Genomic DNA, 144179 nt, shown 5'->3' with positions numbered 1-144179 from the left:
TAAGTGAATATTATTGATTGTATTTTACTTTCCAATCCAATCCTCATACATTTACTAGCGAATTTACCCATCGAGTAACGCTGACGTCACCAACAATGAAAATCGCGCCAGGCATGATAATTTGATAATATTTTTGTCGATGTTTGACATGCAGGAAAATGCGTTATTGTGACAAGGCTGAACTGGATCCGGTAACTTAAATGTTTCACTGATAAGACTCATTTTAGGAGAAGGGAGGAACAGAAAAGTATTCAACAATAAACACTATCTACCAGGATTTTAAGGTTTATCCAGTGGAGTTACTGTTAAAATTTCAACTCTCAAACAGCCTGTACAAGCATTTGGAGTAATTATATACCTACATAATCTCTCTTAACATGAGGAGAATTTTTTACAAATAGCTTTGACTACTTAGATTTATTGAAGCCAACGATATTGCTTCGATGATGTCTCCTGGAATACTCTGAGTCTTAAGATCAGACCAAGAATATCTCCTGAATTATTCAACCTCAACTACTTGCTTTCCAATTGAGATCTGCCCTAAAGAACAAAGTTCGTAAATGCACTGTTGAATAACGGAATGGTTAATGTGTCACGAAAATCTATCTCAGTTATGATATGGTCACTAATTCACTTGTTGTATAACTTTAAGATACTTTACAAAATTAAATAAAACATATATATACAATGAACGCTATCTACTGGAAATTTGGGATAATACATCGGAGTTACTGTTAAAATTTCAACTATCAAAATATCATTTAACATGCAATTTCTTCTTTCAAATGGAGAAAAAAATTTCCCCCGTCATACCTTGACGGGCGATTTTCTAGTTAAAAAATAATATTCAATGAAATCGAGTTTTTAAAATCATTATGGTTAACTTAACACAATAGCTTTGAATTCATTGCTATGATGTAATCGGTGAAAACGCAGTAACAAAGCATTTATCTTTCGACGAGCCAAATGGAACAAATAGCTTTGGACTCGAAGTCTTTAATACTCCTTTAAATCATTTAATCATTTTTTGTAAAAGGCCTTGCATGTTGTAAAGGTTGAATATATTTTCCTAATTAGCTTTTTTCTTTTTATCGCAACATACTACACCCACTTAAAAAACAAATAACAACATCTTTTTCATTACTTCATTGTGAAATAAATTAACTTCGTTCCCAACACAGTTTTACACGGGTAATTAATTACTTAACACAGAAAAAATTGCATACAAGTTTTTCTTCACTTTGCCATGAATATTTATGGGCGTACTTAAGCAGAAAGTATGATCGAAAAAAAGTGTAATTATTTGAGCCACAGGATATCGGTTCTTTTTTTTCTATCTCCTAGATTAAACTTAGTTGTTAAAATACGAACGATTGATCATGAGCTCAACTTCATAATATTAATATTAATTATTTAGAGTATTAGTTTTTTGAACGCATTTTCACTAAGAAACAGATTTGTTTTTTTGTTTTTTTATTGATGAGAATAGATTTAACTGTATGTTGAAAAACTCTAAAAGAACAATAAGAAGGCTAACTTTGTTGTGGAAAAGTAAACGGCACTATTTGAAGAAATGAATTTTTGAGATATTTCAAAAATTGCATTTTAAATTCAAAACTGATAATAAATAATAAATGTAATTAGACTAAATTTCGTGCTATTTTTTTCAACGAAAACCAAATGAGCATGTTTGTGTAAAAAATCTAACGGGCATTATGGGTCAGAAATTAAAAAAAAATAAACAAATAAATAAATTTAAAAATTTGCAATTGCTGCCCATTGCAGAGTTTATCAAGTCAATTCAATTTTCAATAGTATTGCAATTTCTATTTATTTACTTGAACTCTAGTATTAAAAATTTGCTTTATTTCTGTAATTAACAATTTTATTTAGAATTATTGCTCTATCTGATGCTCTTACCTAATGAGAACCCATTTCTTATTTCGACACATGTTTGACAATAGTGAATCCTATCCATTACATTTGGTATAGGCACACATATTCCTCACACATTGCTAGCTTTTGTTTTCGTAAGCGCCTGCTTCTTCCTAAAGCATCATTTTTTATTTAAATTATTGCATATAAAGTATTAATGCACGTAGTTTGCCGTGTGCCAACAATGGTGAGGCAAACTATATTTTTCGGACTTGTTTAGAAGACTCACACAATATCTATCTCCTTAATACTCATTTGAACTAATTTAAAACTAACGATGCTTACCACAATGAGGTGATATATATATATATATATTTCTAATCGTTTTTTTTTTTTTTTTTTTTAATTATTTAACCAGGGTCTCGAACTTACGGCTCGAGTCTATGTCGTTGGAAAACACTTAAAAGCTGCTTTATTTTACTTGAAAACATGTTTGAAGCAGGTAATTACATTTTCTAATTTTATTCTGAGATAAACTAGGCATTATTATGTTTTTTTAATTTCTGGTAGTTTATTTCATTATTTAAATACAGTTTCTGTTTCGGGTAAGCATGAAACTGAATTGTTTGTATCTGCTATTAGCAGAAATTTAAATGTGAAAACCCCCACTTTTCACGAAATGGAAAACATATTTGTAATCTGAAAACAGACATCAGATGTTGAGATTTAGACACTAATAAGTAGGGGTATGTCGTGCTAAGTAAAAAGGTGGGGCAGTGATACGGCGAAATATTTATTCTGCTTTTAGCGCCGCCTTTCTGGAAAAATTGTAACCATATAATAACACTTGTAGGTTATTCCAGAAAGGAAAAATTACCCTTAAAAAATGATAACACAGGCAGTTTTCAATTATTTTCAAATAAAAAAAGAACCGACTTCAAAAAACAAAGGGATAATAAAAAGTAAAAAATAATTGGTCATACTTATATACAATTTCCTCCACAAACGTATAAATAAAAATTGTTTTACAATTCCAGTACAAAAATCAACTGAACTAAACACTCAATTGTAAAACAAACAATGATTTTAATTATTATACGATGAATTATTTTAATACCTAACTAATTATATACGACCTGTTAATTTTTAATAACCATTTGAAGTCGGGACCCCCTATAAACTACTATCTAACGGAACTCCCTTTTCCCCACGTGCGCTTGAAAAGTTGTATTAAACATTTAAAATGAAATCATAACTAAAAATTAGGGGAGACTGGGGAGACTTGATCCCCACTTTAGTTTTTTTTTTTTTTTTTTTTTTTTTCTCTCTGGTGCAACTTATCAGTTTTTGAAAGAAAAAAAAATACGTGAACAATCGTAATTGTTTTCTCTATTTGACAGTATTTCTTTTTTCAGTTGAAACTAAACAGACAATTTTGGTAAAATATTTTTTTCCATATTTTTAAAACGGTATCATGTTTTCCCACATTAAGGGATAATTGATTCCTTCATGGGGGATGCTTGATCCAACTGAGAAAATGTGTAGAGTTTTCATTAGATCAACAACTTACCTATGGATTTTAGTTTCCTACGTAAATCAACAATATTTCTATTTTTTTTCTTAGATGATAATTATGTGAACACAAAAACAACATTGATTTAAATTCAACTAGGAAATTTGTAGAATAATGTACACAACGTTAATAAACTTAGACGCTTTTGACCAGTTATTTATTCTCCAATACAATTGTGAAAAATATATTTTATAAATAAAACTAATAATTATTTTCAGAAGTAGTGTAATGAAGCTAAAATTAAAACAGCTAATAAAAACATTTCGATGATAACTACAAAGATGAACTTATTTGCTTCTTGTCTTTCCATTATAAAACTAGGAGTTTTTCAATTGAATGATTTTTTAAAGAAGAAAAATGTAAGTATCTATATAATTATGAAAAAGAAAAGAAATTGTATCATAAGCTTTTAAAACCTGAAAACTCAAATGAAAACTTTAAAGCTGTCGTAGTTCTTTAAAGTTCCGCTCAACCTAATTGGATGTGGCATCTTACCACATTCATTCTCATCTGCTACATTTTTGTTTGTTTTTTTTAGGAAAAATAAATTGATTAATTATTAATTTTGCGCTTTAAAAAAACTTATTTAAACTTCGGAAATCCAACTTTTTACTCTTTTTAATTTACACAATGGTCAACTTCGTTTTTCCTTGTAAAACTAAATATAGCAATTTTTTGAGCAATCACGATTGCTTATTGTTCTCACTTGACAGTCCTTGACGTTGTGGTCCCTTTTTCAGCTTGGACCAGGGCTGCAACAACACCGTCCACCGGCGCACAGTGGTTCAAAACGACAAAAAATGCTATGAAAAATTGTTGAAATTGCTGTATGGTAATATTTATCTTCCTGCTTGCTGATCGTATTCACTGCGAAACCCCGATTTTACGTCCCCCGAATCAACGTTTTCCCCGCGTTTTACGATTTTTATCATCAATTTCCAGTTTTTCCGTGTTTTAATAATATTAATTTAACCCGTATAGAAAGTTCATTGGTTATGAATTTCTCGCATTTTACGTTTTCCCTTGGCAGTTAAAAAAAAAAAAAAGTTTTAAAATTGAGCAACGTGTTTCCTTCTGTGCATTTTTAAACATAATCCACTCTGTTAAAAGATAATCCATGAAAACAGAAATGCTACTGCTTCATGCATAGCCAACCCTGTGGACCCTTCGGCTGCCAATGAAGATGAACAAGAAGAGGAAACACAACTCGTCTCTTCTTTCAATACTGTGTTTAAGAGCTTACTAATAGTGAAAGACTATTTTCTTTATCATAAAGACCAGGAAAAAACTTTGCAAAGTATTTCAATCCTGGATGAATTCAATGACTCATTATTACTGACTATTTTCAACCTAAACGCCCGGATTCGTAACTTAATATGTTAGAATGATCTAAATTGGTATGCACAATAATGTTCTTTTTGCAAAATATCGCGTTTTTACCTTTTTATAAGCGTCATCGTAGCAGCCTTTATTATTATTTTTGTTTCCTTATCTGATTTTTGCGTTCTTTACATTTCTCATACTTTACGTTTTCCCATATTTTATGTATTTTATGTTTGACTCAGGCCACTGAGAAACGTGAAATCGGGGTTTCTCTGTAGTTCAAATTCATTTCTGTTTTTAGCGAAAAATATAAATTAAATCAGCTGTATGCCACACGCAAGGTTTATTTATTGCAATTGATACCGTCGAACAATATTTTCTGGCAATGTTGACAAACTGAGAACAGCTTTATACTAGAATGATTTCGAAAAGGAAATCAGAAATTTCAAACGTTTGATGATTTTCTAATTTCATTGTTTTATGAACAGAATGGTTATTTAACTTTTCATTCAGAATTATGTGTGAGTTTTAAAAATTTCTTTCTCATATGTATCTTTTTTAAAGCCATACGAAACAGGTCCGAAAATTGTTATTTTCAGGTTACTATTGCATTGCATGTAGAATAATGCTCAGCATTAAACCATAACAACGTAAATCTGTTAAAAAAATCCTCTATACTTATTGATGAATGTTTCAAGAGCCCCAACTTTCGGAAATAGTAAACAAACGTTTTTAGGCTCTCCTGCAAAGTAGTGAAACTGTGACATACGTTAGTCTGGAGCATCTCAAGTTTGATGACCAATTTCTTTGATAAAAAAAGCAGTTTAGCCCCGTCATAACGTTACGGGTTATTTTATAGTTTACTATATTGGTGTTTGTAAATAGCGGAAATCAAACAAAACATCTGCCACGACCACAGTCGCAGGTGGTCGCAGCTAAAATGTTGTTGTTTATTTACAGGAAGTATTAAACTACTGATATATGTAAATTTTAGCTCACCGGAAGCCGCCGATAAAAGTATATTCCACAATATTTTTCATTATATTTTTCGGAAAATAATGTTTTTTTTATTTAAGGTAGTTTTCAATTTTCATGATTTTTTTATTTTTAACTACGATGTAATATGCATCCTATAAGTGTGAAAAAACAGTCAGAAATGACTTTTATTAAATTTTAGTTCTCCTTATTGAACGAATTAATTAAAACTGAAGTATAAGGCGTACGTCCGAAAAAAGTAAAAACATAATTGTTCAACAATCTTGGCTTATTTTTGTGAAAAAGGATTTTTTTTTTTTTTTCAAAAAACTCTTATGGAGTAAGTTACTACAACTCAAGGGCTAAGTAATTACGGCATAATATATTTTTTATCTTAAAACTTGAAAATGGCTATTTTTTCCGCCCTTGAACCACTGTGCGGCGGCGGCGCGGCTGGTCCTGAGCACTGTCCACCGGAATCCACTTTTGCTGATCGGTGGCGTCCATAGGTCCTACACACGCATGCTCATACATACTCCCCTACGCGCGCACGCCTTTACACATACACACGCCTACGTGCACACATGTAAGCCTACACACACAACTATACACACGTAACCACCCAGGAGGAGGGACATGCTTGGGTGGGGGGGGGGAGCCAGTTCTAGAAACAGTAACTCTAATGAATACGGTCTTGTCGCAACTCGTGATTGCGAAAAACGTAATTTGAATTCAAAGTTTCGGAATTCAAATTAGAGTTAATTGGGGGAAGTGGGTCACAGATCTTTTTTTTTTTTTAATTCAAACATGGATAATTAATTTCAACTTGTTCAAGCTCATTTGGCCGATCAGAACCTAATTTATCTATAGAGTTAGTTTATGTTTATATTTTTTTAAGTGTTATGTAGAAATCAAAACCCTGAGTTTGGTTACAAGTGCGAACAGATATTTTAATTATTTAGCAGATTGACTGCAGTTATTGTTTATATCTTTCATTTATACTGTGATAAAATTTACTGTGTTAACATGGTTTTGATTGTTTATAATTAAATTAAACTAATTAAATTAGTTATATTTTTTCCATTGTATTTATATTGTTATAGGGAAACTTGATCCCTGGGATTATGTATCCCTGAATTTATACCTGAAACCAAAGGGAGTAAGTATCCCTAATATGATATTTTTACAAACATACTTGTTCTATCATTAACAATCAGTGGCAGTTTACTAAAAATATGTCTTAATTATTAACGACTGCATATACTTTAAAATTGCACTTCGCAATTTTTTTAAGTATTATATAACAGATAATGTAACCTTTGGAATGCTTTTCTTAAAAAAGTTTCACTTGATACATTCAGACAATCATTTCTTGAGATAAAACAAAATGACCGAAAAAAGACAAAGCACTGCAGTTTTTATGTACAAATATAACTTTAGCATTGTTGTCAAGTTTCAAAACTCTACCTAATGATTTTGGTACATTTTTGGCTGAGGGATCATGTATCCCGAGGGATCAAGTATACCTAGTCCCTCCCCCCCCCCAAGGGTTATAAACAGGCAAAAGTGTAGCAATTGATGTTACAAAATAGTCATGTCAAACGAAATGCTAGATCTTTTTTTACGTTAAATTTTGTTCTTAATGGACTCTGCAGCTTACTAGAACAACAAAAGATCTTAGTTATCATAGAAAACTTAATTTGTGTTGTTAACAAATTCCAAAGAAAAGTTTCGTTGTGTAGCGTTGTTTTTTCCATGGGGTTTGTCAGTCTGTGAAATTTTGATTGTAGCTCAAAAAGACCATGACCTTTTTAGGAAGACGTTGTCATTATTAAGACATCGAATGATCAGGTGAAAGATATATATATATACATACTGTATATGCTGTACATATGTACACGGACTGTGCACAGTAGTGAACAAAAAAACAGAAAATAAAGATTTATCAGTGGTCCGAATTTAACAATTGACGATTTTTTTTCTTTCTATTGAAGCAAATAAAATACGTTTATTATGTTTTTGAGTGTATTAAATATGGTTTAATATGTTGTTATATTTATCGTGAAGAATTTTTAATGTTTTTTTTTCAGTTTGATAATCATTTTTCCCGTTTTTTCCAGAACACACTGAAGGCCCGTGTCCTTAACAAGCAAAATTTTCTTTCTCTGTTAAAACCACTGTAAAAAAATTAAAAATTATATTTTTTTGTATGGATTTTTTCTTAATTTTTATGAGTCACGTGGTTATTACGCAAACTTTGGACCAAACGGGTCCAAATTGTTTTAACAATGTTAAAGAACATGCTTAAAATATTGCTTTATAGTTGGCGTTGCAAACGCAGTGAAATTAAATTTCTATCTCTCTCTCTCTCTCTCTTCTCTTCTCTCTTTTTACTTTTAATTTCCCCCACATTCCCCCCATACTTTTATTTTTCTTTAATTGAGGACATTTATGGATCTGCTGCAGTTTTCTTTTCTAACTCAAAAACTCATGATAAAAAGCGTCTAACTCTTGAGCCAGCACATTTTTTTTCATTTGTTTTCTTTTTGGAATTGCTATATGAATTAATGTAGTTAATTCATCTAGTAAAAAATTTTCGAAACCATTTTTTTAAGACAAACTACAAGCTCTAGATTTACTGAAGTGTGATTATTCACTTCTCGGTTTACCCAAAATTTTTCAATATATCTATATAACAAAATATATTTTTTCCCTCTGTTCTATGTTGATAAGCTAAAAAAAAAATTGAAAAAAAAATAAATAAATAAATAAACCTTTGAATTTAATGTATCTCATAGATATTATTAATTACTAGGATGTATTTATAAATACAATCAATAACATACTACATAGCAACATTATTTTTTCGCTTGTGTCTTGATTTCTTTAAATTTTATTCTGGAAAAATGAAAATAAAATCCGAATCTCTCTTGTTTTGCATAAGTTATGCTACAATTATTTTTCTTGACACAAGTGTCTGGAGAGACAGCGAGGAGCAAGATTATTTCTTTGGTGGCGCTTCAAGACCGCGAACATTCCTCGCAATTCGAAGTTTGAGAACATTTTGGAAGAGAGCAGCGTGGGATGTAAACAGCTCCAATCTCCTGCTCCTCTTTTCCCCATTCCAGATACGATTGCGAAAGCGTAAGCATGTAGCATAGCGTTGTAGTGATGAATCGTGCTTACTTCTAATTCAGTCGCGTAGCAAAAGTAAGTTTTGTGTAGTTTACTTAAAAAAAAAAAATTCCTCATAATTTTTGTGTCTGAAATTATTATTATTATTTTTTTTAATTCAGTATATTTCTACTATGCACTTTGCGAGTTTGAAGTTTAATGCTTTTATTTTATATTTTGAAAACGAATGAGAGAAAGCAATGATGTTATGAATAATAAGCATAATTTATTGGAAAGAAAAAATGGCTGTCCTTCGAAAAACTAGTAAAAATGGACAATAATGTTTATTAAATAGGTTTTACTTAACAAAATAAAATTATAAAACGAATTTTCAGCAGCATTCTGAAACTAATAAAACATCATCCATGTAATGAAAAAAGGACAGTCTGCCAAAATTATTTCATTAAAATTGTTTTGCAATGAGAAAAGTAAAACAGTTATAAGAAATTTTGCAAGTAGAATGACCCAGAGGTAATTTCGGATAACTACATTTCTGAGTCAGATAGCGATCACCTAACTTTTCTTTAACTTTTTTTTTTTTTTTGAACAAAATAAGAAACTCTTCTTGGAGTTCTAGAAAACTTGACTTCAGTTCGATTATATTTACTTAATTTTAGTATGCTGTTCAGTTTAGGAAAGAAAACAATTTTAAGCTGCTTACTAAACATGTAGGATACAGTGGAAATCCTTAGTATGCATGTATTTGATATGAGTTTGTTCCCATTCTTAAAATTCAATTGTTTTTGCTACTTTATTTTAAAGTTCATATAAAATGTTTAAATTTTGATTATTGTTTCCATATTCATTGTTAACAATGAAAATAATTACAATACGGTACATGAACAGTTACCCCGCGCAGATGGAACTATAACTCATTAGAGAATAATTGCTGATTCTGTTCATTTCTTGCTGTAAATATGACTAGAAAAAAAAAGATAATGAACACTTAATTTTAGTTCTTTTAGGTGAACGTTAATACTTATTAACTGCAAACACTATTAAAACAGTAAGGATACGAAACAATATGGGAAAAAGACAAGGAATAATTGAACAGGATTCAAAGAAATTTCGACAATTTTAAAATTTTGAATTTTTATTTTACCCCCCCCCCCCCCCCCCCCAAAAAAAAAAAAAAATAACTTCTTGTCTGCTGCCTGACTAAGAGCTAGATGCGTTTTTTTTTTTAATGATTTTCATCTAATGTATTATATTTACAAATTGTTGTTGAATAAGCATCTTAAAAATGTATTTGAACAAAAAAAAAATAATAAACACCAGGTTGATCCTTACCTGACAAGTAATCAAGAAATGCGTCGATCGAGGAATACTTCGTAGTGACAGAAAATTAGAAATTTTTAAAATACAACTTTTATTTTCAAGGACAAAAAAATTGTACCGCACTTTTTGCAAAAGTGATCTGACTTCGTTAAGAATTTAAATTCCAACTTCAACAGTTTTAATGCAAAGTGGATGTTTGCAATGCAGTGAACTGGAAAACCATCGGGTCTTTCTATTATATTTTAATTAATGCGCGATTAAAAATCCACTAAACAAAGTATAATAATAAATAGCGTTAACTAATGGAACTTTTTATTCAGAAGTGTTTTTCTTTAAGGGTATTATGAAAATTATTGAAATGCATGTTTTTCTTTAAATATTAATTTAATGTATAAGACATGGTAAAATTAGATATCAGCAGTTACTAATAGGCCACAAATGCGAAAATATTGTTTGTTATAAGTGTGAATCTCCTTCATTTATCTATTTGAAAACATATTTAGAATAAATGTTATGAATGTGCTATTTTGTGTAAACTGAAACCATTTTCCATGCGTCGACGATAACAGTTATAATTACAAAAGTCATGGATTACATGATAATTAGGTTTGCGTAAATGTTATATGTATGCTAGCAAATGCTATTTATTTTCTGAAACACTGTTTAAAAGAAGAAAAAAAAAGTAAATCTTGGGTAAAGCGCACTTGATCTGGTTTTCAAAAACAAAGAATCAGTTAATAGTAAGTGAATACTGGAAAAGGGTATTCTTAGTATGTAATTTGTATAACTTGGCTAGGCACGCATGTGATAAAGAGAAGCTCATGTATGTTTTTCAGTTACCACTTTTATATAATATTAACTAATTTTTGTTTTAAATTTAATTTAATTGATACACAAATCTTCAGTTCTGTATAAAATATCCGATAATTAGGAGGAAAAATTTTACAAAAAAAAAAAGCTTCAAAAATTGTTGAAAAAAAACAAAATACTATAAAAAAATATTAAAATACTTAACGTGAATTAAAATCTTAGTTGAAAATAGATGCAGGAAAACAAAGGTTCTAGTAGCACAAGAGTAACACGTAACACTAACGCGTAACACAAGTATGCAGAGTAGCGTTTCTCAACGTCTTTTGAATAGCTGATCGGCTAGAGCTTTAAAAAAAAAATCTGGGACTGGTCATATTTAAATTTTTTCCGTTTTATTTTATTTTCTGTTTTTTTTTTTTTTTTTTTTCGAAAAAAACCCCTTGCATTAGCGGATTGTTTAAAGCATATAAATTTTGCGTACGGACCGATGAAGTTCTTTCCCTTCTTTCTTTTTTTTCAAAAAAAAAAAAAAAAACTTTTAACTTCACGTCTGTTAAATACTCATGAAAAACAGTTAAGATCGAATACGATTTTTTTTCTCTGAAGTTTCGTCAGGAAATCGTAAGTGTGCCTAGAACGAAATCTTTATATTGACATTTGAATGGTTTGGTTTGGAGTATTTTTTTCACGAAATTAGGAACCATGAATTAAAAACAATATTATTTGTTTATTCCAATTTTAGCCAAACCCCTAACATTATCCTTAATACACACTTCTGGTTGTTGTTGTTGTTGTTGTCGTGTCTAATGACGTGCGGAGTGCGAAAGGTTTAGATGTCTCCAAAAGGCTTGATAACAAGATCAGATGTGACACACTTCTGGTAAAGATCAAATCTGATCTAAAAATTTAAATTTATGTTTAGAAATTCAGTTCCAAGGTATGTTAATTGCGTAATAATGTTTTCTTTTAATGCACAGAAACGCAATCGCTCAAAGAGAAAGAGAGAGAGGACACGTTTACCCATAGCGTTGCCGTCATAAGTCAAATTATCTCTTTAGGTGAGAATAAGTCTCTTTAGGAGTAATAATGAATTATATTTAACACTGGAAAGTCACCCGTTAAGGCACGACGGGTGAAAATTGCTTCCACATTTGAACGAAGCCATTTCCTGTTGGATGACATTTTGATAGTTGAAGTTGCAATCTTAACTTGTGGATTAACCCTAAACTCCAGTAGGTAGCGTTCATTGTTCACCCCCTTTTTCGTTTCCTCATTCCCCAAAAATGACAGTCTAACCAGTGAAACAGTTAAGTTGCAATATCGCGTTTAGCCTTGTCACAATAAAGCCTTTCCCTGCATGGTAAACATTACCGAAACATGTTAGCAAATTATCATGCCGAGGCGCGAGTTTCATTGTTGTAACTCGCCGGTTACTCGATCATCAGCTATTATTTATATGAGGATACTTAAGGCTGCTCGTTATGTATCAATTTTGACATTAAACAATTTCTTGACTGTATAGGTTAAGCTCTACATTATCTTTACTATAATATCTGCGAGAAGCGTTTTTTAAGTTCCCGATTGCGAATAAAAATTATCTTCTGCAAATGTTTATGCGTACCGTTTTAGTTAAAATAAGAATTTTGACGCAGAGTTTGACATTTAAATCATTTTTCTCGTTATAGACATTTTAACATTTTCACCTGTTTTTACAGTACTTAACTGTCCCATTCAACTAAATCAAATGTTTTTCCCCCCACATATAGGTTTTTCTGTACGTCGTATGCTTGAAGTCAAAATATTTTAGTCTGTTTCCATTAATAATCTTCCAAATCGTAAGAGCTAGTCCGAATTCTAATGTTGAATTCAGTTCACATAACATTAGAAAACAGCGTGTTTTGCAATCCTCGTAAATATAGTAGCGAATAAACGAGTAACGCTGACGTCATAAACAATGAAACTAGCACCAAGGCATGATAATTCGATAATATTTTTTGTTAAATATTATATGAAGGGTTTTTTTTTTTTTTGACAGGGCTGAAGTGTATTCGGTAACTTAACTGTCTTACTAGTAAGACTGGCACTTTAGGAGAAAAAAAGAAACGTAAAAATGGTCAACACTTAACGCTATCTACTGAAGTTTAGGGTTAATCCACTGAAGTTCGGGTTAAAATTTCAACTATCGAAATTTCACTAAACAGTCAATTACTTCTTTCAAATGTAAAAGCAATATTCACACGTCATTCCTTGACGGGCGATTTTCTAAACTCTAAATGATGTTCTTAAATAATGTTACAGAGTTAACTAGATGAACCACGCCGGAATTCCACGCTTTAGTGTTGTCTACTCTGTGAACGCAAATAAATAAATAAATAAATAATACATAAATAAACTTAAGAAAAAACTGTACAATGTTTAGGCAGTAAACCCATATTTTACTATCGTCCTGTATATAGGAAAGATCATATTTATTGCATTTTGGCAAGGGTTATCACATTTTTAGTTTCTAATTTGGTATTTTTATAAACCCTACGTTTGATAAGTACTGTAGACAAAATTTTAGAGCTCAGTTATAAATATTTTTATTTTTTTTTTTTTTTTTGAATTTGACAATTTTTTGCTGTTTTATAATGCATAATTTAATAATTAATTAAAATAATTGTGTAGAACATATGCCAATATCCTCTTTCAATTTTATCATTACTAATCACATACATTAGTACTGAGTAAAATTTGCAAAGATAAAACTACATTTAAATAGGTTTTATGAAGGTTTTATTAGCCGTCCTGTAAATAGGACGATGGTAAAATCCCCTGCTATGTGCGCTCCATACAAAAGTAGCTTAGCTGTTGGAAAATGGAGTGGAAAACATGATTGCTCTCTTTCAAAACTCAATACTTCTCACAACAAGAGTTGAAAGAGCGGGTTTTTGGGGTCGTAGGGAGTTTTTTGTTGACTAATTTATCATACGAACTTAATACGTTGTGATGCTACCTTCTGGATTGAGTAAAAATATTTCTGTTCAAAGTATGAACGCTGATCTCAAAAGCAAATAAATTAAAGAAAGAGTACATGTGGAATATTGAATAAGAAATTATTAACAACTGATCTAGTTATAGAATATGTAATGTCATAGGAGGATGAAGTCATGAGAGTGACCTTGACTTGAAAATATTGCCATCTGATCCAAGTATAGTCACTGATGATGAAGAAATTCATGAAAAGAACTTTATCATTCTGTATAGTTACGCTGATCTTGACAAGAAAGTTCTAGACTCCTTGAGCAATAAACATTTTAAAAGAAATCAACATTAATGAAGAAATGAATATATCAAAATAAAAAGGGCCTAAGTGTGTACCGAATTTGCATAACTTTATGAATCACTTTCAAATGAAAATCGGCAGAAGATATTGTTGGACATAATTTCAGGAAAACACTCGTGAAACTTTTCAAGAGTGTGGTCGAAAATATGATGAAATCAGTAAAGGAAAGTAATAAGTAACCCTGGCCTAAGAATAACAACGATTTTTGTTTGCAAACATTAAAATTGAAACACTTTTTGTGCATAATGTTATGTAGCGGATATTATATAATACCCAGTGAAGTGGGGAAGATGCTCTTGATAAAGGAACAACTTTTGTTCGTCAAACTATGTCATAGAAACAGTTCTTTCATATCAAGCTGTTTTTACAATTTGATGATAACTCTACTATTGATTTAGATAGCTACTGTAAAGTTCGCCTAATTTATAATTTTTTGAATGAAGCTTTTCAAAAAATTGGTGTGTTTTCTAAGCATTCAACCATTGTTGAAATAATTGCCCTTTATTTTAAAAAATAGAGATGAAAATTTTACACAAATGGAAAGCTAGCTCATGAAGTTTGGTAATAAGCTCTCGATTGTCAACTCTTTCGGTGGTTACCACTTTCCATTTTATACTATATCAAGGAGCACAAAAAAAGATGTCCGATTCAAAAAATTATTTTGACTGTCATAATAGAGCTAAAAAGATGAAAAGAATTACACTCAGGTAACACAGTAAATAATACAGTTGTTGATAATTTGCTGTCCATTATTAAAACTCCAGCAGGGCACAAAATATACATTTTTTTGTCGTATAATAGTTTTGTTCATCTCAGAAACAAACAGCTCTTTGAAACGGAAACAGTAAGGGAAATTGGAATGAGAAAATGTCCCTTAGAACCATCCAAAATCTTAAAACTTATGGGATTTAAACGTCCGATAGGAAATTTCACATAAAGCACAAGATCACAGCTGTTCGTTGAAATGATGGCAAAGAAGTATCACTCATCAGTAATTTCTAAAATACAAAGTTTTTCCAAAAAAAAATCGTACACTAAATAATGAAGAATTGAAACAAAAAGGAAAAATATTTCATTTTGCACCAGTCTAAAAAATGGTGTGGATTTATATGAAAATTATATAGAAATATTATGCATCCATATGTAATACAAAATGGTAACGACCGACCATAATTTCGAAATACCTTTGAAGCAGTACTCGATAATACTTGGAAAATGTCGAAGCTGTTTGCTTCAGAAGAAGCCTTAATATGTATTGAAACCTGCAGAAAGGTTACTATTGTTTACGTGGGTTTGTGTGTACTTCTAAACATTGCTGAAAAGCAACTGTCTGTTCTTTAAAACAAGAGTCGAAACATACAGAAGAGCCTTTTGAAGCTGCAGACTGAAAACGTTTTAGTAACAACTTCGAACTGAAAACAACACAAAAAGTTGAAGCATAGTACTAAGAAAAACAAAGGCAGTTCATCAAAAATATTATTTAGGACTTTGCGTAGAGTGTTTTCTTCCATTTCACACTTACCAGAAAACTTGAGTGAAAAACCAAGTATACAGTAGTGGATTGTACCATCGTCCTATATATAGGACAGCTTGTAAAATTTAAACGAATACATATTTGGTAATGTTTAAAATTTTATGTGTATTCCTGAGGTCTCCTTAGTCTGTAATAGTAATTTTTATGAAAAATATTAAGTTTTTCATAATGTAGTAAAATATGGGTTAAAGTTCCTATCAAATGTGTTACAAATATTGACTTTTTGTTATGTAATGTATGTTTTATATAAACTTCTATATGATAACAACATTTTAGAAGTTCGTGTACTTTTACATTACGCGCTAAGTCGTGTTGATGAACAGGTAGCTTGAAGTCAGTATTGCTATGTTCTACCCATTATGTACCATTTGTCTGTACGCGCGTATTTTACTTATTGCAACTTGCAAGATTCCAAAGTTGGTATATGGCTTTAAATATTTTATACTCAACGCACTCTAGGATAGCATTTAGCGGAACCATCTTCCGGGCCTCATTAAATTGGTCAACCACAAAGTGGTATGTGCGGAGGACCTCGGGACATTGTTCCATTATCAGATTGGTCAGACAAACATTACTATTGTAACAGGATTTTATAATATTCCATGATACATTTCGTTTAAAGTACGCCAGTTGCATATTTTTTTATTTATTTGCGATTTTAAGTAATTTATCGCTAGTTGCAAACAAAAATCCCATAGTTAGCGATGTTTCACAACGTCAGCTCCTAAAGTTCAGGATTGTCAGGCTTGTTTCTATGACCAATCGCTTAAAACAATATTGCATTGCTGCTATAGTACAGTTAAAATTAGGCCAAAAAAAGGCCAAACCCAAACATCCAAAAAAAATAATAAGTGAAACCTGAAATTACTCCTTACCCTTCCAGCAAGAAGGGGTAAAAAGTCCCTGCACTTTGCGCGTCGGGTTTTGGGGGGAAGTGGGGGGACGAAATGATGCTCTATTTAAATTAAAATAATTTAAGTTACTTAAAAAAAAATCTCAAACCTCGCAGAAACCACTCTATAATAGTAAAATAATAAACTCTCACAGAAAAAAAACTCTAATTAACAGAGGTGCACAGGCAGGGGGGGAATGGGGGGGGTCATGGAGCAGCTTTGCGTCATTGGAATTTTTAAGGCAGTTTTTTCAAGGGGTATTTCTTTCTTTTTGGAGGGCTTTTATTCTGGATGGATACTCCGTCACACTTAAGGGGTGCGCCATCGCTTTTTTTTTGGGGGGGGGGGGGACCATGAATTTACATTATAAAATCAACTATTGCAATGAAGTTCGCGAAAAAATTTCCCTGATTTAAACTTTTCCAAAGTACAAAATGCCACACAATGATATAGTAATGTCAGAATGATAATTCTAAAAGATCTAAACGAGCTCAGTAACCAAATTATTTGCGACTGGAGTTATTAAACTGTTTAGAGCGCTGGAAAAAAAAATCCTGTGCAGCATAAAAAAAGTCCAAACTGACCAAAGTTTCCCTACTTCTTCTTGATTAACAAACTTCAACTATTCTACAATCTTTTGCCATCACCGTAAAGAAGGGACAAACCGAAATTGCCAATAGTAAGACGGGCAATGCTGTAATTCTGCACCCTCTAAGTCGGTGGGGGTTCTCATTTGCAAACACCGAGCTACCTCTCTTTTATGCAGCTGGTTATGTGAATTAGGCTAAATATGCAGACATATACTTTCAACACTACCTCAAACTTTTGAGTACATTATGCGATTAAAAAAAAAAATCACATCAAACGTCAGCTAAAACATTAGATATCCAACGATCTAAATCAGTGACAAATTCAGGTGGTCCAGAACCTGTAGTGATTCAACGATAAAACAAGTTTTGATGAGAGAATGAGCAATACAACAATAGAATGTTAAATATTTACATCTTTTTGTCTCCCAGTTTGGAAATCACAATCCTTTTCTAAAGCCACCAGAAGTTTCTTCCCTCTTAAGTTAGTAGTGGTATTGCTCGCTGATGATAAGGTGAGTTTCGATGAGACCTTTAACGTTCGAGTAGTAACATCAAAGGATATTGAAGGCAAACAATTTTGTGGCATTTCTTTGTAAAGTAGGTAAACAGTTATTTCTTTGCTTCTGTTACGAGAGTACTTACTATCTGCAAAAATGTGTAAGCCCAAACCATCTTTTACACCGAATGGTATGAACAGTAAAGATGGAATAACAAATTGCTAAAAACTTCTGGTGCGAGTTATGCGCTGATCCTCTATCAGTATTCGATGAATCTGGTTTGAGAAGGAAAGAAATCTTGTATCGTTAAAGTGCTATTATCTGAAGCAAAGGGTTCATCCACCATCAGAGAACGAACAGCTGGTGTCATATACGAGGCAGGCGTGAGAAGCAAAGGGATGTAAGTAGACATTTTAAGTTTTGAATAAATTGCTTTTAAAGATAAGATCCTAAGTAGGCTTTCATTGATTTTCTTTTCTAAATCATGCTGTACAGAAGAAACTACCAGGTCTACTAGTACCATCTCTTGCCTCAAGATAGAGGAGAGGTTCACCAATCATTTGTACTGGTTATCTCCAAATTTTAAATTTTGCCACTTGCTTCCCTTCGCTTCTCACTGCCTCATATGTAATAGATGGAAGATACCTGCTTGATCATATTTTTGGTAATGATCTGTAAGCTTCAAAGAAATATGCCAGCAATGCAGTGTATAGGTAATTTGTAAGTATGGGAAAGCTAGTGTCTTTTTTGATGCGTACAAAGAAAGCACCACAGAAATATAATCTGCGTCCTATTACAACATTCAAGCCTTCTGCTCTAGAATACTTTCTGCGTCTCAAATCTTGTGCTTGCTCTGAGGAGTTCATTGGATATAGTGAATGTTTGAAAAGTCTGAAAGTGGACTGAAGTGCTCAATCATATGCACAAACTGTGTTAGACATAGCTGTAACAATAACGATTTTGCTGAGGATCTAGAGTCCAAAAAACTTCTTGATAACGAAGACTTTTTGTTACAAGCTTAGTAGAAATCATTTGAAAGCAAAAAACAGTTCAGCGTAATTTTTCTGGTCATTTAATCAAATGTGCACCATTAGAGGGTTTGGGGGGGGGAGGATAATATTTTAGTACATAATTTCGTTTTGGGAGGTGAGCTACTGTTCTTATAGGATGGACTCCTGATTTAATGCATTTTTGATTTGCATGAAATAATACTTCTACTTGAAATAAAAGGGGGGGGGGGCTGAGGATTTATTTTATTTGGCGAAGGGGGGGTGTTGTAACTTTGAGAGGAGGTGCATCATCGATCTTGGAAAATGGACACACTCGATTTCTAACTTTAACTTAGCATAAAATAATGTTTCCATATGAAATGTATGGAGGGTGTTTCGGGGGTACTGTTTCGTTTTAAGGGGATAAGTTGGGGGCTCTGTAGTATTGGTGGGTTATGTCATCCCTCTTGGGGGTCAAACACCTTTAATTTCATGCTTTTAAATTTAGTAAAACATAATATTCTCACTTTAAATTTACTCTAAAAATTCTGGAAAAATACTCAAAACAGCAATTTTTAGATGCCCCCCATTCCAAAACCCGATGCACAATGGGGTGGGACTTTTTACCTGTTCTTATTGGGAGGGTAATAAACAATTTGCACCAGGTTTATCTTTTTTTTTTGGATGTTTGGGTCCGACCCCTATTTTTACTGTACTACTAAGGTAGAAAGTAATTAAGTCGACATAGCAAGTGACGTACTTTTAACGGAAAAGTACTATTTTATTTGGATTTATTTTTTTGTCCAGTGTATTGAGATAAAAACTTCCCACTTCAAAAATAGTGCTTAGATTCTTGATTATATCGCTTGCTGTTAAAACTGCAATTATTTTCCTTGTCAACAAAATGTTTGTCGCTAATGAGTAGGTATCTACACACAACAATACAACACTAAAAACACATTAAGGTATTGAAAAAGTAAAACTGAAAGCCTAAAACGAGAAATATAGAAAACCACGTAGGTTTTCGCCGAAATGTGGTGACACAATCCCCACCCTTTGCCATTTTTTTAATTTTTGAAATATTCTTTAAACACCCACTGGCTCTCTTGTGGGTGTTTATTTCATTTCTATCTGATTTTCATGCCATCTCGTCGTCTGAAATTTCATTTACATGCATTATTTTCATCCGTTTATATTTTAAGAAATAATGTGTCATTTACTTCCTTTTACAAAAAAGGAAGTATTGTATTATTAAGTAAAATTTTCACTCAAAATTCGACCTTAATTTCCATTTTGCTCACCCCCGAATTAATGTTGATTTTTTTTTCAACCAGACCACACGCGGATAAGTGCCTAAAGAACGTATAGACCCCCGAAATATCCATTTTGAAAATCCCCGAGTTAATTACAGCTAGTTTTCTCGTGACGTCTGTATGTACGTATGTATGTGCGTATGTGCGGATGTGCGTATTTATGTCGCATATCTCAAGAACGGTATGTCCTAGAAAGTGGGGTCTAGTTATGCACCTCCTCTCTTGTTGCATTTTCTTGTTTCTAAAGGGGTCTTTTACCCCTTTTTGGGGGGAAATCATTGTTAATTTCGATGCAAACTCAAGTGGTGTCATAATTTAGCGGACACTTGGCGATATATCGCCAGTCTTTTGGTCACTAAGTTTTGTCGCCAACTTGGCGACACATTTGGTGATTTTAAAAAAATGATTTATTTTATTTATTTATTTTTTTAATGTGGTTTCATTTTGGCCACTGTTGGTGATTTAGAGTGTTAACTATTGAATCACATTAAAATTGCCAATAATAGGGAAATTACTTTAAGTTGGTGTAAAAGGAAGTCATGTGATGCACACATCAGCTCGATTTTAAAAATAAATATCCTAATTAAAAAAATCAATAAATAAAAAAATTCTCAAGTAGCTTTGTATAGAAAAAATAGCCAACGGTGAGCTTATATCGATTACAGATGCTAGAAAATCAATCTCAATCAACGGAAAAGCAGATTCGTTTTGCTCTAGACGAGTTAAATATTTGTCATCCAAAACATGCGTCTAGCCACTTTCTTGTCTTTCTGGCCACTTTCCCGCAAAAAAAAAAAGACTTAAATTCGTAGAAAAAATTCATCGAAAAACAAATTTAGACGAAAATAGACCAGACAACGAAACAAGTTAATTCAATAAGCATTGCAATACGAAAATTTGAAAGTAAGGTTATAAAATGGAGAAACTATTTGTCTGTCAGTTCGTTTGCCTGTCAGTCTGCCCCCCCCACCCCCTTCCTTAGTGGCATTTTAGAAATAAATGACATTTAGCAAAGCATTTTACTTTCCAAGAACTTTGCCGCGACATCTCCTTTCGGTGTTTAATATTTTTTTTTTATCAGAACAAACATTATTTTTTTTTCGAACTGCTGCAAAAATGTAATGATATTGTCTTTGCAAAAATTTTATCCTACATAAATCTTGAACTAAATGGCAGATGTGTTTTGAATAAACTTGATTGCAAATGCTGAAGAACATGAGCGAATAAGATTATTTAAATTTGTGAACTTAATATTTTTCATAAATCAAAAACTTTTACATCCTTAATTTTCCCCATTATCTTGTATCATATATATATATATATATATATATATATATATATATATATATATATATATAATCAATACTCGCTAAATTATTTAAATTATTTGATTGCTGAAAACAAAATATGCCTCGCTAATTTGATGAAACAGATGAGTCAAAAATCACTTAAAGAAAAAAGAAACAACTAGCACCTTTTAAATAATGCAGGTAATGGTTTTTATTCTATAAAGACATATTTAATCGCAGTTATAAAGAAAAAAAAATTAAAATAAAAACGCTTTAAAAAAAAAAAAAAGAAAAATCTGGGCAGCGCTTTGAATTTTATTTTTCTCCCGTTTCCAAAAAAATAAAAATATATATTTTAGAAAATAATAAAATGTCTCCTCAGATAAATAATTATTTTTATTATCATCGTGAAAAAATAATCGTCTACACAGCTTTTTTTTTTTTTTTTTTAACATAATATACTTCAAACTTCACTTTATTTCTCGTTGCTAAAAATTGAACTAATGAATTAAAACTTTCGAATGAAAATGAAAACAAATCATATTAACGATAACTTCTTCGCAAAGAAAACCAGTGCTGCTCAGTCGGACTCGAACTTATCTTAGCGAAAAGGAGTTGAAGTCAGGGGTCGAAGGTTTAAGAATCCAAGACTCGGAGTCGATCATTTTTCCTCAAAGTCGGCCAGTGCTTGCAGAGCTGGAATCTGACTGATTTTTGTGCAAACGCATGTCGGATGCCGAGTCAAAGTCAGGGCCGGAGTCTATCATTTTCACTTCGACTCCTTAAGCCCTGTTCCTTACCAAGGTTGCAGTATAAACTTTTATTAATAACTGCTTCTATATTTGTTGCAACTAAAAATTAAAAATAAATATTCAGAATCTGCACATTTTCTTCGATATTTGGGCACTTTATCAATTAGGGGCTAATGTTAAAAAATAAATAAATGATTTGATCGTATTATCTGTAAACCGTGTATGATAACATAACTAACCCCAAAGGGTTTAAGCAGGTTTCTGACATTTGTATAAAAATCCATGACTCCATACTCTTATAACTTTGCCTTGTTAGTTTATTAGAAAAATAAATTCCTTCGGTATTTTTATTGCTTTGAAGATACGGAACAAATTCTTCAGTTAAGTGAATTAACTGATCGCAGAGATTTTCCTCCATCGTATACGATACTCAATCTCTGAAGAAACGGAATTAGAGCTATTTATCTCGGCGAAATATTGTTTTGTCGTAAAGGGATTGATAGTAAAACTTTTATCCTGAAAACAACTGCTGCGTCAGTTCCAGCTTTCTCAGAGAAAGAAATTGGAATAATTACCGGCCCAAATCAGAGTTTATCTTGCAGTAAACTAAAAACGAAGTTTCGTCACTTCAAGCTTTGTTAATGTCTTTCAAAAGCCCTGAAATGTAAACTCGATAAATGTTCTTAAAAGATCACAAGGTTATTTTGTGACATAATGACTAAAATTTTGCAAACAGCTTTGCTCCATGTAATTTGATTGTCTGATCTGCAAAGATTATGATGCACGACTAGATATAAAAAGGTTATAATTGTGTTTGAATCTAAAATGTTAGAAGATATATTGCTCTAGATGTATCGTATATTATTCCAGAAACATTATTCTGGATTGTTTAAGTATCCTCATATATATATAATAGCCAATGCACTGATTGAGTAACGCTGAAGTCACCAACAATGAAACTCGCGTCACAGCATGATAATTTGATAAAATTTTCTGATAATGTTTCTGACATTTTCTGATACAATTTTCTGATAATTTTCTGACATTTTCTGATACAATTTTCTGATAATTTTCTGACATGCAGGGCTTTATTTTGACAAGGCTGAACTGGATCTGGCCACTGTTTTACTGTTAAGACTAATTTTAGGAGAATGAAGAACCGAAAAAGCGGTCAACAATTAACACTATGTATTAGAGTTTCGGGTTCATCCATTGGTGTTGGGGTTAAGATTTTAACCATAAAAAGATTACCAAACGCGCAATGGCTTCGTTCAAATGTAAGAGCAATTTTCTCTGTAATAGCTTGACGTGCAATTTTCTAGTTATTTCAGAATGCTGTGGTAAATAATTTCAATTAAGTATGATTTCGCATTTCACACACGCAAAATGCAAGTGCCCTTTTTGTTTTGCAAATTGGAAGATGCCCAAGATAAATTGATGGATTATTTCATTTTGCATTAAACTCAAAGATTACTGAAACTTTTTTTTTTTGCGGCAAAACAATTTATAATATGCCTAAATCAGTATTGCCTGTTATCCGATCTATGGTTCGCTTGACAAATGCTAATCTGTAGGCTCCGTTTCTTTCTTTTGTTTTTAATTTTTTTTTAAATGCTACAAATCGATGATTAAGTTCAGAAACACTCCAAAAACTTTGAGAAATCGTCCGACATAATTGGAAAACATCTTCGGCCGAGTCCCAGCCAATCAATTTTTTCAGGTAATATAGACATTTTTTTTCAACATGAAAACTTTTATGTACAACTATTAGTTTTCTAGATTATATCGTTACCCTAAAATACGTTCGATGAAGAAGTGATTATAAGTAAGTCTTTTGTGTCAAAAACATTTCAAAAGAAACCGATTGTAGCGATGAACTTCACATTTTTAAATGGCGGAAATGCAAGACACACAACAAAAACACTCTAATATTGCACGAGAAAAAGTTTTTGTTGATTCCCTTTGTTTGGATGGTGTTTTTATGAGAGGGCATGACAAGTAAAACATTATATTTTTAAGCAGGTTAATAAAACCTCGTTCAAAATAAATCTACTATTCTTTAAGTAGTTATAGTTTAAACTTAAAAAATGGAAACTAAAGACATAAAAAAATTGACGGTTTTTTACATGTTTAATAAACTTTTCATTCTTTCTAATCTCTATGCGTAAGCAGGAAGTTGTTAAAAAATAAGCAATTTCTTTAAAGAAGTCAAGTATAATTAAAACTAAGTCATTGTGTACTCTCTTTTTAAAAATGCATTTCGTAATTTATATTTTTTGTAGAAGATTTTTTGTTTCGCCTTTTCGTTTTAAGAAGTTGATGTGGGATTCAGATTACTTACAATTGTGAAAAAAGTACGTAAACGATGTTAAAATTTTTGACCTTAAGGATGCTATTAGTTAATTAAATGAGAGCAGCAAAATCTTAAAAGGGAAGGGAGGGACAGGAAGCGAATGAGCACTCAATGGTATCCTCTCTCAACGATTTGCGAATAATTACAATATACTAAATTGAGCTTTATTTTAATACAGGAATGAAAAATGTTTAAAACCGCTGGTTTGACAATTTTCAAATTGTTTCCAAATAAAGTCACATAAACGACAAAAGCTATATTTCAAAATCGTTGCACTTCATACTCAAAATGCTAGGCGAAACGAAAAGTTAGTATCTATAAATGACAGCTTATGTGACTGATTGTGACTTATGATTCTACAAATTCGGGGAAATGTTTACTGCGTAAATAAAAAATAATAAAAAATATTTAAAAATTCAAGGAAAACTAAGAATATACTTCTAAGAGTGTACAGTAATAAAAAAGAAACCAGCAGAGCATTACTTAGTTTTTTTTTTTACAACAATTAGTACTTTTCCTTAATAGAAGATATACCTAGTCTTCACTTTTGTAAAAAATAGCTGCGAAATATACAAATTTCATCAGTAAGCGATCACCACAAAACGTATCCACCAGAGCAAAGTCATAGCCACCCAGATAAAATGAATTTATTCTTTTTAATAACAGATTTCGTCTTTTTCTCTCAATAAATGCAGACATTGTTTACTATATACTAGCGTTAATTATTTAGTATGTTTTAAATTGTTATTTATACAATTTTAAATTTTCACTGGCTCCAGCTTTAAATACCAAAATTTATTTATATAAAGTTGATGGTTTTGGGTTTTCAACAGCATGTCGAAAAATTGCGAAATGGTTTAGGTTCTACTCCTGAGTTGTTTCTTAATTTTTCACAGACATTGACTCGTTCCATCGAAGACGATTTTAACACATTTATCCCATAGGATGCTATTGTAGTTGAAAAAAAAAATATTGTAATTTTATATTTCAGTTCAGTAGTTGCTTAAAGAAGGATAAATCTTCTTGAAATTAATCCAAATAAAGCTAGTGCATCATATTAATATGGGGCATTAAAAATCTTCCCTCCTCGTTTAGTGGAAAAATAACAGAAAAGGAGTGAAATTTATACCATTCTAAGTGTACTGTGCCAGCAAAAAAAAAAAAAAAAAAAAACAATTTCCTAAAAATTATTATTTTTTTAAATTTATTTAGCTATATTTTTTTGTTATTGCTTGGTTAAGCCCCTAAACAAAATTGTGAAAAAAAAATTGGGGGAAAGGAGTACTTTCACACTAATCAAACTATATATATATATATATATATATATATATATATATATATATATATATATATATATATATATATATATATATATATATATATATATATATATATATATATATTAGGGTGTCTCAAGATATAATGGCGAAAAAAAAATTTGTGAAATCGAATACGCATACCCTCCAAATTTTTTCCATTTCACCTCAGAAACATGAGAAAAAAGTTCCATTGCAATTAAATAACGGGAACCCGTGCCGACTTGAGGTCAAAGTTGGACCTAAAATCCTGTAAGGCGACTACAGTGGAAAAATTGCTAACTGCATAATTCATTACTACACGCGACGTCAATTTATTTAAAGCATATATATATATATATATATATATATATATATATATATATATATATATATATTAGGGTGTCTCAAGATATAATGGCGAAAAAAAAATTTGTGAAATCGAATACGCATACCCTCCAAATTTTTTCCATTTCACCTCAGAAACATGAGAAAAAAGTTCCATTGCAATTAAATAACGGGAACCCGTGCCGACTTGAGGTCAAAGTTGGACCTAAAATCCTGTAAGGCGACTACAGTGGAAAAATTGCTAACTGCATAATTCATTACTACACGCGACGTCAATTTATTTAAAGCAGATATTTACAACAATATTAGACTAAAAGAAACATTACTGTACATATTTTTAATTCAATGTTTGCTTTTTGCAGTCAGAATAGAACGTCCTCTGCTCTTGAACACAAAGTAACAGATTGTTTTTGTTCCTCATCAGCTGTTAGCAAACCATGAAAGTTCTGCATCATTTTTACCGCTCTTTCAGCTGCATCGTTTACTGCACTAAGCTTTGAGACAGTCTTTTTCACATAAAGGAATGAAATATTATTGACCATACCATAAAAGCTAGATGAATTTTTGTAGAGCAGCTTTTGAGATAATTGGGTCCACATTTTCGTACACTTTTATCAAAAAGCACAAATCTTTTTTGGGTGCTTTGACTGTCAAAATGCATTGAAGCCATGGTTTCACGTATATTGTCACTACAAAAAAGCAGACATCAAACAATGCTTCATTTTCCTTCGTATCTAATTTTAGTTGTGAACTAAATATAATAGTTTTAGGGAGTAAATCGCTCGAGCCATCCATCGAGCTTTGTGCATGTCTCCCGGTGGTCTTACTTTAAATTCATTTTCTGTATCTCCACCTAAAAATATGATAGGCAGTTCTGTCAACTCTTGATAGTCATCCCTGAGCGTAATATTAGTAAGTTCAGCACGGTAAAAGTCAAGTAAATTTTCCAAGTTAGGGTACAGTTCGGAACGACTCCGCAGCTCCTCCATAGCCCTGTATTTAAGTGAGATAGATCAGTTCATATATGTGATGGCGGCAAGCAAAGGAAAGCATTTCTCTATCAAATTTTTGCTCAAGAATAGCGCAAGAACCACTTAAAGGACCTGTTCTGGAAGCTGTAATATCACAACTTAACTTTGTCTTCGAGATTCCAATCTAAAACTGCCTTTCAAACAGCCTTTGTTTGTTCTTTTCCTGTGGAATTATCCAGTTTAGACTCAGCAATGAGTTGTTCCGTCACATCCATATAAAATAACTATAGATAAGCGATCTTCTTTTGATTTTTGAGCACTCAAAGCAGGCAACAGTCCCATCTTCCTCTATTTTGATTAACCGAAGTGCATCAGCATGTGCAATATTGAATAAATTGTTTAAATTACTTGAAAATTCTTGTTGGCGCTGCCTGAATACTTCTTGCAGTTTCTCTGCATTTTTTTGTAAGTCTCTCTAGATTTGATACAGGTTTTTAAGTTTATTCACACAATTTAGCAACGATTTGGTGGGAACGCGTGCCTTTTCGCAAAAGATGATGCATTCCCGAATAGCGATATTTGCACTTTCACTGATGGTTAAATTTACTTCTCGAATGTTATAAAACAAAACCGACAGAACTTGTCCGTTAGAGGGAAGTTTCAAGCCCGTAGTTTGTTGTTTTACGACTTCTATTAAAAATATCCCTTTTTTCAAACTTTGCAATTCCACTGCCATGTTTCGTTCCCTATGGAAGGACTATACTGCGCTCGCTGACCGAAATGTATTCGTACTGACATGTTTGACGGTTTGCAAATTACTACGGATAAGCCCCCCTCCCCCCAACATATGTTTTTCTGTTTTCATTTGTTTTCTGTGCACTATTTACAGCTGTTTTGAGCTTTGCAAAGTATCGCGTCGCCAGTATTCGCTTGCTTATATGAATACACGTGCTATTTACACGTTTAGGCCTTTAGGCGCAAGTCGGCACGGGTTACCGTGCTTCAAATTGCATGAAACTTTTTTTCCAACGGTTTTGATATAAAAGGAAAAAAATAAGAGGGTATGCGTTTTAAAAAAACGACTTTCATTTTTTTGGGACACCCTAATATATATATGTCCCTCTGTAACATGTAAAATTTTACAGAATAAAAGTGAGAAAATGGTCCGAATCTTCTTTCAGATATTCCCCTTAATTATTTTTTCTCTTACTTTTAATATATTTTTGGTGCATCAAAAGATAACTGATTTATATTTTATTTAGCGTTTTACAGCTTTAACTATTTTTGCTTACACTTCTTTCGCCAATTTTCTACAGCAAGCGATGCTAGTATCAGTAATAATGTCACGCCATCTACATCGGTGGTTTCAATGCATTCATTATAAGAGAACATTTAGTGAATTCTCTCCCAGGCATAAAAGTAGCTTTCACATTCACTGCTAAATTCCTGATTTGTCTCTAGATTGCATCATTTGGCCAAGGAATCATGTTTGACACATTTGACGTCGTTTCGTCAAACATTCGTTTGTTGATGTATTCCCCAGATTTAGCGCTTCTGTTTTGGATTCATTAAAATGCCATGGCATTCTTTCTGTCAACGTTTTTTTAAGATAAGATATATACGTTTAAAAGCTTACATGAGATCGATACAAGTAAGCCCGTGCTTAAATTAATTGACTTATCCATCCATTTTTTTCATTAAAATAAGGAGAAATAATTTCTAAAAACATTAAACTCTTCGTTTTTATAACCAACAACGCATTAGGATTAATTTTATAAGAATTTAATGAAATACCAAGGAGGCTCAAATAAATTTCCTGATTTTTTTTAATTTTAATATTTTTCAATGTGGATTTTATATCTGAGAATAAACGCAGTATAACTTGAAGAAAAGTTCAACAGTCTATGTTTCATTTGCATTCTATGGTTTATTCGCAAATCCATATTGTACAGCAGCATTACTTCCTTATACTACTTCCGCCTCGCGATTCGGAGCCTGAAGATTATTTTTATCAGTTTATTACATTTACGGCAGTTTAATTTAAGTAAACAAAACTTTTTTTTTTATTAAAAACAATACGGAATAAAAAATATACAAAAATATGATCACTTCATTATACAGAAATATATATATTTTTAAATTTTCTTTTTTACAAAAAAAAGATAGAAAACGATGAAAACCAAAATTTTTAAGATATGAAAAACAATGCATTTTATCGATTATGGGGTGCAGGTATTTGTCTGCAGTTTTAATATTATTACTTCGCCATTCAATACGGTTCATTGAAAACATAAGAATGTCTTGTTAAACGTCTAACTGCTATTCAAATTACATAAATAATCTCTAAGAGTATTAATGTATAAGGGTCATTCAAATGATTCCGGTTACTAGCGTAAAGAAACGGTAAAGATTTAATTAACTTAAAAATCGTCGCCACTAGTCGGTTGATTTCATCTTTCAAGAAGCTAGTAGGCTGCTGTCGGATTCAGGTCTGGACCCAGTAATGTATTTCTTCTTCCGCTGTGAATCACTAATAGCTTGTTTTAGAGTTCCTAAAACATGAAAATCACACGGTGAAATGTCTGGATTCTGCGGTGGATGTTCTTGCATTTCCCATCAAAACTGCTGCAATGCTGTCTTCACCATCATTCAAGCGCATCTATTGCGCCATTCCGGAACAGTTGAACGACTCATACTCACCGCACACATCTTTTATCCGTCGATATATTTCACGATCTCTAACTCCATCCACTGCTTAAACTCGAATCGCTCCTCGTTGTTCCAGTTCAATCGCCTGCATGTTCTGTCGTGACCACCTTCTATTCGGCCCGTAACCACACTGTCGCTGTGTAACATCAAACGTTACGCATTGCGTCAGTCTCTCTACCAATAGATGATTTCTCCGTGCATGCAATTCCGTGGCACCTCCACACGTCTAACGAGAAGTTTGACGCATTGACCGGGTTTGATTTGAATGAGCATTATATTTTGAGTCATATTTTCTCTCAAGCATCAAAGGAAACCAAAAGTAGTACATATATCTTAGTTGTTGGTGCTAGAATCAATAATTTGGAGAAAGTTTGATGCTTAAGGAAAACGCTGTTTCCAGACCGAACTCTACATTTAAAGAAAATAGAAACGAACGTTAAAAGAAAAAACTACGGTGGTACTGAATATTAATCCAAAAAAAAAAAAAAAAATACGTCCTTTGCATTGAAATATACTAATAGATGGTTTCTCCGTACATGCAATTCCGTGGCACATCCATACGTCTAACGTGATGTTTGACGCATTGACCGGGTTTAAATTGAATGAGCATTATATTTTGAGTGATATTTTCTTTCAAGCATCAAAGGAAACCAAAAGTAATACATATATCTTAGTTGTTGGTGCTAGAATCAATTATTTGGAGAAAGTTTGATGCTTAAGGAAAACCCTGTTTCCAGACCGAACTCTACATTTAAAGAAAATAAAGACGAACGTTAAAAGAAAAAACTAAGATAGTACTGAACATTAATCAAAAAAAAAAAAAAAAACTTCCTTTGCATTGAAATATACAAATTGCTGACAGTTTGACTAAAAATTGCACCAAATTTTATGCAATAAATCTTCTTCGGTAATTTGGGAACTATATTGAAGCATCTGAATGTTTGTTAAAACTCGTAAACAGTGAGTTAAGTATCTTACTTCCTTTGTGATTAATTATGTGTTGTCTGCCGCAATCTTTAAGAAAATTTTACTTTTTTGTCTGGCGATCGAGAAACGGACGGTTTAAAAGTCAAAAACCGTTTTAAATAGTAGTTTAGTAATAAAACTGACTTTTATACTTAATATTTTCTTTTACACTGAGAGATCAAAAAATCATTCAATTTAATTATTGCTTCAACGGATGCATTATAGCCATGTATCTACAAGAAGGAAAAACACTGTTTTATTGATTACTAGTGGTACCCGCACGGCTTCGCCCGTAATAGAAAAATTAAAAGGTCTTTTGGTTCGCCTGTATATTTAGAAATGTATGGTGAATTTTCTCGCCAGTTGGCTTGTACCCATGTTACGGTTCCACGTTATGATATTTTCGTAAACTACTCGTCCATTTTATAATATTTTTGTTCTTAAAATTGGAATAGAAAAAGAACCACATCGAATTTTCGAAAAATCGCTTCGAGGTGCACACCCCCATGCTACAAACTAACTTTGTGTCACATTTCATAAAAATCGACCTAACGGTCTAGGCGCTATGCGCGTCACAGACATCCTACAGACATCCTCCGGACAGAGAGACTTTCAGTTTTATTATTAGTAAAGATTTGAAAATTATTAAGAAGATTGCTAAGAAGTGCTCCATCGAACCCAGTTTGATAAGCTTCGATTTTAAATTTAATTCTATAGGTAGTGAAAATAAATAAAAAGAACATGTAAAAATATCATATTGTGTATTTCAAAGAGCAGTTTCTTTATCTATTCTAACTTATTACAACCACTTATACTCTGCACAAATATAAGACAATACACAGTACATTATAAAAATTATTCACGAAAATTTAAATATTACGGTTTTGTCATGAACATTAACATACATGACGTAGAATAGAATGTATAATACGGAAATCAGTACACAACGCAGTAAATACACAATCAAGATGTCAATTGATGTTTGAGAATTGTAACGATGAATTAACTTACACAGCCATCTATTAGGAATTCATAAAACTAAACAAATAGTGCACACTATTATTTTGTGATAAAAATTTAATTTGCAATAACAAATATTTAAAATTATCTTATCCTTTAAGTTTTAACAAGTTACAGATAGTTATGACATTTGTTGAAAAGTGGTTCAGTTATTTCGGAGTTCATCCTAAACATTGATCGTGATACGAAATTTTTATAAATCAGGATTTCTTATTTTATTTACACGTTAGAATCGGTTTAATCTAACGCAAGGAAAAAAGTTTGGATCATAAAAATTTGGAAATGGTAAAATTTTTGCAAGAGTAAAGCAATGTAAATAAAGAGTATTTCACTGCAAGACAATAATAAAATTGAGTATTGCGTCAATACAAATTACGAAGTACTGATCATGCTTTGTTACGGAATTAAATTAGTTGCGCGAATTTAATTATACACCAAATATCTCAAATATCTTATGTGTAGGGCTTTGGTGGAAATAGGATTAAAAGCTCCAAGAATTACAGAAATACCTACAGTATTAGAAGGTGGGCGATATCTAGTGATTAATTGCTCGAGTTCGTTGCGTCTGAAGATAAAACATTCTTAAGGTGGCTGGGACACATTTTGAAAAAAACATTATTGAACAGTTTAGAGTTTTGCAATTTTTTACGCTAATTCACCATTTATTTTATAAGCAGAATCATAACACACACACACACATATGGGTGGTGATTAAAAAAAAATAATTTAATAAAAAAAATTTTTTTTTGAAGAAAAGTTTTGAAAAACTCAAAGATACTTTTTTTTAACATAATGTTTTTTTTTTTCAAATTTTCCGAATAAAAGTTAAAGTAAAATGTTTGAAAAAGATATGCTCTGAATTTCATTACTTTTTTTTATCAGTTCTTGAGACTTATAAGAGTTTGAATGCAAAAAATAGTGAAAAATTTGCGTCATGGAGAAAAACGCGTTAAAAGTTTTAAAGTTAAATATAATATTAGTTGAATGCATTTGTCAAAAATAGTAATATCTTTCGTTCTAATTAAGATAGAAGCAAGATAAACATTTAAAAAAAAAGACTTTATTAACGCATGAATCTTTTGCTTGTTCAGAACTTTTCAGCAAGTAATAAAAATACTACAACAAAACCGATAAGAAACTTTAAATGCAATACGAATTAATAAAAGTGGTTGACATAGAATTTGCTTTATGTGAGGAATTTAAAGGGTTTGTGGCGCATCAAATTATCGTTTGTTGTAGGTGAGTAGCTTTTCTGATCTCGCAATCGATATCCTACACACAATGTCCTATGTACAATTCATTTTCCTTTTATTTCTTTTTTCTTTTTTTCGTCTATACTTTACTTTTATTTTACTTTAAACTCCTTTTTTTACATCAATCATTGTTATTGCAGAAATTTATGCCTACAAAGTAAATACTTTATAACCTTTGCCTGGAATAGGTTCATCTGCTAATCTCACTGACTCACCATTTAATTTGTTGTACAGTTACAAGCTGCTATAAGGTTCAATATTGGCGTCAAAAGATCTCGTATCTAAAATACTTTGAACAAGCATGCTTGGTGTAATTGCGAGTGGACTCAATGGATGACTAACCCGATTTAACGTTGCGTAACCTTAGATTAGAAAACAAATGAAATGCAAAAACATTCTCAATTGGTTAAATCATTACTGATGCTACATTCTAATGTACACTAATTCATATAACATGCTTTGGGGGAAAATCAAGAATAATTTTTGTCTCAGTACAGGTTTTTCTATGATGTACTGCGCGATTCAGACTTTCAGCTCGTATTTTTTATGTCTTCGATTTGCTTTGATTGACTCTGCCTGCCTTGACGATCCAATAAACAGGAAAATTTCGCGCTGTTTTTACTTCCTTTTACAAAAAGGGAAGTATTGTTTTCGTGAAAAAAATTTCACTTAAAAATCATCCTTAATTTCTATTTTGCTCACCCCTGAAAGAATGTTGAGTTTTTTTTTTCAACCCGACCAAACGTGAGTAATTGCTTAAGAACGTATAGACCCCGAAATATCCATTTTGACAATCCCTGAGTTAATTACAACGAGTTTTCTCGTGACGTTCGTATGTACGTATGTGCGTATGTGCGTATGTATGTCGCATAACTCGAGAACGGTATGACCTAGAAAGATGAAATTTGGTACGTAGACTCCTAGTGGAGTCTAGTTGTGCACCATCTCCTTTTGGTTGCAATCGGCTGTTCTTAAATGGGGCTTTTGCCCATTTTTGGGGGGAAATCATTGTTAATTTCGATGCAAACTCAAGTAGTGTTATGATTTGGCAGAGACTTGGCAATATATCGCCAGTCGTTTAGTCACCAAATTTTGTCGCCAACTTGGTGAAAAATTTGCTGATTTTAAAAAAGATTATTATTTTTTTTTTTTTAAATCTGGTTTCAATTTGGCCATTGTTGGTGATATTTAGAGAGTTAACTATTGAATCACATTAAAAATGGCCAATAATGGGGAAATAATTTTAAGTTGGGGTAAAAGGAAGTCATGTGATGCACACATCAGCTCGTTTTAGTTTTTTATGCTACTTAAGTGTGATCTGATTTATTTGGAAATGTAATATTCAGTTTACAAGAACGGTTTAGTGTTTCTCATGCTAACTTCAATAAAAATTATAAAATCACTACAAAAAATGGATTTATACAATGTAAGCTTTCTGTAACACGCTTTTTTTTTTTTTTTTTGCTTCTTTTATGATGTTTTGTGTACTTAACCATGAATTTATAAGAAGAGAATAATAAGTAAATTCCACCCAAAAAGAAATCAGATTCAAGTTTTCGGTTCCAATCCTCAGATACATTTGTAGAATCACAATCCTCTTATTGAATAGTCAGATCAGTAAATGAACATTCGATTTCATTTTCGAAGTTTGATTTCATTTTCAGAGTTTGTACTAAAATCTTATTATTTCGTTCCTGATATTTAAAACATTTTTATTGATACGTGTAATTTTTTGTTAAAAATCCTTGTGGATTTTTCATAGTCTTCTTCAATTTTGGAGACTTAAAATAAAAAATGGTGCAATAACGCTGTAAAAGAACATGTAAAATTTGAGGACATTAGAGGACAAAGTTTAGACATTTCATTTTTAGAATTTTATATAAGGTAGTGAATAATGCAAATTCTTATTAGAAATTGCTACTTTAAAACTTAAAAAAACACGAACTGTTTATTTCATAAAGTGTATTCTTTTACTAGTTCACCGACCGTGGTGCGTAAAATTCAAACTAGTGCCCGTAAAGAATCTCCCACTTCAATATAAATATTTTATGATACATACTAGATTTTTTGAAATGAAGCCCTGAAGGTAAGAACTATCCGTCCTAAATCGCAATAAATTTTGAGTATGAGTGCAAAATATTATCTAAAAGTTGCTAGGAAAAATATTTTTTTTTTTTTTTAACTCAAAAGTTGATGTTGCATATTTCTTATTTGGGTTTATTTATAACTTGTTTTTTATACGCATAGGCCACTTCTTTTAAACCTATATTTTGCATCTGAGTTGAAACGCAATTTTGGTGACATATTTTACTACACCTATAATAGAATAAGTAAAATCAATTTAAATCAAGGATTCAGCCATATCCTTTTTATAAATGCCTCTTATTCCCAAACCAACCAGTTTTAAAACTCTTCTTCAAAATGTATTTATGATTAAAATACAAATAAAAGAAAGAAAAACCTAACTTACATTTCTCATTAACGAAATACAGTAAGAAAAAGTTTTTTGCCGCAGTGCATGATGAAATAATTTTAATTATTTTTGACATCCCAAGAGAAAGAGATCATTTCGAGTAACTACCCACGCTAAAATAACGTTTTAAAAACACAATGACAATGGAGAAAATCTAAATAAGTCTTGATTCCAAACGTTTTTCTTAATTACTTTAGCTAAAAGCGATTCAAGAGCACGGCAATTAATTTTAATTCATTCCAGTCTAACTGATATTCAAATTTTACCTCTTTAGGCCAAGAAAATTTATTCACATTTATTAAAACAACCTGTTTTTTTTTTTTTTTTAGTCGTGTGCTTTCTTTTAAAAAATACCTAAACAAAAGATACCAGAAAGTTTACTCATGTGAAAAAGCAATGTTTTTGTTCTAAGCATCTCTTATACTTTGTTTTGTTAAAAAAAAAATGTTCTGTACTCATCGTACTGAGAATATTTATTGCACAGAAAAGACGTTAAAAATCAAATACAATTGTTCAAAAAGTCGTTATTTTTAGTCCTAAAGAGAAAAATCTTTTTCTGGTGAACTTACAGAATTAAATGAAATTTAATTGAGTAATCACAATATATAGTAAACGTTTATAAAGTAGAAATGAGATTTTTATTTATTTATTTTCACACAAAGGTGCCTGAAACGTTTGCAGTAAAAAAGGATGTAGTTCAGCAATAATGATACGAAGATTTTTCCCTTAAAGCAGGGGTTCTCAAACTGGGTGCCGTAGGAAGAGGTGAGGGGTGTGGCGAAGTGTCCGTGGTATAAATATACGTGTAAGGTAAGCGAAATAATGCCCGGTTGACCAGAGAAGAAATACTATTTTTTTGATAGAGTATGACAAAAATTCACTAGATTATCTTTATCCTCATCAAAAAGCCTAACTGATGACAAAACGTTATCAAAAAGCAATTTTCAACCACCAGGCAACAGTGTTGAAAAAGTTGTTGCGGAAGAGTGATGTCAAAACAAACTGATCTTATTTTACGGTAAATTTTGTTTCTACATGGTTCCTTGAAGTATAATTAAAAAAAAAAAAAAACTGCATACTGTTCTTGAAACTTAAATTATGTAATTGACGAATTCAAAAAGAAAAATATCATTGTGTGCCGTCATTTTTTTTCCGAATAGGGCCATGGTTCGCCAAGTTAACACCCCGGTGTCCTTATAATATAACACCGGGGTAGTTGAGAAGAGGATATGATCCTCTGCTGCATATGCTGCAAATATGTGCACGAACTGTGTGCAGGTGTGGGGAGAACCTCGGTGAAATTAACGACTAATTTGTTGTTTACAGAATTGGACTAGGGATCGTGAAAAACTTCAAAGTCTTTAAAGGGTTTTGGCGAGTTGGAAAAGTTTGAGAATCCCTGCCCTAGAGATTATGTTGTGCATTGCGCATTTAATACCTTTGTAATCTAACTGTAAGGATTATTTTTTTACTCTTTTTAAAATTTTTATTAATAAGCTGGTGGGTTTTTTATTTCCGAGAAAAATATATTCATATTTTTTTTACAGATTGTTGAATCTATTGCACAATAAAGCAGTTTTTCAAGCACGAAAACTTATGTCAAATAAATAAAACAGGTGTGTGCTTCATAAACAGTGAAAATAAAACAATGAATTAAAATAAGTATAGAAAACAATCAAACAATGCACATTATAACCTATAAATAACAATTCATGTCAAGCATTGAACATTTTATCAAACAAATAGCAGTTCATGTCAAGCATTGTGAATTTTAAGTTAGGTATCACTGCTAGTGATCACTATTCGTTTACAGATTTATCTAAATATATTACAGAAGAAAAAGTATAAGCTATCATCCATTTCAAAGACAAAATATTTTAATTAAATAACATGCTGTTAGCTAAATAAATGACTTATTTTTAGTTAAATAATGTCATCTGTTCGAAGTTCATTCTGATTATATTCTTTATTGAACCTTATATTCTCTATTTTCTATAATATGAAACTCTTATCGCAACAATATGCACTTATACAGAAAATTAAAATATCTTTGTAGATAAAATTACTGACATCGTTTTTTTTTATCATGCATCAACTGCTCATTTAACATCAGGGCAGAAAGTTCTGATAGTCTTAGTACATACTTCGAAATTAAATTTGATTCCTTAACTACTTTACTAAGTGGTTCAATCCGTCTTAATTACTATGCTGCTAATCTTAATAACAATTAATCTGTAATGAGAAAAAAGACTTTTATTGTTAGGATCTTAATTAGTTTGATTTTAAGGGTTTTTTGAGCAATCACGATTGCTTATTGTTCTCATTTGACTGTTTTGATGTCCTATCTTTTTATTTTCCCACCGCCACCCTCCGCACCCAGTCACCGTCGACCGGCTCCTCACGATGCTGCTCCTACAGCGAAAGCCGTCTCCAGGTTGCATCCATGTCCTACACACACGCGCATACATACGCAGCTACACACACACGCACGCACACACACATACACACACGTACACACAACTACCCACACATTCATGCCTGCACACTGACACAAACACATATGCCTACACACACATACACATACCCCCCACACACACATACACACATTCATATACACAACTACCCACACACTTATGCCAGCACACAGACAAACACACATACCTACACACACATACACATACCCCTACACACAAACACACACGCCTACATACACACTTGTGATTGCGAAAAACATAATTTGAATTCAAGATGTCAAAATTCAAATTAATTTTTTTTACTTTTTTTTAAAAATCTTATTCAATTCTTAGAGGGTGGTTAAAGTCATGATGCAATTGAAATAGCCCAGACGTCTGTATTTCTCTAGACGTATATTAATGTCATAAGCATTGCTTGAAAATAGACACAACAGGTAGGTTCCCTTTTTTGACCCATAATAATTATAACGTTTTCCATGAGAACCAGAACCATTTAAACCACGATTATTCTAAATGTTGTCCGTGAAATCCAGAATGTCCACCAGTGAAATATTTTTTAACCCAGAATAATTCTAAATGTATTCTATATAAAAAATATTTAAAAAAAATTAAAATTAATTTGAATATTGTCATCTTGAATTCAAATTATGTTTTTTGCAATCACGAGTGTGTGTTTGTATGTGTGTGGGGGGGATGTGTATGTGTGTAGGCATGTGTTTTTGTGTCTGTGTGCAGTCATGAGTGTGTGGGTAGTTGTGTGTATGGGTGTTTGTGTGCGTGGGGCGGGGTATGTGTATGTGTGTGTAAGCATATGTGTTTGTGTCTGTGGTTAGGCATGAATGTGTGGGTAGTTGTGTGTATGTGTAGGTGTCTGTATGCATGCTTGTGTGTATGTATTTGTGTGTGTATGGTGGTGTTTGTGTATGTGTGTAGGGGTATGTGTGTGTATCGTGGTGTTTGTGTATGTGTGTAGGGGTATGTGTGTGTGTATCGTGGTGTTTGTGTATGTGTGTGTATGTGTGCGTGTGTGTTGGTGCGTGTATGTATGCGTGTGTGTGTGTAGGATATGGACGCAACCTTTTCGCTAGAGGAGCAGCATCGTGAGGCCGGCCGACGCGACGGGTGGTGCTGGCAGAGGGTGGCGCCGCGCCGGTGGGAAAAATGATAGCACGCCAAAAACAGTCAAATGAAAGCAATAAGCAATCGTGATTGCTCAAAAAAAGCAGGTTCCACGGTGAAACATTTTTTTAACCAACAATAATTCCAAAGATTTTCTATTAAAACCAGAAGGCTACCAGGAGGAAAAAAATTTTAACCCACAATAATTCTAAACGTTGTATATGAAATCCAAAAAGTTCCGCGGTGAATCATTTTTTACAACCCACTATGATTCTAAATGTTGTCCATGAAAACCAGAAGGTTCTCCGGTGAAATATTTTTGTTTTTATGTAATCCACCATAATTCTAAATGTTGTTCATGAAAACCAGAAGATTCCCTAGTGAAATAGTTTTTTTTTAAATATAATAATTCCAAACGCGTTTTCCATGCAAACCAGAAGTATTCTTTCGCTAAAAGCGTCTTTAATTCCACAATGACTCTAAATAAGGAATTTCTAATTAGTGATTAACTAGTACGAATGTTGCTTGAAAGACCTTCGCTGGCTTCTGGGACAGAAAGGCATCAGACGCCTAGTCAAAACCAAAATGATTGAAGGAAAAACAAAATGATATCATACGAAGAACCGTTTATCTCTTCCGTGAGTCGATAAAATGAGTACTAAGGGCGTGCTTGGGAACTATGCCCTGGGTATTCCACGTTTGGCTGACCACTAACCGTGACATCTGAGCCCGGTCTTGCCTCCAGCAGCCCTATCTCAGGAGAATTGAGATGGGCACACTAGGCCTCCTTGGTCTTCATGGGCTGTTCTGCTACTGGTTTTTGTTATAATCAAGTTTATGTTAAAAAACATTAATTTAGAATGTAATGCTATAAAATAATTGTATGGGTAATGTTGTGTTTTAAAAAATGTATCTTTGTTTCTTCTATTTTCAGAAAGAAAAATTACTAAACAAAAGTCAGCATTTGAGATTTGATGATATTATGTTGAAGTCAATAATGAACTCTCTAAAGATTCCAGACAGAGGACTGGAACAAACTTAAAGGAGGACTTTCGACATTATACTAAGGAATTTGAAGTTCAGTGTCTTTAAAAATATGGACTATCTTACCTAAACGACTGCAAACTAAATTACCTTAACGACTCTGGAAAAAATCAACTTAACTAATGTAAACTAAATTACCTCCAATACTATTACGAAACTAAGGACTGTTGACTAAATTAATTTCTGCCGACAAATAACCTTCACGACTCTGGAGTAAATTTTCGACAGTGAACTAAATTACCTTAACATATATGGACCACATTACCTTCAAAACTTGAGAACATAAAACAATATTTTGTCACAATGAGTAAAATAAAATAGTTGGACATAATGTGCGTTTTGGAAAACACATTGTTTCCCTAACAGAACTCGTACGGGATTATTTATATTTCATAAATATATATCTTCAAGAAGAGCTCTTCAAGCAATTTTACAAGAAATTCAATATATATTTATAAGTAACGAAATATATGTAATTAAAAAAGATATGGAATCTGACAGTGATATGGATTATTACAATGACTCAAACTTTACTAACAGTAGTCATGAAGATTATGGGAATATATTTATTCTACCATGGTGGCAACAACTAGTATGGAGTGTTGTATTTGGGATTATGATATTTGTTGCCACGGGAGGAAACGCAATTGTCATGTGGATTGTTCTTGCGCACAAAAGAATGCGCAGTGTTACAAACTATTTTTTGGTTAATCTGAGCTTGGCAGATACCATGGTATCAACTTTGAATGTGATTTTTAACTTTGTATACATGATAGACGGCGATTGGCCTTTTGGTGAAGCTTATTGCAAAATTTCGAACTTTATTGCCATAGTTTCCGTGGCTGCCTCCGTGTTTACGTTAGTAGCCATTTCGTTTGACAGGTAAGTGAAAATAATTCTATCTCAATAAGTCTTTGCACTCACTACACATAATGTAGAATAAAACACGCTGTGTTTGTTTTTCAAATAACAAAGGTTTTAACCAGTAGGAATCTTAATATACCGTAGACAGGACACATTAGAGGAGAAAGGAACCTATTGATTATTTTATTGTTATTCCTTTTTAATGTTCTTTCAGCTTTACTTCGATTACAGTTTTCTTCGTGCGTGGTCATTTTTCCTTTTCACCGCTTTGTCTCCCAGTGGGCTACTTTTAGGATGGCTTTTAACTACCGCTACTACTTTTATATGGGGAAAGGTGTTTCGTTTATTTTCTCCTTTTTAAAATTGTATTAAGATTAAGAATAATCTTGTTCTTTATTTAAAATGAAATAAAGCAGCATTGAAATATATCACTGTTTTTCAATAAATAGGCACACAAATGCAAGTTAATTAAAATGTAATACAAAGAACAATGATTTATTAATAGAATTGCATAACATAATGTATAAATAAAAGAGGATGTATACGTTAGGTAAAATAAGATATACCTACGTTCAATTGCACAAAAATTGCAGACTACTTCAGACACGCGTTTACAAGAAATGCTTTTTCAAGGAAAAAGAAGTTAGCTTATGAATGAAAAGATATCCGACAAAATCAACAAGGCAGAAAAGCAAGCATGTTATAAAGTAAAAATTGTGATTTAATCGAACACCAATGAGAAAATTATACAACAGTAAAGAACCAACAAGAATTCAAACCAATTCTTGTGAACGTGTAATTGCGCATGTCGATAATCTCCTGGTCCAAATGCAAATGTCAAGAAGTGGCACATTAAGCAGTATATTAACGCTTGTAAAAACAAGCATTGTAATGTATTTCTGAAACAGTTAAGAACATGTGCAATTTTGAGTCGTTTTATCTACCTGATATTTAAGATGTCAAGAGTGATAAAAATAAGAAACGAGAATAATAACAATTTAAAAAAAATCCATATAACAAGTTCAGTGAATATTTAACATCGCATTACTGCTCTTCAAGGTAGATGTACTTTAAAGGGAGTCTAAATGTTCAGTTTACATGCACCACTTTATAATTGTGTGCATATATGTTTCCACGTGAAAAGTAATTAAAAAAAAGATGAAGAGTAACCTCAAAATATTTGCATATAAGCAATTATTGAGGAAGAAATAAACATTTTTCCTTATTGGCGCTTTTAAAAGAAGAAAATAAAATTCTACTCACACTAAAAAAAAAAAAAAACCTTCAATGTAGTTAAATTTTAAAGTATTTTATCCACTTTAACGCCAGCGGTTCTTTTGATGTATTTTGTGCAACGTAGCTCTAGTGCTTTTTAGATAAAAATTGCCTTACCCAAATTACTATGATTATAATGAATAAAATAAATGTGCTAAATTAATTAAATTCAAGGTTAGCAAACGCTCAAAGCGATCTGCACCCGTTCTAAGTTAATTTAAACACCAGATCTTTGAATCTAATGCATGTTTCGCAACTTTAATCAGCTAAATCAGTTTCTAACACGACGGGAAAACTTTAATTGCTAATTTGGCTTGGTATTCTGATCGTATAAGCATGTTCTTACAAAAATATGAGTCGATTAAAATTAAAACCGATTGCTTAACTTTTCAAAATATAATAAATGGTACGAAACGTGTAAAATTAATCTATAAATTGACCAGGTAGTGTGATAATTTAAAGCTAATTCCGTGCATTTTTATTTTGCTTAACATTAAAACTAAAAACATTTACTGCACATTGTTTTCATTATTTTTTTTAGTTTAAACTTTTATTGAATATGATATACATAAACAGATTAATAATGTTATTTTTCAGAATAGGACATTTTAAGTCCGTAAAATAAGTGTTGCAAATGTCTGTTAAAGAATTTTTTTTTTTTTTTTGTTTGTTTATTACATATAAAATCTATTTTTCACACGAATTATTTGAAGAATTGGGAGAGAAAAAAAAAACGTATTCTTCCAAAGAATCAAATTCAAAAATTTAAAAAACTTCAGTTTATCTTTTTTTTTTTTTTTTTTTTGTTATAAGCTATATCTTTTTTTTTTTTTGGATTGTATTTCGTATTAGAAATAAACTTACAGCATTAAGCTAACAAATATTGGAATGTAGGTTTCATAACAAATGATTAATGAAATCACATTTTAAAAAAATAAATATTTAATCAAATGCTTAAAAACTGTTGCAAACATTTTAGAGCTTGAGCATTAGGAAAAATCATTATAAAAGAAATATTCTGAAGTTTAATGAAGGATACTATGTATTGAAGGTAGTATTTCGAAGAATCAAATTTAAACGCATAAGTAAGTTCAGTTCATTTTTTTTTTAATCTAATAAGCAATCGCTGTCTCTTGACTAATTTTTTTTATAAACAAAGCTTTAGCAATCCATTTATCTCATTAAGTAAACAAATGCTTGAAATAGGTTTGGATAGCAAAAGATTTTCAGAATTGCGCTTTAGAGATTAAACATTTGATAAAATGCTTAAAAACTGTGACAAATGTTTCATAACTTGAGCATCGGAAAAATCATTGTTAAAAGTAATAGTCAGAGTGATAAGGAGAGAAATTTTTTAATAAAGGTCACATTTTGATTAATCAAATACAATTGTTAAAATAGTTACTGTTTATGTTTTTATTATAGTTAGCAATCGCTTTCTATTAACGTAATTCATTCTAAACAAAATATTTGCAGTGCACTTATCACATTACGAAAACAATTGCTTGAAAGTAGGTTTGGTTAGAAAAACTTACAGAGTTGCATTGAATCGATTGAACATCTAATCAAAGTTTGAAAAAAAAAGGACGTTACAAATTTTTTATTGCCTGCGCATCCCGAGAAATAACTATAAAACGAAACTTGAACGAAGAAAATTATAAACGAATAGCTTTAATACTTGCACGATTGGTCGTACGAGTCGTATTAAAATTCCTTCATTCTTAAACGACTGTAATTGAATGTACTTTGTTATCAATGTACATATTGATTCACAAAAGACAACTATAAAATAAGTTTATGGACTTTGTTTAAGCATTCACAATAAAACAACACTGGTCAAAATTGAGGATACCTAAAATTGATTCTGCGTAATGAAGTATTACAGTTGTTTGGAGTCAAAATGTTTTTTAGTTGGGCAAAAGAGAAATAAACAGTAACGAACCCCAACGAGAGCCAATTAAATTGCAATTTACGGACGGTTAAATACCTGTCTGGACAGTCTTCCAATAGAACTATTTAAGAACTTTTGAAAGAAAAACTTAACCTTATAGTAACTTAAAAAGTATAGAAATTACTAAATCAATGTTATATCAGGGATTGATGTGCCTATCTAAGAGCAGGAATTGATGAGTTGGTCACTAGGAATTAAATCAGGGTTTTTTTTAAAATTTACATTGATAATCACCATATATTCGCCTCAGAGCAGCAGTAAGACATCTAATTCCAAGAATAACAATAAGCTATTCCATTGTTGCTCTGAGGCGACGATATGTCCATTGGAAAGGGTTTAACCGGATGTAGCGAATGACGAGAGAAAAAATAAAAACCTTGAGCGATCAACCAGTCGCCAGATAGAGAAAACGTAAAGCATGCGTAGCAGGATATATGTAAGCATTATTTGACATTTACGATATTTTAAAATTTACGGACATAAGGTTTGTAAAGAACGCAAAAGAAAATAATTAAATAAATAAATAATGAACAAATGAGGTAACAACAAGTACTAAGATACAAAATATATTCAATCAAAACAAATGCGCCAGAGATTTGTTTTGTATAGTGTTTCATAGCACTAAAAAGCTAAAAGAAGTTCCTTGAAACTTATTATAAACAGAATTTTGAGTATGTTTCTCTTGAGTTAAATGACAGAATTATTTTATGCAATTCTTGCAAATCACTGGTTGTTACAAAATGCAAATTATATTTTTTATTCTTCCAGTGTCTTTCAAAAATGTTCTGAATTTAATCACTTTGTCTTGTAACATGTTTGTGAGTGTACGGAATGATAACTTTTAATATTATTTAAAAGTACTAGAAAATCGTCCGTCAAGGTATGAAGGGGGAAAATTGCTCCTGCAGTTAATATTTTGAGAGTTGAAATCTTAACCCGAACTGCAGTGAATTAACACTAAACTTCAGTGGATAGCGTTCATTGTTGACCCGGTTTTCGTTTCCTCATTCCCCTAAAATGACAGTCTTACCAGTAAACTTAGCTAAGATACCGGATCCAGTTCAACCTCGTCAAAATAAAGCATTTCTCTGCATGTCAAAAGTTACCAAAATATATTAGTAAATTATCATGCAGTGAAGCCAGTTTCATTGCTGATGTCATCAGAAGCGTTACTCGATCATTAGCTATTATACATATGAGGATGATTTATTGACCAATTGAGAATTAATTATCATTGCATAATGTGAAAATAATTTTCAAAAAGCGTTTGTTTAATACAGATATATTTAAACTATGTCACAACTATTTAGATATGAAAATATGCTAGATTAATTAAGATGTATTCTCAGATGAATAGTTTCGTAAAACTGGAGCTGTTTGCAAATAAAAACATATGAAGAAATGTTTTCATAATATACACGTCATTAAATGCTCACTTTTACGTTGTTTCTTTTGTATCAGAAGCACATTTGCATGTAGTAAAATGTGCATATAAAGCTTACAAATGCTTACCATCATGAAATGAGATAAGCTTGTTGCTCGCACAAACTTATGACTAAGCAATACTAATTGACACCACCAAAACGTATTATCTGTACATTTTTATTTAATTATTTTTAATTATAAATGAACCAAAGTTGAAAGATTCACGGCAAGACTTTTCCCCCAAATCTGGCACTTTTTTCACAAGTATATCTTTCCACAATTTTATCTGCCATAACTATTTATATGAGTGCTTCAATTGAAATAATATTGATTTTCGTTTCCTCGCGATAAAAAAACCAGTTACTATCAACTATCAACTATCAAAGGGACCTCTGGCCCTCAAACTATGCAGGACTGCGTGCCAGGCGCCTTGCCTTCAGGAGACAACACAGTAGATGCTGGTGCCATCTGTGGACAGTTTGAGAATTTATAACCAGGCCAGGAGCAGAATAACTTTCTGGTCTTGCACCCCCAGAGGTATCGTTTCATTCGGAGGACATTGTGACCACGAGCATATTTAACGTCGCCCATTCACCATTAATGACGACGATGGATCTTCGACCAGCGAGGGTTGAACCCGAGATCCTCCGGCCCCAAGTTCAATGCCTTACCGATCAGGCCACCACGGCCAGAAAACCAGTTACTATTAAATAGTAAGTTTCGCCCGAAAGTCAGGGTTAAAGCAGAACTTCATGCAATGTACCAACAGCCGGGTTATGACATCCAGAGACTGCAGTTTCGTCCTTGTTATTACTCCTCAGTCTAGAATAGTGAATCATCGAGCTAGAGGCAGATGTCATCTCATTAAAACTGAGAGTAGCAACAACCTGGTAACTAAACTAAATTTAGCTCACCTGCGACGGTCCTTATCCGTTATGGTGCGGATCAGTTCGTAAATTGAAGTAAAGGCCTAATAGTTAAATTATGACATTCAGAGACTGCAGTTTTGTCCTTGTTATGGTTTCCTCCGTTTGGAATAGTGAATAATCGATCTGGAGGCAGATGTCATTTAATTGAAGCTGAGAGTAGCAACAACCTGGTAGCTAAATTAAATTTAGCTAACTGGCGACGGTCCTCAGCCATGGTACGGTTTAGTTCGTAAATTGAAATAAAGGCTTAACACTATACTAAGGGTCGTAATTAATGCTGAAATACCAAAGCTTTGTCTACAATTTATAAGTTGAACCGCGCCATGTTTGCAGACTCTCGCTGACGAGCTTAATTTATTTTAGCTACCAGTTAGTAGCTACCAGTTAGTTAGCTACCTGTTAGTTTTAGTTAGCACTCACAGCTTCAATAAGATGACATCTGCCTAAATTAAGTTATTCCCTATTCCAGAGTGTTGAATCCATAACAAGGATGAAACTGCAGCCTCTGGATGTTACAACTGGACTGTCGGTATATTGCGTGAAACAATTACTGTATTTACGAAAAAAAACTTCACTCAAATTTCAACCTAAATTTACATTTTAAGCGGAAAGAATTTTGCTAGTTTTTTTTTTTTTTTTTTTTCGCACATATGTACGTGCATATGCACCTACAGGCACATAAACAGCCCTGGAAGTTTCGCTTTAACGTTCATGATTTAATTATAACGAGTTTTTTTGTGACATCTATGTAATCGCATGTACGTATATTGACATGTGCGTAAGAATCTTGCATAACTGAAACGTTATGACCTTGGATGGCTGAAGTTTCAATTGTCGGTTCTTTGAGAGGTAATAGCTATTCCATTTAACAATACGAACTATAAATTATTTTTAAATTGCATGGAAAAAGCAGACATGTTCAAAAAAAAATTTTTAAGTTTAATTTATACCATACTCTTGGTAACTCTGGTACCTGAATCTTTTTCTCAACTGCTTCTGGAGAGATGAACTAAAACTAAAGATTGTTAGTCAAAATTGTATCGCTTAACGGTTTCTGTTTATTTTGCATTTGAAAAATAACGCGTTCACTCAAACAACAAATGAGGCAGTTAGAAGCAAAGAGATGTAAGTGGACAATTTAAAGATTCATGTAAAACGTGTTTAATGTTCAGATTCTAGTAGGCTTTCATTGATTTTTGCCCTAAAGCATGCATTACAGCAACACCCGCCAGAGCTTCTAATACCATATGTTGCCCTAAAGATGGTTATAGGTTCCCCCACCATCTTTACTGATTTTCTCCATTTTTTTTTAATTTTTTCACTTACATAACCTTTGCTTCTCACTGCCTTAAATGAGAAAAATAAGTTTTAGAGCCTCGTACCGTTCGCATGCAAGTATACCGCACGCATATGATTCAAGATTCAGAAAAAAAGTTAAGTAAAGCTAACCCTTCGAGAAAATGAACTTTAGTTAATTGTTGTAGAAACATAAAAAAAAAGCATAGCATCCGATGCGTAAAATCCTTTGTAAACTTTATTAAAGTAATTCTTTTATAAACACATAGGTTTTAAATATTGCCAGCGGAAGCTTTAAAAAATATAAGACAATACGCACACAATTCAAATTTTTCTGTTCATAAATACTTCGTAAAGAATCATTAACTTTCCTGCACGCAGCTCATTAATCATACATAACAAGCGTTATTAGTTGCAGTAAGAAAAGCAGAAACTGTTTTCTACTTCTTACTTTTGCTGCAATTTGCTTCAAGATGAAACTATTTTTGTTTATTACTTATGAAGCTAAGGGTGATTTTGCTTAGTAATAAATATTTGCTACAGTTTTTAAAATGGAAGTTTATTCGTTTAGTTGTTTTCATAATAAATTCCAGATGATGATTAATTCTAAATGATGAATAAGTAATCATATTAGCTTTCAGACATTTTTTCTTCAAAAATCATTAAAAGTGCTGAAAAATAACAGTTTTAATACATCTCAAATAATAAACTGATTTTTTATTTCTTGAATGCTTTCCACTCCAAAATGATGATTTTCAGTCAAATTTTAGAGAAATAGTTCAAGAAAATATATAAGTTCAAACTCATCTGAAGGAATAGCCATTAAAGAACAAACTGTTTTCTCAGCTTTTAAATAACGTGTCTGAAATTGTATTTATCGCTGTTCATAAATGTTGTAAATGGTCCATTAACCATTGAAATGGCCAAGTGAAAGGATATTAGTTTCTTTTTGCAATGCTGAAAGTAGTAACCGGTGACTACCATTTCGATAAAGCACTGAAAACGTAGATGTGAGTCCAAAATGTCTTGTTTAATTTGTTGATATAAATAAGAGAAGTGTTAGAAAAATTTGATAATTTGAACCCAGATTATGTTTAAATGCATATACAGTAGCATTTACTGTTTATTTTGTAACTCTATATTTGTGCTCGGGATTGTCTAATTTTGCTTTAACTTAGCGCGTATTAAAAGTAATTTTTTAAGGAACTAGGGTACACCAGGGCACGTTTACGCATTGCCATTTCTTTCAAAACGAATTATAACAGGAGATCCAACAGTCATAGCAGATTGATGCTGGTCCCTAGCAAATATTTTCACAAGTTTTTCAGCATCAGCCAAACTGCGGAAAGGATAATTTGTTGTTTACCAAGTTGAGTAAATTTTGTGTTGAAAGTTTTGAAGCTAATTGTGAATAAATAATACTTTGCCAAGAAAGAACACACATATAAAAAATAGCAGAATTTTATTCTTTTCTGAGAATTGTATTTGTATGAACTGAAATGTCATTGAATGTTTTTTGCACATGAAAATAAATTTAAACTTGGTGACGGGACAGTAAGTGCATCATTGGGACATTTCAGAAGTTAGTGCACTTCCGAGAGATAAAACTATTAACTGGACGTTTCAAAGAAACTCCACAGTCCACACCAGCTCACAAGGCTAGAGAGATATAAGTGTTGCAAGGCACTTAATCCTGACATTATATTAACTGTAATGTAAACACCCAATTCACCAGATTTTAATCCCATGGGTTTCATTTATTTTACAGTCTACGGTTAACCCTTAACCATACAAAAGCTTGGACTCTCTAAAGCAATTGCTTTGGCTGGAACAGGTAAAAATGTAGAAGACTTGCGGCCCATAACTGAAAATTTCAATACGCGGTTACTCCTCTGTATCAATGCAAAATGGCAGTCCCTTTGAAACTAATTATTTATTTATTGATAAGGCTCTATTATCTTTCTCAGTTTCCAATCTTCGGTAAATTTATTAAGTTTTAGTAACTTTATGTTGAAATTGCTTGTCCGAGTTTTTCCCCTACGTAGTAAGTAACATTGACAGTCGCCATGTATATTTTAATCAGTTACGAGCATATTGTAACAATAAAAAAAATATAATTTGAATTTTGACATCATGAATTCAAATTATGTATTTCTCAATCACGAATTGCGACAGGACCCTACTCATTGGGGTTACTGTTTCTAGAAACGGCTCCTGTACCTCCAAGCCTGCCCCTCCTCCAGGAAGGATACATGTGTATAGTTGTGTGCGTGCATGTGTAGGCTTGTGTGTGTGTGTGTGTGTGCATACACTTGTATGAATGCACGTTGGCGTGTTTGTGTGGGCGTGCGTGTGTGCAGAACATGGACACCACCGCCAAGGAGAAGCGGCTACCGAGAGGAGTTGCGCCCGCAGAGGCTGGTGGGCAGTGGTGCTGCAGAGGCACCTGGTCCAAGCTAAAAAAAGAACCAAACGTCAAAAACGATCAAGTAAGAACAATAAGCAATCGTGATTGCTCAAAAAAATGTTTAATTAAAAAATTCAAATGGGATGAGAGGTTTTTTTTTTAACTATTTTTATAAACATTTAAGTACTGCAGGCATTTTAAACTTGCCTTTAAAAAAATATTTTAATAACGTGTAGGAAATATTTTACCTTATATAATATTAAAGAAGTCTCGTTTATCTTATTATTTGTAAAGCACAGAAAAATACAGTTAAAAAGAATTATTAAAAAAGCAGAATTATTATGGCAAATGAGTTACACAAAAAACAAATATCATCTTAGCGGCTAGTTCCTTTGTTTAAGCAGTCTAATAGCCCGAGAAATAAAAAAAAAGTAGCGGTTGAAAATTTTATTCTCCGTTATTAGACTGTTACTAATTTAATTGGCAAATTAATTAACTGATCACGTATGAGCTTAATGCAATAAAAATATATTGCAGTTAATTAATAATTTTTAAATTTTTAAAACACCATTCTATGGCGCACATAAGATCATCCACTGGGAGTTAAACTGAACACCTCTAAAACTAAAATTACGGTTAAAATAACTATCAATAAGAATTAATTGTAAAATTATTCTTTTCTTAGATTAAATAAAGTTTAAAGCCGTGTTGAAGTTGCATCCTCGCAACGTGATATGTTTTAGTTTATGCTTCGCAATGTTTTAGATTGACTATATATCGCAATCTTCATTATTATGCATTATTATGCATAAGATACGTATTCCTCATTATTATACCTGAAATACGTACTTATTATTTGAATACTTCAAAAGCTTTCTCAATAAAGTTTTCAAACTCTATCTTTCCACTGCTTACATTTGAATTCGCAGTGCCTGCCAATTAATTTTGCAGATGACAGAAAACTAATCCGATAATGCTATCGACTGCTGTAAGGATAATGACATTTGCAGGAGATATCGATTTATTTAAATTTCTCGAATACGATTTAAAATTACGAGATATGCTGTCAAAAAGCATGATGTTCCACTTAACGGTGAAATTAAGTAGACTCTTAAAAGCTAGACGCGTTTCAATGATTTTGTTATATTTTGCAATATTATGTCGCTCATATGCAATCTGGTGCTTTATGAGATATGCTGTACTTTAAGCTAGCCTTTTTATTCTTCATTAATAATTTATTTGGTGCGTTATTTGTCCTTTTTTATAGTGATAACAAGAATTTAAAATTATTTTAAGGAGTTTTTTTAATGTGATTTTTTTACAGTTTACAAATTTATTACCTGTGCACTTAATCAACTAACGACAAACAGTCAAAGTGTCTTAGATGAAATTCTTGATTATATTTCCCGTTTAAGGACATTTACAGAAGTAAATTGTAGAGACTATTTAATTGGTTTACGGGTTATCTCTCTCTCTCTCTTTCTTTTTTAAACTATGAGAACTAGCAATCACGTTTGCGTGTCATTGTTGGAGCTATACTGCGAACTCTCACTTGTGGGGTGAATATTCATTATCTACCAGTTTGTTGTCACTCTCAGCTTCAAAAAGATGACATCTGTTCCAGCTCGGTTATTCCCTATTTCAGACTGATAAGTCATAACAAGCGCAACATTGCAGTATCTGGATGATAGCCGTATTGACGGTGTGTTGCATGTAGTTTTGTCTTAGCCATGGATTAAGCGCTGTAACTTACTGCTAATAACCTCCTTTATTTAAGCGTACTTGAAGATAAATGAATTTGGGAACTAAATATCTATACTAACTGAACCTTACTTTAGAAAACTCAACTGATTTCTGAATGTTTGAAGTCAATTTTATTTAACTGTCTCATAATCTTGTTTCGTATGTTTGGGAATGTGGTCTACCCCTGCGCTAAATTTAGAGAAACTTTTATTTTATGACGGCAGTTCTTTTGTATTACAACTGTTCTACCATTCCATGTTCTTCGAATTTGGTAGTATTTCTGAAACCTAGTTATTGAACAACTTATAATCAAAAGAAAGCCATACAAATATGTTCTTTAAATTAAAGTAAGTTATGCCAACTTGAAATTGTCTTCGACATGCTCATACATTTCCTTGCATAAAATTAACTTTAGCATTTCTACCACCATTTCAATGAACAACTTTGAATTTGCATGCAGAAGATACGTCATCATTGAACTCTTTTATTTGCAGTCTCTTCACATTGAAAGCAACAATCGGAATCACGTTTTCTAGATAACAACGCGCTGATGAAATATACATAATGCACTTCCGAAGGCTTTCAGTTAAATGGGTTCTGTTTCAGGTACTAAAGCCGAGGAAACTTGCCGGAGTAGATATAATGCGCTCAAATAGTTTCAGATATTGTGTGCATCATCAATTTAGTGTCGTTTATTTTGAACCATACAAAACATTTTACTTCAATGTGTCTAAAACGTTAAGCTATAGATATACCATAAACCATGCTTGCTAGGAGAGCTTTTATGTATTTTAGGTTATTCATTATTCGTCAATTCATAGTGTGTATTTCTCAGCTTACCTACAGAGCTATTAATAACTAATAGTCTCTATAGTACCGTCAAGTTTGTATAATAAACATTTTCCTTTCTGAAATATTTAAATCTTCCTCTAAATTATTTGTGCTTAACTTGATGTCCTTCAAGTTAAGCAGATTTAAGTATTCGCATATTCGCATGCATTATTATGTAATACACTGCTTTTAATGTTTCTTGATCCAGATACTCAAACACATGAATTATAGATGTTCTGTTTGCTATTTTGAATTATTATTTAGTGTTACTTGTAGTCTTATCCATCTACGCATTAGTTTCAGAAATTATTATTCTTATTCTTTATTTAACCTAACAGTAAACTCTTGAAGCGATAGTAACAAAATCATTTCAATCCATTAAAAAAAATAATAAATATAAAAAAAAGCATTTCACTCTCCGCCCTCTTCATTTTTCCGTTTTTTTTTTTTTTTTTTTGGCTTGAAAAAACGTTCGGTGTACGACTTCACTTTTGTTTTCATTTTTCAATTCCTGCTATTGGTTCACACTCTCCCTATGTATAATTATATATTTTGATCAAATTGTCAATCGTTTACGATAAAATACTTTTTATCCATCCCCTGGAGTTCAAATACGTTTTTTAAACTTGTAGTGGATAACACTTGATGTTAATATAGTTTTTTTTTCCAAATACTAATTCATTAGATTAATCTAATTTCTATTTTGCGATTTAATATTGTAATTCAGTCATATGTATATATATATTTTCATTGATTGTAACTATTTAATAGAAAGTAACTTAAAAAATCTTTGTTGACCTAAGCACGAATTGACTTTTGTTTTTTAAGCATTACTTTTTAAATAAGTAGTATTGTCTAATTAGTTAAAGAAACATAATTTAAATAATTTGGTTTTCAAAGTTAAACACGGTATTATTATTATTATTATTTATTTATTTTAACTTTCCATTAAAATTCTAACTCAAGGTATGCGGTTACTAATTTTTATGCCTGCACATTCAAAATGTTTAAAAAAAATTCAATTTATAATAATATAATCGCTTATATTATCGTATTTTTTATATAGGCGCAATGGTGAACTTTTATAGTTTGCTTTTGCTATGGTTTTCTTTGGCAGTGAAACGTTGATTTTGAAATGGTTCTGGACGGGATTGAGAGAGATTCGTTCCTAATCGCTTTGTGGCCAGCTATTTAAGACAAATAACTACTAATCAATTTACTAGAAATAATATAAAATTAAAAGAATAATCGATTGGCTTATGATTTACGAAAGTTGCAAGTTTTGCAGATATTTAATTTTACCTCCATAGTATGAGCACGTGAAGAAACAAAACGCTGGATTCGTAAAGATTTTTAATCTTCGCATTTTGAAATAAGTTTGACTTGCTTGAAGGAGCTCTAAGCGCATTTTGGTAATTTTTGGAAAATATATTAGGCACATTGGCTGAATTAGCTGTTGTAAAACAATCCCTAAGTAGATCTAGTTCTCTCCATATTGTTTTCTTTTAGAGTCCCATAGATCTTTTAAAGTCTTTCTTAATTTGTTTTATTCAAGTAGTATCTTGCTTCTACATAACAAATTAACTTGACTTCAAATTGAAGACTTCAATATAAATAGATAAATCAAGTTAACTCATGCTGAATTGCGTTGCGTATCACAGTGCATTAAAATTAAATTGTTAAAATATTTCCTTATCACTTTGAAAAAAAACAGACACAAATTAACAAAAACCTAAAAGTAAAAGATGTTTTTTTTTCTTTTTTTCTTAAAAGTTCCACTGATATAGTGTCATGTTTACGCACATAACAGCTGGAAACCACATTTGAATGTAAGGAAATGTGAAAACGAAATAGAGAGAGTTAAACACTTTTGGAGAATACATCTTTTATAAATTTTCAGCAAACATGTTTTGTCATGTAAATTATTTGCTTGAAAATTTGTATTACGTTGTCATTTCTTTCCCAAGTTTTATGATATGAGTTGAAGCAAAAATGACAAAGAAATGATGTTCCATGAAATAACAAGTCTGCGTAAAACTGACTGCTGTTATTGCCAGCTTTATTTGCTTGGGTTTAGCTTTTAAAGGTAAAAGTAGTTTTGACAGCACAGTTAAGATATATATTTCTCTTGCATATTTTAAATGTAGAACTAACACGTTTTGGTTCCCCAAGGTATGTATTATCCCTCCTAGAATTTTTTAAAGTTTGATGTTCTAAGTACGGAATAAAGTATATGGTGTTTTAAAAATTTATAAATGTTTTTAACTGCAAAGAAAATTTCAAATTATAACAAATCTACAATTGTTACATTGTTTAAAGCTTCAATAAAATATTTTAACAAAACTTAGTATTTGAAATCAAGCAAAAATGTTAACCCTTGTTAAGTGTCACATATGAAATAGAGTTAACATTCAAAAAATCGCTCGTTTGGAAGAAGAGTGCCACAATACGAAGAAATTAAATTTTACAGGAGAAGCGTTAGAAGTTGAACTCTTCAGGAAATTTGCTGTAAGAAAAGTAAATTTGCTGGTTAGTATTAAAACAAAAAAATCTCTCTTTTTTTATAAAGAAAAAAACATCATTAGAGATATTGTTTTGTTAATGTGCTCATATCCAACTTTCGATGCATGGAAAATTACAGGACAATATGATTGATCTTAGATTTCGTCGTATAGCGACTGTAAACTTTTAAATACTGTTGTAAAAGTTTGTTATAAAATGTATGTAAAATTCCCAAATAATCTAGAATATAAAGCTCAAATGATGAAGTAAAAAAATTGTAACTTTTTTCATCCTTCAGAAAGAGTTTTGAAACGACTGCTTTTGCTTCTAATATTTTCCCAGAAGCTACGTATGTACTAAACACTAACACCGATTTTAAATGACCTAGAAGAAAGCACTTAAAAATTAAATTGAGAGAAAAAAATAATATTAAGAAATGAAACTTGTGAAAAATTTAATTTAACTTGTTTTGAATAATTAAAACTTTATTAAAAAAATATTCAAACGAGTGTTAAAGTATATGATAAAGTACGATGCATCGGCATGCATCATGTTTCATGGGATATTTGAATTTTTGAAGCACATAGTGCTTATAAAATGCATAACATATCATGTGTTATGAAATTAATACGTTATAAAAATGATCTACTTAAAAGGCAACTAATAAATATTTTCTGCACACAAACAGTATTTTACATTTGAAAAACGTAAACGCATTGCACTCATAAAGGAGAAAGCACGCTCAACTGTAAGTTACTCAGGCAAAACTTATTTGCTCCAAAATTATTATTATTTTTTTTTATAATTGTCATTCTTATCTGAGGTGTTCAACATTATTGGTCAATGAATAGACCAGTATGGAAACGTTTTAATATGGGATGTTTGTTCCATTTCTTTCGTTAAAATGCTGCAAAGTTTGCTTTATATATAGGGGAGGGTGGCCCTAAGCGGGTAGGTTTTAAAAAAACGCTCAAAAATTGTAGTTTTTGGATTTTTATCGCAACAATTTCGGTCTTATTTCCTAGCTGGGTTTTTGAACTTCAAACTAAAAAGTGATTTTCGTATTATTTCAAACCCAATATTTATCAAACTTTGCAAACTTATTATTATCAAACTTTGCAAACAGTTGAAAAACCCACTTTGCCCTATCACGGAACCAGAAGCGGGTAAGCTTATCTAATTGTGATTTGGTACATTTGTCAATCAAATGTGAATTTATATGACTAGCTACCTGCCATTATAAAAAAATGCATAAAAAAGTTGTACTTATCCAATTTAAAGTCAGCTCATTTGTTTATAAAACATAACGACATAACTGATTAAATTCATAGACAAATTAATTGCCATCCTAAGAAATAACTTTTTAAAGTTATACTTACCCTATTGAAATAGAAAATCTAAGTCAGCACACGAGTCAAGGAATTATTAATAAATATATGATCAAGTCCTATACCCGCCCGCTTTGCCCAAAAGCACGTTTTTTATTTTAATTATTATAAACTTAAATTTAAAAAAGAAACAAACGAAATGACTATCGTAGGCTGTAGGTGGATGGTGCCAGAGTAAAGTAATATTATTGACAATCAAAAACATTAGCTGATCTTCGACTAATCACAAGTTACAAAACTTCAGTTGTTTTTAGAAATGTATCTTTTTTCCAATTTTAAGCCTGGTTGTGCCATGGCGCTTCAATGCTACTTCGCTGGGACTGATTGAAACTCGGGGGTGTTGATGTGAACACAACATACGTATGCGACGCCGCTTACACACCATGTGCGGGGGGGGGCATACGAAGGCCTACTCGCTTTGGGCGACCACCCTCACCTACTAAGTTCTAAAAGCTGAGCTCAGATCGGTGATTATATCGAACTCTGTACTTATGAAGAAAATTGCGGATTCTCCATCAGTGGTGGATTTACAGGATTAGGGGTCCATTACAATGTTTTTTTTTTTTTTTTTTGGCCTTATGGAACCCCACATGGGAGAAACTAGCAGCAATGGTTGAGCTGAGCAGGGGCTCGGTATGACAATAGTGAGCCAAAACTTCTTTTAGAATTAAAATTTAGAAAACTTCATGGGGGCACGCAATGTGATGTAACAAAAATGTGGAGTATTTAAAATGTGTCGGCCCTTAAAACGAAAATTTGAAAAACAGGTCCTTTTCGGAGCCCATATGTTGCCAATTCAGATTTCTTCCGAAAATAAGCAATTTTTCTTTCTTTTGGCAGTAAGTACCTATATTAAACATCACGAAATTTTAAAGGGGAATGTATACGTGCTTAGTAAAAAACTGTCAACAGAAGACTTAGTAAAAAACTAAGTTTGAAATACATATTAAGAATATAAATGCAGTAGAGTTTGTTCGAACGCGCTAATCTCAGAAACTAGTGGTTCGAATTGAAAAATTCTTTTTGTGTTGAGTAGTCCATTCATTGAGAAAGGCTATAGGTTATATAATATCACGATATGACTACTAGGAGTGGAACAGCAATAAAATATATTATGAAAACGAGAAAATTTATTTCTATGCTAATACATTATAAAGCTGAAGAGTTTGTCTGTTTGAAAACGCTTATATTGGGAACTACTGGTGCGAATTGAAAAATTCTTTTTGTGTTGAATAGTCAGTTTATTGAGGAAGACTACTGACAATTTTTTAAAACCAGATTGACCGAAATATTTGTTATTCCAAATTAAATGTTTAATTGATTGTTTTGTTATATGAATTCCTAACAGATGGGGGGGGAGGGTAAGTTAACTCTTCGAGAAGGCGCTGGCCGACAGTGTTGATAGCTGCGAGGGACCATGCCAATGCCACGCTGTTGTAATCAGCGAACAGATTTTCGAACGCGGTATTTTTTTCGATGTTCAGGTACATAATTTGTTTTTGTAGGATTTTTCTATTGGGTTTTATTTTCCTTATTTCTTCAACGTTTTGTTTTTTCTCTTATAGTTGTAGGTATTTACATATCTATGTAAATAATTTGATGTGTCGTATTATTCAATTGTGATTGATCTTTATAACGTTTTTATTATAGCATAGTTTATTTGGCGAAAAACTTTTAATTGCAGGGGAAAAACCGCTTCACTCGCTAAAGGACAGGGTTACGGTAGCGTGGGTCTTGGCGCGTTAAGCGATGAACTATGTAGTTGAAGGATTATTTTAAGTTTTAAAGCCATTGTTTATATTTTTATGTGTTTTAACGAATAGGTTTAAATTCCAGAGAGACTTTAATAGGCCTTTTGAAAAGGTGTGTATGCATCTTAGTTGAAAACAAATGGTCATTTAACATCAGAAAAGGGGCGGCGGGCGTGGATTTTTTATTATTTTTTATTAATTTATTTATTTATTTTATTTATTTATTTATTTATTTATTTATTTATTTATTTATTTATTTATTTTTTGTTCAACGGACTTCCTTTAACTTCTTAGCACGGGCATCGGCGTGCAGGTACTGCTAGTAGTATATAAACTTAAACCCCTTTACTAGAAGTGAATAGATATTTTTCCTCACGCAGTCTAAAACTTCTTTAAATCTCATACGTAATTTAAAACACAGCGGGTAATGCTTGAAGTTCTGGTCCTTTATACGTTTAATTAATGTCGGAATTGTGCTCGTTTCTCCTTAATTAACCTTCTTGAGACCAAGTACAGTTTCGTTGTTAAGATTTATAATGAAATGCTTTTGTAATTTATATGCTTGCATCTTACCATGGTAGAACTTATATCGGAATCGTACATTTGTTTTGTGCATGCGAGAGTCTTACTTGTGATAAATGTTCAAGTTATAGCCATTCATGACTACTTTAATTCATATATAATTTATGTATTTTAACTCCTCTATTTATACTTTAATAGTGTTATTGAATGCGCTCGCTTGAAAATGTAGGAAATTTTTAAAGCATAATCCAAAATTTTCTACTTATCTAAGAATTACGAAATAAAAATAATAAAAACATTTCAAATTATTTATTTGCCTGATTCCAAGTTTTCCTGCCCTCAAATGTAACATTGAACCATGTGATGTGAAGAAAGTTATTTTAATAACGTAGTTAAACTTGAACCAGAAAATATTGTTTCTAAACGTTTAAAAATCCTCGGTAGCTGCGTCTCCCAGCTTTGATAGGTATACCTCGAAAACAACAGTTATGTAAACTAAAGCTAGTTCAACAATATAAAACAAGGGTAAAATTTTACGTTAGAATGATGAAGAAAAGTTCTTAAATACCCAATTGAAATTTAGACATGAGTTTGAAAATTTCAATTCAAATGAGAAAAACCTAATACCCAAATTATTAGGAAGAAATACAGCTAAAAGGTTCATTTTCGAAAGAAAAAAAAAGCAAGTGTACCAAAATAGCAATAACCGGCTCTAGCGATCCCCCTTTTTTTTTTTTGAATTATTACAACAGGCCCCGAAAGTCCCCAGTACAATCTAGACATTATAACCAAAACACACCTACTTAAGTCAAGGCAAAAGTCCTAAAGTTCCCCCATCAAAATAAGAAACAGTCCATGAACTTCCGATTACGAAAAAAGGAGATTCATAAGAAAAAGAAAAACATTCTCTAAAACTCCCCATTAGGAATAGGACATCAGTTTCTAACAATATCTGTTAGAATAAGGGTTATAGGTTTCAAATAGCGTCAACTACAAAAATGCTTGTCTGAAAAATTCAAACAGCTCCAACAATTCCTTTCAGAATAAGGAAATATTTCTAAATAACATCAACATTCTTTTTTTCTTTCTAACCCCCGTTAGAATTGGAAGAATAGAATCAAAAAAGTATCTTTTGAATAAGTTCAACTTTCTCTAAAAGTTCTCAATAGAATAACGACGGAAGTTCTTCAAAATTTACGTTAGCAATAAACATTCTTAAATAAATTTAATGGAACATCTGAAAGTCCTGATCAGATAAAAACAACAGTAAAAATTCCAATAATACTACTAAAATCCTTGATTATTTTCTGCTGCAAAAGCAAAAAAAGAAAAAAAAGATAAATAGCGGAAATAATAATCAAAAAGGGTGATATTTTAATGTCTCCCCTTACAGGAAAATCGTGAAAGAGAAAGCAAGTAGAATATAATTGGTTCATTTTCAAGCACTAAAAGGCAACAGTTATTTATTCAGCTGTTTCTTTTCAGTAATTTTGTCTCGTTCATCATCTTAAATCGTCACCCGATGAATATCCAATTTAAATTTGATTTTTATTTCTTTCAAAACTCTGTTTACTATTTTCCTGGTTAATTTAGGCCTTTGGAATTTTCAAATCCGATTGCAAAAAATTTACTAAAGGAGTATTTTTCTCGGACTTTGCAAAAAGACTGAAGTTGAGATGATTTGATAGTTATTCCGGGTCAAAAAAGTCATTTGATGTTCTTTTTTGCTTCTAAAATTAAAATTTGTACGGTTCGGTACTTTTTTTGGCTTTTAACACCCCCCCCCCCCCCCAACCTTCCCGAATGCAGAAGTACCATAATGCCGAATTTGGTCAAAGTCCGATGTAAATTGGATTTGTATAGAGAACATACATACACACATATTATATGCTTTATTGATATGGATTACATTGTATTTAACTTTTACAATGTAAGACAAGAGATTACAACAGCTTCAATTTAATTTAGCACTCACAAATAGCTTCAAAACAAAAACTTCAGCACTATTAGATTATACAATAAGCAGTGTACAGTAATGTAAATTTATTTTGTAAAAAATAGGTTGAAACCTTTCCAGAAAAGTTTAGGTTGTGCTTTCTACAGCTTCTTTTGAAATAAAAAAAATCAAAAAAAAAAAAAAAATAGAAAATCAAAATAACCTTACGAAATGAAAAAATTTGGATTAAGTAGCTACAAACTAAACGTGCGTACCAGCCGCTGACGACTAAGTAATTTTTTTTTTACTATTTTGTTTTATTTTTTTGCGAACATATTTCCTTCTTCATACAAGGAAGTAAAAATAGTAATAATTCCATCACTGTCAGTGTCGGATCTATGATTTTTTTCCTAGCCGATACAAATCTTGAAACTGCTGTCCGTACTCATAGTCCTTCAAGTTTTATACTAAGTTTCAAAAACCCACAAAAATAAAGTGAATTTGTCGCCCCCCAAAAGTTGCCTACCGGGGCAAAAGTCCCGGCTCCTTCCCCCTCCCCCTAGATCCAGCACTGATCACTGTAGTGAACTTTCAGTGAAATGGTGAGTCATTAAAGGATTCATGCATTACACATTGCATTTATATTGTTTTAAAGAACACTACTAATGTTCAAGGTCATTGCTCAGAAATCAAGCAATAGATATTTCTGAGTTAATAGCTAAGTAAGAGGAACTTGAACAAATGAAGCGTATTGATTTTGTTCTTAAAAATTAAATTTTTTGAATACGATACGATTTTAAACCATTTAATTAATTTTTAACATTTGATTTTACATTTCCTTACGACTTGATTGACAGTGTAGATTGAAAGATGTCTAACGTCTCTGAAAAGCCATTCTCAATGGATGTTTCAAGTTAAGAAAGCATCCAAAAAAATAAATAAATAAGTAAATATCATCTTTGATTGAAACAAAAATGAAAATAATTTGGTACGTAAGCAGAAATTAATCATGTAATTTTACCAGGATTATCACTTCAATATTTTAATTAAATCAAATGTTAATTTCTATTTGTGCAATTGGCAAAGTAAAAGAGCATTCATTAAACACTTAAAATGTTTGCATACTCAAAAAAATAAATAAATAAATAAATGAAAAACAATGCTTGAAGAATAAATTTTAAAACTTTTTACTATAAATTAAATATAGAAAGCAACTCGCGGCTTTCATAGATCATTAATAAATGGGTAAATTTTTAACTAATTAAAGGATTTCGTAAGAAATGTTAAAAATGATAAATGCTTAACCACTTACCTCAAAATTAAAAGTCTGAAATAAAATCTCCCCGGAGATGATTGCAGACAGCTATGTTTATTTAAACTATTAAGTGTACTTTGTTGAGTTGTTAAATACCTGCAGGGAGAGTAAATATTTAACATAAAGTTTGCATGACTTTCAACTTAGACCGACGTTATTTAATTTGCTCACTAAATGGCCAAAATGATTTTAACACGCATAAAACACACAATGCTTAAAGTTTAATAAAATATTGCAGGCACTCTTCAGCTTTCATTTTTGATGTACTTTGAGACCTGAAGTATCAAAAGACACATTTATCTAAATGAGAATGCTACCGTAAATTATATGGTCTCTTTAAGCGGAGAATGCATTAAACATTAATAAAACTGCAAAGAAATACCAACATTTTATAAATAGTATAAGACTAATATTTTCACGTATTATATAAGGTATGTGCGGGAATTAAGGCCTTTCGGCTAATAAGGCCTAAACACCAAAAATACAATTTAAAATGATCGCAGAAAACTTAAGAACGCACTAGTAGGTAGCTAACACTCATAGATGGCACTTCATACTCGTCGCATTCTTCGACTAGTGCGACGTGATTTATTTCCACGCAGCGGTTATGCAACACAAATAATAAAAAATGGCCCGACTGTTTTGTATAGACACTGTTACACTTTTTTGTACAGTTTTGCGTCGTAGGAGTCGGCTTTTAATGCTTCTATCGATCTTTCAAATCTGAATAATATATAAGAATCAATTACTGTCCTTTTTTGTATTTCTTTATACACGATGTCAGCGTCTATTAAGGCCTAACGCCTCATTAGACTCCTTTGTTTTTATAACAATGCTTGTCGGCTTTACATCTTATTGTAATCTTTCTCAATATGTTATGGCTGTTTATAAGTAATTACGACTTATTACTAATTGGTTCCGTGTTGAGTGTTATAGTAGTACCTCAAGTAGACCTTTTGGAAGGTTTTACCACATGGTTTACGGTTCTAGTTCAGACGATAAAAAAGACAATGTGCAGCTCACTAAATTTAATAGTGCAGTATTTCAGTCGCGGATGCCTACAGTAGAGATAAATTATTAATAGAATCCATGTCAATTCAACAAGGGCTGTAACATGATGGTCTCAGATTTTTTTTTTTTTTTTGAATTTACCATATGTTAAAATACATGAAAAATTAGGTAATATTTTTTTTTTTTTTTGCCCAAAACAATTTCTGGGTCCAGATACAGGCCGCCAAAGATTGCGGTCCTGTCATGATTTCTCACTTGGGATTTTCGTCAAAATCATTAAAGTACACTATCTCAAAAACGGTAGAATGTATTTTGTTGCGGTTTGTTTTATTTAAAAGGATATTTTCTCTTGTTTAAAACATATGCTACATTTTGAAAGATGTGCTTTAGTTTTTTTCCAGTCTTTTGAATAAAAAGTTTAAAATAATGTTTTTGATTTTTCTAAAGCATGTCAATTTCCATTTTTTTAAAAGTTTATTAGTACCACTGAGAACTACGTTCCCTGAAAGGGGGATCTTCCACTTTTGCGTTTAACAAATTTTAGAGGCATTTGAAAAAAAATGAGTTTTTTGAGGAACTCTTTACATAATTGCACACCTGAAAATTCAAAAAAATTTCCGCAACAAGGCGGTCTCCAGCCGATTCGCTGTATTTCAACACGCAACCTTTCAGCGTAGCACCGAAAGAATCGTTAAGCTAAATGTTCTTAATAAATTTCATATCTATACATATAATAAAATAAGATGTTTGTGTGTGTGTGGCGCGCGCGTCCCGGGAAAACGGTAAGGCCTAGAAAGATGAAATTTGGTATACAGGTGCAGTTTTTGCTGAAGTTGTGCACCTCTGGCTTCGATTTTTGATATTTTTAATAGAAAAAAAGTTATTTAATGTTTTATGCGTTTTTTTGCACTTTTTATTACTTTTTACCTCACAGACCCCGAACCAATCGCACCGCACAAATATTTTTTGTACTATAGTGTAGGAAATTTAATTTTAAATATGATGAATGAAAAAATTTTGAAGATAGAGCAATTTTTGTATTTTTTATAAATTTTTGAAAAAACCTTTATTTGGCATTTTTTTTCTGGGTTTAGTTTTTTCGAAACCCATCCTCCAAAAAGTATTGAGCCCTCAATTCCAAAATTTTAGTTGGTAATAGTAAAAACATTTCCCCCCCCCCCCCTTCATAAGAAAAAAGTTTTTAAAAATACCCAAAAGTTTTTTTTTTTTTACAATTTTTTAAATGCAGAACACGACGCGACCCTGTAAGCATTGCCGCTTCCTCATCACGTGACCTAACTGAAATCATTTGCTTTCTCTTCACTTTTTTTTTTTTTTTTTTTAACGTTCAGAGATTTCATATCTTTTTTTTTTTTTTTTTTTCCAACTTTTTTTTCCTGAACTGTTTGCTATATTTATTTTTGGTCAAATATTTTTGCGCATTTAAGGATTGTGAAGAGTCCCAATTGTCCCTTTTGCAATTTCTGTATTGTTCCTTGTTCTATGTATTGTGTTTGTGTTTGCTATTTTGTTCTTTGTAACCTTTTCTTGCTGCCAGCCTTTGGAAATATAAAAAAAAATCAATAAAAGCGGTGATTTTTTTTTTTTTATCTTTTGCAAGCGCTGCTTTTTGCACACTACAGGGAACATAGAGTCTTTTTCTGCGTGTAATTTTAAGTAAATAAATAAAGCCCGCGGTTTTTTGCATGATTTTTGTAGGGATTGGTGGTTATGTTTGATAGATAGAGAGATGATATTAACTGGGCAAAAAAGTGTTTTTTTTTACATAGAAAGGTTAATTACTATCAGAGGTAGATATGCATGGATCGTTATAGATAGATAGTTAGAGAGAACGAAAGGTGGACAAATATAGAGGTGGATGCAGTAGATGGACAGTAAGAAATAGAGGAACTTCAACGGGGGATCAATAGCCCCCCCCCCCACACCCACCTCCCCCAACCCACACACAAACACACACCATGACTTTGAAAAAACAATGTTTCACATAAAAGTAGACATGCTTTTTGTTATTTTCCGACAAAATTTGCATGAAGAGTATGATGCCCTTTGTGCCTCCCCTCCCCCCCTTAAAAATATGCCAAAGGACATAACGGGAGGTAGATCTAGAAAATACTTTATTCAACACAAAATTTATTTAAGCAGTCGCCGATCAACCTTGGCGTAAAAAGGCGAATGATAATATTGATGTATAGAGAAAAAGATTGATTAATACCATCGACAATTTTTTTTTTTAAGCAACTGCCGAAAAAGTCAACATTGGCGTAAAAAGGGCGAATGATAATATTGATATATAGAGAAAAACATTGATTAATACCGTCGCTAAATTGTGTAAGCAGCCGCCGAAGGCGGCAACCCTGGCGCAAAAGTCGAATTGCGTAAAAAGGCGGATCAGCTGGTCGCCGAAGGGCGGCTAGTCCTGAATAAAATGGCGACTCAAAATGAATATTTCGCTACACAACTTAATTAAAAATGTTTTCTGGCCACTTGTTGCGAAATTATTTTTTTGAATTTACAGGTCTGCAATTATGTAAACAGTTCCTTAAAAACCCTCATTTTTTCAAATGCCACTAAAATCTGTGAAACAAAAAAGTAGAAACTCTCCTTTTCAGGGAACGTAGTCCTCAGTAGTACTAATAAAATATGAAAAAAATTAAAATTTTTGAAATTGACATATTGATTTTATATATTTAAGAAAAATCAAAAACATTATTTTGAACTTTTTTTTTCAAAAACCAAAGCACTTATTTCAAAATGTTGCATATTTTTTGAACAAAAAAAATATTCTTTTAAATAAAACAAACCGCAACAAAATATGTTCTACCGTTCCTGACATAATGTACTGTTAAGATTTTGACGGAAATCCCAAGTGAGAAATCATGACAGGACCGCCATTTTTGGGCGTTCTGTATCTCGGCCTAAAAATTTTTTTGCCAAAAAAAAAAACAAAAAAAAAAAAGTATTTCTTAATTTTTTATGATTTAAATATATGTAAAATTCAAAAAAAATCCGAGACTTTGTTGAATTGACATGGATTCAACTATTTATATTATGATTGATCTCAATTACCTGTGTTAGAAGCTTTTTTTTATTATTTATGAGCGTTTTAAACAACTTAGACTTTATTATCCTACCAAAGTATAATACGGCCTAATGTCAAGGTTTTTAAAAATGCCTAATTGTATGCTTGTTTTCAACAAAAGTAGTAATTTTTTGTTAGTTTCTTATAGTAATTGATATGTAAATATAATTAATATTACAATTTGTTGATTCGGATAATTAGTTTTTATTTTATTTCAAAATTTTCTTTAAGTATGCCTATTTTCCCGCACCTACCTTACGTTTAAGCTAACAACGTGGGGAGAGGGGGGATTTTGGGATAAAAATGACCACTTTAAACTTTATAGCAATGTAAAAAATTTACTTTTCCTTTTCTATTTTTTTTTTCTTGTTTCAACTATGCATTGGGACTTTCTAAAATAGTTTTCTACAAATTTCACGTTAATAGACCTATTTTCATATCAATTACAAGCATAAGTTTACTACATCCAAATTACCCGTGGATGGGGGAATTTGCGTAAAGGGAAATTGACTAAAGAGCAAAGCATTGTTTTTAAACAACATTCTTGCTCAAGGTTTCAAGCTTAGGTTATACGTAGGTACAACATAAATAACAGAACAGTGTGAATACTAATTTTAATAAGTACTTAAGAATGAAAATGTTGTAAAAGTAGCTCAAAATGACAAACCGTTTTTAAAACGGGAAGTAATTTTTTTGTTGCGTAAATTTTAGGCAAATTTGAGTGAAATTTCAATTCATTTTTAGCGTGCATAACCTTGGGTACTGATAATTCACATACATGCCTATTTTTGTAGTCCAATAAAATTATTATTTGTCCCTCTCATAAGTAAAATGTAATGTATAGCCTAAATTACTACATGGTTCTAAATCATTATTTAAGTAGAAACTAATTACACGATAAATGTGTCTATTCAGTGAAAAATTAAATTAAACATGCGTAATATCTACATACTTACATTTGGAAAACATTGAACAGCATAATTAGCAGCCCTATTTGGAAGTAATTGGTTTGCCTTGCATTGCCATCTACAGAAAAGCTGAACTTATTTATTTTATCAATTTCAATTATTGGTGTTAGAAAAACTTTTTCAGCATTTTCTTATAGGTACAAATGATGTGTGGGAACTGAAAATTTTTGTGTACATATGAAACGATTAATTTTCAAATTATTCAATAAAATATAAATTATACCCAAGTTACCCCTTCCTCCCACTAATCTGTTGGCAGGCGGTAAAAAAGAATTTAAAATAAAAAAGTGATTTTGCGTCTTCAATAAGAACAATTTTAACAAAGCAACTTGTTTAGGACAATACTATACTTCTACGCACAGTAGTATTTTTATGAAGAAAATCCTTCCGTCTTAATGCCATAAGTTTGAATCATTTTCATTGCTGTTACTACTTTAAAAGATAAATCCTAATAAAAATGCATTGGATTGTGAATCGTTTTAGAATATGCATCGCATCGTGCTTACAACATTTTTGTACTTCACTTCCCTTTCGATCAATTAGTTTATTGCCATAGGCATGTGGTTTAAAATAAGAGTAAATATCTTAAGATAAATTTTACTGCCTCTTAATATGTTTTTCCAATTACACACCAGAGAAATATTGAAGGAAAAAAAATGAATAAAAATTTAAGTGGGATTAAAATTGCTTGAAGATATTCCAACACGTTGCAATCACTATTTTGACAAAATTTCATATTTTTTAGAAATTAATTTATTTAACTAATCATGTTAAACGTGTAAACCCGTTTATCATCATTAATAAGAAATATAGATATTGGCCTCGGCATGTGCATGATATGTCGTAAAAATTGGAAATGCATTTTTTCGAAATGAGTTTTACTTAATAAAATAATACTTTTCAAAAGAGAGAAATCAAAATATTCTCAGTCAAATTTTATGATATTTGGCATCTCTTAATAGATTTTTATCGTTTCCTTACCACTTTACTAGTTGGCGGTGCAATTTCGAAAATGATAACCATAATGGTAATATTTTATAACTTATGGTTCTCTCTGAAAATGTCAAGGAAGAAAATTTCACGGAAATCGTGGATAAATCACTTCGGTAATCTTTAAAATTTATTACTTTCAACATGTTGTTGTCGTTGTCTTGTGCCAGCTAGGCTGACAATTTGGGTTGCTCTACTTCATGTCTCCAGCTGTACCATAATTGGTGTGAAGTCTTACTTCACAGTGCACACATGCCATAAGGACCCGTTTATAGGGTAGGCAAGCATTCACAGCACAGCAATACATTCAAACAAAGAAAGGACAAGGACAGGAGAGAGAAAGTACATCGTTGCCCGAGCCGGGATTCGCATCCGGACCTCCTAATCGCAGTCAGATTCCTCTGACCACTTATATTTCTTTATTTATAAGTTAATTGCTAGTTATACTAGTTAATTACCTATTTTTACTAGAACGGCATCAAACATGCAACTACCATCTTTCCAAACAACTTTTTTTAAAAAAACGGCCACCGAAATTTTGAATACCTAAACATAATCGTCACAACTTTTGACCACGACTTTCTTTACACATTTGTGTGCATGTGCTTATCACAGGAATTTTACTTGCGGATATAAAAAAAGTGTGCGTACCGGAAAAGAAACATAATAGTGTTAATGTTTTTCCCGAAATTTAAGAAAGTCTTCCAATTTCTTGCTGAGCAGTAAAGCGATAAGGTATCTTAGTTTAAATCAGTGATTATCGTTTATTACGTCTAGCGCCTACTGAGAGGGTTTTTTTTTTTTCATTTTTTCCCCATCTGTGTACGATTTACGTAGTAATGATAATGAATACTGACACTTTTTAAATAACTTTACAGGAACTGTAATTCTTTATAAAGCGTTCAGTTGGTGGTTAACGCAAGCATCAAACAACTAAGTCGAAGTGAGCAGCCTAACTATAGTTAGCAGAAGATATTTCAAAGAACTATCAGCGAAGTAGAAAATAAATTAACGAAGTTGTCTGCTCAAAATGGCGATTTCCCATGTCGATATAGTTACGTCGATATATATTCTTCCCAGAAACTCATGAAAGATTCTCTGGAGAGGTATTTTCCCTTGAATAAAAGTGCAGTCGTATTCCCTAAACTGGGATCAGAACGCATTGTACTATTTTGGCTATTGCAGATTGGGCGCAATTCTGAGTGAGTTGATAAACTATATAAAATATAAATTTTTAACTCATTAAGCAACTGTTATTCAAAAGCACAAAAGACAGTCGTGAATTATGTATCAAGTCACACTTTTACGTACACTTACGTATAGAATATTTAGCAAAACATGAAAACAATGTTATGATATTATTACAATAACCCGATACTTTAATTTTAACTCGCTTAAAGGTATCGTATTTATTTTACTTTCCCGTTTAGCATTTTTAAAAATAATAAACACATGAAAGGTGACTTTATGAAAAGTGAAAATATCGTTAAGAACGAAAACAGTCAGAAATAAATAAAATAATTAAGTAAGTATTGAAAATTTAAAAATTGGAAAGTAATGTTTTGATGAGGGGAAAATGCGTGTCTGTCGATCTGTGTATCAACCCTAATATTTTTTGAGGGTATAACCTGATCCAAATAAACTTTTTTTTTTTTGTTCGAAAGATCCCGACAAGTACATCATATTCCAATCAGGTTTTGATTTGAACAATTTTTCGTTCTATTTTAAAAGTTAAAAATTGTTACATTAGCGCCTGCGAAACTTAAGACAAATATAGATCCCGAGTTTAAACGCGGATTTGTTTAAAATAAACTTTATTTTAAAAGAGCTCCTGATATAAAAAAAAAACATATGTAGTAAAAAATGTCTACAACGATACAGTTGAGACCCAAAAAAATCTCGTACTAGACAGGTTATCGTTATAGACAGTATCGTTATACACAGGTTTCACTGTACAAGGTGTATCAGTACAGCGTTTACAGACTTTCAGGGCAGATAGAGCACGCCTAGACGATGGGAAACCACAGAGCAATGCATGGTTGGAAACGCTTTCCCGGTGGTGACGACTCAAATCACCAAGAAGACAAGACACGAATAAGTGAAGAAAACATGTTTATTATCCTTAGCAAACAACTAAGAAAAAAGAATATGAATGACTCAATGATCGTCATCAAAGTAGGTGTTTGAAATTACGACCACGGGCCGTGATGCATGCCATACAACTCCGACGCATCGAAGATCGAACGTCAAACAAAAAAAACGTTGCGGCAACAAAAACCTCGTGTGCGCATGCACTGTCATCTGATGCTTCGGTTTACGTAACGAGATCTATCGTGTACTTTTCAAAAACTTAATAGCAATTTTGATGTATTAAAACTAATAAACATGTATTCACCTCTTATTCGTGTCCTGTCTTCCTTGTGCTTTGTGTCGTCACTATCGCGTCAGGAAAACGTTTCCGACCATGCATTGCTGTGTGATTTCCAATCGTTTAGGTGTACTTTATCTGCCCTGAAAATCTGTAAACACGCTGTACTGGCACACCCTGTAGAAAAAATACATAAAATGGTGGTAATTATTAAAGTTAAATAATCCAAAAAAAGTCTTTAAAAAAAAAAGGACTATCTTAAAAAAAGGAAAAAAAAAGTTTCAAAATTGCACGTACAGTGGTAGTATAAAATTATAAGGACATAAGAAAATCCCCAAATCTTGACTGCATTTGGTCGGAAAGTTGTGCAAATTTTATGACTGGAAACAAACGGTAAAATAACCTTTTTTTATTTCCTTTATTGGACAAATAGGAATTTCGTATTGATAGAATAAGGTTTGAATTTAGACATCCCTGTTATGCAGACTAAACTATAAGAGCATTTAGATTTGTGTGCTATAAAAAGCAAAATTTGCGTGTTTTTGCACACTGCATTACATAACGATATAAATGTTTAGTAAGTTGGGGGTGTTACATTTTATTTTTTACAGTCATGCCGTTAGGCACTAAACTTAAAGAATGTGATTAAAGGAATATGATTGCAGGAAAAACTTTACGACTTACTGTACGTCAACAAATATGAATACATAGAGATTGGTCATTTGTAGCGTTTTAAAAAATCCTTGTATATTCGGACCATTAAGACAAACAGGTAGGAAATCTCCTGTTTCCGTACGCGTGAAACACATGGTAAAAAGACGAGCTTGCTCTACAAAATAACTATCGAAAGATATCGGATGGGAATTCAAGTTACATTGCAGTTTTGCTTATACTACGGAGAAGATATGGGTGAAATAGTTCATTTTATTTACTAATTTAGTCATAAAACCACTTAAGTATTTATTAATCAATTCATTTGCTCTACTTCAAAAATCAGTTCACTTGTTAATTCATTTATTCACGCATTTCCTTATTCATTGACAATTTTGTCATTCATTATTTCTCTTACAATATTAGTTTTATTTATTTGCTTATTCTGTCAGTTTGTGTTCATTGATTGATTCATTCCATTTTAGAGTAGGGTGAAAAGGGAAACAAGTGAGCTTTTTTTTTTTTTCATTTCTAAATTTCTCAGAAAATTTAATTAATTTCTATTTTTTTTTATTGTCTTGAGCTGTTCACATGTGTCTCTATAGGAGAGCACATGTGAACACAATTGAAAAATGCATGACAAGCATCATATTTCAATGAAAATCTCGTTACAATGAAACATATACGTGTATACCAATTACATTCAAGGGTTTGTAATCTATACTGTGTCAATTCAATTCTGCAGTTCTGTCATTAAGAAAATATTTTTCCGAATTATTTAACTCTCGCTAACTGTGAAATTTTAAAGTTTCATAGCATGTTCTAATCACTAGATCGACAATGAAAAAATCTTGTAAGTCTAAACATACAAAGAATATTTTATTATGTAAAGTATATTCGTGTTATTTTGTGCGTTTAAGCTTTGTATATAATATGATAATGAAATTTAAAATTATTCTAAGCTTCAGTTTTTAGTTAAAGGAAAATATTTTGTCTTTATTTTCCTTGTGAATGTTATACACCACTAAATTTTTACCCAACTATGTAGTAATTAAAGAATGAAAAACAAAAAAAAAATAACATAATAAATAATTAATTGTTATGTAATAATAATTAAAATAAATTTACAAATTGCAGCAAAATGATAATGATCTTTGCATTTCTTTTAACACTTATAAGGAGCCAACAATAACATCTATGTAGCGAAGAGGATATGGGGACTGTTCAAATGTGCCCCTACATGTTGTGTTCACAAGTGCCCGTCATCTACCTTAAAACTTATTTAAAAAATAAAAAATTCTTAAATAAATTTTAAAAAAATGAAATATTGTCATGTATTTACTTGAATGTTCGTATAATGGTTTGCAGTAATCAAGTTTAGCTAATTAATTAGTTCAAAATATGCTTTCACCATGAAGAAGACAGAGATAAAATTACATCACTTTCTGTTAAAGCAAAGAAGCTGTACCCACAGGAACGTAAACTACCTTCTTGCTCTAAAAATTTTGCCAAGAAGTAGGAATAATACTGCCATTACTTGAGAATTTTTCAAAATATTTTGCTTCACGTTATCTTTGTAAAACATACCATGTTTACATGTGCCTTTTCTCCTATTTGAAAAAATGTCCATGAAAACAAGAACGTTTGTTAGTACAATAAACCGACCACGATATTTATAAGACAAAGTAAAAATATGAAACAGTTATTATTTTCGTTTCATAAAATGTACCAATGAAAAAAAAAAGTTTTGTTGTTATATCTTTTATGTGGAACAGTAAAATATTTTCCCTTCCTAGTAATTAAATTTGAGCAACAAATGATTTTTCACGTAAATAAACATTTCGAAATTTCTAGCTTCATCCGTCAATTTAGTTTGATGTTTAATAATAATTTATGTGAAAGGTGTCATAATAAATATTTTAATTAAATCATATTTAATTCATTTCGAGAAGTAATTTCTATCTGAATGTTTAAAGCAGTCATAAAACTCAGAAACTTGAATCGCATTTTGTGTGAGCGTAGGAAGTTTGTTACCAAAATTAGTATATTAAGTATTTGTACACCTTATAAAATTGGTTTCTAGCAATAATAGATTACGAAATATGATTACCTGTCGTTACTGATCAAACGTCTGTAGAGAGTATGCTGATTTAAATGTTAAGAAATAAAGAGCATTAACGTAAAAAGGGGCGAAAAATATATTTACAACCAGCACAGATTTACGTTTATGTAAGGCTGTATGTCAACTTTTACTCAAAAATATCTATTATGCAAGATTTTGAAGATCTCTCATGTTTAAGAATGCTAAATTTAGCCAGAACAGTGGGAGTGTAATATGCATGCTAGAAATCGTAAAAAAGTTATTCAGCATTAAAAAGATTTCGAGGATCCCTCTGCTTAGAACCGTTTTAGTTTACTTTATCTACAATATAAGTAAATATACAAAGGAAGAAAGGAAGACGATTTTATCGAAGGAAAAATTATGACTCATTTTATTGACTAACTCCCGATTATCCGTAGAATAGGGTGGCACGGTAACTGCTGATAATCGAATTCACGGATAGTCCTTAAAATAGGTAACAAGTACTAGCTTTTGAAAATCGTGCATAAAAAGATCAATTACACTTGCATAAACTATAGTTGAGTCGATAGCAGTGTGTAAAAATTAAAAACGGATCACTTATTATTACAAACGGACTAATCACATGCGAGAGCAAATCGAAAGCAGAACTATTGCACCATATCAATCTAGGTTACCTTAAACACATAACGGAGAGGAAATTGGAATTTTTTCAAGACTGGTTCGGTCAGTAAGTAAAGTAGATACAAAAATGAGTAAGGAATATCTAAAAATCAGTAACTAGTGAAGATGCAAAGCAGCAAGAATTGTCGATTAAAACTCAGGTATCAGCTAGTCAGGTTTTGGTGACCTTAAAAGGTTTGATGCCATTAGAAGTCAATAGATGGACGAGGGAAGGAAGTAATAAGAGTGTCTATTTATAAATTTTTTAATTGTAATTTTAAATGTGTGCATGCATCTATATGCAGTTAATTATTGCCGAAAAAACATGTTTTACAAATACTGAAAGCCGCGGATAAACGGCTCGCAGATAAACTGGAGTTAACTTAATGGGCAAACGAACTTTCTTTCTTTTTTACCAAATTTAAGGCAATAAAATATTTCTACCTGCATCACAGATGACTGGCAGGTGCCAAGTTGATGTGGTTGGACGTTATGAATAATTAATGGGTTGAATCAAGATTTTTGAGCAATCACGATTGCTTATTGCTTTTATTTGACTGTTTTGATGTGCTATCATTTTATTTTCCCGCCAGCACCCTCTGCAGCACCACTGTCGACCGGCCTCACGATGCTGCTCCTCTAGCAAAAGCCGTCTCCAAGTTGCGTCCATATCCTACACACACACATACCCAAACACACACACACATATGTACACAGACATACACACATATATACACACACACTTATATACACACACATACACATATATACACACACACTTATATACACACACATACACATATATACACACACACATACCCGCATACACACATATATACACACACACTTATATACACACACATACACATATATACACACACATACTCGCATACACACACATGCCTGCACACAGACACAAACACACACGCCTACATACACACATACCCAGACACACATACCTGCACAAAAGCAAAAAAAGCACGTGATTGCGAAAAACATAATTTGAATTCCAGATGTCAAAATTCAAATTATTTTTTTTTCTATTAGTTTCCTTGTTTAAAATCGTAAGATCAATTATCAATAATCTAAGTTTTTGCTTTGCATTTCTTTTTCGCTCTTTTTATACATACAGGCTTTTTAAAAAAAATCATCCTCCTATATACGTGGGTTATTATTTTTTTTTCAAGGTCCGATCGATCGCGGAGTGAAAACCAGAAAGTCAAGCTGATTACGCTTTGTGTACATTTGTTGCGCAGTCTCTCAAGCAAGATTGTGCAGTGCATTAGGTCGCTGTGGTTATTTCGGAATACGCAGTGAACGACGAAACATGCCTCGAACAATGCATCTCCCGCCAAGTGTGAAGTGCGTGCTGTAATTCTATTTTTGAATGCTGAAAAAAATGGGCAACCCAGAACAAACGTAGAGGAATGTTGTCGACAGGTATTGTCTTTCTGCACGACAATACGCGCTCACACACTGCTGCTTTTACTAAAAGTCTCCTGCAGCAATTTTGCTGGACAATGTTTGACCATCCTTCATTCAGTCCAGACTTGGCGCGTCTTACCATCTATTTGGTCACATGAAATACTGGCCATGAGGACAGACGTTTGGCTCCGATGCCGAGCTGCAGATCAGCGTACAGAATTGCTTGAAATCTTAGGCGGCTGCCTTCTATGAATAGGGTATCGAAAAATTGGTACCATGCTACGATAAATGTCTTAATCGAAGCTGCGACTATGTTGAGAAGTAGTTAAAAGGTGTATGTACATATTCCAAATAAAAGTGTTACCATTGCCTTTGTGGTCTTCATTTCGCAATCGATCGGAGCTAGAAAAAAAATAACCCTCGTATAATAGCGAATGATTGAGTAACGCTGACGTGATCAACAATGAAACTCGCGCCACGACATGATACTTTAATAATATTTTTTGGTAATATTTGCCGTGCAGGGAAATGCTTTATTTTGATAGGGCCAAAATGAATCTGGTGACTTAACTGTTTTACTGGTAAGACTCATTTTAGGAGAATGAAGAAACGTAAAAATGATCAAGAATGACCGCTCTCTACTGGAGTTTAGGGTTAAGCCACTGGAGTTGGGGTTAAAATATCAATTGTCAAAATATTAGCCAACAGACCATTGCTGCCTTAAAATATGAAGCAAAATGTCACCCTTCGTACTTTGACGGGTGATTTTCTAGTTTAAGAATAAAAATGTATTATTTTACTCACTGATTTTAAAAAAAAAATGAGACTCATTTCTAAAACAACGAAACAAGTATTTCGTTTTTCAAAAATCAGCTTCCCTTTCCTTATGCATTCAGTTGTCTTTTCAAGGAACTGATATAGTATGAACTCTTCTACTTAATTTCCAGTCTCATTTAGTAAAATCGTCTATGATCTTCCAATGGTCGATTACCTTTTCAACGTCATTACTTCAATCGGAATCCGAAATGATACAATCAACTTTAACACCTGATATTCTAATGTTGATTCACTGCGACGAATCTTTAAAGGAAATGTTTTGGTAATGTGATTACTTTATGTTTGACATCATAGTCGTGTTTATATCGCGTTTGGAATAGGGGTTAGGCGTAAACATCAAACAGCACTTAAATTTATTCCAGATTGATGGAAATGGCATAAGTGCTGTCGGTCGCTTTTAATACGGAAATGAATACATTTAAATGTTAATGACTAGAAAATTTTGCTATTGTGAAACCGGATATCCAGCAAACAATATAACGTAATTACTTAATTATTTGAAAATGAAGAATAGTTATCCTATATTTACTTAACAAGAATAAAAAGAGTTTGTAATAAAAGTGATAAAAAAATGTCGAAGGCCCTTGCCAGGACACTCTTCGTAAAAATGAATAAGAATATCGAAATAATAAAACAATTACGCAAATAAAAACTTAGAAACATTTTAGTTTTCTCGTAAAATGCTACTTAAACTTTAAAAATTAAAAATATATATATAAAGGCCGTCGGCCACTTTTAATACGGCAAGCACTAAATAAAATTGTTTATGACAAGGAAATTTCGGTAATGAGAAATCGAATGTTCTAATCAAGGGTACGTTATAAGCGTCGTTACTTAATTCTGAACAGATGAAGGATAGTTATTTTATGTTTTTCTAATAACAATGAAAAGAGATTTGGTAATAAACGTGGTAAAAAAAGTGAATAAGCATTCATTTTTTTATACACTCTTCATAAAACTAATGAAGAACATTCAAAAGAAAAAAAAACAAGTACATAAATAAAAACTTGGGTAAAGGTTAGTTTTCTTGTAAAATGTTCCAAAGAATTTTAAAACAAGAAACTCGAAAAAGGTAAGAAAAACTGATTATTTTGATTAAAATATAACCAAAACTCGAGCATCACACGAAAATTTTTTCCATCAAATTTTCTTAAGAAGTAGTTAAAAATATAATTGATTTGATGGTAAAATGTTTGATATGTTTGACTTGCCTAAATTGTCGTTTTTAGTTTCTCTACTGCACTTGGATGTTTTCAGGAAAAAAAGGTCTTTACGTTTGTGAGGAATATAGATTTTTCTATTAACTTTCTCACTATACAGGCAGAAATAATTGCAACTAACTTTTAGCGCGAAACTTCTATAGAACAAGATATTTATACATAATCCATCAGTTACATATTTATCCTACTTTTCTGTATCATTAAAGTTCATTTCAGAACTCAACGAGCTTACTTTCCCGCATACCAACATCGACTTTTTGTATCTTAACAGTATGCTATTAATTAGTCAGGACTGCAAATAATGTCAAAACTACTTCTCTAACATTTACAGCTGATTTCTTAAAAAAAATTCCTCTCTCATTGGATGAAGCAGATGAGTAAAATTGGATATATAATCAATTATTTTATTGCACCTTTTAAACATTTGCAGCTGATATATTTTTCCATAAAAAATGTTTTACTTGTTTTCGAAAAACCTAAATGAGTCACTCTATGTCAAGTGACCTAGTGCTCCCCACTCGACCATCTCCGATTTCGATGAGATTTAATAAAGGTGTAGAGATGCCTTTGAAACTAACCTATGCAAATTTTCAGTTTCCAAGATCCAAATCCTGAGGATCTAGAATCTCCCACAAAGTGACCCAAAATGGCGGATGAGCTTTTTTGTAAGAAATTGCCATCTTAAGCCAATGTTTGTAGAAAATTTATCACCCTGGAACTCTGAAAGTTTTGGAGTTTAAAGTACAGTTGGCTGTTAATGCACTTATTTATTTTTGTGAATTTGAGCTCATTATATTTTTTATAGCACGTGTGTAAACTCGTGAAAAAGCGCGGTGGGGAAATTTTTTCCTGAATTTTAAGTTGTTATAAAATATGAACAAAAAAAAATTCAAAGGTTCGTACCTCGTGATTATATTGTAAAAACACTTTTTTTAATGGGTTACAATTGCAGAGCTTAACTATCTATTTTCGAAAGGATATTGTTATCCAAAGTGACTATCAAAACCGTTCAAGTGAAAAATAACCAATTTTCAAAGCTCTGTAGCTCAAGTTTGTCACCTCGCATCTTCTTTTCGTCCATACCATTAGAAATAACATATTTTTTCTTATCAAAATAACTTTTTTCTTCGATGGTGTTCTTTCGAATAAGGAAAAATAATTAAAATTCTGTCTGTCGTAACGATTTGCTACGTTTAAGATTCGGTTGTGAAAAATTTTATCACACTGGAAGTCCGAAATTTTAGGAACTTAAAGTACTTTTGGTTGTCAATACGTTCTAGTATTTTTGTGAGTTTGGGTTTATTAACTTTTGTGTAGCACAAATGCAAAGTCTTGACAAAAAGCAGTGGAGAAACTTTTTCCTGAATTTTAGAATGTCATAAATTAAGAACAAATATAATTCAAAAGCTTATACTTGGTAATTCTACTGTCAATATACATGGTTTTAATGGGTAAACGTTACAGAGCGTAAATATTGATTTTCTAAAAGATATTGCCGTCCAAAGTGGCTATCAAAATCGTTCACTTGAAAAAATCCAATTTTCAATGCGCTGTAGCTCAAGTTTGTCATCTTGCATCTTCTTTTCGTTTATACCATTAGAAAGAACATATTTTGTGCTATAAAAATAAGTTTTCTTTCTGATATTGTTCTTTCAAATAAGCATGAAAAAATGAACTTTAAATAGGGTCTGGTGGGGGAAAGTGGTCAATGGGGTAAAGTGGTCATACGTCAAATAAATGTCTATAGCTTCGAAATAAATGTTCGAATGAATGTGAAAATTTTATTTTAGGTTCGGGGAGTTAGAAACTACATTTTGAATGCAAAATTTCCAAACCTGGCAAAATTTTATTTGGTAAAAAAAATATTTTGTGTAAATATGAAAGTTTTAAAAATCTAAACACCTCTTTTAACTTCTTTCGGAAATTTTGTGTTTGTTAGAATTATGAACAGATTGACGGCAGAGGAAGCTTCCTAGATGTCTTAAGATCGCTTACTCATTAGCAGTTAGCTGAATATATTTTAGATCATTTTTTAGAACAATTTCAGTAAGATGGGGTAAAGTGGTCATAATATTAGGCTTAACGAATATTGTTCTTCTAATGTCACTTAAGAGTTATGTATAAGGCAGATATGAATCAACTATTAATTTCACTTAATATATATTGTTTTTACCTTAAATGGGGTTTAATATACGAGTATATACGTATGCATACGCATATACTCGTGTAGGCACGTATACACATAAATGCACCAATAAACACGTATATGGGTATCTGCGATATGAGTATTTTTTATCTATGCAGATATACATTCGGCTATACAAGTATATACTTGCTTTTACTCGTATGTATACGAACACTTATATAATCAGGTAGACACGTATATACACGTACGTACTCGAGTAGATACTTACATACAAGCATATGACATACAAGTTTACAGGGTTAGTTTAAACTCTTGGGAAAATTTTTACCAGGTGTTAGAGGGGAGGATAAGAAGCAAAAATCACAAGGAACATATGGTCACAAACACAATGCTGACGCGCTACATGCACGCAAAGCCAAAGACTGATGGATACAAAACAGGTCACAAATTTGTTACACTAAGACAATTTTGCACAACATTTTAGGTTGTAAGAAGGTTTTAAAGCGATTGAAGAAATTTGCGGCCTGCAGCTGTAATGCATGCGTCGCAATCACAAAGCACTCTCTGTTTTAATAACGAGACTTTTGAAAAACTTTCATCCGTCGCTGCGCCTTTGTTGCGATGCGTGTATTAGAATTACTACGGGCCGTAACTTTTAAAAAGTGCTCTAAATATTTCTTAAAAACTAAATTTTGAGTAAAATCATCTTTGTGTAAAAAATTTGTGACCTGTTTTGCATCCATCAGTTTCAGGCTTTCTGTGCATGTAGCGCGTCAACGATCATAAACTCCTTATTATTCTTTGCTTTTTATCCTCACCTCTCACACCCCTTAGATTTTTGCTCAAGAGCTTGGATTCACTCTGTAGGCATACATGTATGTAAGCGTATATACTCGTGAATACATATATGTACTGGTTGATGAGTACGTACGGATACATAAATGTACGTATATACGTTTTTTCAGGTATATAATTGTGTGTACACGTATACATACGTATATACTCGTGCTTCCATATATACGTGTATATACGTGAGTAGACACGTAGAAACGCGCACTGGATGCATCCACGAATTAACTCGTGTATACCCGTATATACATTTATGTACAGTTATGTATATACCCACATGTACACTTGTACATATATGCGTTTATACGTCTACTATACACGTATATACTCAGGTATGCACGGTATCTACTCATATATGAACGTGAATACTCATGTTTACACGACACGTATATACTCGTGAATACACGCATATATTAGTGAATATACTTGTAACCATAAAAATAACTGAAATATACAAATATTAGGGTTATTTAATACGGTTTTGCATTTATTTTTAACTATGACCACTTTACCCCATGCTATGACCACTTTCCCCCATCCCATGGGGTAAAGTGGTCATAAACACAAAGGGAAAAGAAAGTGTTATAAAACTAATTAAATCAATATTTTTTTTTCTAAACTTCAATGTACTGTGTTCTTTAATAATACAATGTAAAATAACAACAAAAAAAGTTGAGGTGTTTAAATTATTTGTTGTATTTATTATTCACCAAAGTTGAAAACCTACGATTTTATGACCACTTTACCCCACCAGACCCTACTATATGTTGTTTACGAGAAAATATCGTTCCACAATGAGTAAAGAATGGTGATTGCCATAAAAACCGGCTTTTGTAATTTTGCAACTGTAAGTAGACAGAAATAATTTTTTCTTTAATTTTTAAAAACCTATTTTGCAAATGAAATATGATAGAAACAAAAAAAAATCTTGTTTTGTTTCATGTATTAGTCTGTTTCTAGAACAGGATGTTTTTCTGTTTCTATCATTTTTAATTTGAAAAACAACTTTTTAAAAGAGAAAAAAACTATTTCTGACTAATAGCAGTTGCAAAATCACTTATACACCGGTTTATCGAGTATTTTTTTTAAATAATGCAGTAATTTAACAAAAATGTGGTTAAGGCTTTTAAAGTGCACTTTACTCTTTCCATCAGCTAATTTTGTTAAAAACTTTAAACTTATTTTTCAGTAAGTTATTTAGCTTCCTGAAAAAGCTGTTTGATTCTTAATACTGAAGCAATGCTTTTAAATGTTTAATTTAAATGTAATTAAGAAACGTTAACGAAATTAACTGTTTTTCATTGTGAAAATGCTAAGTTTTTTTTTTTTTTTTTTTGCATTCTTCTCACAAAAAGTACTTTTCATAAAATAATTAGGGGAAAAAAAGAAACATTTATGCTAACAATTATGGTTATTTTTCTTCATGATTTTGTATGATTTCTTTTAAACAAAAAAAAAAGGAGAAAAAATGCAGAACATGTTTAATTACTCAAAAATTCCTTTGATTATTCCCAAAAGAATTCAAGTGTTCGGTTACAAAAAACAATAATTATAAGAATTGCAATTGAGACTTGTATTAGTCTTTAAAAACATAAATTTTGTCTATGACGTTAAAAGAAATACTTAGACAATATACTTTGAATTTTATCGACTTAATTTTATTTTAAGCCTTTCAAATCTCAGTTTAGATTCAAAAACGTTTTGTTTACTTTTAAAGTTGTCACGAAAAATATCCACACACTGTCTACATTTCACTATAATTTTGAACATACTTATGATTTTTAGATTGTAATAATGCTTTTTAACATAGCTCCACATTTTATTAATTTTTGTATTTATTGGGCTAAATACTGCAATTAATTTCAGTTTTTAACTATGTTTAGTGCATTTATATATATATATATATATATATATATATAAATTGATTTTGGCATACAATACTTAGAGGCCATAAACTTTGAGGAAACGAAATATGGCACCTTCACCCTTTTTCATACTACTCGTAATTGAAAACGAAGTAATAACACAGTTATGAGGGGGTCTGGTAGTTCTTCATCTGTTACTTAGTGGGAAATACAACGATTTGCATTGTATTACAAGAGGTAGGAAATTGTATGTATTATTCTACATGCTTCAAATAGTCAGATTTGAAAATTTATTTTCCAATAAAGGCTGTTCATTGCTCATTGCCCTATGTCCTTTGAACAAGTATCATCATATTTCAAAGATGCTGTCATTAAAGCGTGAATATGTAATTAAAAACATTTTTACTCAATATTTACCCACACAAAAAATCGATCCTCCCTTGTTCTTTTTAAATCATATATTTTGTAAGCCGTTTTTTTTTTTTTTTTTTTTTTCCCCTATATTTGCACAAACAAACTTTCGTACCCGTGAAAGTAGGAGAAGTCCTGCGTAAAACTCAAATTAAATAAGGCATATAAAAAGCTTAAGAAAATGTTTTCTTTGTTTTGAAGTGCGCAATCCTTTATTTTTCTTCCTGACGAAATAATATGAATTATAATAACTAAATTTAATTTTGAATGTCACCTGAAAATGTTGTATTTTGTTTGGTTGCACTCTTACTTTGATATTTATGAATCTTTCTAATCATCAAAATTGTTACCGAAGCCTCTTGAACCCTATGTAACAATAAAATTACTGCAATTGATTTCGGAAATTTAAATTGGGGATTAAAGGATTTTCACATGATCATCGTTAAATACAGACTTTAAAGCTTCACTCTTAAACTTCGGACGCATTAAATATTAAACATCAACATATAATGCCCTGGGTTATTCTTTCTTGGAGGAAATTTGATAAAGATGAAATAAAAAATTTCCATCTTTCAGAAAATGTGAAGAGCCCGAAAAGAACAGAATATGAATAAAATAGTGAATGGTTTTTGACAGAATGACGGACACTCTCCCGCGAAAGCCTTTTTTTCCTTAAAGCATTGTCTTACCACAATAACGATGGATCAAAGGATCTACTATGATAGTCTAAAAATTGAAAAATTTTCCCCAGGGAACAAATATTTTTCATCTTTTTGGTGGAAGTATACATGAAAACTAAGTTTAAATGGTTTATTTAACAAATAATGGGAAATTAAGGTATATTAGTTTATTTTATTGAAAATATCCAATTTATTTTTAAATGTTAAATATACGTTGAGATGTAAAAATATTAATGCAAACAAGATACGATGTAAAAAACAATATTTCTAAAAAAAATGACATTGAATCTCAAACATGACGTGTTTTAAACTATTGCTGAGTACACTGAAAAAAAAAAGTATTCTTTACAAGCATTGCGTATTTTTTATTATTCCCAAAAGATGTTGCTCAGGTTAAATATTTCAAAAGGGAGAAAAAAAAATCATCGGCTTCGTTGTATATTAGTATGAAAAGGTATTATTACTTTTTTTACAATAGTAAAGAGCTTGCTAATTTTGTGATTAAACACACAATGTCTTTCACTGTGATTAAATACTTGCACTGCAAATGTATGATAATTTTGTTGAATTTAATATTTATGATACCTTCTGTGTTTTTTATGCAAGGATTTTTAATTTATCCTATTTCTGCTTGTATTTGAAAAACAAAAATATTGTTCATTTTGTTTTCGTCTTATCTTACCTGCAACAAATATGTTTATTGCTTCTTTTTTGAAAGTAGGACAAATTCTAGCTGTTTATTAGATTTAAGCTTGTTAAACCTTCATAAAGTTGAAGATTTTGTGCATGTTTCTTAAAATCTTGTAAACATTATTTATTGTATCTACGTTTAAGAAAAAAAGCGAAACGTAAATTAATTTCAATTTGAAACTAAATATTTATGAAAACAATTCATATTGATTGTTTCAGACTGGTACGTTTTGAAAATAGTTTACATTAGAAGTAGCTGCTTTAAGATGCGGTACTGTCTGAATTGCCACTAGTTCTTATATAGCGAGTTTGTCCTTAAAAACAGCAGTAAACAACATTGATAAAGCACGAATTATGAACTGATTACAGGCACCTGTTTTTGCGTTTTAAGGAACTCCTTTTTCAATGCGGAGAAGTGTGAGTTTTGGAAGTAAAGTCATCTGGGAAAGCAACAAGGCGGAACAAAATATTTTAAATTAATATGGTGATTTGTTTCATCCCGTTGATTTTCTCGAAAGACTTTACATCTAAAATGTCACACTTCTATGCATTGAAAACCTTGAACACGAATCCTTGAAACACGAAAACATTAGCCAGAAATCAGTTGCTAATTGGTGCTTTTTCAACGTTGGAAAATAAAAGTAGTATTACGTGAAGTTTATTTTTGGTACGTAACATCAGTAACTAAAATTATAAAAATCAAAATGTAAAACGTGTATAGGGGGGAAGAGTGGTGCAGTAAGACGAAAAAAAATCAATCATATTTTTTATTATGAAAAAACATTGAAATCAATTTCTTTTGAATTCTTTAATATGTATTGCTGTAATAGGTTATATAAAAGATGGTTTAGAAAAATCTACGAATTCACGCAAAAGAAAAATAAAATAAATACAAAATACAATTTTGTCTCACTGTTTCTCCAGTGAGTGGAAACAGTAACACACAGTAAGTGGGAACAGTGAGACACACATTTATCGAGCTAGCTAACATTGAAAGCATCAAGATTGACCTAAAAACATATGGTTGCTTGTTGCTGTTTGGTTTTACCCTAGGTTACAGGCTTGATGAAATCACATTTCAAACAAACAATAATCAGAATCGGGTTTTCCGTTTAGGGGCTACGATGCACGTGATAAAATTAGCGGGTCCCATATGACCCGAGGGCCGTCGGTAGGACAAACCTAGATAAAAACACACTTGATAAAGTTCCTTTCAAATAATGAAAAAATATCAAACCCGGTTCATCCGTTAGGTGTATTTGCTTAAGATAAAATAAAGTAGGGGCTGCAATGCCAAACACACACACACACACACACACGTACGCTTCACATTTATCATCCAACTCTTTTTTTCCATTGGGGTGAAAAACTAAAGTTACATAGATTAAATATGAAATCGAAATAAATACGCCATTTAATTTATAAAAAATCTAGCAAATACAACTATATTCTATATAATGACCATCACTCCATTCAACCCCGTTATTGTGTTGGTGCAGGGATCGTGTTAATATTTGCGTCAACAGTTTAGCTGTAATTAAATTCCATTCAACACATAATTTTTCCACATCTCATATAAAAGTACTACGGTATCAGTTCGACACGAACTCATGCTGTCTCACTGTCCCCTTATTGCTATATTTGAACTAATTAAGTGAAATTTTCATAAAAATAAAAAGAAAAATAACAAAATTATTTTACTTCTGAAATGAACGTTAAATAATAAATAATAAAAGATTAATAACACCAGTTTTTAAAGTATATAAAAAAAGGCAAGAAACGATACAACAAGCAATGCAAAAAATTTACTTTGATGGAGTTAAATTAAGATGACATAATTATTTTTCTCGCCTTAGATCTGAACGCAACTTTCTTTCTGAAATAATTTTCACAGGATGTTGATTTGACATTACAAAGTGTTTCCAGTCTGGAAAAAGCTAAACAGGTAATAAATTGCTGCTGTCTCACTGTTCTACCTGTCTCACTATACCCACTCTTCCCCTACAAGTCTCCTCTACAACAGTGTTCAAAATACGTTTAAAAATTTTTCTTAAACAATAAATGTAATTTTACCTAACTCTTTCACTTATCCCCACAATTCCTTACTTTGAAACGTGATGTGATTATTAATAAATAAATCTCACTCGGAAGCTTTTTTTTTTTTTCGAGATTTCAGTTTTGAGTAAATTTTATGCACATCTTTACGAAATTTTTAAACATGTTCAATTTGCAGCACTCAAAGAACATGAAAAATTAACAGAAATGACTTTTTCTATTCTCTTAGTTTTCCTCGTAATTTGAATTTCTTTAAGAAGCTGGCGACAGTAAAAAAAAATTGAATGTTAAAGAACAAGTCTATTTCTTTAAAATGCATCAATGGGGATAGACAGATGCATCGAAATTAAAGAATATGCAGAAAATATGAGACACGTGTTTTCTTAATCTCATAAGCTTAAACTTCAGCCCTGTTTTTTTCTTCCAATTTTAATTACGTTATTATGTTCTTTTAAATTTTCGTTTTAGCAATTACTTTACAGGATATTAAGCCTTTTTTTTTCTTTTTTAGTGCAAATTAAGTTAAAAAATACAAAGTAGACATTAAAACTGAAAAAAGTTAAAATTATCCGTTAAAAAAAAAGAAAAAAAGAAAATGTATCAGAAAAAAGTCAAATTAGAACCATAAACTGCATTGACATTAAACCTACGTAAATCATCACACAAAATAAAGCACATAATCTAATTATAACACGGTCCTAGTTACAGTACAATTTATATCCTTAGTTCAGTTTAGTTAAGTACACAGAATTAGGATGCATGCATTTTTTGGCTTGAAGAATACAACCACTGTTCCTATTTCCCCTTTCTAAGACCAAGCATAATGATCAAAAAGAATACTCAAATTATTTTTCTCTTAGCAAATACTCGCTGTACTATGTTTTTTTCAATGTAACAATTGCACAAAAAGTAATCAGAGAGTATCCTTATTTTTCTGTTGCATTTTTTCTTTAACTAACGTCCTCATTTATGTCCTTTGTCTCATTAATTAATTCAAAAGTAATTTGTGGGTTGACGGTCATTAAAACAATGCCTTTTGAAGAAATAAATAATAAGCATGGTTTGCTGTTGAAATTTATGCTTCACTGACTTCATATTTTGTCATAAAAACATTCAATTGTATTAAAAAGTTCTCGTAAAACTCGTGACATTAATGTTCGTTGTTTGGATTGAATAGAGAAAATAATTTGAAATTAAAACTAACAACCTGTTTAAAGGGACAAAAGGGAAAGAAATGGGAAAACTTCTTAGTAGGATTATTCGCTTCATTTTCAAAGATTACATGCAATTATTTTAAATGTAATTAGTTATTATATTTACTTTATTAATGAATTCAACATCTTATACCTTATTTTAATTATTTTTTTGTAAGCAAACTGTTCTTACTACTGCTTTTTACGCAATATTTTACGATGACCAATTTACGAACTAAAACATATTATCCGTTTGCAAGCATTTTAAATTGATCTTTTATAAATCGCGAAGTATTATCAGCTTTAAGCAAGCTCGTTAGCGAGTTATGCACCCATAGACTTAACATTGTACCAACCAAGTAATTCTGATGTCTTCACTAAATCCGGATTCTCGTCAAATCAGGGCTCGTTATAATAGAGTTCAACTCTACCAGTTGCAGTCCTACTTTTAATAGTAATTTAAAGCATGAAACAATTGAACAACGTGAAACAATTTTAAGAAAACAACTTTTGTGCTGCTAAGAGAGTTATTTTTTCACTTCATTAGCAAAAGAAAAAAAAAACAACCTTTCTAACCAAGAACAACAAGATAGTTATACATCTTAACTAGGACGTGCGTTAGGATAAGCTGTCTGTTCTCGAATTCGGCGACTAGCAGCCGCGAACGGCTCCAATAGAGGAGTTTTCGATTTTTCAATTTTATTTTTATATGATAGAGTAACATGTATGAACATCATAGGTGAAAAAAATTTTTCGATACGATAAGTATTTTTTTTAATTAATTTTTTAAATTCAAACGCTTATGACGTCAAATGGCACAGGAAGTGACGTCATGCGCTCTTCCGCCGCGGGAGAAGCCGAAGGACGTGCACTTATCTTCGAAGACGAAACGTAAGGCTTACCTCCTCGCATTGAACTCCTCGCGTTTTTAGAACATTAAAACTCTCAGCCTCTCGGAAATATTCGAATACCATCGTTGATGTTACTTGAGGAAGATTATTAGATTGTGCTTTAACGAATCCGGCCTCCATAGTGTGTTCAAAAGGATTATTGAATTTCTAAAAAATAAAAATATCAGCGCGCTCAAACTGTCCGTAGCGAAACAAGGGATCTTCGGCGGAAGGCTGCCCATTAGTGCCCTGTGACGTAAGCTAGTGACGTTTCAGAAGAGCGCACTTTTGCGAGTGGATTTTTAAAAATTCGTTAAAAATCAATCACGGTGTGTTAAAATTCGGCGATGGTGAATTTTTTAGTTTTGAGGGTCATTTAACAATATCCAACAGTCAAAATATGAACATTTAATAGATTGCAACTTCCCTATTGAAAAAGGGGTGATGGTTTAAGCAAGCGCACTTCACGATGCATTCAGTTTTTGCTTGCTCTTTACTTCCTTCTTGCTACCACCCCTGTTTTGATAAAATCAGAAGAGACCTGACGCATGCGCAAATTCGAATAAGGTTTCGCGTTAAAAGATCGGACAGTACTTTGGCTGTGCTCATGAAAGTGGTTGTTCTTGCAGAGCGAAGCGGCCTAGAGAGCTTAAACTTCGATATAATCATGCTTTGACTTTGCCATGATGTAGCTAGAAATATGTCAAATATAGAACCTCCTCCTTATTTGACCACCATTTGCTCCTCATATTGACAGCTAATTTCTGCCTTGATGATAAAGAGGCACTCTTTCTAAGTAATAGGCTAGCTCTATGGCAACAACATGCAGATTTACGTTTGTAATAACTACTTAACACTGGAAAATACTTGGAAAAGCTAGCTGTTACTGATTAAGTAGTATCATGTATGCGTAAAATAACTATATTTAACTACAGGAGACTATCTTGTCGAGGAGTATATATGAAAAACTATTTGAAAAAAGTATATTATTGAAATAAAGAAATCTTCAGGGGTAATATTTTATGAATCATCTATATGTTAGAAAAGTATATCAACTTTAAAAGAAGAAAACTGGCAATTCAGGAAAATTGAAAATCTAGTAGCCCTCAAGGTAATCACCTTAAGACTCCTTAATCTTCTTTCAACGGTTCTACCATTGTTGCAAGATTTGTGTTAGAAAGCAGATTATCTCGGATCGTTAGCGAAAGTCTGTAGCTTCTAAAAGTTTTGGCTGTTCCTAGTTTCAGGTAAAATTTAAAGCTGACAAGAGCACTATACTCTTCGTCAAGTCGGTCAAACTGTGTTGCCAGTGACAGACGATATTGACAGACGTGTAGAAAATCACGTATGCGTACAAAGATTTAAACTCAGCTTAATCAGGTATTATTTATCAAGTAGTATATTGGCAAAGCATCTGACGAAAATTTTCTGATTTCAATTAAGAAAAAAAAATCGAAGATTATATAGTACTCAAGGAGAAGAGTATCATTTTTAATGGTTTTAGAAAACATTTAGGTAAATAATTTCGAACCTCTCCCAGATTTAATTTTTCTCAACTTTTTTAGGTTATAACTTTTTTAGTTATGGAAATAAAGAGATACTATGCATCGGGATTTCCACAAAAAAAGAAAAGAAAAGGACAGATACTTTGATAAAACCCCTCGTACTCTCATGAATCCTTCATTCTATTATTTAAAGTCTTCTTTGAGTTTCTCATAGAAAACAAGAAAAAAGTACATTCTTTCAGAGTATTTTGCTTTTAATTGCAATTGTGAAAAAAAAAAAAAAAACATATAAATTGCAAGATTGGTATACTATTTCGAAATATATAAGTTTCTCTTTTTGACATACTTAGAATTAGAGTGGTTTCTAATAATCACAACAAAAATGGTGCACCATCATAAAAACGGAACCGTTTCTTTTCCAATGAAATGTGTTGAATACCGCACATAAGCAAATATTTTTTTTAATACAACAAAACCAGGCAATGCTTAACCCCTTGCCTGTGACGCCCGATCGCAACTCGTGCAGAGCTAATGCACCAATTTTGAAATTTCAACTAGATTTTTGGCAAGAAAAAAATTGTTGCTCAATTCCTCGAGCACCAAATGATTCGTCTAATGATAATAAGTACTCTATCATTTTCCTTGCCAAGATTCCCATTCTAACAAAACCAATTGGGTGAAGCAATCGGCACATTAACTTTTACTGAAGAAAACCAATATTTTGAATTATATTTCTATGACAATTTTATTCACACTATTACCAAAGAGAATAACAGATAGACACAACAATACATTTAAAGACAAAATCTGAAGTCAAAAGGTCGATTAAAAAGTTGAGTTCCAACAAATGACAATGAAATGAAATTATTCCCGTTGTTCCAATTTATACAGGGTATTGTTCATAAGCCCAATCATAAGTGTCAATATGTTGGTCAGAAAAGGTATGTCTTCAAACTCCATTTTTGCGCAATGTTATGACCAACGACAGAATATCTATTTCAATTAAATTAATGAAAACAATGAACAAAAGTCAGAAAAAAAAGTTTCCATTTTTGGCACGTCGTTCTCAAATGTATGCAGTAGTACACAGAGTTCAAATTAAAAAAAAAAAAAGAAAAAGAATCACATTTGTAACTTTTTATTGACAAATATTCAATCAGAAGAAATTTACAGTTTTGAAAAATGTAAAACACACACACACACACACACACACAAACATGTTACACAATCGACTTTAACACTAGAAAGACGGAGGGGCCTGTGTGGCCCCTCGCGTAGTTTGTTGTTTAATAACTCGGATAATACCTAACGAAACTTAATGGAATTTTCTGACTTTTCATTATATGACACTATTTGAATGTTTGTTTAATCATTTAATCATTCACCTCATAGTACTGTTAATATTGATCCTTATACCTAGAAAGACGGGAGGGCCCACAGTGGCCCCTAAGCATTTTGACAATTAAAAAATTAATTTTTTTCCTTTCTCCTAATTGTTGTAGCATAAAAAAAATGCCATTCACTCTAGTTTAACCTGTAACTTCCTCTTTATGCAGCAGATTGGATATCCAAATGCTATAAACAGTACCGACTGCTTACCATCCTATCGGTGGTCATTGCTCTTAGAAAGGAAAACTAATTCAACCTTTTGCCCAGTATAGAGAGAAAAACTAAAAATAATTAAGTACTAAGTTTTTATTTAGTAATGAAAGAAGGTGTATCAGGCATGTGGATTCCCTCAGGAAGAATTTTTAAAAGAATTCACTCCAAAAATGGGTAGGGGCCACACTGGCCCCTTCAGTCTTTCTAGGTATACAGAAAATGTCAGTCGTTCTAGTGTTAAAATGTTTTGATTTTGTAAAATGAAACTTGTATCATGATTGCTTTTGTGTGTTGATTTTTACGAGTGAAAAAAATGACTAAAATAAGCGCTGTCAAACAATAATCGGTTTAAAAACAAAATAATTAAATTGGCTTAAAATAATGAAATCATTACACATCAAAAATTAAATATCATAACGAAATATATCTGCGAATGGAGTTGTGGTTAACAAGTAAATATTTATTTCTTTAAATAAGCCTTCGTCTCATTTAATACCTCAGCGCACCTCTTTTATACATATAATACGAAAAGAGGTTAGTATAAAATGCACTCCTTTTAAAATATCAAAAAGGGAGGGGAGTGGAATGCGGCGTGTTAATCTTTTGAAATATAACTCAATGAAGATTAATGTTTATTATGAGTGCGCTGAAAAAAATGTATTGTTTACAAGCATTTCTTATTTATTTTTTTTAACTCCAAAAAATGTTGCTTCGGTTACTTTTTTTCAGAAGGGAGATAAAACTCGTCAGATTCTTTTTATACTAGTTTGAAAACATATTATTTTTTACAATGGTAAATAACTTGCTATTTTTAAAATTAAACACACAATGTCTTCTCGCTGTGATTAAATACTCGTGATGAAAATGTACGATTATTTTTTAATAAATATTTATGATATCTTCTGTGTTATTTATGCATGGGTTTTCTACTTATCCTATTTCTGCTCCTATTTGCAAAACAAAAATCGTCTGCAACATTCTCCGCCTTATCTCACCTGCAACAAATATGTTTATTTCTATTTTTTTAAATAGGGCAAATTCTGGTTGTTTATTAAATTTTTAACTACAAAAAAAAAAAAAAAAAAAAAAAAGAAAAAAACATTTTTACTTGGTCATTTTTCTTGTGATTTGGCATTTTCCATAACAATGGGTTAAATACTTGCTTATACACATTAAAAAAATGATTTTGCAATCAAAACACTCATGTTCATAAACTGAATACGTGATGAACTTTATTGACGTACTAAAACCTGAAGTTAGCTCCAAATGTTTTAAGCATCAACAATCGGTTTTCTGTATTAATTGGCAAACATACTCGGTTACCTAGTATTTTATTTATTTATTTATTTATTTATTTATTTATTTTTTTGTTTGTTTGTTTCTCCCCTCTCTATCGTTATATCTCTTTAACCGTTGATCACGATTGTTCTTTTCTTTTTTTTTTTTTTTTTTTTTTTTGCAAACTAATACTTTTAGCACGTAAAACGAAACCAATTAGTTGATCTAGGATGACGCAAATTTATTCTATTTCTTTTTTAGACCGCTTCTTTTTCATGTTTCAGATAGAAAAGACTGGCAACATTTAAAATTTTCTGACATTGAAAAAGTTTGAATTTTTCTTTACTTTGCTTTTTCGGGTCCTTTTTCATGTTTATTTACTTTTTATTTTATTTTCTTTAGCTGTTGAATGGAGGGCATGCCTAACAAGTATAAGAAACAGTTAAAGTTACTTTATTCCACCGAAAACAACTGCTCTTTATACGTTTCTATAAACATGGTTTTAATTGAAACAAAATAAAATTAAGAAGCGTCAATATTTCCAGTATGGAAAAACGAAACTGCTCCTGTGTACGGAGCAGAGTGTTTTCCCCTTCACAATGTTCATGCATGGAAGGCACATTAGATTTTCTAATTTACTGGGTCATGTGAGCATTTTTTTTTCATCTTTACATACATTAGTGATTTGAAGACCATGTACAGTGCTGGCCAAATTATTAGACTAAGACTGTTTTAAAAGCAAATTCTTTATTGATTACATAACTATCCACACATTAACAAAAAGTGAAATAATTATCTAATACTTAGTATGTATACCCTTGTTCTTGATGAGCATTTTAAGTCTTTTAGACTTTTCACAAAGTTTACACTATTTCTTAACTTTTTAAAAAAGAAGGTAAACAATTGTTCATACTCACTATTATATATACTCACATACACATACTCACTAATTACCTAATACTAACTTTAAATATAACAGAACACACTGATAAAAAGAACTAGTGAAATGTTTCAGCTGATTGAGGTTATGTTCCTGGTAATTAGATAAACAAAGAACATAAACAAAGCAGACAAAGCCGCCACCTCCAAACATTAAATTATGCTAAAAAAACGTAATAATCAGTGTACAGTATGTACTGTACTTTAACAGTAAAATAAATAATATTTTAGTAAAAATAGTGTACAAAAAACGAAAAAAAACTCTTTAGTCTAATAATTTGGCCAGCACTGTATAATGGTGTTGAATCACACAATTTAGGGGGCCAATTCTGATCACCAAAACGAGAAAGTACGTGACCTGGGTACGTAACCAATAAACAAACTTGTCCGTTTGTTTATTGGTTTTAATTATTGATACTTAGTTTTATTATTTGAACACATTTCAAAGTTTATTAAAAATTTGAATTTAACATATTGTAACGGATCCGGAACGACTTCCAACTTTCTTGAAAGGACGACACAGTTCTTGATAAAAACACAGGAGCTTTATTTACACTATGTACAGAAGAAATCGTTAACAACTGCTAAATTAATCATCAGCAATGAAACAAATATCACTCAACACCGTAAACTCAACGGTTACACACGTATTTACTTCCAAATACGAAAAAACACAGCGAAATGCCTCGCAATAAACAGAGCTAATACACTCTCAGTTCGAATTCTCAATCGAAACTAAACTTTTTATCACGCGGGACGCTTTTATAAACATCGAAAGAAATCTCTCAAATATTCCACAAAATTCCAAACGCTTCTGGAAAATAGTAGACCGTTATCAAATTTTATCAATGAACAAAAAAGAAATAGGGGCTCGTATACTTTAGCCGAATGTATAGGGGTTGTATATTCATTACGGGAAACTATTTACAGGTTACCTTACTACAATAATTACTATTTACAGAATTTGTAACATTGCCCCCTTCCTAAGGACTGCACGTCCCGGGCAGTACAATCCCCAGAAAGGGTGCCAAACTTCTATCACAAGTTCACAAATACACACATTAAATAATAACCAATAATGCATAGGAAACACAATAATAACAAGAAATATTACTAAACATTAAAAGCAAAAAAATTATCTACAATTTTTATGTTATCAACCATGGTTGTTTACGTAATACTCATGAACTATGGCCATAGTATGGGGCTAACCGATCATAATTTACAACCCTAGGTTTTGCATTAGGTGATTTTTGGATCCTCACTACGACGTCATTCAGTCGGTTAAGGACTTTGTAGGGTCCATCCCAATGCGACTGCAATTTGGGTGAAAGACCTTTCCGTCGGATGGGATTCCATAACCAAACCTTGTCGCCTTCGTTGAATTCATGTCCAGTAGACCTTGTGTCGTATCGGGTCTTCATCTTCTCCACCGCGATGTTGATTCGCTCTCGTGCGAAGTTATGAACGTCTTCCAACCGGGCCTGGAGATCCTGGATGTACTCCTCAGGCGATGCAGGCGCATCCGGCGGACGACCGAAGACGAGATCACAAGGTAGCCTTAGTTATCGTCCGAAGAGAATCTGAGATGGGGCAAATCCGGTAGTCTCGTGGACAGCACTGCGGTAGGCCAGCAGGAACAAAGGTAGCTTCTTGTCCCAATCCTGTTGATTTCTGGATACCATAAGCGAGAGATTATTCAGGATTGTGCGGTTAAATCTCTCCACCATGCCGTCCGATTGTGGGTATAGTGGTGTTGTCCTAGTTTTCTCAATTCCGAAAATTTGACATAGGCCCTTAAACACAGCAGAGATGAAATTCCTCCCTTGATCGGAATGGATCTGCAAAGGTGTTCCATATCTCGAGATCCAATGTTGGACTAGAGTCTCTGCTACTGTGGTAGCTTCTTGATCTGGAATGGGATATGCTTCCGGCCATTTGGTGAAGTAGTCGATGGAAACAAGAATGTATTTGTTCCCATCAGCAGTTCTTGGTAGAGGACCCAGGATGTCGATCCCAATTCGTTCGAAAGGAGCTCCAACGTTGTACAGATGTAGCTTCCCTCTGCTTCTTTTCTCTAGTCCTTTACGAGCAGCACAGGCGTCACAAGAATGGCACCACTTCTCCACGTCATCCTTCGCCTTGCTCAAGAAGAAGCGCTCCCGAACTTTATTGAGGGTTTTCAAGACACCAAAATGTCCTCCAGTCGCACTACTATGTATTTCTTTCAGAACATCTGAAATCATTGATCGGGGAAGTAGTAACTGCCACCTAGACGTTTTGCCGTCATCAGATTCCCATTTTCGGTACAGTACGCCTTTCTGTAAATGGAGTGAGTTCCATAAAGCCCAGTATCTTTTTGTTGCAGGGCTGAAGATGGAAACGTCCTGCCAGCTAGGGCGCCGACTGTCACTTTCCATGAACTCCAAAATTGGTTTTATGTCGGGGTCTTCAAGTTGATCTTTTCGAACTTGGTCGTCACTCAATGGATCAGGTTCTGATGATGTTGAAGTCATTGTCACCTGATAGGCAGTAGAGCTAGTCGTTCCATACTGTTTCTCGATTCGGGAACAATAATTGCAGTTCTCAGGACAGGTTCTCCTTGATAAAGCGTCTGCATTACCGTTAGACAACCCTTTTCGGTGCTTGATCTCCATGTCGTATTCCTGGAGCCGCTGTATCCACCAGGCTATCTGGCCTTCTGGATTCTTGAAGTTCAAAAGCCATGCTAACGAGGCATGATCTGTCCGAAGCAGAAATTTTCGGCCGCAGAGGTAATGATGGAAGTGTTCTACAGCTTTCACTATGGCCAGTAACTCCTTTCTGGTGACGCAGTAATTTCGCTCCGACTTTGATAAGCATTTGCTCCAGTAAGCGATGACATGTTTATTGCCGTCAATTTCTTGTGATAAAACAGCTCCGATGCCCTCGTTGCTCGCATCAGTGTCCAGGATGAAGGATTTTTCAGGCTGAGGATAGGCGAGGACAGGCGTTGATGTTAAAGCCTCCTTCAGTCGTAGAAATGCATCTTCGCATTCTTTGGACCATTCAAACTTTCACTTGCTCTCCGTCAGCTTATTCAAAGGTCGTGCAATGTTGGAAAAACCCTTTACAAACTTCCTGTAGTACGTGCAGAGCCCCAGTAAACTTCGCAGCTGATGGATGTTTTCGGGACGACTCCAACGCTTGACCGCAGATACCTTTTCTGGATCGGTTTGTACACCCTCAGAAGAGATGATGTGACCAAGGTAGTTAACTTCCCGGCGGAACAAATTACATTTTGACGGGCTTAACTTCAGATTGGCTTCCTTAAGTTTTTGCAGCACCTTCCTAAGATTAGCCAGATGATCTTCGAAACTGCGTCCCACGATGATGATATCGTCTAAATAGACCAGACAGGATTCGTAGGAGAGTCCTCTTAACACTGTCTCCATAAGACGCTCGAACGTAGGTGGCATTCCCAAGCACTATTTCCAAGTCCACGTTACCCTCAATCTCAATTTTGTCACCTGTCACAGTCTGGAGACTTACGCGTGGCGATGTCCACAACAGTTTCAATCCAAATTCACGAGCCACATCTGTCCTAATGATTGTCACGTTCGCTCCAGTGTCGACAATCAGTTTGCAAGGATTCCCATTTACATGTGCGTAAATGAAAAGCCCATCACTGCGACTACTAGTAGAGGAAATCTGCAGAGCTCTGGTGGAGGTGATTTCTTTCCCTCGCGTAGCTTGGCGAGCAGGACAACTCCTTCGCAGGGGCCCTTCACTACCGCATTTCCAGCACTTCTGCTCTTGTTTCTTTTGGGCTGTTATGCTGTTCAGATGTCTTGCCAAGTCACCGAGTTGTCTCTCAAGTTCAGCGAGATGGGACGACCTGGAATCAGACTCATCAGCTTCCAGAGTCCGGATGGGATGGCGATCCACACGGGTTGCTTGCTGGGCGGCCTCCAACTTCATCGCATACACAACAGCAGAACTCAGGTCTTTGACATCCGCCATCCGTAGAGCTTTCTGGATTTCCGGATCTCGAACCTCGTCGATGTAGTAGTTGAGTGCCAGGTTGTCTCGAACATCCGCAGGACAGTCGCAAAAAGCAAGATGAGACAGTCTCTGGATGTCCGCCGCAAGCTCTTGCAGGGTTTCCCCGGTTTTCTGGAAACGAGACTTCAGCTAGAGTCGGCTGAAATCTTTCTGGCACTTCTCACCAAAGCGAAGCTCCAACGCAGATGTGAGGGCGGCGAAATCCAGGCGCTGGCTGTCCGGAAGGGTCTGAAGAATGTCCGCTGCGTCACCTCTCAGGGATGCTGCAAGATGGCAGGCCTTGGTATCAGAGTCCCATCCGTTCGCTTCCGCCACTATCATGAATTGAGTTTTGTAAACCTGCCACGAAGTTTTTCCATCAAATGTGGCAAGTTTAATGGACGGTCGAGCAACCGATGTGGGAGCGCCAAACTGTACAGAGCTGCTTTCCGCGGTAGCCAATCTCCTTTCTATGTTTTTAATTTTCTCATCCAGATGATTTTCAACTGTTGCGATACGGTTTTCTACTGTTTCAAATTTTTCATCAAAAGCATCAACTCGATGCTCTATCTCATTAAATTTATTTTCCATCACAGTCTTTACCGAAGTAAGGTCGTTTTTAATTTCCACTTGGTTAGAAGCTAAATCATTTTTCAGCACCATTAAATCACTTTTCCATTGTTCTTGATTAGCCGCCAATTCATTTTTCAATTGTTCTTGATTAGCCGCCATATAATTTCTTAATTGTTCTTGATTAGCCGCCATATCGTTTTTTAATTGTTCTTGATTAACCGCCATATCGTTTTTTAATTGTTCTTGATTAGCCGCCATATCATGTTTTAATTGTTCTTGATTAGCCGCCAAACTTTCAGTCAAGTCACTTTTCACAGCATTAATTGCTTCCAGAAGTTGTTTTAATTGGTCATCCATTGCGCGAGTAATCACCATAAAAACGAAGTCTATAAATTCAAACAGTCTTAATGAAAAAATGTCCAAAGTCACACTTACTCCAAGAAAGTCCAGAAGAAGCCCCACGTTGGGCGCCAATTGCAACGGATCCGGAACGACTTCCACTTTCTTGAAAGGATGACACAGTTCTTGATAAAAACACACGAGCTTTATTTACACTATGTACAGAAGAAATCGTTAACAACTGCTAAATTAATCATCAGCAATTAAACAAATATCACTCAACACCGTAAACTCAACGGTTACACACGTATTTACTTCCAAATACGAAAAAACAACACAGCGAAATGCCTCGCAATAAACAGAGCTAATACACTCTCAGTTCGAATTCTCAATCGAAACTAAATTTTTTATCACGCGGGACGCTTTTATAAACATCGAAAGAAATCTCTCAAATATTCCACAAGATTCCAAACGCTTCTGGAAAATAGTAGACCGTTATCAAATTTTATCAATGAACAAAAAAGAAACAGGGGGATCGTATACTTTAGCCGAATGTATAGGGGTTGTATATTCATTAAAGGAAACTATTTACAGGTTACGTTACTACAATAATTACTATTTACAGAATTTGTAACAATATTAAACATAAAGTACCTTCTGATCAATACTATCAGTAGGTAAAAGAATAATTATTTACTATTTAGTATATCCGCCTGTTGCTGATATCAAGGCTTGGACGCGTTGTGGTATGCTTCCAATGCATGATATGGCTACTTGAGTTACCTAGTATTATGTATATATAAAATCGTTACTTTTTTTTCCCGAAAATTACACTCACACGAAGAAGCTTGTAACTTTAAATTTTAACTTACACTGACACTGATATCTATCACATTCAAAATATTAAAAAAAAAAAAAAAACAATAAGTCAAGTGCTGCCAGAATAAACTTTTTAATAAACTGTAAAATGTGTTCAAACAATAAAACTATGTAACAACAATAAAAAGCGATAAAAATACAGAAAAGTTTCTTTCAGTATGATAAAATTTGGTCACCCTCTGTAGATGAAACAAACGTTTCTGCAACATGCGATTGCCATATATCAGTATTAGATTTGCAATAAAGAATATGAATATAGTATTAATCTTCACTAATAATAAAGCTGAAAGTCTCTCTGTCCAGATCTCTCTGTGTCCGGATCTCTGTCTGTCTGGATCTCTGTGACGCACATAGCGCCTAGACCGTTCCTCCGATTTTCATGAAATTTGGCACAAAGTTAGTTTGTAGTATGGGAGTGTGCACCTCTAAGCGATTTTTCAAAAATTCGATGTGTTCCTTTTCCTATTCCAATTTTAAGAACTAAATTATCATAAGATGGACGAGTAAATTACGAAATTATCATAACGTAGAACCGTAACATGAGCAAAAGCCAATTGGCGAGATACGAAATTATCATAACGTGGAACCGTAACATGGGTAAAGCTGATTGGCGAGAAAATTAACCATACATTATTTGTAAATATTCAGGCGAACCAAAAGACCTTTTAATTTTTCTATTTCGCGCAAAGCCGTGCGGGTACGTAACGTGTGCGGGTATGATGTAAACAATAAAACAGTGTTTTTCCTTCTTGTAGATACATGGCTATAATGCATCCGTTGAAGCCTCGCATGTCCCGAGGAACCACATTGAACATCTGCGTCTGGATTTGGGTATTCAGCATCCTCTTGTCATTTCCCAATCTTCTTTATTCAATGACAGTGGTGGAAGAGTACTTGGATGGTGGTCAGCGAGTCATATGTTTTATGGTCTGGCCTGACGGATCTTCAAATGAAAGTGACCAAGAATATGTGTAAGTACACATTTAACTTGATTGTCATACATTTCTTTAGTTAAGCCATCAAAGTCAAATTGCTATTTTAATTTAGTTAAACATGAAGCGATATTCAAGGTCAACATTTTAAACACTTGATTATCACTTTTACTTGAATATTTTTTATGTTTTTCTTAAGGAAAAGGAGATGCTTCTAAAGTAACGCTAAACTTTGGCCAGTTTTAATGCTACAATACATCTGTGATCACTAACATTCTAAACGAAAACCAAAAGATATAGAGATACCTAATCACAGGCCTTTTGACGCAATACCTATTGTGTTCTACCCCATTTCTGGGAGACCTTGCAACGACATTCTTTTAAGCATCACTATAAAACCTAAAAAATAAAAAAGGTACGCAAATATCCCATAAACACTTTAAAAAAGCAAAGAAAAAAAAGAACAGGAGACCTTGATAAAAACCTTTTAAAAAGTGTTTGCAGTAATACATTTCCTAAACCTAAAAGTGCGAATAAATTGAATAATTGTTATTTATTACTTATACATAGCATCAATAAGTAAGAAAAAGTAATACAAATAAAACTTTAACATATTAACGCAACATCAGTGATTCCCAACCTTTGTGGAAAAAATTCCCCTTTTCTGGGGAGAGGGAGGGATGAATGATAACAATAAAAAAAAGGTCTATCATACCGAAGAAGTTGTTATACAATTGACGAACTTACTGAAGAAAAACAAAAAAAAATCATATGTTTAAATTTGATTTCAAATTAAGGTTACAGTGTAACTTTATTAGTATCAACATGCATACAATATCCTTTATGTTACTATTATGTGAGATAAATTAACTAGAGATCCAAAAGACACGAAACCCATTGTAAACTACCGATTAATTTACATGGAAATAATTTTTCGGGTTGGGAGGGGCAACACTATACTTTTCGGCAAGACACAACGTTTTTAATTTCCTACTCCATACACAAGGACACTTTGAGTAGCTTTTAGGTGGTCGTGTTGTTTATTTTATCCCAGTTCTCAAATTTTTTATATTGGGGTGAAATGTTTCAACATGTATGTAACGCCATTGTTGAGGGTTTCAATTACTAATTTCCAACTATTTCCAAATATAACAAAAAAAATATTTCGATAAATACCAAGGTTTACGGAAATCTGGAAATACGGGAGCGAAGAGAAGTTAGTTGACAGCCACTCCATTAAAGCCAGGAAGAAATAAAGAAGATGAAAATATCAATCTTGAACTCGAATTCGTAGAAAATTGGCATAACCAATGGATTTACTACAAAGGGTGTCTTTTTTAGAGGTATAGAACTTTAAGTTAGCAACACTGTTTGATATGTCTGCCATTTTGATAGCTGTCACTTGTTTTGTATTTAGTTTGGTTTGCCATATCATCATGAATAGATAACAAGACGGTGCAACAAGCCACAAAGCGCGTCACAATTGATTTATTGAAAGAAACGCCCGGTGAACGAATAATTTCGCGTAATGGGCCTGTTTATTGCCCTGCAAGATCATGCGATTTAACACCGCTGCACTACCTTTTATGGGGCTGTGTGGAGTCTCTGGTCTAGACCGATAAGCCATAGACGATTGACGCCTTGGAAGAGAACATTGGCCGCCTTATCACTGACATACGGCCTCCATTGCTGCAAAAAGTGAGAAAATTGGACTTTCCGATTGGACTTCCTCCGAGCCAGCCAAGGTGGCCATATGCCAGAAGTCAGATTTAAATAAAAACGGCAAAGAATCACCTTTCGAGTAAAGCAACATTCATGGCAATTAACATCATTTAAATTGTTTATATTTTGAACCTAAAGCTCTCTACTTCTAAAAAAAACACCCTTTATGTAACTTCTCACAGAGCCCAGAAGCAGTTGGCATTTTAAACTTATGGAATTCGTATTCTTCAAGAGTTAAAAGCTCCTAATCAGTCTAAACGATTTAATTATCCTTGACGGTTAAGGACATTCTCCTATGGAAATTGAGATGAAGAAATTGGTAATTTGATCTTTGCACGTTGAGCCTGGTAATTTCGTCTCACATGATATGATACATAATAGTCAAAACACAAGAAATTGGTCCACCGAATATCCACACGTTAATCATGAAAAGATTTTGCATTAGGCAAAAATTCCTAATCCTAGGGAAAATTTATCTAAGCCACACAACAAACAAAAATATACTGAAAGTAGCTTTTTGTTTGTTGCATAAAAGCAAGTAGCGTAAGTAGACTGAAAGTAACGTAATTTTATTTGTTGCGAAAGTAGCTTTCATTTTCCAAGTGTACATGGAAAATGAAAACAAAACTTGCATGTCTTTCCTAAATATATAGTACTGCTAACAAGCTATAAGTTTGTAACTAAAATCAATAGTATTTTTTTATTAGTATATTTTAAAACGGGCTGTGTGATTTTGAACCATCCTCTACAAAAATTTCAGGAGCACGAAGTTATTAAATTTTACAAATGTATTGAACGCTAAAAAACTAGTTCATACCTTCTAACCTAGTTAAATACCGTAGTTGTCATTGACCGTTGTTTTCACTACAAAATTAGTTACAGCTTATTTTTAGATGAATTAATTTTTTGTGCATTACGGACACAGTTTTAATACTTTTAATCCTGAAAAAAAAGCAATATCAAAATTATATGAACTACAATAAAAATAACTAGTAAATACTAATTGAGCTAATTAGCGCATTTCATCATTAAATGGGTAAGACCAATACTTTCAGTGAAGTATAGTATTTTTCATTTTTTAACCTTTTATAATGTTGTTTAACTCTTTATTAAATTTTCCAAAAAACATCAGAGTCCGTGTAGTTGTTCTACTATAGAAATTCACTTTATTGGAAGACATAAAAATCGTTCAAATAAAAGATTGAGATCTATCGCTTTTTGATTTACGACAGGAAAGCAATCCAAACCTGCTTTTATGACAAGTTTTATTGAAAAATATTTGATTTTTGAGCCTATAAATTAAATTGTTCACACAGGATAGATACAAACATTTTTTCCAGGTATATTTGCTTGAGTTATAGAAATATTTTGCTGCTATCCAAAAGCAACTGAACTGGAAATTAAAAATTAAAAATTAGTTATAACATTTACTTTTAATAACGGTTTATAGTTGGTTTCTAAAGTCTTTAATATCCATTTAAAATAATTTCTATTCTGTCGTTCACTTATCAAACAGTAAAATAACAACAATATATAATGATCATTCTGTTTTTATTTTTTTAATCTTAACAAAGACTTCACTGAATGCTTCATAATAGAATTAAACCTCTTTTAATGGCTGTTTCCTATATTTTTCGTGATGAGCCTATAGAAATGAATTATAAGACATCAATTTTTATTAGTATTATATTTTGCATTTATGTTAAGTTTAAATCACTTGAGAAAAGTACATATTTGTTTCAAAGAAATGTTTTGAGTTCATTAAAATTCCCAAAAGGGTAGTTTTGTGGAAATGAAACATAACGCATAATTGCTGATCAGACAAAGAGCATTTTTAAAAAGAACTTACAACCGAATTTATGTATTTACGTTTAGAAATTTCTTCAAAAATTAACAGCAAATTTATCTTAAAAATTACTCTTTCATCATTAGACACTTTCAACTATAACACAATAATTTTAGAAAATATTTCATAAAAAAAATCAATTTTATACGTAAATGTATTTGCTGAATTGCAGAAGATTCTTAAATGATAGAATTCTTACGTGGAACCTATATTGTTACAGGCACAAAAATAAGGGTATTAGCCAAGCGTTTCTTTCTTACACAAATTTTCTCAAAGAATAAAATACAACATTTCCAAGTAACAGTTAAAGAAATTAATATAATTTGATAATTTACACTGACCGGCAAGTAAAATATGGGAGAGTGAGTGAAGTTGTGATACATAGACACTGATTTGAATAATGAGACCCGAGTTTTTTTGTTAGGCATGGTAGGGAAATGAGGTGTAAAGTGGGATTGTGGAGCATTGACACTGTATTTAACTCCACCTATGTGGTAATATTTTAACTATAAAGTAAAACATGTAACTCAAGAAAAAGTTACCTCAAAAGATTAAAGCATATCATAATACAAGCACTTTTTAAAAATTGAAACTCATATATTTTGTTGCAAGTCAAAAACTATTTTCGTTATTATAAAAATATTATATCTTTTTTATTAACATCTAACATATTAATCAATCTGTTCTTATTAGGTGCAGCGTTTATTTATTTATAATTAGGCTTACTTTTACTTAAATAGGTTTGTAATATCAGTCAAAGTAAAATAAATCATTTCGTTGACCGATTCACTCAGTTATACTTCTGCGTTGATTTATTGACTAACTCATTTGCATTCCTCTGTTTATTAACTCATTCTTTTATACATTTAATTTCTCTCTCTTATTCTTTTACACTACATTTATTCTTCTCATTTTATAAAATCGTTTGTTTTTCTCTTATAGCAATTTACTCATTTATTTATTTATTCGTTTCATTATTTCAGTTCATCTATTCTTCTACTAGCGGCACGGCTTTGTCAGTAGTATAAAATTAAAAGGTCATTTGGTTTGCCTGTATGTTTACAAATAATAGATTGTGAATTTGCTCGTCCATATTATGGTAATTTACTCGTTCATGTTACGATAATTTACTTGTCCTTGTTATGGTAATTCACTTGGTATTGCTGCAAAGCAATTATTTCCACCAAAGATGGCTTAAAAGTAGAATAGAAAAAGAACAATATCGAATTTTTGAAAACTCGCTTCGAGGTGCTCAACCCTATGCAACGAACTATTTTTTAGCCAAATTTCATGAAAATCAGCCGAAAGGTTTAGGCGCTATCCGCGTAACAGATATCCAGAGACGCAGATTTTCAGCTTTATTATAAGAGTAAAGACTTACTCATTCATTTGGTTTTTAGATGTAAGTTTTAACGTGAGGTTTTCGAAACGTTATTTGTTTCATTTTTCTTAAAATATCTAACGAATAGAATGTTATGTATTTACAGCTACAATGTGGTTATTCTGGTTGTAACCTATGTCTTGCCTATTTCATCAATGACATTTACGTACTTCAGAGTAGGACGAGAGCTTTGGGGAAGTCAAAGTATCGGCGAGTGTACACAGAAGCAAATCGAAAGTGTCAAGTCTAAGAGAAAAGTATGTTGTGCCTTTTTTTTACTGTGTATGTAGCTATTCTAGGACCATGACTATTTATACACCATAAAGCCAGACTAACGTAAGTCAAATGATAACTACTTTGCAGGAGAGCGTAAAAACGTTTATGTGGGGCCTGCAACGATTGGGACATACAGGGTGTCCTGAAAAAGACTGACTGTTTTTTAAAATTTATAACAGGAAAACTGTAAATGATAAAAAAATAATTCTTGCAGAAAATTCATGTGGTGGGCCGTAAATCCCCCCCCCCCCTGAGTTCCAAATTTTAGTTGAAAATTTTTCCACTAGATGGCGCTGCAGATAGTAAGCCCGTAAATCAGAAAAAAATATAGAAAATTATATCATAATTTTTCGAAAAAAATGAACAAAAGAACAAAACAATATTTTCAAACAACCGTCGGCTGAATCACAAGTCGCAATCGGAGGAAAAATCGGCGTATTTCATTTCTTCTTTTTTGACTTACAGGCTTACTATGTGCAGCACCATCTATTGAAACATTTTTGAACTAAAATTTGGAACTCTAGGGGGGAAAAACTTAGGGTCCACCACTTGAATTTTCTGAAAATTGAAGTGGAGATTAAGAATTTGTTTTTTATCATTAACCGTTCTCTAGTTATAAATTTTTAAAAACAGTCAGTCTTTTTCAGGACACCCTGTAACGAGACGTTTGGGACATAACAAGGTAACAAGGTGAATAATTATAAACAATGTTTTGTCGAATTACATTGTTATGACTCAATGTGGACTCATCACACAATGCAGTAATAACCTGAAAATCGTCATTTTTGAACTTACGTTTGTCTCGTTATTACTGAGTTTGTCTGAGTTACATATTTGGGAAATTCTTCTTGAGGAAAAATTTCTATGTAGGTAAACTTTAATTATTATTTGAAAAAAAAAAAAAAAAGATGTTGCATTGCATAAAATACAGCCACAAGGGTATAAAATACTGTAAAAGTTGATAGAAGAAACGAATCATTTATTTTCAGCTTGTTGAACATTTACCCTTAGTCTACCCCCAAGTCTGCATATGCTCTTAGTTCCATACTCACAATCGGAGTAACGTTGGAGGCATGTTTTTTCTTTTTTATCTTTTTTTTTTCTTTTTTTTTTTTTGGAATGAGAATGTGAGACGGTTTAATGCTCAAAGAATTCGCTAGATAATGTGTGATTTTAGTATGTGACTTTTTCTTGACAACTATTCAAACTTAATTGCGATCCCCTGTAAAATTTGTATTTTGTAACATCCAACGTTAGTCCAGCTGACAATTAAATTAACGATTTCATGTGTTTTTCAATGTTTTTTAGTTAAAAGAGTAAACAATTTTCTGAATCGTAAATAATATGCATATGAAAGTTCTGTGATGGAATATCAAGTGTAATTCATTTATGCTTAACGATACGACTTGGTTAAATTTTGCACCCCATTTCTATACGATCAATAGCAATAGGGAATTTTTTTCAATTTTAATGACATGTAATGTATAAACGCTAATATACTTATACATCTAATTAATTAAAATATTTACCAGAATGCGGTTGGTTCCATGTGTAAAAAGTACTTCTTTTAGTCACTGAAGTAGAATAAGCAATAAAAATAACATGGAAGAAAAAACTATTTTATTTCCAAAACTTTTATTTTTAATTATTTTTTTTAATGTCCATTTTTTCAAAAAAGGCATGGTATTTATGACGTCACAAATGATGCACTTTGGCGCGCTATTCCACGGGCGTGCTGAATGCTTACGCTTGTTGTCTGTCACGTTTCCATGATATGATAATCAAGAAGTGAGTTACCTATTGTGCTCTATGCTAGTTATCATCTAGAGTTTCCAATCCCGTGCCGAATCCAGTTCCGCGTTATTTCGGGATTGTAAAATACCAATATCGCGACATCTCGGGATCCCGCGGGATTGATTTTACTCAAAAAATTAAATTTTTATGAAAGAAAAAAAGTTGTGCTTTTTAGATTGCTTTTACTAAAAATAAACAATTGTAGACATTTAGAAAAAGATCTGCATTAACTTCATCACCTTCTGAAAGAGAATCTTCTGATTTTTCTTTTCTTATGCTAGGTTTTCAATCAAGAACTGCAAATTTCGGACAATGTCTGTTGAATATGTGTTTTGCTGTATCCAATTTAACTTGCATTGATAATACTTTTGTTACTTTATTAACGTTGTTAATTGTATCAGTGAATTCGATTCATTACAGCAAGGAGTGAATACTGCTTGATTTCTCCATTTCACCAAGTTGCAGTCTCAGTAAAAGTGTTTAGATAGCTTCGCTGATTTTACCTCTCTCTTTAAAAGAGGAATTCAAAACCATGAGCAGCTTCAGGGCCGTTCACAGGGGGGGAGGGGACACCTGTTGGCCCAGGCTCGAGGCTAAAGGCGGCCCAATATTTTTAAGATGATGGGTGAAATATAGGGTAAACAATATGAAGGGGCTCCCGTAAAAGTTATTTGTGACGGGCCCCGAAATTTTGTGCACGCCCCTTTTCAGCTTTAACTCACTGCACTGTCATGAAATTCATCCTGTGTTTCATACAAGTTTCTGTCACCCGTTTTAAAATCGTGCGGAATACATAAATAATGTCAGACTTTTTATTGCTTTCTTCTTCGGAGTGCACTTTTTGTGACTTTTAAGTTTCGAGCGCATTACTAAAGCTTACAGAAGTGCTCCAACATTGTATTCAGGCTACTCAGCGGTGTTAGAATATTAAAACATTTTCTCTATTTTTTAAGCGTAATTCACTGGATTTTAAATTTTAGTGATTTTTTTTTAAATGCTTATAAGTTTTACGCATTTTCTCAATTGATGAACGTATAAAAAATGAAATTTAGAATGAGGCTACCAATTCATTCTCAGAAAAATATACTCTATTTTTATTTTGTCTGAAATTTTAAATCCATTGTTAGTCATATAAGGTACACATTTTTATTCGCTCTTCTTGCAGATATACGAAGAAGAAGATTCAAACTTCAGATGATGCTTGTGAAAATAATCGTTTTATGAGCGGGAAAAGCTGGAAAACACTTGAATGGAAAAAAAAAAAAATTGCGGGATTGCAAGCGAAATCCGATGGTACCAATCCCGCTAAAAATCCTGAGGGATCCTGCGGGATTTGGGATCGGGATTTCGGGATTGGAAACCCTATTATCAACCATATCCTTGCCAGTATATGTCAGCAAAACAGCGAACTTAATATTGCCTCCGCACTAATGGCATCTGTGAATGGCATTTCATCACTTGTGATGGCATGTGTAGAAGCGTAAAAAATAAAATTGAATCTGTGTACCGATTGAAATAATTGGAAAAAAATATTAAAATTTGTCAAATTGTATTTTTAAAATGTTCAAATCCTATGTTTTTAAGCATGCTGTGTCAGAAAAAAATATTTTTAAAATTTCGACCCCATTCCAGACACATTTAAGAATTGTTTTAAGGAGCTGTCCACAAATGATGTCATGCTTTGAGTGGGGGTCGTAAAATTTTAACAGTTTGACCAGGGAGAAGGAGGGGGTAACAAGAAGTGTGAATTTGCTTGTTTATACTTAATTTTACAAAGTTAAGGAAGTATTGTATTCGCGAAAAAATTTTGATACAAAAATAGGCCTTAATTTCCATTCTGCTCGCTCCCGAATGAATGTTGAGTCTTTTTTTCAACTCAACCACACGTGGCCTAAGAACGTATAGACACCCGAAATATCCATTTTAACGATCCGCGAATTAATTACAACGAGTTTTCTCGTGACATCTGTATTTACGTATGTGCGTATGTACGTAGGTGTGTATGTGCGTATGTATCTCGCATAACTCAAAAACGGTAAGTCCTAGAAAGTTGAAATTTGGTACGTAGACTCCTAGTGGGATCTATTTGTGCACCTCCCCTTTTGGATGCATTCGGATGTTTCTAGGGGGGTCTTTTACACCTTTTGGGGGGGAAATCATTGTTAATATCAATACACACTCAAGTGAGCCAAGCTTTTGGTCGCCATGTTTTTTCGCCAACTTGGCAATAAATTTGGCGGTTTTTTTTAAATTTGGGTTTATTTCGGCCACTATTGGCTATATTTAGAGAGTTAGCCATTGAATCACATTAAAATGCATAAAATTGGGAAAATAATCTGTATGAAGTGTTTTTTTGCTTCAGTTCACAACAAACTTGGGCAAAAATATTTATAGTGTTTCTTTGCTTACTCCAAAGCACTACTAAAAACATTAAAATGGCGTAAAAAGAAGTCATGTGTGTACACATCTGCTCGTTTTATAGGAATATGTTTGTGTAAAGTAGTGTGACGCGTGACAAAAGAGCGGGATTATGGTAAACTGTGACACTTTGTGGCAAAGGGGGGGGAAGGAGCCAAAAATGAGACATTAATTATGTACAGTCTTTAAACTATTTTTCAAAGTTTATAAGCACACAAAAAGCGTTAAAAGCATGCATAGTATATTTTAGAAAACAGGAATGTACTGACACGCCAATATATTGTATTATACATGCTTGAACACGGTGCAGTTTCAACGAATATTTCAAATTGCACCAAAAAAATATCTCATCATTTTCGAAATTATATTAGTATGAACAATATATTCACATCTACGTCCTTATAATGTTAATCAAATTTTCTAAAGCGAAAAAACTAGTAAATTTTCAATAAATTTGTTATATTAGCAAGAAAGTTAAGGTGTGTGTTCAGAATTTCCTTCTAGTTCCTTCCAATAACTTTAAATTTCATTAGAAAGTTTCTGCATTTCGTTCGAACTTTGAGGTGTCTTGGTAAACGTGGTTTGTTCCTCAATCGCTTTGTTCTAGTTAGGTGGCATATAAAATGAAGAATGTTTATCAATATTTTTTTCAGCTGTTTTCTAATATTTGGTAGACAATATTTCCCTCGCGTTTGTGATTGTGAGTTGAAAACGCTGATTTCGCTAACAACAGACACTGAATAAGATTATCTTAACTTTTCGAATATCAGTTATCAAAAAAGTAGGAAAAATAACTTTCTTGGAATATTTACCAACAACTTGTCTTAGTGGTGAAAGTACCTAATTTTAGGATAAAGATTTTTTTTTTCATAGACAGTAATTTTGACTTGCCTTGTTTATTACTAAATAGAACAAAAATAATCAGAATTCTGTTGCAGAATTAAGGGTTGTACCCTTTTGATAAAACGTATTTTTATCTTTATTTATTTTTAGTTATGTTACACTTTTCTTGTTTAAACTAGGTGCTTATTTTTGTTCCTTTTTTTATAATTTAAAATTAGTATAAGATGAAAAGTAGTTTTTGAACTAAATTCTAGTTTATTCTAACCGGAAACAACCAGTTTTACTTCAGTTGCAAAATTTAGGAAAGAATTTAGTGGTTTGACGCAAATTGGTCGGCAAATGTGTAACATTTTCCATGTTAATCGTCGAAAATTATGACACAGTATAAAACATTAGCGAACATTGAACAGACAGTTATTCATGATTAAATTATAATTTTAAATGTACATTAAGCTTGTTCCTTGAGTATCGCATGACACACTTGTGCATCTCTTTTACAGTAAAGACGAATCATAATACCGTGGAAAAAAATTAATTCAAATGATGTCAATTTTTTAAACAAATTTGTTAAACAATATTATGCAAAATTTGTATGCAAAATTTATTAATATGATTAATAAATACCAAAGTCGTGTGACCTAAAACTGGACTATAGGTCGATTTTCGTTGTATTTATTCGAAAAAATGTTAGAAACTCAGAGTTAGAATGTTTTGACAGGGTCTCCAAACTTGATAACATTGAAATATTGCAAACCTAAAGTGAGGGTGAGGTTACATCTGGCTGTCAGCACAAGTACTTTACGCCATGCTAAAGCAGCAAACCAGAAATTTAGTGTGTTTTTTTTATGAAGGCTTTGCTGAGGTGACAACGTCAACAAAAAAAAACTGGTTATTATATAATTTGCTGGAAAGATATTAAGTAAATAGCCGCGATCTCCAAATATTTTTTAGCGAAGGATCTCCAAAAATTTCATTAATCTTTGTGGGAGAACACTACCGTCAAATAAGGTGACTTTGGGCAGCAAGTGCGAGATTGTGCCACGTCACGCGTACAAATATTAGTAAAAATAGATTAAATTGAGCTCCACGAAAAATAAAGCAAACTGCAGCAAACTTTCAAACTTTTCATGTGCTATAGACGCTTTTCATTCGACGGTATTAGGTAAAATTGTTGATCTAAGTATTATTATTGATACTTGAATTATATTTCTAACAATTTTGCTTCCTTTTTTACAGATCGTAAAAATGATGATCGTAGTCGTTGTAATCTTCGCAGTATGCTGGTTACCCTATCACGTGTATTTCCTGGTTGCACATCATCTTCCTCATATCACAAGCCGACCGGAAGTTCAACCCATCTACCTTGCCATCTACTGGTTGGCTATGTCAAATGCATGCTACAATCCGTTCATCTACTGTTGGATGAATAGCAGGTGGGTCTTTTATGATCAGCATTCAAAAAGAAGGAATGCTATGAAGGAAATGCGAAACTGTTATTTAGCAGTAAAGTGAGACAATATGAAAATATAATTTTTTGTATGTCTCTCTGTAAAGCGTCGTCCGCGATGTCATGCTTTATACAGGGTGTGTCTGTACAGCGTTTACAGACTTTCAGACGATGAGAAACCAACGCTTTCCTGGCGCGATAGTGACGACACAAATCACGAACAAGACAATGTATGAAAAAGAGAAGAAAACATGTTTATTATTCTTAGTACAGCAAAAAACTAAAAAAAAAAGAACATGAAGGAGACAACGATCATCATCAAAGTAAGTGTTCGGAATTATGACCCCGCGCCGTGATACATTCCCCACATCTAAGCGCATTGAAGATCGAACTTAAGGGGGTCCGGGACACAAAAATCATCAAATTTTGCAATTTTTTTATCATTTGAAAAATTACTCCGTTTTCTTTTGCTTAAAAGGACGTTTGAATATTGTTTCTATCTTAATTAGAACGAAAGATGCAATTATTTTGTTGCATGCACCTAACTAATGTGTATTTAACTTTAAAACTTTAAACGCGTTTTTCTCCATGATGCAATTTTTCTCGATTTCTTGCATTCAAACTCTTATAAGTCAGGAACCGATCAAGATAAAGTAATGACATTTGGAGCATATCGTTTTCAGGCAGTTTACTTTAACTTTTATTCGGAGAACTAAAAAAAAAAAGTTTACTGCAAAAAATATGATTTTTTTTTTTTTAAGTACTTTGAATTTTTCCAAAATTTTCTTCAAATATTTTTTGTTGAATCAATACTTTTAAAATCGCAGAATAAAAATTAAAATTTAGATATTTGTGCATAGTTTTTTGAAAAAAAATTGAAAATTGACCAAGAATATTTTGAGTTATAGCAATTTAAAGCAACCCCATTTTTGTTAAAAAAACAAATGAAATTGAAATATATTTTTTTAATATTTATGTTATGATTTTCCTTATTAAATAGATAGTAAATCAATGCAAAAAATTTCAAACCTCAAACGTATTTAATAAAAAAAATTTCAAAATGTGCCCCGGACCCCCTTAAAAGCGAGTGCGGCAACAAAAACCGCGTGTGCGCATGCACCCTACTCCGATGCTTCGGTTTGGGTAACGACATCTATCGTGTACACCAGACAAAAACTTACCAGTATTTTTGCTGTATTAAAAATAATAAACATGTTTTTTCCTCTTATTAATGTTCTGTCTTTCTTGTGTTTTGTTTCGTCACTATCGCGTCAGGAAAGCGTTTCCGACCATGCAGTGCTATATTATTTCTCGTCATCTAAGTGTACTCTATCTGCAGTGAAAGTCTGTAAACGCTGTACTGATACACCCTGTATATTGTTTAAAAATGAATCAAAGATCTTCAGTTCCAATACATGTAGTTTTCGTAAACGAGTTTTGTGAGTTAAAATACTGCATTGATTATTACTTCTTTTTCTCTTTTTTCAAGAACGTATCTATAACATTAACAGCGGCAAGCTATTACCATTTTTCGTTTCCGGGTGCATTAAAAACAATGTATATCGTCTAATAGCAATTACAGGGTGTCAGAAAAACCCTTGAGACATTTTAAAAATTCATAGAAAAGCAGCAAATTGTCGCTTTTCTATGAGTTTATCTGCTTATCGTAGCAATATGCAGATTGCTCCATAATACTTCTCATGTTTAAGCTTTTTTTTTTATTGACATCGTAAAAAAATGGGGGGGGGGAGAAAAAGAAAGAGAAAAGCGTTTTTCTTTAAAAGTATTTTACTTTAGCGGCTATATCGTCACAGTAAAAAAAAAAAAACTCTAACTGTAATGATACAGATATCAATGTATATTGTTTAAAATAAAATATTTCTTTTTTTTTCACGTTTGCTTCGATATCATAAAAAAATTCTTCAGATGATCCGGATCCAGTTATAAAACTATAAAAGTATATATATTCGCATGAAAAAAAAAAAAACTATCACAGCAAGACTGCATTAAAAGTGCGTCATTAACTTGATTTTATTTTGGCTAAATGTACTGATTGTACAATAAATTATACTAATTCTACGCACATCATGTGCATTTCGAGCGTCAATCCGACACCCCAGCAAAATAATTAGGGATATAGCGTTTGGCTGAGTTATCTTTATTTAAAAAACACATGAGTTTGAAACAGAAGGCAGTGGACCAATTCTTTGGTAAGATATTGCAAATAAGTCTTTGTAGTTTTCTTTTTATCGTAATGCAGTGTAAGTCTATGTCCTACTGCACAGAAAAATCACATTGTTTATAAAAACCAATATTTATTTATAGAACGACTAATTTTGTAACAAGTTCAAGCGAAATATCAAACATTAATGCATATTAATGTGTTACAGTCTACTTATTTACAAATTTCTTTTGCTTGTAACCCATATTAACCGGGTTTTCAATTTACTGTTTTTTTTTTTTTTTTTTTTTTTTTTTTTTTTTTTTTTTTTTTTTTTTTTTTTTGACCCAGCAGTTATTTTGGGTGAACGAGGTTGTGCAGTATCATCTCTTTTTACAATGAAAACTTTTAAAGACGACATTCTCTTGTTTTCAACTGTCATTCCAACCGTCTAAAGAACATTTTTCCCCCATTCAGGTTTCGTCAAGGATTCAAAAGTGTGTTTCACTGCTGCAAATGGAAAGAAGAAAAAATAAATCCTTTAGAGCAAAGAAAATTCACTGCAACTCGACAGAACACAGTCAATGGCATCATAGCTCTACAAACAGTCACTGAATCCCTGAGCGGAAGCAATCCTCTACTCTACAACAAGTGCATCCGACTTGAGAGACTTTCCAACTTGTGACTAAAAGCTTTTCGAAAGTGACTCACTTCCTTTCGAATTTCTCCATATTTAAAAAATTATTTTATATGAAATGTACATTTTTGAACTGTGGCTGTGCTTTTCATTTAATTATAATTCTTTCCTAACCTTTTAAGACATGGTGGCTTTGTTTAAAACGAACTGATGTTTTCTTTTTTTTTTCTGTGCTAGGTGGCTAAAAAAAATAGAAGCCTATGTGACCTTAAACGAGATTCCTATGTCTCAAAAAGGTTAATGATTAATGTTGTTAGAAACACATGGGTGAAAGCATATACTGAGATGTCATACATGAGCTTTAAGTCTTGTAAATAAAATTAAAATATGTAAAAAAATTTATGAGAAAGATTAAAAAATCTATACTATTAAAGTCCAACGGTATGCATATATATATATATATATATATATATATATATATATATATATATATATATATATATATATATATATATATATATATATATATATATATATATATATATATATATATATATATATATATATATATATATATATATATATATATATATATATATATATATATATATATATATATATATATATATATATATATGTGTGTGTGTGTGTGTGTGTGTGTGTGTGTGTGTGTGTGTGTGTGTCCATCTGATAGTATCTCCTGATTAGCTGTTTGGAGGAGTACGTCCTCACTGGTGTGGCGATATATAACGTCATACATTAAAGCCGTCGTTCTCCGAACCTAGCAGCCTGAAAAGGCTAATGTATAAATACATATGTATAGTATATGTTACAACAAAGTTAAGTTGCTGAAATAATTGTAATATAGTGCATGTTCTTCACGTAGAACTTTACTGCTACCTGTTAGACATTTAGTGTGTTTCACCCTTCTGACATCAACCAACGAAAAGCACATGTTTAGTGATACAGTTCTTTAAACAAATAGCGATCTTAACGCATTCGCGAATCATATAATATAATTGAGCATCTCTTTCTCACATTGCTTCTGTTTAAAAGTGCTTTTATGCCATTGTTATGCCTTTTTATCCCATAAGTTAGTCATCAAGTAACTAAATTTTTGTAAAAAAAATGCTTTTAATGCTGCATTTTCTAGTGTAATTATGATTAAGTAACTTGGGTACTTACAATATTTTTTGTGTGTGTTTCTCTCCTATATTGGTGGGACAAAACGTAACAGATGGGCGGCCACAAGCACCATATGAAAGAGCATGAAAATGATGTTAGCGGAAAAATCTTGCATGTTGTTCGATTGCGTAGACATTTTGGATTTCAATGTATTTTTTTTCTGTTTGATTATTAGTAATCATTTTCGGTTTATAACCTTGATTTTCAGAAAGCTCTTTTTGTTTAGAAAAAGTCTCCAGTTTTTCCCAGTACTTCATTTCTTCTTGATTTCTAGAAAAAAAATTTATAACTGCGTTTTCATCCATCATTGCTTAGTTGTTTTCATCATTTCTTCTATGAACTTTTTAGTTAAGTTTACAAAAGACATTAAATGAGCTACAGTAACTGCAGTAAAAAATTACTAGTCTATGGGTTTTAACCAGAGCTGCGGAGTCGGAGAGAAAATGGCCGACTCCGACTCCGGATTTTCTTTTCTTCAGTTTTCCCCCCTCATGGGAAGGGGGAAATCCTTAAACAGTGATTGAAATATTAGTTCCTTTTTATGACATTTTCGCGTCGTGTTTCATTGCAAACTTAAGATGCATACAACGTTGGAAATTCAATTTGAAATACCAGTAGTTTCTATTTTTAAAGTAAGATTACTCAGAAACGCCATTTTTTGAAAGAATGAGAAGGACTGATTTGCTCTCTTTTTAACGTTTAAAAATTAATGTTGATCAAATCGTGTGAATTAAATTTTTAAAAGCTGTAGCTTTAGAAAAAGAAGATTTTTTTACAAAGCCCCCTGGTGACGCCTCAAGTTAGTTCAAGAGTTTATAAAAAAATATATAAATACTTTAATTCTAAAATTTTTCACCAATATAATTCTTAAATTATTTCTTCTCTATAAACTTTAAATGAAAGTAGGGTACTATGTTGCTGGAAAGGGATGAGTACATATGTGTTTAGAACAAAATGCGGCGGTATTCAGCTTTGTACGAATAGCTTTAAAACTATAGCTATATTTCTTCTTCTCTTAGTTTTGAATTTAAATTTTATTGGCCGCTTTAGAATTAACCTTGATATAAATATTTTAAAGATTAACTTTTAATGAGCGCTGTAATCAGAAAACCGTATACTCAATTTGTTTTGTACCTTTTAATGAGAACGAAGTTTATGGAATAGGCTTGAGGTATGAAAAAAAAAACATTTGTTACATTTGTATTATTGTTCTTACGCCAAAACTTATTTGAATTTTCCGCCCCTCAGAAAATTCCACCCTAGCTGCGAGCTCCGACTTGCCCTAGTGATACATATCTTTGAGTATTTTATAACTGTAATCAAAGTTTAAAAAAATATTATTTGAAGGTGAGTACCTCCAATAAAAAAAACTGCTTCTACGTGCAAAACATGAGGGAACAAAACCTTTCCTGACAGTTGCTATTATAGATAAGGGGGTCTGGAACACATTTAAAAGCATATTTACATATTAAGCAGTTGTGAAATTTGATTCTTTTTTTTTTTTTTTTTTTTGCTTTGTTCAATATCTATTGAATAAGCAAAATCATAATATAAACATTTTTTTTTAATTTGATTTATTTTTTTTAAAAAGGAAGGTTGTTTTAAATCGCTAAATTTTAAAATACTCTTGGTTAATTTTGATTTTTTTTGCATATCTAAACACAAAAACCTAAACTTTAATTTTTATTCAGCAATTAAAAAAATAATTATTCAGTAAAAAATTAAAAATATTTGAATGAATATTTTGAAAAATTCTGAAATACTTTTTTTTTACAAAAAAATCATATACTTAAAAGTTAACATTTTTTTCAAATTTGCCGAATAAAAATTCAAGTAAACTGTTTGAATAACATATGCTCCAAATTTCATGACTTTATCTTTATCAGTTCTTGACTTATGAGAGTTTAAATGCAAACAATAGGGAAAAATTGCATCATGGAGAAAAGCGCGTTTAAAGTTTCAAGGTAAAGAATAGTATTAATTAAATGCAAGCAACAAAAATAATTATACCTTTCGTTCTAATTTAGAAAGAAACAGGATTTAAACGGTTCTTTAAGTAGAAAAAAAAACGGAAATGTTTTTTAAATGATTTTAAAAAATGCGAAATTTGACAATTTTTGTGTCCCGGACCCCATTTAAGAAAGATAAAAAAACAAACAAACTAGCGGAACGGTGGAGGTAACTATGACAGAAGGTGAAAGTTCGATAAATAAAGAACCCAGCTAGTTGTCAATATATAAATCGAACCGATTCTTAGTTTTAAAAAATGTACGAAGAGCCAGTGAAAATTCGAGAAAAAAATAAGCCCGAAGTCGGAGTCGGTATAGTTCCCAACGACTCCGATTCCGACTCCTTTACCCCAAAATCAATCGACATACTCTTCGACTCCGACTCCACAGCTCTGGTTTAACATCTGCATTGCAATATAACAACAATTGTATCTTCATTTTATCTTACTAAACATTGACGTGCATAAAAAAAACCTCACCTATCGCGTTAAAGTTAAATCGATAACATTTTATTTTAATTTAAAACCGGCGTTAAAATACATGTATCCTTACAATGTGGTAAGTTCTGTTTGTTTTCGGTTTAAAATACAATACCATTATGTTTCTTTTTAAAATATGCGTAAACTTATTTAATTATCTTTTTTTTTTTTTACCGTAAAGGATTACATATTTTTTTATGTTGGAAGAAAAAAATATTTATAAGTGATTAACTAAACTGTCTTTTTATATTTCAAAACATATTTCTTTGTGTAAATATTTGTACTGAATTCGTTAATGCACAAAAATTCTGATCACACAAAAAATAAATAAATAAATAAATAAACAGGAGTTTAGATAATGTTTTACACATTTTGAAACGAATTCTGGGTGAAAATACAAGTATTGTAATAGTATTAAATTACAATCACAGAATTTTGCATTTATATTAAATAAGAAAGCTATCTAGTATTAAAATATTAGATGGCTTTCTTGTAACAGTCGCTGCTAGATGTATATGTATCGTACATGGAACAATATGGTCTTTAACAGTGAAAAGATTATTTGAGTGTATTTTACTTCAGATAAATTAGTGTGTCATGATTACATATATTACCATATCATAAAATAAATGTATATATATTGTATGTAGCTAGGGGAGAGTAACGCATTGTAGCACATCAGCATGTTCCACGCTACAATGTATACGTAATAAATTTATGTTTGTGCATTACATAAACCATAAAATAGCAACCCATTAATACATATTTAATCCTAAGGGAATTATAATAACTAAATTTTATTGTTTCACTATTACTTTAAAATTGCAAAAGACAGAATTTATTACAAATTACGTAAATCCTTCGTACTTTTTTTTTTAGCAATCACGATTGCTTATTGTTCTCACTTGACTGTTTTTGATGTTACGCTGATTTTATTTTCCCACCAGCACCCTCTGTCAGCACCACCGTCGCGTCGACCGGCCTCACGATGCTGCTCCTCTTGCGAAAACCGTCTCCAGGTTGCGTCCATATCCTACACTCACACGCATACACACCCACGCCTATACACTCATGCCTGCGCACAGACACAAACACACACTCCTACACACACATACCCACACTCATGACTGCACACTGACACAAACACATATAACTACATACACACACACGAACGCTCACACACACGGCGCGTACACACACAGCACTGCATTCACAACACGCACATACATACGTACATACACACATATACACGCACCCACATACATGCGCCTACACAAACACACACGCGCATTCATACACACACACGCTCGTGATTGCGAAAAACATAATTTGAATTCAAGATGCCAAAAATTCAAATTAATATATGTATTTTTTTTTTTTTTTTTTTTGAACACTTTAGTAGTCAATAATATTCCTTTAAAAATTAAAAAATATATGAGGGCTGTTCAAACGAAATAGTACCAAACGATACTGTGGGTCTAAATGAAGACTTTATTAAAGCATGTACTAACCGATAACTAACCGAATGATTCTTTGTTCCTTGCATTTTGAAACAGACAAGACCCAGTCTTTCACAGTGTCATTGAGTTCGTCGTCCGAGTTGAAGCGTTTCCCTTTCAAATGCTTTTTCGAGTGATCAAGCGCAATGAAATTCCAGGGAGGCATGTCCGGGCTGTAAGGCGGATGGTGAAACTGTTCTCACTTGAACTTGGTCAGTGCCGCCTGAATGGCCCTGAAAGACGTGTGGACGCCCGTCATCGCGGAGCCGAACCACTCTTCGTGATCAGCCCTGGTCTTTTGTTCTGGATAACTTTCGTAGGCTTTGGAGTGTCGCAGAATACACTTCGGACCAAGTAACGAACCTCATACGTCGAAAAAGACGGTCAATAGGACGCCGCTCTTTCTAAGAGTCTCTCCTTCGTATGCAAGTGTTTGCGCATGCTTCGATCCAATCTAGATACACCAATCGCATCCTAAGGTGCCTCGCTACGTTCTCCCACAACAGCATTCGCAAATATGTTAACGGTTACTTTGTTGTGACGTTCGGTACTTTTTTATTTGAACACCCCTAAGATTTAGTACAAATATTCCTTCAAAAAATGTTTAGGGCGCAGTTTCTCTTGACTTCTAATCACAGTAGCAATTTTTCCCAATAATCATTAAGTTGTATTTTGTTCCATAAACTTTTAACTATTTCATTAATGTAATTCACTAAACTTGGTTTTATAGAATGTAAATGATTTCACTGTTTATACATATATGTGCCATAATATTTTTTATTGTGTGTCAGTAATAGCCAGTAATACGGTTTGAATTGTTGTATTTTATAATGGTAATGGTTATGTTTAAAAGTCTGTAGTTTTATCAAATAGTAAGAAAACCTCAACCCGAAAGAAAGAAATGGTAAACATGTATGGTGTTATCGTGTTTTGTTTTGATGTGGTAAAAATACATAAGTGTTGAGCTTAAAAATAAACTTTTATCTTTCCAAATATGAAGTTGTGGTAAACTGTAATCAATTTCTCTTTTTTAGTCAACTTTTTTGTGATACATGTCTTACATGTCTATTGCAAATATTTTTGCGTAAAATGCCTATCCCATACTGTTTCTGTGTATACGCATTATATTTTTTTAGTCTACAAGTTACAAGTTTTACTTACGTGTTGCACTGTTTAATCTTCTGAAATGAATAGTGTTTGTCTTCATAAATATGTTGAAAATGAAATGCACATTCTTTTTATAATGAAAGACATCATAAATTGCATTAAGGGTAAGGGAGGATGGCCCAAAGCGGGTACGTTTTCGAAGAACGCTGGAAAATTGTAGTTTTTGGATTTTTATCGCTACAATTCCGTTTTTATTTCTTAGCAGGGTTCTTGAATTTCAAAATAAAAAGTGATTTTTGCATTATTTCGAACCCAATAATTATTTATTATCAAACTTTACAAACCTTAAAAACCCGCGTTGCCCTATCAAGCAGCACAAAGCAGGTAAGCTTAACTGATTGTGATTTGGTACATTTGCCAATCAAATATGAAGTTATAAATGATTAAAAAATTTGACTAGCTACCTGTCATTATAAAAAATTTATAAAAAAGGTTGTACTTATCCAACTTAAAATCAGTACATTTGTTTATAAAACATGAAGAAATAACTGATTAAATTAACAGACAAATTAATTGCCATCCTAAAAAATAAATGCTTAAAGTTATACTTATCCTATTGAAATAGAAAGTCTAAGTCAGCAGATGAGCCAAGAAATTCTAAATAAATATATGACTAAATCCTATACCCGGTTTGTCCGACTCGCTTTGCCGAAGACACGTTTTTTATTTCAATAGTTATAACCTTTAATTTAAAAAAAGAAACAAACGAAATGACCATCGTAGTTTGTAGGTTGATGGTGTCAGAATAACGTAATATTATTGACAATCCAAAAAAAAGCTGGTCTTCGCCTAATCACAAGTTACAAAACTTCTCTTTTTTTGGAATGTATCATTTTTTTATTTTAAGCCTGGTTGCGCCATGCCTCTTCGCTAGGACTAATTAAAACTCGGGGGTGTTCATGTAACTTCGACATAGGTATGCATCGCCGCTTACATACCATGGGGTGGGGATGGGGGCATACGAAGGTCTACCTGCTTTGGGCAACCTACCCGCTTTGCGCCACCCTCCCCTAAGCTGTAAAAAACTTTCCATTGAATTACTTGTATTCATCTGCAAGAATGTTTGTTTTTCATAATTCACTTTTGCATCCAAAATACAGAACCAAGCGCACAATTGTATAAGTTCGACAGTATAATTTAGCTTTTCGAGAAGTTAAATCTGTATTATATTGTGCTTGTAAATTTGTATATTAATTTTCGTGCGTGAAATTTTATTTCTCGTTATATGATTTTAATAAATGTAAACAGATGTTTGTCACCATGATTCTTTTATTGACACAAACACTAAGAGTAGTTCTGCACTCATTCCCTCAAAGACATAATTGCATGTCTTTGTAAATAAAACCCGTAAAAATTAAATGTTGGAAATATAATTTCTGCTTTTAATAATTTAGCTTCATATACTGATCTGAAAACCAAAAACGCTTCAAGAAAACCTATCTGTTAAAACTCTTTTATTTATTTTTTTTTTCGTTTAGAAAAATAGGTTCCTAAGAAAGAATCAGGAGAAAAAGACCTGGCAGAAGGTATGTACAAAAACAAATGACTAAAATGATCACGAGGGCACCTGATACCTGTAGGAAAGTTTTCAAAAGAGAAAAAATGAAACTCGTTTTAAAAAAAAGATTCCCAGAAATGAGGTTTTCCTACGCGTTAAAGAAAAATCACTTGGAAATAATTTCTTTAGGCAAACACATTTCCATTTCTTTTCAAACACATTGCATTTGAAGAAAAAAAGCTGCATCAATTAAAAAATAATGAGATGTAAGGTATCAAATATAAGAGACTTACATGTTTAAAATATGCTGCAAAAGATGAAAAAAAAAAAGAAATACAACCTTATTGCTGATTCCTTCCCCAAATCCGTATTTACAAGCACTTAACAAATTAAACACCAGAAACTGTCTAAGAAGTTCAAAATTACCTGTAACAATACCCCGTAAGAAAAATTTCAAAACATCACAGATAATTTTTGGACAACATTCTGAGATTTTGACGGTTTACACCTGTTTCCTCTGAAAATCAAGTATTTTCGCGAGAACGTTGCATGAATCAGCACAAGTTTCATGAATGTAGTTTTTTCACACTTTGTAAAAAAAATGTCAGCAACCAGTGTGAAACTAAATTTATGTTATTTGTTAGTCCTTTAGCTCAGTTTCGGCTTTGTCAGATTGACTAAGCCCCAATCGAGGGCAAAATATAATCCCTGGATATGGCCAGTGGCATCGCTACGGGGTGGGGTGTCGGTCCGCCCTGAATGTCAACCGTCTGGGAGGGGACATCCAAAGTGGAATTGTAAGTTTTTGAAAAATATGAAGCTAAAATGCATTTTTTAAGATTATAAATTTTAAAAATTTCTGGTGGGAAAACCTCGGATCCCTTCTTTCCCCACCATACATCACGGAGTGAATACTATACCCAGGACTGTCAATACTTAGGTCTAGTAGTGACTTCCTCTGATACGTAAAAATTGAACCCTATTATATTTCCCTGTGTTTGAGGTACGTTTGACATAATTTAGGGGCTAACAATTTTATACACCCCCATACTTTTTTTGACCTCACGACAGCCTGTTGTATGAATTTCATATTTAAATGTTTACATAGAAGATTAAAACTTTTTTTTTTTTCATTTGTAGGGGATGACACCGCAAATTAACGCCCCGAGTGGTTTTAAAATGTAATTTTCCAAGTTAAAAAATAATGGCTGTAAACTCCAGAAAGGTTGCCGAGCCCAATATTGGATTTCAATATAAAATAAATATTTGATAAAACAAAAATCCAGAATCATTTGCCCCAAGCAAAGTGAGCTGACCCTTTTAACTGGATTGATGGCGACTGTGGTTAAAGAACAATTCAATTAGTATTCGGGAAAACTCTTCACCCCAAGAAAGTAGATAACAATCCATTTATTGGACCACTTGAAGAAATGAAATAAAAAAAAAAAGATATCTTCCTCCTTACCGAAATGGATAACGTTTCGGATAACGTTGATATTATTAGGGTGATTTCGAACGAATAAAGAAAAAACGCCTGAATAATTTTGACATTTCCTGAAGCAGATCTTCTCCTCAAATTAGCTTATTTCTGTAAATCGATAAATTATTTTGATAAAAAAAAAGTAGTTTAAAGCAGTGTTCATTTTCAGAAGTGGGATTTTTTTTTTTTTTTTGTATTGAATGATTCTAACAATTGTTTAAATGAAAATCTTGTTTCAAAAAATAGGGAGCGGTAAGAACCATCTTTTTTTTTTTAAACTCAAAGTCTTTTTATGGCTTTTTTTTTCCATTTTACAAATGATGTAATTACTCTCGTTACCTACATCATTTTTTAATCTAACAAGAAAATTTGAAAATTTTCTGTGCCCTGGATAGAAAAAACCAATTGATTTTGGATTAAAATATCTAAAGTTAACATTCTGGAATTCACTCAAATTTGTTTTAGTGAAGCTTTTTATTTGAGAACTTTGAGATTCTGATCGACAAATTTGTGTGTGAAGAAAGTGACGTAGCCGGTTTGTCTGACGAAAAGTCGCACATGCTCTCTTTTTTGCTTTCTTTCTTTCTCGTTGTCCGAGGTTGCACGTACTGCGTCGACTACAGCTGTTTTTTATCCATTCTAGTCGTTTATAATCTATTTTCTTAATTAAAATATACATCTTTTTTGTGAATATGCATGAAGCGTCTTGGCCGAAACTCCATTTGGCGTTCGATGGGTTCATAGCTTAGCAATCCGTCGATTCAGCTACTGTAAGTGGCAATTAGATTGCCCCGTGAGGAATGCTACACCAGGAAGAAATGCCGATGATAAAATGATATTTATTAGACACATGTATCATGTTGGAAAAAACAAATGATTAAATTTTCAAGAAATTTGGGTGAATAGATCTTGAGAAATTAGTACCTAGAACTACTACCTCTGGCAGAAATAACAGCGCTTATACTTCTGGGCATTGAGTTATACAGAGATTGAATGGCATATACAGGTATAGACACTCATGCAGCTTCAACACGATGCCACAATTCATCGACCATAGTGGCTGGCGTTTGCTGACGAGCCAGCTTTTCAGCAACCATTGACCAGACGTTTTCCATTGGTGAGAGATCTGGAGAACATGCTGGCCAGAGCGTCTGTCGAACATTTTCCGTATCAAAGAAAGTCTGCACAATACCGGCCACATGCGGTCGTGCATTATCCTGCTGAAACGTAGACTTTCGCAGGGCTCGAATAAAGGGTAGTGCCACGGGTCGTAACACATCAGAAATGTAACGCCGACTGTTCATAGTGCCGTCAATACAAACAAGAGGTGACTGAGATGTGTATCCAACGGCACCCCATACCATCACGCCAGGGGATGGGCCAGTGACGATGGCGAATGCAAGCTGCCAGCGTGCGCTCACCACGATGCCGCCAAACACAGATGTGACCATCATGATGTTATAAGCAGAACCTGTATACATCATTAAAAAAAATGACGTCTCGCAATTGACACACCCAAGTTCGTCGCTGGTCACACCATTGAAGACGCTCCTGTCTGATGCAGCGTCAATGGTAGCCGAAGCCATGATCTCCGAGCTGACCGTCCATGCTGCTGTAAACGTCGCCGAATTTCAGACACTTGTTGTCTTGCAAATGATCCCATTTCTTGACGAAGGGCTCGTGACGTGGCTCTACGATCCATTAGGGCCATACAAATAACATGCCTGTCCCCTCGGCTGCTAGTGATTATTGGTCGTTGAGAACGAGCACGGGGATCTGTATTACCATCCTCCATTGAATCCATATTCTGCTGACCGTCATTGGATCTCGACCGACGCGAGCAGTTAATACTGTGATAGGATAAACCGCAATCCAGGTAGGCTACAATTCGATCTCTATACGATTTACGATTCCGAGTCACAACTGACTACAACTGTATTTGTGTCGAGGACTGCATACTAAGTGCCTTGCCTCCATTATTTTTTATACCGATAGATGGCAGCACCATCACCGGATCGAACAGTTAATGAGAATTTAGAACTAGACCAGGAGCTAATAGTTACCTGGTGCTAGCACCTCCAGAGGTATCGTTTCACTTGGAGGACATTGAGACCACGAGCATATTTAACGTCGCCCAGTCCCCTTTAATGATGACGGTGGGTCTTCGACCATCGAGGTTCGAACTCAGGACCCTCTGGCCTCGAATCCGACACTCTACCGATCGGGCTACCACGGCCCATTCGACCTCTATAAAAGGCAGAAACGTGCTGGTACGCATTTCTTCTTCTTACACACGGCATTACAACAATTTTCCACCTTGCAAGAACGTTCAAATTGAATTAGCACGAAGGAAATTGGCTGTACAATCTCCTCATTTAAACACATTGTAGGTGTCGCTGCGGGCGCTTGCGTTGTCTGAATGCGCTGAAAAGCTAATCATTTGCACATCACATCATCTTCTTCCTGTCATTTAAATTTAATGTCTGTACCATGTCGCCTTCTTGGTGTAGCAATTTTAATGGCCAGTAGTGTATATAATTTACGTAAATAAATTAATGATAAACAATCTAGGCAGAAGTTATCTAGTTAAAATATTTCCCTGTAATGCAAAAGTTTTACTTAAGTCGTGTGTATTTTACGGCACACCTTGTTTTTTGTCAGATAGTGACCAGAGAAAATAGAAATCAGATGGTTCAATGTCGATAAAGTTTATGCCAGCTATTTTCTACAGAGACATTGCTGTTTTGAAACATAAATATGCAAGACAACATTTCTCAAAACAAATTTTTCAGAATAAACCATGAAGGGTAATTAATAAATTGCGGTGGGTTTCCTACTACCTAACCCACCCAACATTTCACCATCTGATTTACCTCTATAAAGAAAATTGTGTGACAAAAAGATTGAAAATTTGACCGATGACTAAAATGCTATTTCTTAACATTTTGCTAAAAACCAACGTTCTTCGATTTAAAATTTAAAATTTAAACATTAGCTTATATAAAGCTGTAAATAACAAGAGTTTTTACATCTTTGATTAAAAATTTAAAAACAAAACAAAAAAGCTTTTTCATTCCTTTATATATGTTGTTTGAAACTCGCACTTCATGAAAATATAGTTTATTAATTAAACAAAAACCAAAGGTTTGCTTCTTAATAAAGTGAAAAGATAACTATGACAAGTTACTGTAAACTGTATATTCAGGAAAGTAAGCAAAAATGATTTCAAATTTTCATACATATTTTTTAATCACATTTTAACAGATTAAATAATCTATGAAGGATATCAAAATTATTCTGGAATGACATTCTTGGCAAGAATAAAACATAAACTTTGCTCCAAAACATAATGAAAACACCTAGAAACCATAAGATTTATTTAGGTTTCGAAATTCTCACCTTGGTTCACTATTTAACTGACGAAATATAAATACGTTACGTCGAAACTTGTCCGAATCTTTTTCGTTTGATTATGAACGTTGATTAAGAGCAGAAATATTCGTCTTGACAAACCATTTGTAATCTCTCTTAAGCTTACACAGAAAAATCTTTCTACCGTCGCTTAGTTACAAGCATTTATGCATGAATAAATTATATGATTAGATATTCTGCTGTAATATTTATGTCCGCCGAATGACATATTTACTGGCACCTTATTCAGAACAAAGATTTGTTGAGACATTTTATTCAAGTATTTGTTTAAGTATTTAAGCTACAGAATCATCATCGTTGGTTAATTCGTGCAGCAGAAGAAAGGTTTTGTTAAAAATTACACAACAATGCATCTAAGCTATCGGAAATGTTAAGGAGAAAAAAAAATAAATCAAGTGAATTGATCATATGTTTAAATAAGTTTTTTCTGTTAAAAAATAAACTTATATAGTTACTTTTTTTTCTCACTTTTTATTCCATATATAAAGACATTTACAAAAAATTAGGTCAAATTGTTTTATTTTTTTGCCGTTTTTTTTTCTTTTTCATCGTGATAGAAGTACATATTTTATGAGAAAAATCAGCTCATGTTGCAGGGTTATTTTTAATTGAAGTGTTTAGTATCAACAAAGCTGACCCCAAATTTTTTTTGAGCAATCATGAATTGCTTATTGGGCTCAATTGACACTATTTGATTGACGCTTTGATCCACTTATTTATTTGACTTGAAAATGCATTTCTTCTCACGCTTTGGTTAAAATAAATCCAATTGCGAATAAAACACAAAAGTTTAATCACGCTGTAAAAAATTCTCAATGAATATTGAATGTCAAATTTATCGACAATTCGGCATGTACCAAGTTATGAGAATTCCTTCGAAAATAGTTCTAAAATGTAAAAAATCTGCCAAAAATTTAATTCGTCAAGAAAAAATCAATATTATTCAATGAGAATATTTGTCATCAATCATTTTTGCACACACTATTCTTTCGTTAAATAAATAAATATAAACAACAAACGAGAAGTAACAAGACCAATTGTTGCTACTAAAAAAATTACAGCTGAATAAAACCATAAATTAATTCGAAGCAATCAATGCAATTGATATGACACTGCGATTAAATTGACGATAAATATCAGTTACCACAGTTTGTTTGTTGTGATATTCAAAAAAAAAGAGTAAAAAGATTAACTTAAAAACATATAGCGAACAGTTGTCTGGAAGTCTTAATCGCAAAAATTTTCAATTTTTTCAAAAATAAGTTTCAGCTTATTTTTCCTCATAATTGAATACTTCCTTGCCTATACAAAGTCAATAATACTATAGTGTACAACAAAGGGATTTGGAATACGACCCCTTTCAGTCAGGCCAAAACCCACTTCGAAAAACCGACATTTACTTCAGCATTAAATCAATTTACGGTTCAACCAAAAAATGCACCGGTAACGTGACCAATATTTTTTTATAAGTGACCAAACGTATGAACCTAAATGGAATTGAAATAGGAAAAAAAAATAAAATAAGCATAATTTACTTAAAATATTTTCAATTATAAATTCGTATTTGTAAATGAGTAGACCTTATTGCTAATTTAAAAAGGAGTGTTGAACATAAGATTTTAACAATTAATTCTAATTTCTAAAAAAAAAAAAAAAAAAACTCTCGAATGGTTTTTTTTTTCTTTTCTCTATTTTTTTTTTTTAAATACGGAATTTGTCTCAAATTTAACTCATAAAATTGTTGAACTCCATTGATCAGTAAATTTCTACCAGTAACGAGTTTATATTGGAACCACATTAAATGTCGCCATTATTAATTTTATTTTATTTTTTTTTATTTTTTTTTATTTTCAGTTTTTAAGAATATAATTTCGCAAGAGACGAACGTAAGAACAAAATGTAGAGCGAAAAAAAAATCGTTCAACATATATTTTGAGTGCTGCTTAGGGGTTGGGGGGGAGGTAATAAAGAAATAGAGTATTAGTAGTAGTACCAAAAATAATCATCAAAGTCAAAAAAGAATTTGATCAAATAATTCTCACCTAAAAAAACGTATTATATTATGGTTACTTGAAAAAAAAAACTTTCAAAAATAAAGCTTCACAAATTTGCTTTTACTTTTAGTTGCCAAGAAAAAAAATCAAATAAAATTTTCAAATGAAAAAAAAATCCCTTTACTATCAGAAATTTAAAAACAAATGCTTTTTTAATTCAATTGATTTGATTCTGTCATATTTGTGTCTGCCTTGCTTCAATTTTCAGTCTAAGACAAATGGAATTTCGACTTTTATTACTAACTTTTTTCCCCAGTTTCTTAAAACCTAAAATGAAGAAACATTATTCTAAATACTTCAAAGTTGACGCTATAATCTAAAAAAAGTTAAATGGATAAAACCAAATTTTGTTTAAAGTTCTGCCAACTATCAACGATAAGTAAAGGATGATAAGTACTTCAAGGAATGGCAATAGCTATGGGAAAAACTATTTAGCCAAAATGATGTAGGATGCATAACGGAGCAGTTGCGGTACAAAGAACGTGAAGTAAATTAAAACAAACTTAATTACCACACTTGTGGTGATTTTTCAAACTAAATTATAGGCGACTAAAAACTTTTCAACCTAATGTTGACATGCTGACAATTCCGCGTGTTCCAAAGAATTTTTACAGTTGTCACCACTGTGTAAAGATGACATTTTTTTTAAATTTAAGTTTAGTGATCTTATATTTTCCTCTTTAGAAGGTCTACAAACGCAAAATAACTGGTGTGAAGTAGTTTTTCTTATCATTGAAAAAACAATTAATATTTTTTATCTCCCCCACACATGTTCTACTTCGGGATAAATGGAAAACACAAAATTTTTCGCTGTACCGGTTTTTTTTTTTTTTTTTTTTTTTTTTTGTTTTTTTTTTTTTGGAAGATTGAATTTTTATGTAACTTACATATTTTATATACGTTTAGTGCATAGTTTAATTTTTTGTATGACTTTCCTTTTAAATGAATTTTGATTGTTTTTGGAGGATTACGCATAAAACCTATGGGTCTTCGATTGAGTAATGTTGCTAAAGTCCCTTTAAATCAAATAAACTGACTATGTATTATAATTTGCAGAAAAAGGGAAATTTTCGAGAAGCAACTTCTAATAGCAAAAAAAAGTTGTGTACTGCCATCCTAAACACGGGAAAAATGTTTTTAAAAATAATACTTACAGTGGCTCCCAAAAGTGTTCGTACACCTACGGTTTTCAATGAAATAGGCCATTATCCATTGGTTAGAATTAATATTTCGGAATAGGTATTTTATTATAAGATCTATGATCTATATTTAACAAAACTACATGAAAATTTTTAATAAAACATTAAAACATAATTTTTAAAAAATCAAAAACCAAAAATTGCCGGAAATTTTATCTCACAAAAGTCTTCGTACACTTTGAAAAAATGTCAAAAAATTAGTAAATAATCTAACTTTTTACAAAGTTATTATTTAGAAGAACATCATGCAGTATCAACAAGAGCTTTTAAACGTCTGGGAATAGATTTCATTGTTTTTTTTTCTTTTTTTGCGTAATTTCTGAGTAAGTGTTCAACTCCAGTTTGAGTCTTATTGTTTCTAGCTCTATTTTCATTTCAAAGCTGTATTTTCGTAATCTAGCCCCCAGATATCTCTAAATATGTTACATTAAGTTCAAATCTGGAGATTGAGGGGGTATTTCTAAGCTTAAGGACAATTTTTGAGGCACCAAACGGAAACGTGTGCTTCTTATCGTTATCTCGATAAAAAACAAAGTTGTTTCCGATTACCAAATTTTGGGCTAACAGTTTAAAATTGCTTTTTAAAATATTTAAATGAACAGCATGATTCATTATTTAATCAAAAAATTCCAAATTTCCAAGTCCTGATGCTGTAATGCACCCTCACACTAAAAAACTTTCACCGTCCTGATTAACTGATCCAACTAAGTTCTTCAGATTAAATTCCTCATTTTATCTTTTATTTACAATTATACAACAATTTAACCCAAAATGTTAAATTTATTTTCATCTATAAGTAAGACGTTGTTCCAAAACGTTTTGAGCTTATTTATCATTGATTTTGCGACGGAAAGCGTAAGCTTACTGTTATTCGCACGAACAAGAAAATTTCTGCAGGAAGAGGTCCCATTTAATCCAGTTAATCAGAGAACTTGGCGAACAATTTTAGGTGAAAATTAAACGTAAAATGTTTCATTCAATTCTGCAGAAATTTTTTCAGCACTCAAATGTGTATTTTTCATAATTTTTTTAACTGTAAATCTCCGATCACGCATTGTTAACTTTGCCAGTTGACCTTTTCTTACCGTGTTTTCGATCCTATTCTTGTCTTTAAAGCATTTTATCAAGCACTTCACTATAGAATGGTATAAATTACCTAATTTAGAGACATTTAAAACCAATTTACCGCTACTGTGAGTAAACAATTCAAATTTCGAATGGTGTTTGTGGTGTTTTTCAAATACCAGTCATTTTAAAGTAATAAGCACAATATTAAGGAATAAATAAACAAAAAATTAAAGCCAAATGACTTTTAAGGGTCAACACAATGCAAAAATAATAAAAAAATGACATATGATAGTTTTATTCATGAATTTATTCGAAAAAATTTGAGTGTACGACGACTTTTGTGGCGTATTATTTCTCCGTCTCTTCATTTTTTGACAAATTTCAAAAATAAAATCTGGCAATATTTTGAAAAAAAAAAAAAAAACTACTGAGTTTTATTCAGAATGGCATAAGGATGGTGTGAAAAAAAAATTGGACTTCATATTCAAATTCAGTTTTGCGTTATTTTGGTTTTACTACAAAATTTCAAGGTGTACGAACACTTTTGGGAGCCACTGTATGTCTTCAGATCGCGTATTGGCACCAAAGTTTTAAAATGGTAAAAAATGATCAATTTTCTAATATTTTTATAAAAGTCCAAACGCTCGAAATTTTTGTTCTAATACCGTATAAACACATGCTTCCTTTTAATCCTTTCTTCACATATCTTGGAAAATATTTACATTTGTTTGCAGTTTTTAGTTCGTGCACAAGCCACAATGCTTCGTGAAATTAATCACAAATTGACGTTTTTAGCTTATTTTGCATATTGCAGCACTTCTTCTTTTAGATTACATTTTTAATTTTTACTGCGATAAATGTGAAACATACAATTCTCTGTTTGAAATGCAATTATATTTTATTGCATTATCAACTCAGAACTCACCACAAGTAGGTGGTTGTACTTTGTGTTCCACCATGCAATTTTCAAGAAGAGTAGTTATTAACAGAACTTATACATTTGTAAAAAAAAAATAGCATTCACAATAACTATATTATTTTAAACAAGTTTCTAAGTTTGGATCAAGGTTTGAAGTTGGACTAGTCATTCAATTTTTTGCATTTATTATCGCGAGTATAAAGTTTTTCCAATTATCCATATCATGTCTCTTCCCAAAATTTGCAAACTACCGACTCACTAACCAGATAAATTACCCCTTCAACAGCCATATTGTGATAGAGGAACAAAAACTGAATTAAGGATAAAGCTCCAACTGTTTTTGTATAATTATATATTATTAATTTAGATAGAACTAGGTCGTAAGAAATCTAAGTATTAAAAACTGACTTAAAAAGCGAGCAAAAGTATGTTTGTTGGGTATTGTCAACGTATTATTCAGAAATAAAAAATGTGATATTGATCTCGACATCCCAAAACAAAGACCTATCAGTCATTAGCATTCGTTAACACGTGCTATCATAGTACCGGGTCTGTATATTTTTCAAACTAAACTACTAATGGAATGAGGACACTTGAAAATTATATCTTCAAAAATTATGCGTCTATAGTTCAAATAATTAAAATTTAAAGAAAAGAACAAACGACGGTGAAACATGGATCTAACACATTTATTTAAAGTTACAAAATCTGCAAGTCAGGTGTCTGATGATCCTCTAATTATCATGGATCCGGTGATTCAAAGAAGTGCTTAGTCTTCTACGAGTATTTTTGAAAACTTTTTATTGGTCATGGCAGTGGACTAGAGGCGTGAATTGGAATATAGTATGGGATACAACGTAAAAGATTAAACCATCTAGAACCACTCCTATAGCTGTAAGAGAATTTCATCCACCGATATTACAATTTAAAGCTTCGAACTACAACAGTTAATTAATTGATCAATGTACGCATTTACTTTCCCTCACTTTAGTGATGATGCGTAAAACAAGGATATTTTATGATTTCTAGAAACTATACATTTGCTTAAATACGCATTTTATTTAAATTCCAATATCACTCTCGCGCAAGTGAAAGCATTGTGGAACTGGTCAGTGAATCCGTAGAAATTCATTTGAAGTATTAGACGCAAGACATGGATTTATCTGAAAAACTTTATGTTCGGAATGATCAATGGCAAGTAAGTTCAAGCTCAAATCTTGATCAAAAAATAGAAACTTATTTAAAAACATATAGTTTTTGTGTTTGTAAGTTACTTTACAAGTGTAATTTCAGTAATAACTACTCTTAGGAAAAGCAGGGTGGAGCACTAAGTACCGTCAACTACTTGCGGTGGGTTCTGGGTTGTTAATGCAATAAAATATGCATGCATTTACAGCCAAGAGCTGTTATAAAAAAAAAAAAAACTTTAATTAAAAAGAAGAAGTACTGCAATGTGCAAAATAAGCTAAAAACGTCAATTTTTGGTTAATTTCACGTAAGTTTGTGGCTTCTGCGTGAACTAAAAATTGCAAAGTAATGTAAATATTTTCAAAGGTATATGAAGAAAGTATTGAAACAAAGAATGTAAACGGTATTAGGACAAAAATTTTGAACATTTGGATTATTATAAAAAATATTTGAAAATTGACCATATTTTACCTTTTTTTCAAACTTTGTTGCCAATGTGCGCTCTGAAGACATAAATATTAATTTTTTTAATCATTTTTCCCATGTTTAGGACTTTTTTTTTTGACTTTTAGCAACTTTTTTTCGCTATTAGAAGTTGCTTCTCGAAAATTTCTTTTTTTCCGCCCACCCAATTGTGTATACAATGATTGTCCCTTAAACTAAAGCAAAAAAACTTTTTTTTTCTTTTTTTTTTTTTCTGCGTTTTGCGTTTTGCGTTTTGCTATAGCACGGAAAAGTTGCGATTGGTAAAAACTGAGGGAACAAAAAAAAGTGAAAAAAAAAAAAAAAGAAATCGGATAATATTTTCCTATTACGCAACGAGCATAAAAATTTGAAAAATGGAAAATGTTATGTTTTTTCACGGATTTTTTAAAAATTTTGTTTCAATGCTTTTTTTTAATGGCCTAAGACAGAAAAACTGCGATTGGAGAAGCTTTGAGAAATCAAACTGAAACATTGTAATCGAAGAATTCTTATTCCTGATTCAGGAACAAGCCTTAAAATTCGAAAAAACTGAGAATTTCATCTTTTCAATATAATTGTAAAAAAATAAAATCGTTTTTTCTTTTTTTTTTTTTGCAACATTATTGGGAAAAGCTTTTTAAAAAGCACTATATTACATATAAACATTAATTTTGTTTTGAATTTTGAAGGTATCTTCTAATTATGCAAAACACCCATTCTTTACAACAGTGAGCAATTTTCGGATAATAGAAGATGATAAAATATTTAGAAAAAATTCTACAATCCGTATTGTTTTAAGTGTCATATATGTGTCATATTATTTTATAGCCATATTGTTTTAAGTATGCCTTTTTGAATCTAATTAATCAGATTTTTCGGAAAACTCGGGCATAATTAATCTGGATTTCAATGTTGCTCTTATGCAACCATCTCTTCATGTAAATATGCAAACTTTAAGCGAAGCAACGTGTCTCCAAACCCCGGTTTAGCTAAGTATATAGTGAATAGCATTGTTTATACCTAAATGAACTACGACATTCACTACATGACTTAGACATCACAGGTTATGATGGTACCGAAATTTATACAAGGCGTAAAAGTGGCGGCATTCGTCAATTCGAAATTTATGTCGACGACTATTGCAACCGGCTATTAGTTTATTACATTTCATCGAGTTGCCTTAGCGTCCATTTTTCAGCATTTGAATGGTGAAACAACCGATCCAAGTTTATTTTCTGGACCAATAGGAGAACGTCTCAGAGGTTGTGAAAGACTGCCGGTAATTACATTTTCAAGTAATTGACTCTACAATTATAAAAGTAAGCAGAAAATGCTTGAGTAAGGGTCAAAGGTATCCTCTCGATATATCTCAAGCAATGAAGAGTTGCAATTGTCCAAATGATTGGTCAAATCTTGACTCCATCCCACTCTCCCATTCAAGATGGATCACTTGTGCAAATAGAATCCTTAGACCTAACATAGATGCAACGATCCTATCAGATGCGCTAAGAGACCTTGCTACTTTTATCTTTATTTGTCAGTCTGTTTTGAAGTAAAGAACTGAAAAACTTCACGAACGGAGTCATTCATGTTTACAAAACAATTTAAGCCTGTTAATACTTGCCTGAGAACCTGAAACAAGTTGTTTACCCTGTCATTGAAAGAAACTCTTTCTTTGAGCATCCTGTAAACTTATTGATGGCCATGGTTTTCTGATGAAAGGAGGCATTTATGAGAAATAGAGTTTTTAAAATTCAGAGAGTCTTTTTCTAAAGGCAAAACCATCAGAATCTTTGTCATTCCATCCCTAAATTTCGAAGCCACCGATTACACCGAGATTATTGCTTAGAGCACGACAAAGTTATCTCCTTCATTTTTTTCTTCAAAAAGTTACAAACGAAGACACTAACTATTTTATTAAAAAATAGTACTACACCAGACTTGGATAAAAAACCATTTCCCTGCCATTACGCAAGCCGTCGAATTTACTAACAAAGGCTTCGCTTAAAATTTGCGAATTAAAATAAAGAAATGGCTACGTAAGGGCAACATTTAAATCCAGATCAATTTATGCCCAAGTTCTCAAAAAATCTGATCATAAATTAGATATCTTCTGAAAACTATCTCTGAGAAACTGCAGACACGTGTTTTGGGGTTGCAATGGACCCATCTTCCAACTCAAAACGTAAGTCTATGGAACTTAACTCCTGTAAAACTGAAAAACTGCAAATCTAATTTTGAACCTCTCTTTTTTGGGAATCGTTCGGCAATTTGAGGAAAAGTGTAAGTTGTGATTTCCCTACTCCAGTTTCTATTTGGAATTTGTTTTATTAATTTATACATTTTGTACCAAATTTTTAGAGCTCAAAGTATCCCTTTTTGTGAAAATCTATTCTTGCTTAATTTATTTGCGTATTTATTTTAGAACTTTTTATCAATTTTTCCATTATATTAAATTACCAAATGCGTATAAAGTCTTTATGTTTTAGCTCGACACTGATAGACTTTTAAAAGTAAACTAGAAAATCGCCCATCAAGATATGACGACGAAAATTGCTTCTACATTTGAACGAAGCAATTGCCTGTTTGGTGATATTTTGATAGCTAAAATTTTAACCCTAACTCCAGTGGATTATTCCTAAACTCCAGTAGATATTCCTAGCATTGAACTCTTTCGTTTCTATTTTCCCCTGAAATGACAGTCTTACCAGCAAAACAGTTAAGTTACCTTATCCAGTTTAGCCTTCTCACAACAAAGCAATTCCTTGCATTTTAAACATTACCAAAACATATTATCAAACATATCATCACGTGTAGGGAGCTTTTATGGTTGATGACGTAAGAAGCGTTACTCGATAATTTGCTATTACATATATGAGGATGAATTAAAAAGAAGAAAAAAGATTTCCTCATTAAAAAGAAATTTATTTAAGCTTGTAAAGTAACTTAAAATGAATTAAAATGAATTTCCATTATGTATATAAATATTATAAATTTTAAACACCTAGCACACTTCATACAATTTGGCAGTGGAATACTTTTAACTCACATTATGTGAAATTCTGTGCTACAGTCGTCTAGTAATTATAGTTGCATTTTTCATTTAATATTCATTAAGAATCAAATTAACATTGTAGAAGCAAAATGTTAGAGAAATACTTCAAAAGGAATGCAAGTATTCTCTAAATGTGTAATCAGTGATGGAGTACAAATTAGAATTCACCTCTAAATTTCAGCACTTTATTTAATAGACAGCATCACATATAATATTTTAATTCGTAAATCCGATGAATAGATACGTAGCTTGAAGCATCAAGCACTTTTGCGAATTTCGAAAAGAGATTCATTAAATTTCTCGAATTGATAAAATTACCATGGTGTTAGCGAATAAAGTTTGCAATACAAAAGCAACTCTCTGTTCATGGATTTGTTTAATTAATACTGCTAATACTTACATCAAGTTAACACATTAGTGAATCCCGAGATTTCATCCATTAATTAAACGTATTGCATTTACAAACGAAAATATTTATTTCTTGAATTCAGCAGTTTGAAACACCTGATACATTGCAGTACAATTTTTCAACAATAAGGTCACTTTGATTTCATAGTGTTTCAAATGGAACTTTGATATCACTTTTAGAATATCATGAAAAAATACTTAAGAACTTGTTGCTTCTAGAACTTCTGAAAAGCTGAATTAAAGACTCGATTTTAGTTGCAAGAAAAATAGAAGCAAATAAAGTTCGAAATATATACTATTGTAAGAAAATGTTTGTGTCTTTTTTCATTTAGAAAGCAAAGAAGAAGTTTTTTGCAATTAGTAAGTCCCTAACACTCCATTGGCTTTAGAAAATCATGAGTCCTTGTGCACAATGACCTTTTTGAATTGTAAAGTAACTTTATCGGCATGTATATTGTCACCATTTACACAACGTAGGCGAAGGTTGCCGTCAGTGAATCGGTTCAATGACTGAACTGCGAAGATATTCCACTACCAGAGTTTGTACAGACTTTAAATCAGTTTTATTATCTTCCTTTGTCTGAAAACAGGCTACTTCGGATTCGTGTAGGAGTTATAAAATTACTTCTTCATTCTGTGAAACGTTCAGATAAGATTTCTACTTTACTAAATATTGAAATTTTCATTTAGTAATACCATTTTTTGAATATAACTTATCAATTATACGGGAACATTGACTTGAAAGAGTGATTTTTCAAGTACTATTCTCAATATTTCATGTTTCATCACGAATCCTCAAAGCAGCAACACCTATAGAAATTTTCAAAATGACGCAGATGCTATTATTGGAACGCTAGGTGTTTCTATGAATGGACCACCTGACAAATTTATTCATTCATGAAAATTCACAAATATTGTTGTAATTTCAGCTGAGTTACCTTTGAAAATTGCTCAGTTGTTTATGAATATGTGTGATAATAATGGAAAGAGGTTTCTTAGTAATTCATGAAAACTTTCTTATATTATTTTAACTTCAACTTGAAATCTTTCATAAAATTGATAAGCCCTTCGAAATAGGAATACAATTAGTGAATAATATTTTGAAACTGGAGGAGACGTTTTTGGAATCACTTCCAAAAGATTCGGGGAATTGACATTTCAAGAGACTGAGAGAAATAACATATCCCACGGATTTAATTAAGAAAAAAAGTCTGTTAGTATCATAATAATATGGGGTTGTCTGAGACTAAAACCTCTGGTTTCAGTAATGAAATGGTCATTAATTTCTTTGAAATTATAGGGGGCTATGTCGACAAGTTTCAATCTTGTGTCGAACAAAAAATTTCAAAATGGGTGAAAACTAACTGCCAAAAATACTAAAGAGGCCAAAAAAATACCAGCTAAGCATGGTGCTACATAGGTTTGAAAAATATCAAGGGGTGAACGAGGTGTGATGATAACAACTGCGTCTTGTGTGAGTGCTGGGGATTTTTTGTGTTCCTCCGAGTCAAAAAAATGATTTTAGAAAAACAGTCTATTTTTTCTATAACTAATTATTATCTGTAGCGCTTATTGATCTCCAGTATTAAATATTTGTAATTTACGCATTAATTTTCTAATTTAAGAATTTGATCCATCGATTTGAAACTCGATGGTCCATTTATAGCAACTTGTTGCCAGGATGGATCACGTGCTAAAATATTTATTTTTTATTTTATTATTTATTGTGTATATTTATCATAAACCTGAGATATTTTTTAAAAAAGAAATGCACTGAGTAATTGTTCCTATAATCAATGTAAATTTTGAGTCGGATTTCCTTTCTAAAACATTCGAAAACTGTTGCGTGGTCCACTGACAGCAACCTTCCCCTATAACTATTGCTCTAACACATTTACTAGAAATTAAGTAAATGTGAAAAAGAACATGTAAAAATGTTTTTGGAAACGTATCACAGCTTAAAGTTTTGACAATTTAATCACATGAACACATTTAATGCTTTTTTTTCCAAAGGGTGAAAATACTACTTGACAATGGGGTTGTTTCCTTCAGTCAAAAGTACTACTTTTAGTCACTGAAATTGATAGAATGAGTAAATAAAAAACTATGGACCCTGAAATATTCTTTTATTTTCCTAACAGTTATTTTTTAATTAATCTTTTAAAACGTCCGATTTTGAAAACAAGGCGTGTTCTTTATGACGTCACAAATGAGGCAATTTGGCGCATTTTTCTTTCGCGTTTCCACGTTATGATGATCAAGAAACGAATTAAATATTGCGCTCTGCGCTTGCTATCAACCATATCGTTGCCAATACACGTGAGTGAAGATGCGAATTAAAAATTTTTCTCTGTGAAAATTGCAATACTGAATGGCATTTCATCATCTGTGATGCCACACGACAGACACGTATACAATAAAAGCGCACCAATTTAAGAATTTTTTTAAAAAATATTAAACTTAGTCAAATTATTTAAAAAATGGTCAGAGCCGATGTTTTTAAGCATGCTCTTTCAGAAAAAAAATCTTTAAAAATTTTGGAAACGATCCCATTGTTAGAAGAGAAAAATTAATTACAGTAGAGTAAAATGGTCAACAAGAGAGAAAACCATAGTAGAGTTCCATTTCATGAAAAATTAACTTGACAAGGATGAAATGAGAGATAACAGGTCACGTAGTACTTGTTTGATCTTTAACGCTTAGAATGCTTTATTTATAAAAAATAACAAAACGTTAAAACGTAATTTTCCAAAAATTCCGAGATTTTAATTTGAAATAAAATAAATGATTATAATGTAACAAATAAATAATTAAAATAACTATTTAAAATAAAACTAATAATTGAAGCAAATACTTACATTATTTTATTATTATTATTTTTAAATAAACATCGTTCTTATTCATGAAATACACCGCCAGCTCAGTCAATTCCAGCCGAGGACTGCAGTTTCGTGCTTATTAGCACTCATCAGCCCGGCATAGGAAAGTTAATGAGATGGAGATGGAAAACCTCTTAAGGAAGCCAAGAGTGCCTACTAGTTTGTTGGCCAGTTTTATATCGGGCTGATGAGTGCTAATAAGCACGAAACTGCAGTCCTCGGTTGGCGGTGTATTTCATGAATTTCTGCTTTAGCCCTGGCTATTCGGCGGTAATTTACTGAATATCGTTCTTCTTATTTATTTATTTATATATTTCCGAAGCGCCAAATTTTTATTTCAAACACAAAACGTGAAAATTCGCTTGACTTACTTTTCAAGGCGTAACATACCCAATTTTTAATACATTAATCGTTGCTTACAACGGCAGCCGACTTAGTTGATCTCTTTGAATTCAGCAATACAAGATTTTGGATTATAGGTGATTTTTTTTTTCGGACACAGTAATCGGTTAAGATGTGTGGGAATTGTCGGGTGATACGGGCATGGACCGAGATAATTGAATATTTTATTTTTTCCAGGAAATTTTCTGATATTTTTTTTATTTATTTCTTTGTTTTGTCTTCTCCGCATTTCTTTTAAAAGCGGAAGCTTTGGCTCTTGGTTTTATAAAATCTTAAAATTACAGCAAGTTTTTTTTTTCTTTTTTCTTTCTCATTTATATTTGAGTATCCTTTAATGGTCGTCCGAAAATGACGATGTGTAAAAATGAAACTAAGCAAATTACTAAAATACTTGCGGTAATTCATAATTAAAATAGAAATAATGCTTCATTATTTAACATAAAGGGTAGAATAAATTTAAATGCGCAATGAACAATAATCCAAACAACATCAAAAAAAAAAATCTTGGAACAGAAGAAAAGTATTCGTAATAACGAAGTTACTATTTTATATACAAATCGAAAATATAATATTTTGAGAGAAATTATTTAGATTTTGTAGAAACGGTAACCTAATACTTTCAATCAATATTTTTTTTTGATTAATTCTTTATTTGTTTATTTATTTTAAAGATATATATATATATATATATATATATATATATATATATATATATATATATATATATATATATATATATATATATATATATATATATATATATATATATATATAAGAAACTTTCTTATTTATATTCAACTTAGTCTTAATTATTGAAATAAATTGTCACGATAGACTAAACGTATTTAACCAGGCTCACTAAAACAGATCCAACTCAAAACTTGTTTTATTTTGAAATGCCTCATTTAAATATATATTAGAGAAAGTACTGTATAAACGAGATAAGAGGAAACTACTGGAATGACATCTGTTTCGTTCTCAGAAAGTTTCTTATTTTTTCCCATTACCTTTCGCCCGAAAATGCAAGACAAATCCATGATTTGTCCCACCCATGCGACTCTGTAGGAAAATAAAATTACTATGTAGTTTCTCCGTTACATTCGTATTGCTTGAAGCTTTTATTTTAATACAGTAAAGCAGTTACTGTTATAAAGGCATGAGTCGTTACTTTTTAGTTGATGTAAAAAAAAAAAACATGTTGTTTGAAGCAAGTTATAACTTTAATTAAATAGTTAACATTTATCTTTATTTATTTATTTTACTTATTTTTCTTTTTTATTTTTTATTTTTTCTATTTTATTTTTTGCATAAAGGTCCTCAGGTTTTTTGCCTCGATGTCCATTTTTATGAGGAATCAAGTATCTGCGAATCATGCTGTTTTTCTACATAAATAACAATTTAAAATTGAAGGGCTCGGGGCGAAAAGGTGACATGCCACAAAGAGTTATTTTTCGATCAATATTTTAGTTTCTAATAAGTAAAATTGAAATGAACATGACAATGTATTATGTCATTTGGCGAAAAAAATATCTATGTTTTGGTATTGTAGAATATAGAATGTATAATACCTTTGAAATTCTACAACTATTTTTTTATAAGTTGGAAGTTGGCCTACTGAAAAATTCACATCACATGGCATATCACATTTTTGCCCTCAGTCCTTCAATTGCGATAGGGTCATTCCATATTAAATCAACAAATGGGGCACCATTTTTGATTTAGATAAAATTTGGTAGGTAATATGTACCAACATTCTGTACTCCCAAACTGTTATATTTCTTTCTCGGAAAAATTTTATTCCTGAGATATAGCTATTTGTTAGATCCGCAGATGAGTAAAATTGGGCATTTTTGTTTTTTTTTTTCCCCAAAAGCTCTAGCAAATTTATTTAAATCAGTAGGAAATTCAAACAACTCTTATTGTAAAGATAAAAAAAATAAACTTTTATCTGTGCATAAAAAGAAGAGCTTTAAGTAGAGCCTAATAAGAAAATTTCCGTTGTCAAATTATGGTTGAAAAAGTGCCATTTTCGACATTTTGAGTCTTAAAAATCAGTGAGGGACTTACAGTAGGATACTGGTTTTTCTTAGTATAGTTAGTTACACATACTAGAAGCACAGAAAAAAAATAGGTTGATACTAGTAGTCCTTCATGATGAGAAAATTGCCTAAACTTTAGCAAAAATAAAAAATGGGATTTTTACTCCCAAAAAAACTTGATGTTTGTTAGGTGATAAAAATTTGAAAATGCTAGGGTACGAAGCCGTTACATTGCCCTTTAAAAGAGATAAAACTTTAAATAAAATACCTTTTTTGGTGAAAAACTATGTTTCGCAAATGTAGTTAATAAAAATTTAACGTCATTTGCCGTTTAAAATTACATTTTGTAAACGTATTTCAATGAAATTTGGTTACATGGTATTTTTTAAGGTATTTATCCAGTCTACTTGGCCTCTTTTAAGTAATGTGCAAAAGTTATTATTGTATTAATTTAAAGATTAATATATCTTCTAAGCCCAAGGAAAACAAGACGGTTTTTGTTTCGTCCGGGTAAATGTGGTTGGTATTGTATGGTATGATTTACTTAGTTGAGATCTTCGTACTATATTGGTATTGAGAATTACTTCTCGGTACGGTACATTTATTAAAAACGAGCTGATGTGTGCATCATATGACTTCCTTTCACACCAGTTTAATGATAATAGTGCTTTGGCGTAAGCAAAGAAACTTTAAATATTTTTACCCCAAGTTTGTTGC

General features: G+C 32.1%; 1 protein-coding gene across 1 annotated transcript; it reads left to right on the top strand.

Moving 5' to 3' along the window:
- The first annotated feature begins 40702 nt into the window (after positions 1–40702).
- LOC129226859 (tachykinin-like peptides receptor 99D) lies at positions 40703–115085 on the top strand. Its single transcript, XM_054861489.1, has 5 exons — positions 40703–41097; positions 100336–100551; positions 105568–105718; positions 112029–112225; positions 114878–115085. Exons 1-5 carry the CDS (start codon positions 40703–40705, stop codon positions 115083–115085), a joined length of 1167 nt encoding a protein of 388 aa, XP_054717464.1.
- The last annotated feature ends 29094 nt before the right edge of the window (positions 115086–144179 follow it).

This window comes from Uloborus diversus, chromosome 7 (genome assembly GCF_026930045.1).
Source record: "Uloborus diversus isolate 005 chromosome 7, Udiv.v.3.1, whole genome shotgun sequence".
NCBI classification, from domain to species: domain Eukaryota; kingdom Metazoa; phylum Arthropoda; class Arachnida; order Araneae; family Uloboridae; genus Uloborus; species Uloborus diversus.
Note: the sequence above shows the minus strand (reverse complement) of the source record. Positions and strands in the feature narration are given on the sequence as shown.

Coding starts and splice junctions, on each gene's coding strand:
- LOC129226859 (XM_054861489.1), top strand. CDS start 40,703: ATGGAATCTGACAGTGATATGGATTATTACAATGACTCAAACTTTACT. Junction 41,098..100,335: donor GTAGCCATTTCGTTTGACAG/GTAAGTGAAAAT, acceptor TCCTTCTTGTAG/ATACATGGCTATAATGCATC. Junction 105,719..112,028: donor GTGTCAAGTCTAAGAGAAAA/GTATGTTGTGCC, acceptor CCTTTTTTACAG/ATCGTAAAAATGATGATCGT.